This window comes from Leptonotus elevatus, chromosome 10 (genome assembly GCF_054856555.1).
Source record: "Leptonotus elevatus isolate MCC_2025b chromosome 10, RoL_Lele_1.0, whole genome shotgun sequence".
Classification (NCBI taxonomy): Eukaryota; Metazoa; Chordata; class Actinopteri; order Syngnathiformes; family Syngnathidae; genus Leptonotus; species Leptonotus elevatus.
The window spans coordinates 25061397-25183292 of NC_141248.1; the positions used below are offsets into that span (position 1 = coordinate 25061397).

General features: G+C 44.4%; 1 protein-coding gene across 5 annotated transcripts; it reads right to left on the reverse strand.

Moving 5' to 3' along the window:
• Nucleotides 1-6762: 6762 nt before the first annotated feature.
• Nucleotides 6763-104773, reverse strand: LOC147167764 (protocadherin-1-like). Of its 5 annotated transcripts, none has more exons than XM_086086879.1 (5): nt 104197-104773; nt 96226-97039; nt 89370-91553; nt 51698-51917; nt 6763-6866 (listed from the first exon to the last, which is right to left on the reverse strand). In XM_086086879.1, exons 2-5 carry the CDS (start codon nt 97033-97035, stop codon nt 6790-6792), a joined length of 3291 nt encoding a protein of 1096 aa, XP_085943005.1. In that variant the 5' UTR covers nt 97036-97039; nt 104197-104773; the 3' UTR covers nt 6763-6789. The 5 variants fall into 5 exon arrangements, with proteins under 5 accessions (XP_085943005.1, XP_085943002.1, XP_085943004.1 ...); XM_086086876.1 differs by lacking the exon at nt 6763-6866 and adding an exon at nt 7082-12964; XM_086086878.1 differs by lacking the exon at nt 6763-6866 and adding an exon at nt 7082-12964 and having other exon boundaries at nt 104130-104773.
• Nucleotides 104774-121896: the final 17123 nt, after the last annotated feature.

A 121896-nucleotide genomic window follows, 5' to 3' on the forward strand; every position in this document is an offset into this window, starting at 1 on the left:
TCTGCCGATGTCCTCGCGGCAGTCGGGCCGAAGCGGGGGCCGAAGCGGTCTTCGGGGGGAGCGTCGGGCGGGTCGGATGACAGCGACGAGGGGGGGTCTGAGTGCGGCGGTGCGGCCATGCGCTAAATGATGTTGCTTTAAGGCTCGCCGTCTCGTCGTCCTCCGCTTCCTCACGCCATGAGGCGCAGATGCTAATGAATAAATCGAGACAAAGGCAACTTCAACATGGTTAGAAAAAGGACGACAAAAAAAGAACACCGAGAGTCAAGAAAAAAAACGTTAGTGAAGAACAACATCCGGAAACAATTCACCAAGCGAGTCACAACGAAATTAAGAACCATGTCAAAAAAATGTCACCAAAACACAAAAAACAGTCAAGAAACCTTCCAAAAATCAACAAAAACAAGTAAAAATTGTCAGAACAATGATTCAAAACGTCTTCAAGAACCAAAGAAAAACAAGATCAACTCAAAAAGAAGTTACTTTTTTGGGGTTGGGGTTTTCAATTTGGAGCTGGAGTTTTGTGCTTCAAGCTTTCGTCTAAAATCGTGACTTTCAGGCCTTGGCTTGAAAGCGTCCTTTGAAACGTTGACACTCAAGCTGGAAAACCTCATTCCAAACCCGGACTTGAAACCCGAACCCTCGTTTGAAACCCGAACCCAAACGCAATAGGTTTAAAAGCCTAATTGGAAACTCCAAGGTAACCAACCCCAACCTTAAATGACTCTGATTTGAAAACACAGGTTGAAGGGGTGTAAGGGTCTCAAACGGGAGTACCCGTACCCTCATTTGAACAAATTCTTTCAAGCCAGGTCCAGTTTTAAATTACAGCTTCAAATGAGGGTCTCAAGCCCGTGTTCGGGTGCGAAATGAGTGCTACGAGCCCAAGTTTCTGGTTTCAAATGAAGAAAAGCGTTTTTGCTCTAAAATTCGGGTTGAATCCAACATTCCATTTTGAACCAGGTTCAGGATTTCACGTAAAAAGGTTCGGGTTTCAAAATCAGTCTTGATGCCATTGTTCGGTTTTGAGGCTACTCTATCTTGAGCCCGACCTCGCAATACTCAGGCTGCAGCCGGGAGGCGCTGCAGGGCCGGTCAGCGCCAAACGGCAAATCTGAAATAATGAAGTCATGAATATTAAATTGGCAAATGATTAATATTAAATATCAAGTGATGAATATTAAAGGCTACCCGTTCATTAATGTAATTTCCCAATCAGGCTCTGATTACACTTGCGCTTTCAGCAAGCGCATAAAAAATACAAAATACAAAGTCGTAATTGTGGGAAATACGACATTAAAAATACATGAAAGCGGCAAAATTAACACATGGAAGGGAAGCGGTGTGTAAAAATGTGTGTGCGTGCCATGTCCCGCAATTCCTGCGGCTGATGCTGATATTGAGGGAGGGGGTGCGCACTGGGGGGACTTCACATTTCCTCTAATAGAATGTAACTAGCATCATTACTTTTTCATCACAGCCCTCCCACTGCTGTCGTGCACATCGAGGAACATCACTTTACGCCGTGCGCCGCCCCCCCTCCATGCCCCCCCCACCCCCCTCCAATTCATCGGGCCCGCAATTAAAGTGCCCCGCATCACGAAAGGAAAAAATAAATAAAATAAGAACGGCGGGAGAAAAGGCGGCGCCTCTTTCTGAGACTCCGAGACACTCGGCTTCGCTGCGGGCTGACATCTTGGATTTGCTGCAGATAAAAGCACTAAAGAAGAAGAAGAAAGGACAGGAAGAGGATTGAAGACTTGAAGAGGCTCGGGGACGCATTAAGAGCTGGACTACTTTCAGAGGCCGCGGAAGGCCAAGGGGACGCCGCCATGCCGGGAAATGATGCAAACACACACAAACACACACAAACACACACAAAAGCCGAATGAGGCAAAAATCACCAGTTTTATTGAAGATGGAGGACACGCAAATGTTTTGGTCCAGAACCATCGGCATGTTCGAAATGAAGCCAAGGAATTTTTGTGGGAACTTGATTTGGGAAAATGATGATTATTATTATTATTATTGCAAATCCGAATTTTTAGCATGTTTATTATATGAGCTGAACATTTTAAATTTCAAATGGGGACAGTGTGAATCGGTTTTATTGAAAGTTTTTTTTTGGTAGGTATTTAAGAAATTTTGGAAAATCGTTCCCAAGATGAATGCACTAATGATTTAAATTTCAAATGGGAACGATGCAGATATGTATAAATGTGTCAATGGGAATGAACGCTTAACAACCTTTGGGGGAAAACTAGTCCTCATTGGGAATGAATACTGTGAATTTTTGGAATGAGAAAATGAACACCCTGAAGGACGGGATTTTTCTGAATATATTGAAATTCTAAAAGTTTGAATCAGAAGGACAAAAAGGAGGTCGTAATCATTTTAAGGAATCGGAATAACATACGATGCTTGCTTTATAAAATCAAGTCAATGCTCGGAAATAACGATGGACAAACGCACGAGGTTTGCTCGGCTATGTCGGGATCAGCTCCAGCATGTTTCGGTGAGGGTTGGGATTGGGTTAACCAGGGTCGGCTCTGGGTTCGAGTGAGGTCACGTATCAGCGCGTTTATGAGATTTGTACACGTTGATGTATAATGAAGGCAGCTGTTCGTTAGCGGCGGCTTGAATTCTATTTTAGTCACGCAAACGCAAGCGTGCGACTCGCTCGTGCGAAAACTCTCCTATCAAATAAAAACTCTTGCGTAAGACGTCTTATTTTATTCATGCACTTATTTATTTATTCTGAGCCCGTATCAGGCCTCAGGTTATACAACTGGGAGGGAAAAAAAGGCATTTTCAGCTCGGCGTTCATAAATGATTGTCCAGCGTTCGTGTGCATGTTTGTGTGTTTCGTTGCACAAACGCGGCGGCGGCGCTAACAACGCGACGCTCGGCTGGCCGGCGCTAACCGAAACTGTTGTTTCGTCAATATGCTCGTTGCGCTAACGAGACGTGATTAGCGAGCCCGGCGGAGGCTTTGAGTGTGCGCGAGCGGGCTTAATAAAGTTTGTGTGCCTCGTCGTCTTCATCTCCTCTTTAACCTACATAAGGAAATTAAAATGCTATAATTATCTTCAATTAACAGAAAGAAGGACATGCAGTGATTAAGGAAATCAAGTTCAGGGACTATTTTCATTATCTTCTTCGCCCACCCCATCCTTGCACCCCCCCCCCCCCCCTCCTGCCACACACACACACACATTGCTACAGCCCCCCCCCCCCCCTCCCTGAGCTTCCATTCACCTTTAAGATGACTGCTTTGCTTTAATTAACTTTTTTTCATGACTTTGAGACTTTCTGACCGCTTGTTTCATGTTTGAACAAGTTGATAGCTTCTCATTAGCTGGACAAACGTAGCATTTGTTAGCATATGTGAAGATCACGCTTGAGTTTGTTGAGTTTAAAACAATGATTTTATTGTTGTTGCCGGCACCGTCTGACTCTTTCGATCATAAATGCTCATCGAGTGAAGGGAGTCGTTTGTTCCATGTTGGGTTTACGGTTTGGAGCTGAATTAGGGCAGCGCTTCTTGACCTTGTTTCCAAACCGCTGCACGAAGCCAACCTTCCTTTATGGAGCGATAACGTTTAGTTTCGCTTTTTCAAATTCAAGAGCGAGGTGTGTGCGTGCGCGGGGTTTCCCGGTGAACAGCACGAAGCCTTTTTTGTCCGATCTTTCTCTCTTCTCCTTGAATGTGGAAAGCGTTGTTCACTCTTGGAAAACAAAACTCAACGAAACGGAAACGCGCTGCTCGCTTTGATTGACAGCCGCCGGCCTGTCAACATTTGATTTGTTTACGTTTGCGTAAATGTTTTGTTTTGCCAAATGAAGTCAGTACGTCTCAGCATCCTTACTGAAGTTTAAATGTGTCAAGTGTTCATTTTATTGACTTCCAGAAAGATTTTATTTACAAATATTCAAATGAAGTGTAAAAAGTGATCACGGTTTTACTGAAGCTTTTACGAGCGTCTCAGAAACCTTCTTATTGGAAAATGGCTCAAACTTTGCTGTGACGAAACACACGTTTATTGCTGCCTTCTTCATGAGATGCAATAAAAATACAAATCAAATTAAAAATATAATCCAACACAATGAAGAGAAAATAACGACTTTAGGGAAATAAGCTTCTTCACTTTCAACAATCAATCGCTTTGTTTCTCACTCTCTCTCTCTCTCTCTCGTGGGTGTGTTTATGTGTGTGTGTGTGTGTGTGTGTGTGTGTGTGTGTGTGTGTGTGTGTGTGTGTGTGTGTGTGTGTGTGTGTGTGTGTGTGTGTGTGTGTGTGTGCGCACGCGCGTGCGTGAGCGCTCATGTTCACGAGTGTTCAAGATACAACATGCAGATTTAAAATTTTTGAGGTTTAAAAAGTCAAACTGCTTGTGGATGTGAATGAAAATAAGCCAAAGCAAGTTTTGTGCGTGCGTGTGCGTGCGTGTTGGACGGGCTGGACCGCCTGCAGCAACGCCAGGAGGACTTTGCTTGGCGAAAGGCAGAAATTCTCACGCGCGCACTGCGGATGGTCAGTTTAGAAATTAGCGGTAGGGACGTGTGGGCACACACCCCCCCCCCCCCCCCCCCCCCCCGTCGAAGGTGGATGCCCCCCATCCACCTTAGGGGGGCATCCACGGCACACGCACGTGCTTTCGAAGTAAGGTTTGAAATGAGTGGCAAGGTTTCAAAGAAGTGTTATAAACTTGGGTTAGCATTTGAAAGTTGGGTTTCAAAGTCATTTTAGGGATTCAAAGTTGGGTTTGAAAGCACATTTCAAGGTTCAATTTAGAGTTTCAAAGTCGTATTTTAAACTCGTGCGGAGGTTTCAAAAGCAAGGTTTCAAACGAGGCTTCGGGTTTTTCCAAATCATTTAGTATTTCATTTATGGTTGTTGACCTCACCTGTGTTGTCATGGTGGCAAGTGTAATCGGCGCTGCTATGCTAATGTTGCTGGTTTAGCTAACAGGCCCCCGTTTAGTGCCGGAATATTCATGAGGGGGTCCGTGCATCTCATTAGCATATTAATGAGTCGTCTAATGGCCTTGGAGTGATTCCCGACGCGTTGACAAGACGTCCCGGCGGGATCTTCACTTTTGCTTTCTGCAAAAAAAGCTAAACCTTCATTAGCATGGACACGCTAACAAAACATTCGTCAACACTTGAAAGCGCCGCGCTCGGCCTTGGTGGAGGTCTGCGGGCCGACACGGGAGTCTTTTTATTGGATTCTTTTTTCTTTTCTTTTTTTTTTGCAGTCAGTCGCGAGCTTCTAAGTCATTGCAAAACTTTTCCTCAGTCAACTTTGTGGCCAACTTGGTTGCTGTTTATTTTTCATATTTCCTGCAGGCTGCGATTAAAGTTGACTTGAGATATGATGTCGTCTGGATCTTTATTGCGACGTCGCGCGCTTTTTCCTGTGAGGTGATCGGCAAGCGAGCTCACGTCGTCGACCCGCCAATCATTTTAAGTGCATTCGTTATATTCTATGTTGCCTTTATTTTAATGTATGTGACATATTTTATTTATTTTTAAGTTGTAATATTTTTGTCAATTAAGTTCCTATGTTTTAATATAGGCTTCATTTTGAAGTCATATTTTAAGTGGTTATTGTTATAAATAATTGAATTTATTTAAAAAAATATTGTTCCAATTGATTCAAAAATATATTTTTAATATTGTATTTAATTTATAATGTATTAGCTAATTATTAGCTTCCTTATTTATTTAAAATTTAATAGTTATTATTAGAATATTACTTTAACATTGTTTGCTTTTGATTATTATTATTTTTAATAAATTATAATTAAATTTGATTGTATTTATTGAATATATTTTATTTAAATTTGATGTTGTTAATTTTTTATTATTAGTTAATTGTTTCAATTAAATGTTGTGATTATTATTATTAATATTGTGTGATGATCCAGATGCTGCTTCACCAAAGACACAATCTGCTCTGTAAAATGCCAAAAAGAAAAAAAAAAAGAGTTGAATGTGACTCAAGTTTTTGAAGGTTTTGTGTCGTGTTGAGTGGGAAGCGGACAAGGCGGTCGGTCACGCGTGATCCTCATCACGTCACGTCATGTCACATCGCTCGCTGCAACTGTTTTCCAAGACAGTCGCTAATTAGCACCACGCTAATTAGCATGGACGACGGCATGCGACCTCGCGCCTTGATGGCCGCTTTGTGTCATCAAGTGCCATTGTTGTTGTCAACAATCAAATAGTGTGTGTGTGTGCGTGCTAAGCCGATCAATAATTGTATTGATTTTGGCTGAGACGATGTGATGGGCTTCAAGTACATTTTCTTCTTCACTCTATCAAAGAAAGAACGTGCGTGTGTGTGTGTGTGCGCGCGCGCGCGTTGAATGTTGCTTGAAGAAGACGACGCCAACTTGAAGAGGATAAAAGTCAGGAATGATGATTTTTTTTATCCCGTGCAATGATGGAAGGATAAACAGACGAAAAGATTCCAAAGGTAGAAAAAAGGACAAAAAGATGATGTGGAAAGATGGAGGGATGAAATGATGGCCAGATGAAAAAATGGATTGAAGATAAAAAGATGAATGGATGAAAAGATGCTCGATGAAATGATGAGCAGATGATTTTTCGTCCATCTTTGATCTAAAAGATGGACGTAAAATGATGAGAAAAAAGGAATGATGGAGAGATGTGAGATGGATGAACGAAAGATGAACGATGGACAGAATTAAAGATGGCGTGATGGACGGATGAGGACAAAGGGGAAGGAGCGTTCCTGTGATGATGTCATGACTTCTCCTTTCCTCAAGTGTTGGTCCGCAGGCCCTGGGGGAGGTCATGAGGCCCTTTCCTCTCCTCCATCCATTCTGACGGCTCCCCGACTGGGAGAAAGGACGTGAAAGAAATTGTGTCAAACGTAAGAGCGGAGAAAAACAAACGTAGACAGGAAGTGAAGTCAAAATATTGACAAAAGTGCAGAGATGTAAAGTGTAAATGTGTACAAAAGTATTGGGACAGACAGGACTTTATGGATTGGACCTGTGTCCCAATACTTTTGCTCATGAAGGTCAAGCCTGTCCCCGAATCAGACACAAGGTGGACTCAATGTATTTTATTGTAAAGCTATGAGGAAGAAGTCATTAATTACAAGTCATCATTTCTTTGATTTGCTCAGCAAAACAAACAAACAAAAAAATGCACTGACATTAATTCCAAAGTCAAACATGCGGATGGGAGAGAAAAAAGGAGAAGAGAGAAAGCAACAGCAAAAAAAGAAGAAAACATCCCACGTCACATTCGCTCGCTATAACGTCATGGAAAAAAAACTGAAAAATGAAAAATGATGGCGCGGCGCGGCGCGGCCAGCCTACACGAACGAGCCTACCAACTTCGGACAAACCTACGCGCCGCAATTTCCATCACACGCTTGGAGTATACGTACAAGATAGTAGATATATATTGATATATATACGTATATATATATATTGGTCATCTCATCAGAAAACAAAAAAAACTACAATTGCATGTACATAAAACTGTACAAAAAACAAGGCATGACTAGCATTGTTTCGATAGAAATATAAGCAACCCACAGCAAGTCTACAAACATGGACAGGCTTCTTCTTCTTCTCAACAATTCAAAAAAAATCAAAGGTTTCACTTCCAAATCGGGAAGCTCGCACTTTTCCTTTCATTAGCTTTGTTATGTGCGTCACAAGGTTACAAAAGTTTTTCTTTACAAACTCCTCATGCTAGCCTAAAAACTTCCGCCAAATACGAAACAATTACGCTAAAAAAAACAAAAAAAACGGCTAGTTTGTGGCTTTTGAAAAATATCGCCTTTTTTTTCAAATGAAGAAAATTAGAGATATATTTTTTTAAGTATTAAACGATTACCTGGAGAGATTGTTACAAATTGATTGTTCACATTCATTTGCGCTTTTCGCAATTTGTTTTGTTTTTACATGACAGCAATGCCGACTTCATTTGAGCAGCTTGAATCGTTCAGATGTGATCAACAACAAAAAGATCGGAGCAAACTGACAAGAAATCACATTTGAGAGTTCATCTAACGGAACGATTACATTCTAATAAATGTTGGAAATGTTTGGGGCGTTGAGCAGTTTGTCACATTAGAAAAAGAATGCACCTTTTTAAAAGTTTTTTTTTTTTCAATATTAAATGGAAAAAAAAACAGAATAACAAATTTTTAACGTTCATTTGCCCATTTCTTAAATTCATCAGCGTGTTAAGTAGAGAGATGATTTCAAATTGCTACTTAACATCCTCATTTGCATTTGTCAACATTTGTCGACCAATTTTGCGCTAAGTTTCTGAAAGTTAGCAAGTTTGTAAATTTTGCTCTGATGGCATCAACTTGCGATTTTCGTCATTTGACACGTTTGAAGGGACGCGACTGACGAGTTGTTGCGATGGTGTGCAGATCAGACGGCGTTGGCGTTGGCGGACAGTATAAAAAACAACAACAACAACAACAGTGAGTGCGTCCGCTCACTAAAGTTTGGTTGAAAAGGAAAAACAAAGCAAATTAAAAAAAAACTTCTTGATACAGGAAAGAAGTGATTGACTGAAAGAGTAAATGGAGACGACAACAACAACAAAAACCTCATATTTATAGTCTGCTTGTTTCATGCTCACAATTATAATACAAAATTGAAAAAACTAACAAGTGCATTGTGGGAAATGTCGGCTCCGACGCTCGTCACTCGATTCGATCAAAACGTTGAAAATTTGAGTGTCAAATTGTACGTTATTTGCTTTGGAATACAAAATGCTCGTCGATGAACTTGAAGGATATTTTTGATGCCATCATTTGAACAACCTGCTTTTTTTTCCCCGTCAAACTTGACGAAGCGTTTTGGGAAACAAAAAGATTGGAACTCTCGCCACTCGTGCTCGACGCGCTACACAAGGCACCCTGCGGCGTGAATGTAAGACGTGCTCAGTGTTAGCGTTAGCATGTAGCATGCGGGAGAGGGAGGAGCTTGGATGACTTTAGCTTGAATTTGCGGAAAATGGCACCTTCGTGTTTGGACGACGGCTGAAGGAATCAACCGTGTGGACTTTGAACAAGACAGTTTACAGGTTTTTTGGGGGGGCGGGAAACAAATTCATCAACTTTCCAGGCTAAATATTAGCAAGTGATGCAAGGATGGAAAGCAAACAACTTGTTAGCCTAATCGCACGGTAGCCTAAGTCAAATTTCAACGTTTTTTTAGAGAAAAAGTCATTTTATTAGCCTGTGTTTTTTATATTAGAATTTTTTTAGAAATCCAAAGACCTGATTAAAGTTAAAACTGACTTGATCAAATATGTAATTAGGCTACCGAGCTGTTTCTACCTTCGGGGAGCCAGAAATGTTGCAATGTTGGTGAAAAACGGAAACAAGCATTTTTAACCGTAAGAAGTTTAGTGTACAATGTTCGCATTTAGCAGCGATTGGGGAAAAAATTCAAGGAGGTTTTTTTTGAAGCACATATATATTGAAAAAAATAAGCCTAAACTATTTTGCCACTTCCAATCACAATGGCAGACTTCTTGAGTCTTTTGTTTTGTTTCTCTAGTCATGTTAAACACGTCTACCAAATTTCACATTGCTCAGACAAACTGGCTTTGGGGGCTGAATTGGAAACATTGGAAGGACCCCAGAAAAACTAAATTTCAAACCAAGATGGCAGACTTCCTGTCTATTTCCAGGAATGGCTTCCTGAGACTTTTTGGTGGGTCGACTTGCGCCGACCACATTTCGTGTTCAAACACCACAAATTTGGAGGTTGGCGTCAGCAACGGTAGCGATTATTTTTTTTTTATTCTGGCGAGCTAATAAATGAAAGTGGGCAAAGGATTTTTATTTTTATTTTTTTCAGGGTCAAAAAGTCTCAAATTAAGACTTCGAAAATGTGTGACGCTGCCTTTAAACTTGAAGAAACGAAGTGCACGTACGCATTTGCAAACCAACAGAGGCGGCCAAAGGTCACTGAGGGTCAGCCGGGGTTAATTGGTGGCAAAGAGTAAGCGTAAAACTCCGTCCTCCATCTTTACCTCACGCAGCAAAACACGGCGGCAGCCCGGGAGGCGGCGAGGGAAGAAAAAAGAGAGAAAAAAAAAAAGATTTCTGGTCTGGCGGCCGGGGCGAGAGGAAAGACGAAGAAGAGGAGGAAGAGGAGGAAGGCGGAAGAAATAAAACTTCACAATCGAGGGATCGAGGGGGGGGGTGGTTGGGGAGGGTTTCCGACGGTGGGCGGGGATTTGGATATCATATTTCCACAAAACAGACTGATTTTTGGTGAATTTCTGAGCGGATGTTCAAGTCGGATAAAAAGCCATTTAAATGTCTGCCTTTCATCTTCCCCACCCGCACGCGCGCCAATTGAATCGGTTGCCTGGATCGATTCATGCTACTTATCATTTTAAAAGATCATTCATTTAATTTAACCCTAACTCTCAAAAAATAAAATGCTAGAAGAAAATTGTAATAAATAAAGTTGAATAAAAAAACAATGGATAAAATAAAATACAATTCCAATTTAAAATTCAATAGAAAATGATGAATACAAATAATGAATTCATGTCAAGTCATAATAATAAATAATGAATAAACAAAATAAATTAAATAGTAATTATAGACCCCATCATTGAATAAAATAACTACTAATGACCCACCCAAAATATTATATTAATTAAAGCCCACAGAACAGTAATTAATTTTAGTAAACAAATTGTCATGAGAACAAATTCATCGATAACGAGAAAAAGTGTATGCGAGCTCGAAAGGGGCTGCTTTGATCATTCTTGTCAACATTCTGACTCGTCCCAGGAAGAAACAGTTTTTTTTCCCCAATTTACATCAAATATTTGTCCTGGTTTTTGAACATTTATATTATATTATAATTGACGAGCATCAAAATGTAACCCAGATGACAAAAACAATCAGGAAAATATTTTGGATTGGCTTCAATATTCCAGATGCAACCTTCAGCTCTCATGAAGATGACGATGATGAAGACGATGATGACGTCAATGACGGTGATCGAGCTGCAAGTTTTTCAGCGTTCATTCTGGGCTTTCATCACAAGCGTGTTGTGATACCGAATAGAAGAAAAAGAAGAAAAAAAAAAACGATTCCCGACCGGCAGCGTCTATACATGCGAAACTCGTCAGTCCGACGGCGTGACGTCACGTGAGCTTCGCCATATTTACATGTGGACGGCGGGAAAAACGTTTCCCGCCGTGTGTAAACGAGGCAAACATCCTGGTAACACACACACACACACACACACACACACACACACACACAAACAGACCAAGTTGTTTGACTTTCTGAACGATTCGCGGGAAATCGTTCTCAAAAATAAAAAAGTCCAAAGTCAGGCTAGATCGTTTCACACAGAATACTGCCAAAGGATTTACAACAAAGTCGACCCAAGGGGCTGGTGGGGGTCGAAAAAAGATGACACAAAGCATTGTTTGTTGTTTACATTCCTTTCCATGTCCTCATTTACATCTGATTGGCTGGCGCAAAGCCAGGTGGGCGGGGCAATGGGCGTAAGGGAAGGTGGGATAAGGGAAGCTGTGCTACAACACAACCAGGCACAGGTGAGGTGTTTAAGGGCCGGAGAGGTGCTCGGTAAGAGGTTTGTTGGGGGTACTGAGGTGTTCAGGGTCTTGTGAGGTGTTTAGGGCAGTGGCCAAAAGTTTGAATGATGTTCAATCGGGCAGGGAGATGCTTGGTGATGTAGTGAGGGGTTTAGGGGTACTGAGGTATTTTGGATGGGGCCGTAAGACATTTTGTAGGGAAGTGAGGTGTTTTGGGGAGCAGTTAAGTCAGTGCTGATAGGCTGCTGTTTGGGGGTGAGGTTTATCAGGGTATGGAAGCGTTTGGGGGTTTGGTGAGGTGTAAGGTGCCCATTAAGATGTTCAGGGGAAGGTGAGTTGTTTGGGAAAGTATTTAGGGTATGAAAGTGGTTGATGTTGTGGTTAAGTGTTCAGGGGCTGTGGAAGGTATTTAGACGCCAAAAGGGAGGAGTATGAAGGCCCAGTGGGCTGGTGAGGGGGTTGGGGTGTTGGTGAGGATTCTGGTGGGACTTAAAGGCTGTTCAATTGGGCAGTGATGTGGTTGGTGGTGTGGCGAGGTATTCAGGGGTAGCATTGGAGATGTTTGGGGACCATCTGAGGTGTTAACGGGGAGATGAAGTGGATAGGGGTGGACTTGAGATGTTTTAGGGAGAGTGAAGGTGGTGTTTTTGAGCCTGGTGAGCTGTTTCGGAGAACAGTGAGGTGGTTTGGGGTATCAGTGACAGCTGAAGTGTTTAGGGAGAGCTGTGGTGGTTATGGTGAGATGATGTGTTTAGGGGACTGAGAGTTTTGGAGCCTGGCTAGGCATTTAAGAGGAGAGTGAGGTGGTTAGGTGTGAGTGGGGTAGGGAGATGTTTGGGGTTAATGAGGTGTTTTGGGAGGCAAGGTGTTCAGGTGAGCAGCGTCAATGGGGCGACGGTTGGCAGGGCCCGGTGAGGGAGGGCGGGCCTCCCTCACAGGTAAATCTCCCTCTTGGCGGCGTGGCCTGTGGGGGTGGCGGCCGAGTGGAACTCCACCGCCTGGCTGAGGGGGATCTCCTCCAGCCCGCAGTCTTTGGCGGGGGTCTGGCCGGCGGCCCCCAGGGCGTAGGCACTGCTGTAGGGCGCCATGAAGCGCATATTGGCCACCCGGCCCCCGCCCTGCTCCTCCACGGGGACGGGTTTGGGGCTGCCGTTGGCCAAGGGCGGCGGCGGCGGTTCGTGGGCGGCGGCCATCTCCTGGTAAGGCACGAAGGTGGACAGCTTGGGGGGGACGGCGGCGCCCTTGGGCCCCTTGCGGTTGGGCGAGGGCTGGCCGGGCATCCAGCACGAGTCCGAGTGGCCGAACTCGGTGCACTCGCGCGTGCAGTTGCCCGTCATGGCCACGTCCGGGAGGGGCCTCAGGTCTGGGTGGGAAGGGGGGGGGGGGCAAAAAACACAACACACATTCCATAAGTCCCGTTGTCATAACAACAACAACAACAACAACCTGAAAACAAACTTTAATTAACTTCATAAATAAGGACAGCTTTCCCAAGGAGGGCGGGCCACTGGAGGGTGCGCGAGATTAAAACTGTAACGCGTGGAAACATTTATAGAAAAAGCGGAATACGCGCACCCCCAGTGGGTGCCAAAGATTAAAAACGCTCTGCGGTAAACATTGATGCCTTTGCAGCACTCCAAGTTTATTTAAAAAATCGAGAGGTGGAATTCTGATTTTGTGGGGTGCGGTTGGGGACCGTTTCTGTGCGCCATACAGATTTTGATAGGCGGGGGTTGGCTGGAATTGTTTTCAGTTGTTAAATAATGCCACAATTAACAGATGGTAAATATCAAATGATTTATATATATATATATATATATATATATATATATTATAACTCAAAATAATGCAAAATCAATCAATAGATGCAGAATGAGCTTTGCTAGATTATTTTATTTTAAAGGGGGAGGAGGGCTTGTGGTCCTGAGGGTAAGGATGTGCTCAACCTAAAAAGGGGGTGCGCTGCTTGAAGTTTTCTTACAACTGTTCCAACATGTAAATGAACACAAATCAATCAGGATACAAAACCGGGTTTGTTTAGATGGTTCAGTTGGGGGTTTTAGTGCCGAGGCGAGGGGTGTCGAGGGCTGCGCCAAGGCTTCTGAAAGGGGCGGAGTCTTGATTTTATTGTTGATGATATACGCAACTGCAGTATATCAACAAGTGGCTATGAAGACGCTATGCTGCAAGCTAGTATGATAGCTAAGATAAGCTAGCATTAGTTAGCGGTCGGATCAACATTGTTTTTTAACGTTAGCCTGTAGCTGTTAATGTTACGTTGCACTCGCTAGCTGCAGATTCGAAAGGGGGCGTGTCACTGGGCGACACATGAGAAGGGACAGGATTTTACAAAATCATCATCATTCTGTCTCGTCTTCGTTCGTGAACTAAAATGTCGAGTCTTGATTAAGTGAGCTCTCGTTTTTAGTAGTTGACGGAAATGCATACTGATTTCGTCCCAATTATTGTTTATTAATGAGGGATTTAGGCTAGTCTAGTTTTCGTCCGGTGAAAAATGTGTTTTGACAAAAATATTTTGGTTTAGTTTTCGTGAACAAAATTAACACTTAGAAGGGGGTGCGAGGCTCAAAACGTTTTCTTTTGGCGATTGATGCGGCGCAGTTAAAAAGTCATCCAATAGAGGATTAGTTTTGATGTTTTTGTGGTGTTGAGGTTGGGGGTGCGCGTGAGTTAAATGGGGTGCGTGAACAAAGCCAATGAGTTGCCCAACAGGAAGAAGAAGAAAAGAAGAAGGAACCATGTGAGGAAAAAGCGGGAGAAGAAAGAATGCGGAAAAGGTCATTGAGGGAAAAAGGCAAATGTGGAGCGCGTATGCAGAAAGTAACCTTTCTCTCCCCACCCGTGACATTAGATCATTCTCGAATACCCCCGGCTGCAGGGGAGAGGGGGTGCGAGCCGAGGGGGCGGGGGGTGCGCGGGGGTTGTGTCCTGGCGGGGAAAGGCAGCAAATGGCGTCCGCCTGCTGGATGTCAATTGAAATTCATGGCCTCCATTTTGCAGGCAGGCGAGCGAGCGAGCGAGCGAGCGGGCGAGCGAGCGAGCGGGCACATATTCATCTCTGCATTTTGATTTTTGCCGCTCGCTGATGTGCGCTTGCTTGGCGCTTCAACCATGTCGCGGGTGCAAAGGCGGCAAAATGCAGTCGTCAACTTTCAACTCGCCTTTTCTCACACTTTGTATTTGCTCCTTAAAAATTGTTACCCCTGAGAACAAACACAAACTAATGAAATTGTTCTCACCCAAATTACGGTGATAATCAAAAGTGCAGCAATTAATGGACAACAGACAACTAATCAATGATCGAATTAATGGCTGACATGTCTGGAGACCTTGTTGAAGATTGTCGTAACGTGTGAATTGATTTGCTGATGTTTGAGGAGGCAAATGGGGGGGGGGCTGTCCCTGGTGCTGAAAACGTTCTGGCTGCCGACTCGTGTCCTTGGCGGGATGAAAACATTTGGTTCAGGAGCAGGATGACGCCATTTTTGTAGTCCTCGTTTGCATCGTCGTCGTGTTCCTTTCGACAAAGTTCTGCCAGAAAAGATTTGGATTGACTAAACCGTTAATGGGCAAGCTTTCCTCGTCGTGGTGATTTTTTGTCACTGTTAGTGACGCACTGAATTCACTTTTGAACTCAAACCAACTGAAAAAGAACAAAAAGGACAACCAAAATTCATAACGGGGAGACATTTTAAGCCAAAAATGTGAAAAATTCCTTTGCACACTCGATTCGGGATGTGTCATTTCCACCTCATCATTTCATCTTGTTTTCACTTCCTGGTTGCTGTTATCTCCTTCACTTCAACTTGTACGACATTTGAAGCTGGCAAATACTGTTCGGGGGAAAATGGAGCGTGGTACAAAATTTCACATCGGTCCTCCTTTTCACTATTCCCCTTTCACACAGGCCTGCGAAATTGATTTTGTCCCACACCCTTTCATACAGTCCAGTCACACAGAAGGGAAGACGAACAATCAGCAATGTGAATGGTTGCCAGTGTTAAAAAAAAAAGTATGATATACACCCCCATTCCTTCTTCCGGCCAATCCCCTTTCACGCACACACACACACACAAACACACTGGCCTGCCTCTGTTGTGCCTCTGATAGCAAACTGTCATGGTGTCCGACCTTTGTGCCTTTCGTACAGAACAGCAAGATGACCGTGCCGGACGGCGTGAGATTCCGATTGCGTTGTATGTGGCGATGGATCCGCCGTCCGCGTGTGCGCGCGTTTGATGCTGGGGTTTTGTAGCGTTTTGTATTTTCACGTTTGTGAAAGAATCGGACAGAAGGCGCCTGAAGCAACTTCAAGTGCAATAACGCTTCTGCAGCTTCTGCAGCTTCTGCAGCGCATAAATATTTGACCGCTGTCAGGAGTGCGTGCGTGCGTGCGCGCGCGCGAGCGCGAAAGGTCTTTAAAGCTGCAAGAAGGTTTATCTTTGCTTGAAATTCACAACCTGACCTGATTGCAAAACGACACGTACGGTACACGCGCTCATCGTCCTCAGAGGTGAGCTGGAGTTGATCCCGGCCGCTTTCCTCTCCTACTGCCTACTGTGCGTATATCCCGGATTGGTCGCATACCCTGAACTGGTCGCCAGCCAATGGCAAGGTTCACATTCACTTTGATGGACAGTTTAGTCTTCCAAACATTTAAAACGGAGACAAAACTAGAAACAAAAAAGACTAGCGGAGGACCACACATAAAATAGATAAACAATAGACTGGTCGCCTCACTTCCAAGGACGAAATAGCGGCCTGGTCATCTCAGATGAAACGGCGATTGATGGCTTGTAATGGAGATGTGCGACTATTATTCTCCACCGTGTCATCCAACAGCACATGAGATTATTTGCAAGAATTGTGAATCCGTTTCAATTGGAACGGCCAATTGACGGCTGCGTGTTTTGTTGTGTCAAAATAAAGCTGGTTCTCCGTCACATGACAAGAGACGATTGATGGTGCATGATGGGCATGCGCTCACGTTGTTTTACGTTGCATCCCAAAAACACGGTATTTATTTTCCATTTTCATTCATCCAAATATTGTGTGGCCGATTGATGGCGCACGACGGACGCGCGCGCACGTTGCGAGCGCATCGGAGCCGTCATCGCCTTGGAGAATAAAAGTCTCGTTGGTGTTAACGCGCACATCAAACAGGAAGTGCCCCGCTTGATGGAAATAAGTGACTCCGCCCCCTCTCGCGTCCCCGCCAAGATGCCGCCTGAACGTAAATAACATCAACAGCAAAGTAAATCAACGCACATCTGACGTGATACAGAATTAGCGATGGGGTGACGACGATGACAACCACGATTATTAATAGAAGAAGAAGGAGGAGGAGGAGGAGGAGGAGGAGGAAGAGCGCTTGTCATCCCTGTGGTCCGGTCCTACTATAACAGAAAAATTCAATTATCCAACAAAAGTGAATAAATTTGCAGAGCCAGCGCCCGCGGCGGCAAAATCTCCCAGGATGCACTGGGGAGCAGGCGGGGGTGGGAGGGGCCACAGGGACTAAGGGGACTCATTAATGGGACACCGCCGCCATCTTGGAATTTTGCAGAAAGAAAAGAAGACACAGTGAGTGTAAAAAAAATGTATACATTTTTTAAAAAACGGGCAGGGAGTGAAATTCTCTACAAAAAGTGAAAACAAACAAATTCCAAAGAATTGAAAACTTCCCGCTCAATTGCATGCGACAGGAAGTGCAATCGTAAATTGAAATGTTTGAGCAAGAAGCAGGAAGTGTCATTCCAAATAAGGTCAAAGGAAGTGAAATGATACAAAAAGTAACAGAAACAAGGTTTGACGTTAGCGAGCGGTGGCCGAAATGCGACTGTTGAAGTCAACTGGTGCGAACCCAACTCAACACATTTCTTCAATAAATACCATGAAATCAACGTCTTCTTGACTTTTTAAAATTGCATTTTTTTATTGTATTCACTAAAATCAATCAATCTTTTTATTATGATGGGCGAAATCCTTTCATAAGGAATAGCTTGAACAAAATCTGAAGCTAATAGAAATGCCCAAATGCAAATATCCACAATTATTTTCATAAAGACTTAAATCATAAAGTACAACGATGCTAAATTATGAAATCATCACTGAAACTTATTGTATTATATGATGAATATAACGGATCACTGTCATCAAAAAGATGCAATGCACCACCCTGGGAATATATATATATATATATATATATATATATATATATATATATATATATCAGGAGGTATTTTACATTTAGTTTGTGAAAAAGCCAAAAAATTACAGATTGACAAGGAAGCAAAAATGGTACGAGAAACGAGACCGGGCCAGCGAGCAACAAAAACGTTCCCACATGACAGACAAAGAAGAAAAAGATTTTGTCTTCTTCTGCCGCAAAAATGGGCTCAATGTTAAATTATGACTGAGTTTCTTTCTCACAACTTCCTGCATCACCGCATACGTTGACGACGCACAACACACTCGTTAACACACACACGCACACACAACGATGCGGCACATACATTAAGAACATCAAGAAGTTTTTCTTGGAAGTGTTCCAGTAAAATTCGGCCCCCCCCCCCAAAAAAAAAAAACGTTTTCCCGGGAGCAAGACGAGTCTGAAACTTTGTGGAAAAGCGCAAACGACAACGACGGAGGAGGACGACAACAATGACGGCTAATTGTGATCTTTAACACAACATCAATTTTGACCACTCAATGAGGACGTGAAACTCGCACACGCGCGCGCACGCACGTGCACGCACAGACGAGCAGTCCAAGGTTGGTTGTTGCATTGCGTCTTTGTGTGCTTATCTGAGAGGAGATAAAAGAGGAAGTCGTTATCTGGGCCTCGTCAGCTGCGGCGGCGGCGGCGTTCTCTCGTCTTCTCGCCGTGAAATGAAGCAAAATGGCAAAAATGTGAAGGCGGCGCCCCGAGGGCCCGCTTTGCCCACAATGCCACACGGGGCCCACTCGCTGCGTTCGCCAGCTCAAATGGTGACTAAAGTTTGGAAACGCGCAACGTCAAGAATGCGGCCTCTGCCTGGGAGTGTGTGTGAGAGCAACAACAATTTGACATGTGTGAGTGCATATGAGAATATTTATTTATAGAATACTACAAGACTATGTGTGTATTTTGTAAGTTTGTGTGTTTTAGCAAGCATGTATCATTGATTGTTTTTGTGTTGTGTCAATGTGTTGTGAGAGAGGCAATGTGTGAACATATGATTGGCACGAGTGCGTTTGTCTGTGTGTATTGCAAGCAAAATTCTGTCTGTTGTGGCGTGTGAGATAATGTTTTTGAGTTGCATGAGTGTGTGTATGTCTGTATGACATGTTATGAGAAAGAATGTGACTGAGAGATACTGTGACAGCGTGTTAGTGTGCGAAATGAGAGCGCCTTTGTGAGAAGCAGTGATAATGTGAGTACAAGAGTGTGTGTGTGTGAGAGAGTATGTGTGAGAATGACGGTGTGAGAAGGAATGACAATGTGTGTGTGTGTGGGTGTGTGTCAGAAAGAGAGCGTTGAAAGAGTATGTGGGAGAATAAAAGCGTGAGAAGGAATGACAATGTGTGTGTAAGAGAGTATGTGTGAGAGGGAGAGACAATGTGAGTGTGTGAATACTGTGTATGCTTGTGAGAAAGACACTGTGTGTGTTTCCAGAGAGAGTGTGTGCCTATGTGTGAGAGCGTGACTTTGTGTGCCTATTTATGAGAGTGATTAAGTGTGAGTTTTATGTGTGCGTGATCATGTGTGCTTGAGAAATGTAAGAGCGAGTGTGATTATGAGAGTGCGATGGTGAGAGAAAACGTGCGTGTGTTTGTGTGAGAGCGAGTCCCACACCAAGGTGTGAAATGGATTTTGTGGCCTTCACCCCTCGCATTTACCTCCACCTTTGTGCAACAAGAGAGCATCAAGTACCTTTCACGCCGTCCAAAAATCTTAATCAGCATCATCACCTTCCTCCTCTTCATCATCCTCTTCCTCTTCTGGCGCCACTCCCAGCCCAATCTCCCCGGCTCCCTCGCACCCCCGCTCTCATAGGCTCTCCTTTGTAAGGGATCCCGTCCCGGCGCACAACGAGGCGCTCGGCCGAGAGGCGGAGGAACACCTCATTTGCATATGTAACGAGGTGAACGAGCAGGAGGAAGAAGGGGGGGGGGGGGGAGGATTTGTTAGCAGCGGGTTTGGGGATGTTTTTCTCTTCCCCGCGGCGGTTTTGACGGCCGTCCAGGAAGCCGGCGGGAAATTTCTTTGCTGTTTATTTGTGCGACGGCGGCGGCGGGGGAGGAGGAAGAGGAAGGTTACGGTCATCCCGTCGTCTTCTTCATCCTGCCGGGTAAATCTTCCCGCGTTAAATGTTGAAGATAAAAAACGAAACAAAAAAGAGCTCCTGCCTGTTTTTAAGTTTTTTTTCCTCGCAGAATTCAGCGGGTACTTTTTTTTTGTTTTGTTCTTTTTTGCCGCCTAATCTGTGATGCAAAAGAATTACGGCGTGAAGCCGAGCCGTTATCTCGCTCACGCAGCACGAGAGCGAGCGGGAGAAAAGGCGCGAGGCGGTTGAATAATGAATCAAATACTCTCGCCCGCGCACATTTCCTGCAGCTCGCGTTAAATATTGAGTGGCCCCCTTTCACGCAAATGTGGAGAACAGCAGCGCGATGTGGAAACCCACCACCATGACCGCATGACCCCACCTCGACTTTTGATCCCGCTTTTTCTTTCGATACGTTCTGCCCAGTTTCAACTTCTCCAGGCAAATTAAAAGCTTGGTTGAATCCCCTTTACAACCAGGACAACTTCGACACCCCTTTCTCTGTCTTCCTTTTACACTACCTTCAACTTTGAGGATCGATAGGAAATTGGCCCCTTTTCACACAAAACAGTCCTGCATCTGATACTGTCTTAGAAGTTTGGCCATTTTTGAGTCTACCTTTCACGCAGTTCAATAACTCTGGGAGAGGTCGGCTTCGACTTCAAACAACCAGCCTGCCTCTGACAGTATCCCAGAATTGAGAAATGTGTGGGTGTACTTCAACCACCCATTCCGATTCTACCTTTCACGCAGAACAGCAGCTCGGGGGGGTCATCTTTGAGGGTCAATGAGAAAGAAGCCACTTTTCACACACAGACAGTTCAACCTGCTATAATTTTGAAAAACGAGGATTTCAAGTGAGAAAGTAGCCCCTTTTCACACGAAGACGGCACCAACACCTCTCAAGTCACAAAATCATCTTCAATCATCCATGCTGTGTCTACCTTTAACGCAGATTGGTGATCCGGGGGGGAAAATGGCATTCCTTGATCAATATCCTAATCTAATGCTAACCTTCGTCATTTTGGTCGGCATCGTGTATTCGTGCGGCGTGCGTAATAGCGCCCCCTGCAATTTGTCACCAATTGGTGTGAAGTGCAGCAGAAAGACGTTCGGCTTTGGAGGCGAAGCGAAATCATCCGAGTGGCTCGTTACGCTTCATTACACACGCATGCGCGTGCAGGCGCACGCTCGGACCCCCGGGAAGTCTCAAGCCAGCCAGCAGGGGTCAAAGGCCACCAGGAAATGGACAGGAAGTGGACCGTGGAGGACGGGGCTGGTGTCTGAGAGAGCGACACAATTGGAGCAGAACAACATGGACCCTCTGGACACACACACACACAAAACACACACACACAAAACACACACACACAAAACCCACGCACACAAAACACGCACACATCATCACGTCCCCGAAGCCAGCAAATGTGAGTGATGTGACACGACGTCCGACGCGTCCATTTGCAGCCAACGAGCCTAGGAGGCTTTGGCCCCGCCCCCCCGGCAGCGGGGGGGCCAATCGGACGCCGGCGGCTATGAAAGAGTTTAGTGACTGGAAAGTCAGACGGCAAATCGGAAGGTCGGAGGGATCTCGTTTCTCCACTTCCCCAAGGAGGTGTGTGTCTGTGTGTGTGTGTGTGTGTGTGTGTGTGTCTGTGTGTGTGTGTGTGTGTGCGTGTAAGTTTGCGTGTGTGTGTCTCCACATCACGTGTATGTGTTTTTATTTCGTTGATGTATGAACATTTGTGTGTTTCAGTGCAGATGTGTTTTAAGTGTTGTCGTGTGAGTGTGTGTGTTTATGTACTTGCGCAAGTGTGTATTACAGTGCTGTGTGCGTGCCTTTGTCTTTGTTACAAAACACGCATATTTTCCCAGGTTTAACTACCATTGTGGGGACCGACTTGAAATGTGGTGAGATTTTGGTGGTCCCCACAAGTTCAGACCGCATTTTGAGTGTGTGTGTGTGTGTGTGTGTGTGTGCGCGCGCGGGTTTATATCTCATCATGGGGACTGTTTTCTGGGTTTTTACTATCATTGTGGGGACCACGTGTCCTTGTTGGGACATTTTGGTGGTCCCCATGAGTCCAAACCTCTTTTTGAGGGTCAAAACTTGGTTCTAGGGTTTAGGTTTGAATTGGGTTATGGTTGAGGTTAGGGTAAGGAATGGGGGTAGGCAATCATTGATGGTTGGGGTTAGGGGGAGGGGCTAAGAAATGCATGATGTCAATGAGATGTCCCCACTAGACACGTAAACCCAACAAGAATGTGTGTGTGTTTTTAGGGACCATATTCCCGATTTTTAATATCCTGGTGGAAACTACCTGTCCACCACCCGTCCTTATGGGGACTTTTTGGTGGGCCTAATCCAGACCTAGTTTTAGGTTTGAATTGGTTTTCGGGGTTAGGGTAGGTTTTAGGGTTAGGCAATCGGTTGTTCGGTTACGTTCGGGGTAAGCGGCTTGGAAATGCATTTCGTCAATGGAATGGCCCCACCGGGATAGTAAAACAAACATGTGTGTGTGTGTGTGTGTGTGTGTGTGCGCGTACAGTGTTAAACTGCGGCCGTGTTCAGCATTACAAACAATGGAAGTGATTCGTTGCCATCGCACCTTGTGTGTGTGCGTGCGTGCGTGCGTGCGTGCGTGCGTGTGCTGTCGTCAGCGGCACCGGTGACCCGTGTTGGCCTTGGTGTGTTTTTATCTGCGCTTGTGTGACCCGAATTGTAAATACAGCATCCTGCACCAAGCTGTGTGCGCGTGCGTGCGTGTGTGTATTTGTGAGAGTGTGTGTTTGTGTGTGATATGAATTATGAGCATCAGCCTCGCCGTGACCCTGATGCGTGTGCGTGCTGCATGACTTTGTATTGTGCATATCAATGTGCATGTTATCGCTTCCGTGCGCGTGCGTGTGTGTGTGTGAGGTTAATTGAGGGGAGGTGTTTTAAGTGTTGCCCGGGGAGACGCGCACCCGCCACTGCCGCCGTCCCCTCATTGGCTATTCAGCAGCACGCTGGTGAGCAAACAAACGAAGAGCTCCGTGAGGGGAGGGGGGTGGGGGGGGGGGGCTGCCATTCCACGCGGGCAAGCGCGAGGCCCTCTGCTGGAGCTCAGAGGAGAAGCTAATCCTTTCACGCAGAGGAGGCGTTAATAAGTGAGGATTAAGCGCGGGAGAGACAGCCCTAACTCATCCTCGCGCTACCCCCTTCTGCCCGACCGCTTTGACACCGCTTGACTTCTGGTGCGCCGCGTGAAAGGCGCCGTCACGGAACGGGGGCAAAGGCAATTCCCCCTGCTTGGGACGCACTTTCACTTCCACGACATACATCATGGTAGAGTCTGCATTTTTCAACCTGTGCCTTTCACGCAGAACCCAGAAAGAGCGCCATTTGGTTGTGCACTTCCATACAGCAACACGACTTTCCGTGATCAGATCTTCTTGAACGTGTGAGAGGGGTTAGAGACTCTCAGGCATTTTTCTCTCAGCCAAGGCCAGGATGCGGTTACGATTTCTTCGCGCTCACTATTTCATCCTTATTCCCGTTGATCGCCTCCCTCCTCCTTAAGATCCGCCATTTTCATTTTCATTTTCATTTTCATCTCTTCTCCATACAGTCGAGCGCTCCTCTTCTTATGCAGTACTCAAGGACTCCCCCCCGAGACCACCTCTAGACCTTCTAGATGGTCTTCCTTTCCTTCCCCTCTTCCCTCCGTCCCTCTCAAGCGCCTCTTTTCTTGACATTCCTCCCACCTGCGCTTCTCCTCTCTCGTCCCTTTGATCTTCCCCTCACGAGATCTTCTCTCTCCTGCTCTTGCTCTTCCGTCTCCTCTCTCGCGTTCTTTTTGTACATTTTCTCGCAAATCTTTTTGAGATCCTCCTTCCACGTTAGATCTCCGCTCCTCGAGATCACTTCTATCTTCTGACCATCAAAACCTCCCCCGGCGCTTCTTTAGATCTGCTCTCCGCTCTCCTCCATTTCTCGTTGCCGTCGTCAATCACAGCTGTCCTCTCTCCACATCTGGATCCTTCTGTCTCTTCTTTAGAATCCCCCCCGACACCCCCCCCCACCCCCACCCTTTTCTCCTCCTCGACGAGACGTCATGTTTACTCATGTCCCCTTCCTCCTCCTCCATCACACTCTCATCTCTCTCCTCTGTCATCTTCACCGCAGGTGATCGCCAAGGTACTGTCAGTGTGTGTGTGTGCGTGTGTGTGCGTTTGTGAGTGTGTAGTGCGTGTGAGTGCGTGTTCAGGGAAGTGGATTATCATGGTGGTCTGCAGGAGTCGCCGGCAGCCGAGCAGAAAGCTTTAATGAGAAGTCGCTGTTTACTGGGGACAGGCTGGGACACACGCGCACATGCACACACACACACACACACACATCCACGCGCACGCACACACACATCCACGCGCACACTTTAAGCACACACTGTAACTATTGCAGTAATGGAGGTTGGAAGGTTCCTTCTACAAACTAGTCGACTCTGTGTTTGCTCATTAAGGAGGACAGTCAGGACACTCACAAAGACACACACCGTCAAACACACACACACACACACACACAGACTTTTTACAGAGTGGCTGCAGGTTCCAAAAGACTTTTTAAGGCCACTTTGTTCAAATGTAACTTCTTGCCTCCATAAAATGTAGCAACTCAGTGAGTTAGATCATATTTCCAAATGGTGGCAACCATTTTTTTTTGTCCGTGGTTGTGGTCAGCATTTGCAGGCGCGAAGCGTATTCGATGTTTCGCCGTCTATCTGTGTCAGGTGTTGCCTTCGGGGACAGCCTGACATCGGAGTTTTCCTGTCTGAGCCACGGTTCCAAATATCGCAAACGATCTATCTACCTGTGTGCCGTCGTCCCGTCGAACACGCTCGCTTGCGCTTTGCCCTTCAGGGACCGTCTGAAAGCCCCTTTCACACAGCAACTCGCGTCCATTCATCCATCTATCAAATCCAGTCAGGTGCCTTCAGGGAAGTTTGGAAATCATAGCTTCCGTCTCAATTTGAAGGAAGACAAAAAAGCGATCTGGCTCGCTATTTCGTTTGTTCACAAACATCTTTTGTATGAAACGCTTGCTTAACATTGACATTTGCTTTTAACACAACAGAAATCAGTTTTAGGTGTTAAAAATGTCCGCCACCGCGGTCCCAACTTTCACACAACTGCTGTTCCTTCTCTGTTACACTTTTAATACGAGCTCGAAAGCCAGGAAATGGACGTCTTCTACGCTCTGCGTTTGTTATATTTCACACGCTCAGAGCAGCCAGTTAGGGAAAAGCAGATTTTGATGGGCAGTGTGAAAAGGGGGGTTAAAGATGTAATAAAGTCAGCCCCGGTGTCTGGGCTGATATGTGAAGGTATCGTAAGACAGGAAACTAGTCTATACTACGACACAGAAGACAAAATAACGTTTGGCCACCGATAATGCCGGAAAATTCACAGCCCACTTTCGTGCCCCAGTTTGGAACCTTTCACACAGAACAGTAACACAGCGTATAAAATAACTGACGCATTCATAACAACATGACGAGATGTCATGCGTTATATTCACACACACACACGCGCCATTTTTCCTCTGTCGAACCTTCCCTTGGAAGCCATCAAAATTTGCAGATATTCTTCGTTTTCCGTCATTTGTGTCAATTTGCGCAGAACAGCAAGAAAAGGTTTTGATCGTCTGGTGTAAGGCATCCAATTTTCAAAAAAAAAGCAACACTTCCTTACAACACAAAGGGGCTTGACAAGAAAGTAATACATGTAATCAACTTCACACCCCAGTCCCTGCTATACCCTTTCACACCGCCGCCATTCCACCTCTGTTAAACTTTTAATACCAACTCTAAAGCCAGAAAATTAACAGCTCTCCTTCACTTCTGTTTCCCGTGTTAGCTCATTTCACACAAGTCGGCTTTGATGGGAAGTGTGAAAGGGGCTAATGAAATTCTCTGAGGGAGGTTCGATATGATTTACTGTCACATTTCTTCCCGTACGGATATCCGAGGTGCGAATATGACCCGTTAGCGCTTGCAGATGCAGACAGTGTGCCGCTCGTAAAAAAGAAAATTAAATTAGCGCCGAGCTTTTTAACGTCCATTTCGCGCTGCCACTTTGAGCGGGGCGAGCGCTTAATAAACTCTCATTATTCTCTGATTCACGGCGCCAAAACACGCCGGCTCCACTCCCGATGCTGTTCATTTGTGACGCGCGGCCGCTAAACACTTGGTTAGCTTTATCTGCCGCCGTAACGCACGCAACGCGGCGCTTTATTAGCACTGACGCCGGCCTTCATTTGGCTGCGGTTAAAATCAACGTTTCCTCTCCTTTTCAACGGGTTTGAGCCTCCCCCAGGGAAATGGACGCTCCGTAGCTGCTACGCAATGTTTAACAGCAAAGAAAAAAAAAGGATAGCAAGTAGCTGCTAAGTATTTTCTTGTAAAAAAAAAAATACAAAATAAGCCAACTTGCGGCAAACCTGAAACGATATAAACATTTCACACACATCGCACTCAAGTAATTCAAACTAGATTTAGTTTTCTTACGACTTGTTCGAATCGAACTTTGCGGTCAATGACCAAAACTCAAACGCTTGAGAATGCAGCTTGGCTCATTTAGTATCTTATGAGCTTTGAATTGGGTCCAAACCAGTTCAAATCGATGACGTTTATCTTTGAAGGACACCTGGAAATGCGGGGGTTGGGGGTTCGGGGCTAAAATGGCGGCTTCAAATTAAAATGTCCGACTTCCTGCAGCTTTTTGGCCATGAGATTTTTGAAGACTTTTTGTAGGTCTACTCATCGACAAGCCTATGAAAGATTTTGTTGCCACCTGACGCTCCGGCCGCTGGGAAAATCAAGTTACCTCAACCGAAGCAAATCATCCAAAATTGGGAACTTCAAACTGTACGACGGCTTATTAGGGCCACCTATATTTACTCTTTTTTTTTTAGGGCAAGGGCAATATTCAGAGGGGAAAAAAACTCACAATTTTGCCACTTTATGAAGTCAAAAAAATCATAAATTTGAGACTTTATAAAGTAAAAAACACAGTAAAAATTAGCGTAGCTATAGCCTAATGTGAGGATTGGTTGGTGGTTAATGGGACACTCGTTATAAAATGAAAAAATAAAATAAAAATACAATTTAAAAAAATAAAATAAAATGAAAAGGATGGAGACGGATTGATTCTTAATTGAAACTTTACTCGTCAAGCGCGGCAGCTCGAGCGACAACACTTCCTGATCGGCTATCAGCTGACGAAACACGAACCAATCAGAAGCGAGCATACTTGAGGTCAATGCAAGACATCAACATCCCAAAAAAAATTAAATAATTTATGAATGTAAATAATAATTCTGGAAAGATAAATGTACAAGTAAATGCAACTAAAATGCTTGATTTTCAGGATGCGGACTTTGGCAAAGCGAGTCGTCTTTGTCGCTGGCCGACCCAACGCTTCAAAGTGTGAACACGATACGGTTAAAGCCGTTACGATCTCCTTATTTTCAAAACCCGACCAAAAAGTATCGGCACAAACATCCGAGTGGTACGTTACGCGTATTTCTGCGACGTTTTTTTTCTCGCAAATTTGCCACTTTATAAAGTCGGAAATTTGCAGGGTTTTTTTCTCGGAATGTTGCCCCCGCCCTCGAAATAAATATATTTATACATGGCCCCAATACACCATCATAAAACCAAAATGGCCGAATTCTTAAGATTTTTTTGTGGGCCAACTCATGACGGACATTTATACAGAATTTCATGTTGATCAGTCAAGCTGACGGCACGGGCCGATATTTTATTGATTGATTGATTGATTGATTGATTGATTGATTGATTGATTGATTTATTAGACTTAAGAGGAAAAATCCAGCCGGTGTTGCACGCTTGACTTGTGACACGCGCGCGCGCACACACGGAGCCTTCGTGTGGAGTGTGGCAAGATGGATGACTGCACATGCACATGTGCACACAAAACCACACAAACACACACACACACACACATACAGTATCAGTGTCGGCGTGTGTGTGCTGCGTCCAGAGAGTGGGATGGTGATTAGTGTTGGGATTCTGGGACTGTGGCCTCAGTTTTCATTAAGAGCCATAAACTCACATGCGCTACATCACCGCACACACGCGCACACGCACACACACTCCGCGCGCGCGCATTTGGCCGAGCTTTGAAGACGTGCGAGTGCGAACCAGAAAGATGTTGTTTATCATGGCAGTAATTAAACCCGCTGTTCAACTTTAATTAAAATATAAAAGCAGCACTAAGTATGAACACGCGCGCGCGCGCGCTACATTTTTAGCTGGCTATTTGCCACCAAAGATAACGAAACATAAATTGTGATAGGAAGCGGCGCGATCCGACGACGTTCATGATCCCAAAAAGGCCTGAAACCAAATGAGATTAAAATGTGAGCATGGGAATGTTAATTATTAGCGAAACCTCAATTAAAATCCAAATGGCTTCCTATGTATATAAATGCACAGCCGTGGGCAAAAGTCTTGGGACGCCACTGGCTTAATAAGGACGCGGTTAGCAGGATGACAGCAAGGCTGCTATTAAATGAATTCAATCGATGAAATAAACAAACAAACGGACAAAAAACTCAAATATGCCAAATTGATTTTTCAGTTGGGACCATTTTTTGGACGGATGGACGGATGATTCCATGACAGCCAAGAATCACAAAAGTCTACACACCCCTGTTCAAATGGCAGGTTTCTGCTGTATAAAAAATGAGATCAATCATTTCAAAACAACAAACACACGCGGCTAGATTTCGATTCTATGTAGTGAAGACCTCCACCAAGGCCAAAGTCTTAAACAATAAAGGGCATGGCGGCGTCTTTTGACTTTTTTTGTGAGTCAGCTCATGATAGGAACGTCTGCCAAATGTCTTACTGCCAAGTCAAAGTCGATTCGGGGGCTGCTTTTGAAATCGTTGTGAATGGCCAAAATCGGGTTAAAATGTCTGCTTCAAAGCAAAATGGCAGACGTGCTGTCTCTTTTCAGGCATGGCGTCTTGAGACTTTTTGGTGGATCTGCTATTGACAGACATGTCTGCCAAATTTCCTACTAACAAGTCAAACTAGATTAAGAATGATTGGATTTGTGTCAAAGGCCAAAATCAACTTAAAATGGCTGCTGCAAACTAAAATGGCTTCTTTTTGTGGGTCTGGTCATGATCTGCCGAATTTCATGAATCAACACGCTACATAGGCTCAGCGTGACTTTATTGTCATCAAAACGCGTGAATACAAATCATAATCATCATCATAAATGCATTCACAGGAAAAGGGGCCCTTCTACTCCCCCCAAGTAAAGATTACATCCCATAATACGCACGCACGCACGCACGCACAAACCACTGTTACAGACACGCAATAAATAGTCCATTCAGCTATTAGGCATTGACGAGAAGAAGGAGGCTTGATTGACAGATTGCGTGGAGGGCGGGACTTAAGATGTTTTGGGGACGTTACATAGTAACACTTTGCAGATTGCTTAAAAAGGTTAACGAGCAGTTAAGTAGTCATGATTTATTTGAAAACAAGCATATTTAATGACTTTGCTGTGACGTATTTGTTAAACAGATCAATTAACCCGATGAGTTAATTCGCTTAACGGAAGGAAAAAGTGTCAATAAATTTGAAGTGAAACCGTTTGAAGTGATTTCCGCGCAAACAAGGAACTGCCACTTAGCGCTTGTTACCACTTGAACCCACCACGACGTTCCAAATACAGGACAGTGAAAGCTTGACTTGCGAGTTGACCGAGCTCGCGGCTTCATTTACATTTTTTATCAGATTCATTTTCCTTCATTGAAATGAATTCCATCAACCCGTTACGGAACAATACGACCATTTTGTTGTTGTTTTTAATACAGAAAACTTGCACTTATCTGACGCTAGCTCATACCTAAAGTTCACGTTAGCCTAGCCTAGCGCTCTACCCTGGCCACATAGCCTAGTAAGCTAGCAGAGAAACGGCTGTGATCATAGACTTAAACAAGCAAATAAATGTAAAACTGCTTTTGGGGAGAAGTGTGTGGGGGGGGGGGTGGTTCGGTGGGGGGGGGGGGGGGGTTCTCAGCGATAGAAAATGCTGATAATACCAAAGCGCTAAGCAAACCATCATGAGGTCGCTGTCATTATTTGAACACATCACTCGAACACATCTTGTGGTATTGTCATCCGCAGCTTTCAGGAAGTCACGACGAATTTGCCAAATTAGGAGTCGACGCAATCCGTAATCCCAACGTTTTATGCGTTCATTTTTGTTGACGCATTTTTGAAGTGATTATCGTGTCACTGGAATTCTTTGAACGACAGATGTCGGGATTCCGCGGTTTTTTTTTTCCGTTTTTTTTGGGGTTAGGATTACATTGAAAGGTTCCGGTTAGGCTTTAGTGGGCTTCGTGTTCAGATGAGCAGAATTTGGAGATAGCGTTCGTGTTGGGGGGGGGGGGGGGGGGGCATGGGGCTGTGGCTACGGATGGGGGTTTGGTTCATCAGGATTTGCTCAGGTTTAGGTTTTGTGTCTTGGTCATTTGAGCACATGTAGTGTGTATCAAACTGGTAGGCCTTTGCAATAATCCCTACCCCAGAAGGACATCTCAAAACACTTTCCAAAAAGTTGGTGAACCCTGGACTCGTGGTTCGGGGATGGTTAGTGTTATCTTAGTGGCAGAACGCAGTATGGATAGGTTTCAATTCAGATTTGGGTTAGTTGGATTAATAGACTAAATTAGTTTATACTTACATGGTCTGAATGGGGTCAGTGTTACTGTTAGAGTTTTAGGGTTCAGGTTAGGGCTAGGGGGTTACTTTTGTACGGTATTTGCTTTAGGTTCTTCAAAAGGTGACGGTTAGGGGTTAAGGGTTCACATCGGATTAGGGTTAGGGGTCTTAGGTTAGTGGGCTAGGTTCAGTTAGAGTTAGTGGGTTACGGACTGAGTGGCTACCCGAGAGTTCATTAGGGATAGGATTTGTGTTTGGGGTCTTAGGTTGGTTGGTTGGTTGGTTAGTTAGCTGTTTTGTTTATTACAGAGGTGGAGAATCCGGATCCAGAAAGTAAAAGCCCTGCCACAGTGCGGCTTCAGCCACAGGTGCTCCGACTCACAACCCCTCCGCGGAGCTCGTTTACCTGCCAGTCCGTTCAAAGCAGCGCTGGCGAAAGACAAACTGTGGCAGAGTTTTTACTTTCTGGATCTGAATTCTCCACTTCTGGTTTACTGCTCGTCGCTTTAGGATTATTTCCAGTGAGGTTAGAGTTAGTGGGCGTGGCTCTTAAAGTGTGATAGTAATTAGTGACAAGGTTAGGGAGTTACGGATGGATTAGGATTAGAAGGTTGGGGGTTGTGGTTGGGTTAACTGAGGTTATTGTTAGTTGGTTGAGCGTTGGTGTTGTGTTATGGTCAAAATGTAGACTTTTTTTACGGATCCGTGGACACCCTGTTTAAAGACCGGACTTCCTCTTACATCGCGTGTTGCAAACGTGCTCAAAGAAGAAGAAAAAAAGCTCTGGTGTTTTTAGGCCAGCGGGTTTACAGTCTTTTAAAAAATATTTCAGTACACAAACAATGAAATTCTCCAGGACCAGAAAAACCAAAAAATTCTGGCAGGAATTCTGTCCAGCGAGAGCCGTCGGAATTTTCACCCTGACCTCCGAAATAAGCACAAATAAAGTAAAATAAATAAATAAAAAGTAACCCTGAAGCAGGAGCTTGCTTGTCGCTCAAGGAAAAACAAATCTTAAAAAAAACAAAAAGTAATCCAGTTGAGTCCCTGGGAGTCCCAAAAACGTTATGACCGTCTTGTAGATATTTCCTTCTTGTTCCAAGAAAGCACAAAAAGTCATTCAAGTGTGTCAAAAGAAAAAAGAAAAATCCTTACAAGTGCAGCAAAGACTAGGAAAAAAAGCTCAATAGTGTTCAAAATGGACCAGGAAGAAGAAAAAGAAGAAGAAGGCAAAAAAAGTGTCTGTTGTTTGGGACTTTTTTGTCTTAAGGAAGTCTTTTTAGTCCGGCCGCCCTCTCCGGCTGGCTGCTGGACGACGCTGCACCTACGAGAGGATAGACACGCAACGTCTTACACCTCAGTTCAGCTCACGGCACGCCGGGTACAAGAGCACAAGCCATGCAAAAAAGCGAAATTCAAAAAACAGGGGGATGGGATTTCAAAGTAGGAGCGGCTTGAAAAAATGAAGTCAAGCCAAATGAATTCTTCCAATTGGAGGAGAGTTAAAAACCAAAAAAAGGACGTACATTTGTCATCACTTACAACATCAAACAAAAACAAGAATATAACAACAAATGCTACATTTGCAAATACTACGCGTATCAAACCACCTAAAAAAACGTGAGGACTTTGCATGTTTTTACATCAAACAGACATATTAGCATTAGCTATGGTTAGCGTTGCAATGGCAGACGAGCAGCTCACAAGTTTCCCTTTCAAGACAATTGTTGATCAAGTCGCATTCAGAAGTTGCTGCTTTTTTTGTCATCCGTGATGATGAGCGAGCCAAACCTCGCTAAACGAAGAGAGTGTGTGAACTTGGCCAGCCAATGAAAAGAGGATTTGGCGAAGTTGAGATATTTGGTTAGGAAATTGTAAGACATTTCCTAAAAAGCAAGCCTTGCTATCGTTAACATCAGAAGTCGAGTTAAGAGCAGCTCGCTTGCTAATTTTGCAGGTTTTTGCCTTTGCCAAAAACACGTGAAAAAACAACAACAGCTCATGTTTAGCGCTTTAGCATTGAAAGTTGCTATGATATTGTTTGGCTTGTGTGCGTTTTTTGGGTCACGCGCCGGATGTTGTTGTCGACGCGGCGCTCTTCAAGGGAGGCGACGGAAATGACGGAATAATCAACACGCCGCCGATGAAAATGTCACTTCTTCTTCTTCTCGAAATGTGTCGTGCGTTGCTTCCCTTCGCTCGCATGTACGACCCCGCAAGCGACCTTCCTTCCTTCCTTCTCCTCCTCTTCCCCCTTTCATGCTACAAATGTCGTTTACCAAAGTGGGTCAATGAAAGCAGCTTTCCAGGTGTCATTTGAAAGGTGCTAGCATTTAAAGGTGAGAGGAACGAAAGGTTAAACCACGACCACGAAGGAGATCGTCCCGAATGAGGAGTTCTTGGATTTTGGCCCAAAGTGGTCAGCTTCCTGTTCGGTGCAAGGCACGGGTCCTTGAGACTTTTGGTTTTTTTTTGTTGCATCATATCATACATGCAACTGGGATTAGGGGCAGATTCTTTTCTTCTTCTTTTTTGAGAACCCTTCGAAACATACAAAATGGCCGCAATGGTCCTTTTGAAAACGATCAACAATTCATCTCCCAACGTTACTGTAAACTTTGCAACATCAAATTTGATGAACATGTCTTGTGAGCCATGCCGGAAATGTCCCATGAAGTCTGCCATTTTGCTTCCAAGCAGCCATTTTAGGCTCAAGTGCCTCACTTGTTGCCACCTATACATTAAAAAAAAAATATATATATATATATATATATATATATCCTGTTTGGTAAACATGTCCATCATGAGGAGACCCACAAAAATAAATATTTTGGACACAATGGCCAAAAATACACTGCAACTGGATGCGAAGCGGCCATTTTAGTCCCTGGAGAGATCCTCAAATGTAAATATTTACCAGCGCTAATAAAGTATGATTGAAGTATGAAATAAAAACGACGCTGTTTGACGCGTTCCTCATTACAAACGCTCTCTTCTGACTGCAGTCACTTAGACGCCACTGAGGAAGTACAGCAAATATTTGCTTTATGCTAATGAGCGCCGCGCGTCGCAAGCAGATTGCCCGAAAGCAAACAAACAAGTCGGCAAAGGAGTCGTGCGAGCCGCCGGACCTTTTCACAAGATGGTCGCAGCTCCTTCAAGATGCTGAAAGGCGCTAATGGCCGCCACTCACCTTTAATGCGCGTGGAAATGAATCTTTAATGGGGTCGCGGTCTTCACCCGGCGCCATGTTGTCATCAATACGGGCGGCGTTAACGCACATTTCAACGTACACCGCCGGGCGTCACGCCACGCCCAAAAGACAAACGTTCCGTTTTAGCATCAACATCAAGACATCACTAGTTGATATCAGCAGCTCTCGTGTTCATGGTCTCAGTTTGTGAAAAATGAGTTTCCCCTCACTAAATAAATACATAAATACATAAATAATCTGATTGGCTGGATCGGGATCGGACAATATTGAGCTTTTTATGCAAAATCGGCGATTGGCTGTAATGTCTTATTTCATTTGCCTTATTGATCGATGACATTATCGATCGGCTCCCCATGCATTGTAATCGGCAGCCTCTATCCCGGGGATGGTTCGCGGTCGACTGTAGAGTAAATCAAAACGTTTTTTACATTTTCAATTGAGATATTGCTCCATCTTCTGATCGCATCAGCGTTTTCTTCAAACTCGATGATCGGCTGAAAAATCCTTATCGTGTGAATCCTAACATAAATAGTGACGATTTTCTTGGCTCGTCCGACTTAAAAAGAGGATAAATAGCACGCAAACCCGCAAAATGGGGATCTCAAACTGCAATGGATGAAGTTAAGGTGACAAATGAAAAAGCGCAAAAAGCCAAACGGCAAATAGCCCATGAACGCTGGATTTCCATCCATGAGGAAAAGGATGATTGGTCGCTGGTGTCAGTACTAAATCCTGAATACCGATCATTGCTTTTTTTCTCGATTGTGTTTCGCTTGGCGAATGCGCATTCAGACATGATCGGCGGAGTGAAGGTGAAGATGGGAGGCGCCTTTCGTGTTGGCTTACGCATGAAAAGGATTCCAGCAACGCGGCTCGTACTTGACCGCCTGCGCAGTCAAGGTTTTTCGTCTTCCAAGCCCCCCAGCCCCCCCCCCCCCCCCTCCGACAAAGGCGAGTGGAAAAAGGAAAGTGAGGCGTTGAAAAAGAATCAAAACGCAAAGACGAGAAAAGGCCGAACCAGACGAGAGCAGATGAGATGAGATGAGGAGGCATCGAGAGGACAAACGCGACAAAGAGAGAAAAACACTCCAGACGAAGAAGGACGTGCGGGTCGCGCCTTCAACAACAAACACAAGAAAACACAGAAGAAGAAGACGTGTGTGTGTGCACGCCATTTAACTCATTGAAAAGACAAAATGGAGTCTTGCTGTCAGATGATGGTTGTTATCTTCCGAATCTTCCTCTTCCCGTTTCTCCCTTTTCTTTCTCCTCTTTCTCCCCTTCCTTCTGTGCTCTTCATCCCTTTCTCATCCATCTTCCTCATCATTTATCTCCTCTTCTTCCTCCGCCTCAACTATTCTTCCCTTTCCTCGCCCTCTTGCATTGTTCTCCTTTTCCTCCCTCATCTACTCCTCCTCCATCACGTTTTCTCCCCTTGCCTCTTCCTCTCTCATTGTGTCCTGCTTTCTCTTCTTCCTGCTCCTCTCGCTCCTCGTCCTCATCCTCTCTTCTTTCTATTTCAACTCTTTGTTCTCCTCCTCTTCCTCTTCCTCCCACTCATCCTCATTCAACTTTTCTTCCCCCACCTATTCTCTCTCTCTCTCTCTCTCTCTCCCTCTGTGTTTCTCTCTCCCTTTCTTTCTCTCTCTCTCTCTCTCTCTCTCTCTCTCTCTCCCTCTGTGTTTCTCTCTCTCTCATCTTTTTTCCCAGCGTGTCGGCATTCCTCTTTCTCATGATGGACGTGACCGTCGATTGATGTTCTGCGATGATCTCCAACCCGAAGCGATCCACGGGCGCCATCTATTGGCGTCAGTTTGCCATTGCGATGGCCGACAAAGCTGAATTTCACAGACAAGCTGGACGAGACCGACTTGTGGCCTCGTCGGCAGCGAAGGCGCGGATCCCACCAAATATGCAAATCGAAATCTACAGGCGAGCCAAGGCAGCACTTTGACTGGATGCGTCACAAGGCAAACATTTCCGCTGCAGGTGTGAAGCTTTTCACCCGCTCGCATTGGAAAGAAGATGAATGATATAAAAAAAAAAAGCATTTCAATAACAGCATTAGCATGTTAGCACGCGCGAGGTCCACTCTCGTCCTTGGCCCCGAACGTCGGTGTCGCTTCAGTAGATAATCCGTGGGGCCTTTTGAATTTCTGCCTTTTCACGCCACATTCACACGCGCGGCCGCCTTTTCATTTGCTCTTTTGTGCGCCGCACAATGAAGGCGCCGGCTGAAGCGCCGCCGCCGACGCCGCCAACGCCGACGCTCCTCCAAAACGCTCCCCGCCACCCGCCCGCCTTAAAAGAAGGTTGTTGTTTTTTTTAATGTCCTGGCTGTCTCCATCTTGACTTCCTAAAAAAAAAAAAAAAGCCCGGGGCGCCCGCATCTCGCCGGCTTTAACAAGCGTTCATTTTGTTCCTGAACCTTAAAGTACACGCGCACTGAAAAGCGTGCACGGGACTGAAAAGTGATTTGATCGGCGGGAAAAGTGACTTTTAATGAAACATTGAAGGTGCGTCGATATTGAATATGATGCCATGCGCAACATTACAGATAAAGAGTTGAAATGTGATACGAATGTGGTACATTAGAGGCGAACGCATCCTGAATATGATGTCATCATGTTGACTTTGACGTAAATACGCGACTTGTGTAGAAGAAGAAATGGGATGTTCAACAATGGCGGCTTTGGAGGTACGTACTTCAGATGCAATCTGGCAGACGCGACGGCGGCGTAAAAAAAACAGCTGCTCTCCACACGCGTCACACTCTTGAACCTCTGACATCACAATCTGTCAACCGCACGCTGCAAGACTTGGATTTTTTTTTTTTCCATCCCACTCACTCCAACGTTTCCACGTTTGCAAGATCTCGCAACCCGCGACACTCGAAGAGTCCAAATGTTTGCGTCTTTACAGACATTTGAGTGCTGCCGCCTGCAATAAAATGCCCTTTAACAAAAATGTCATTGTTTTTAAGTTGTTGCTCTCTTTTCATCTTTAATATCCGTCGTATAAATGGAAGACCAATAAAGTAAGAATTTCATTGTTTTTTTTTTTTCATTGCTGAGCGCGACCACAATGTTTGAACTGCGCATCTTGAATATTAAATATGACACACTGGAAGTGTAAGTATCATGTAAATATGCGACATTAGAAATCATATGCTACGGCATTAAAAACAAAGTAAATATGGAACTCGAGATGCTAAATATGATGTCAATTAGCATACTTTAATGCTTTAACGAATTCGTCACAAAGAAAAAACATTCTGTGTTAACAATTATCCACCGTTGGGTACTCGCGTACTGGACTACTACTCAGTCAGTACTCGGTCTATTGGTCTGAAAAGTGGTATCAAATATCCTTAAAGTCAGCATGACACATTACATATGCATAGAACATTAAATAGGATGCAAAATATGCCACGTTAGCGGAATAGAAATGAAATGGGATGAAGACGGAACATGTTCGATGTACAGAACATTTAGAAACTGAGATGCTACTTTGGAGGCGGAGAACGTGAAAGATGATGTCAAAGTGCGTCGCTACACAATGAAATCAAAAATCAACTTGGGATGTAAATAACGACACGGGGGGGGCGGGGGGGGGGCAGGGGGGCGACGTCAAGCAAGAGATCCGATTGGTCGTCAGCAAGACAAATCAACTCCGACCCGACCAATCGCCACCACAACAAACTGCAAATAGGAAATTGACTTCCTGTCAGAAGTGTGAGATATGCGCCACAAAACACACACACACACACAACGCAACACAACAGGTACACACAAGCAGGGGCGGGCGTGAATTACGTGCCGCCGCACACTGATGTCTATATATTTCTTACACGCACACACACAGTTGCATTTTTTTGGTGATGTGACTCATGACTTCCTCTCAAACAGGAAAGTTAAAGCCTTTGAGTTGAAGGTGCTGTTCCGGCAAAAACGGGCAGAAAAACGACATTTTACGATTAAAGTTGCATTTTTCCAACAAAAAGGTTGTTCTCATACTTCTACCAGGATTTAAAACGTCTTAATATGATCAGACACTGTCATATGACTTCTTTTTTTTTTAAGTGGCAATGTTACTGAAATGTGATTTTTTTTCAACATTATTATTATTATTATTATTCTTATTCTATAACATTTGAGCAGAGGCACGTGCCGCCCCGGCGTCCCCTCCGGCCCCGCCAGTGCCGACATGTCAGTATTTCCATGCAAAGTCATCTTCTTCTTTTTTTTAAGAATAAAGTCATATGTTTTTATTCGAGAAAAAAGTTTCAATAAAAGTGTTTTCTTCGGAGAAAAAACATCTCAATATTTGCATAATATTTGTTTTGGGAGAGGTGACATAACCTGGCCTAAGTTTTTCCGATTTTTTGTTGTCCTTAAGCGATGCGAGGCGGGATCAGACACCTGCCGCCCGGTCGGGAACTTGAAAACATCTGCCGGGACATCTGGCCGCTTGCCTCTCTGTACTAAAGATGAAACGGGTGACGATGATGACGACGAAGGTGACGATGACGCTTGCTCACGCCATCGGCCGAGCCGGCAAACGCGGCGTCCCACAAATGGAACAAGAGGACGAGCAGGAAGAAGAAGAAGGTTGTTACGTTCTGACTTTGGCGTCCTGCGGGAGAAGAAAAATGTTGCTGTGCTGCGGGGGAGGTGACCCCGTCATCCGGGACGACCCGCATGTGTGTCACCATACGTCGGCGGGTGGGTGTGCGTGGCCCCCCCCAGGCTCCGTCCTTGTCCCCCCAGTGCGAACTCTGATCTGTGGCCCTCGGTGATGCTACATGACGGATGTTCCTGCTGCGAAACGACGCTGGCACGCTGCGTTTGTGCGTGCGTGCGTGCGTGCGCGCGTGCGTTTGCGCGTGCGTGCGTGCGTGCGTGCGTGCGTGCTTATTGTTCCTGTTGTGTCGACTTAAATGTAAAGTTTAGGTTGACAATTTTGCAGGGTTTTTGCCACATTTTTAAGATCGCATATTCCAAACAAAATGTTTTCAAGCATGGCTTCTTGAGACTTTTTTGTGGGTCTTCCCGTAATAGACATGGCCACCAAATTTCAATTTGATTCATCAAACTGGAATTTTCAAACTCTAATATAGTCACAAATTCAACCTTTGAAAATGGCCCAAAAAGCTGCTCCAAAGTAAAATGTCAGACTTTCTGTGTCTTTCGGGGCGTGGCTTCTTGAGAATTTGGCGTTTATGTCGTCCGACTCGAGATAAACATGCGCAGCCGATTTCACGTTGCTCGGTTCAACTGGCTTCAGCGCTTGATTTTTCAAATTCAAATGCATCAAAAGATGAAAATGGAAATGACGGATGTGCCTGCCAAATTTGACCTTGCCAAGTCAAACTGCCGTTGGGGGCTACATTTCCAAAACATGGCGGAACGTGTGTGTCGAGCCAATTTAGGGGGTCTGCCCTTACTTCCTGCTCCCCCCCTGAAAAAAACCCAAAAGTAGGCCAGTCTGATTTTGTAGATGTGACAGATTGCTTCCATGGCCATGGTGACCTTTGACCCCAGTGCATGGTGGGAGATTGCACCCCAAGGAAGCCAAGTGCTTTAGAGGCGATGCTGCCCATTAATCGGAATTGATTGATTCATCTTCTCAGGGCCGCAAACGGAAAAATCGACGGGCGCAAACGTCGCTGTGATATTTGTCACATGCTAAATGCAAGCAATTTATCCGTGCAGGTAAAGATATGCAAATGAGATGGTTGCGGTCGCAAATGGAGACTCTTGGCCTGCCCTCGTGCCGTCTGTTCTGTTTTGGTATTATTAATCAATGCGAAGTATTGAAAGTCATTTGAGAACCAATCGATGACATTTCCGACAAGTGTCGTAAAAATTCCCTCGTTCGAATTTGTCGCCTCACAATTCAAAATCTGGACGTTTCTTAGCTAACCAGTGGAAACGGTTAGCTATGATGCATTTGACGAAAATTGAAAATAAATAAGTCGAGAAATAGACGACTGCAATAGAAAAGGAGCCGAGCTGTGTCAGTTGGGAATTTCCCGGCCGCAGTCCTAATGGTACATTTCAATCCTTCAGGAGGATGAAGTCCTCGCGCCGCTCGTACCTGCCGCGTGAGCGCTCGGCCCCTCCCTGGCGTGGTGCCGCCCGGCGTTAATGTAAGCCATGCGTTGCGGCCGTAATTCCATTTAATGCTATCGTCTGTCAAATCTGCTTAAAGATCAGCCGGCCGGGAAGCGACCCGACCGGCCGGCCCGGGCTGATGGCGGGATAATCCAATCGCGGCGGGACGGATCACGGGCAGCCCGCTCGGCGTATCGTGGCTCGGGAGCACCCGGATCTGGTTGCGTTCTGATTGGTTGCGGGTCGGCACACGATGTGGCCCGGCCAAAGAGTGACGGTCTCGCGGATATTATTGAGGTCATCTCAGCTCAGAATCTGAATGTTGGCCATTTGGGGCACGTTGCGCTCGTCGTCGTCGTCGTCGCGTCAGCTTTTACTCGACAAGCGAGAGTTTCCCGCTTTGGGGTTCAATCATTGTTGCGGGGCTTGATTACAATCAGAATTGAATGATTTGAATGAGACGATTCAAAACGCCGGCAATGTGAGCTTTGTCTGCTGCTAAGATCGCATGTTTGGTCAAGTGACGAAAGTCTCAAAGCAAAATGTCGGTCTTGTTGGTAAGACTGCACGACGTTAGCGAACATCCGTCCATTCGTACCAACAAGTATCCATCCGTCCGTCTGTCCATCTTGATCTGGTCTTGCTGGCCAGTTAAGCGGCTTGCAGGACAAATCTCATTGTAATTCGCCGCATGTGGACTAACGAGCTCCCGGACCGGGATTAGCTGCCCGTCTGCGCCTAATCCCGGGATCATCTGCCTCCACTTCCTCGTTCCTCTTCCTCGACGCTCGTCCTCCTTCGCAGAGTCACGCAAGCTCCGGCATCAAAACGCGTTCGTTGTCATCGTACAAATTGGACTCGTACCATCTGTGTGGTATTTGAGCTGCTTGAAATGTTTTGTAAAAGTCATGTGAGAAACTTTCAAACGCTGGCCTAACACTAAACCACCAGACCGAAAATCGAACCCCAACCCCAACTAACAGCCAAACAGCCTTAAACCAAAACTTTTCACCTTCATGCAAATCTAAACGTAAAAAAAATTAATAAATTAAAAAAACCATGGCCTGAACCTCCACACCACAAACCCAAACACGCTAACCCGAGTTTAACATTGTCTTTAGGGTTAGCACAACATTAATCTCACTGACCTTCACTATCTCACTTAACGTAATCAAACCTACTAACTTCAACCAACACAACTCACCCTAAACTAAACTAACCCAAAGCTTCAATGAAACCTTAACTTTAGCCACTGGAATCGGATTCATTGATATCGTATTACTAAACTATCCCACTCATTTTAACCAAGCCTGCGCCCTGCTAACCCACTGACCTTAACTAGCTCTAATTCCTCATCCTAACTCGTAACCCACTAACGCCGATTCCTACCCTAAATCGTAACCCACTCACCTTAACTAATACACTTACTCACCCTGACTCTATTTGACTACTGATGACTAACTTCAAGCTACTAACCCAAGACGCAACCCTAACTGAGCCTGAGCTGCGGTCCGTTGAAAGCTCATCACTAACCTAACTCACTTATCCCAACCCCTCCCTTCACCACGAACCCAATAACCCGAACTACCCTAAACATAACAATTACAATCAACTAATCCCAACGTAAAATAATCTAACACGAATCCACAATCCTTGTTACCAAACAACCTAAACCAACTAAAGCCTAAAATATTTCCAACTAATTGTAAATATATTCAGGATGTTGTTGTCATTGGTATGGAAAAGAAAGACTTTCATTCAGCAAAATGTCATGAAAGACATCGCAAGGATCCAAAAGTGGAAATATTTCCGCAACGTTGTGTCGCGTTTTGTTGAGAGCGCGCGAGCGAGAGAGCGAGCGAGCGATGATAATAAAGCGGCTCCGACGCGAGAGCAGACGTGTTTGTTTGGACCGGCGCCTCCTCCCGCTGCGCCGGAAACCCTTTGGGCGGAAAACCTGATTAACTCGGGAGGGATCGTTGCGCTAATACGTGGCAAATAAGTGGATTAGCGGAGGGTCACCGTGGATTAGCCGCCCTCTTCTTTGTTCCATCCCGACGTCTCCCCGCCCCAAAAAGCGCTCCTCCTAATCTGCTGGAAATCCTGTCAAGCAAAAGGCTGGCGGCCAAACGGGGAGATCCCCCGTCGCCCCGAGACGGCATCGTTTGCTCGGCTGGCCGGCCGGCACATTCTTCAGGTGCAGTACGTCACGCGGAAGTCGTTTGAAAAGGAAAACCGCAACAAACTGACTTGGCCTGCCATTGTACAAAGGGTTGTTGTTGTTGTTGTTGTTGTTGTTGTTGTCGTTGTTGTCGTTGTTGTTGTTGTTGTTGTTGTTGTTTTCATCGTTTCTGGGTCACGCAACTCTACCGAATGTATTGTTTCTTTATCTTTCCTTGTTGTTTTTCTGCGGTGCCGACAAGCACAAGGTAGGGAGAGACCGATTATCGGCCGGGCCGATCATCAGCGCCAATATTCGGCATTTTGACAAATATCGGCCATTTTGAAGAATCATACACCCAATAAGAGATCCATTTAAAAAAACTTCAAATGTACCTTTTCAGAGATTCTGCTTCCCTCAGTTTTTGTTTGAAATTAAAACTAAGATAAGTTAAAAAAAAATGTATACTTGTACTTCCTATATTTTGAAATTTTGCAAAACTTGATTTACTGTAGAAAACAACAGGGAGCTATTTACTTACGTTTTTATTTGACTTATTTGATCCCTGAACATTTTGTTTGATTTTTAAAACAAAGATGTCTTTAGACTCCAATATTTAACACTAAAAGTTGGTCAATAAACATATTCTTAAAAATGGTTGGAGTTTGTATTTTCAGATTTTGATGCCAATATTTTCCCTCTTAGAAAATAAATATCGGCTCCAAATATGGAGTATTGGCGTCCTTGACTACTAATCGGTATCGGCCGTGAAAAAAACATCAACAAATGTATCTCCAGCACAAGGTCGCTTTAGCGCCACCAACTGATATTGTCTTTTTCCGCTGCGGGGAAATCATTGTGACTTGTTGATGGCCGGATGTTGTCAAGCGTGCTGCTGCCATCGAGCAAGGGTCGTATCGCACACTTTTGCTTGCGTCGCAAAGCAAAAATAATCATCCCAGCGACCGCTCGCAACACTTGTAAGTCAAGGCACTCGTATCTCAGAGCACCAGGGTCGTGCAAGTATTATCAATAATGCTCGATATGTTAATCAAACAGGAATTTTCCGAATTTTTTATTTGGAACTGATTTTTTTTTTTTTGCTTGCTTGAAATGATTTTTGGTTTTCCTTTGAACCCCAATAACTTCACTTTTTTCTAATCTTCCCTGAGTTTGTATGTCAAATCAAATTTCTCCATTGAAATGAATTGAAACACTCCTAATCTGTCCCAGTCCCCTCAAATGTATTTTAACAGAGCAAAGTGTCTCGTATAACCATAAAAAAAAGCGGTGCCACTGTCTCACCTACATTTTAAATGTTGTATCTTAGTGTACGGTTTATAAAAAGGAAAATGAAATGCTACTTTCTTTCTCCGAAAAAAAAGCCAACTGGACTTCAATTTGAAGCAGGCCGAACCCTGCTTAGCGTACGATTACCTCCTGGCTTTGGCCCGCCGCCCTCCTCCACGCGCTGCCTGCTCGCCGCTCGCCCACATAAAACACCGAGCATCAAAAGTGCGTGTTGCCGTGACAACCGCCCCGCATGAACCCCTTCCCCCCCTTCATCTTTCCATTCACGCCGCCTATCCTAATTGGCCGGCCGGTGCTGGCGGGTTAGAGGGGTCGCCTGGCGGATGAATGCCAAGGCGTCCGCTCAAACGTGGCCCCCGCTTTCATCGCCGCTTGCCTCGGCTGAAGGGACGCCGGCGGGGCGGATAATTGGCGGGCGGCCGTGCGCTCCCAAGGACCCGGCGGAGTCTTCGCAGCATGCCCACGAGAAGGCAGCGTGACGGGCTATCATTTGCTCTACTTCACATACAGAAAAAAGAAAAAGGAATAAATGCCTGCCGGTTCGAGAAGACGCCAAAGGTGGCAGCTGTGAGTAAGCAACAGGTAGATTGCAGGTGATTGCGGTCACTCCCGTTTGTTTGGTGCCACAAGAATCAACTCCAATGCGGACGTGCAAGCGTGACAAGTATCTTGAATAAATGGCACTTTTGACCCAAAATGGCCGACCACCTGTGAATTTCACATCACAGGTTCGAATGAACTGCCACTGCCGTGGATCCTGCCTTGATGAGCAGGTACACTGGATTCCGCGTTAATCAGATAACCTGGTGCCGGATGCTGATATTTTCAAACACAACTCGGGGTTCAGCAGTTTGAGCAAAATGACTTAAAAATTGCATCTTTAAAACAAAATGGCTGACTCTTGTGTGTTTCATAGCTTAAATTATAGTTTGATTTTTGTGGGTCCGTGACGACGGACACGGGTGCTGGATTTCGTGTTGATTGGGTACACTGGTGCCGGATTTTCTAACACCATAAGCGTATCATGCGGGACAAAATTCCTGACACCTTCAAACCAAAATGGCCGACCCCCCGTGCATTTCAAGTTATGTTCTGATTTCCGTGCGTCTCGTCAAGATGAACGTGCCGGATTTGATGTCGCTCAAAGGTTCCAGCGAGCGAGCGACAGCATTGAAGTCTAATATTTATTTTGCGGCGTTCATGAGGAGCTTAGCCCGATTAGCGCTAATGTTTGCTAAACCCGAGCAAGCAGTCGCCGTCGTCAGCATCGCGTTGAGCGACAGAAAAAGCTCAAGTTGTTTTTTTTTTTTGTCCTTTTCCCCAATATTGGCTTAAGAGAGCACGTCCATTGTGGGCTGCTCGTTAATTAGCGAGCGCGGCCTTTAATTGGCGCCTTGTGACCGGTGCGCTAATCCGTCAGCCGCCGCCCATTTTCATTGCCGCCAACAACATTTTAATTGAAGCGAAGAAAGGGCAGCTGGAGAAAAAAAAAAAAATTCTCCTGCTCGAGTACTCGCATTGTGAGACATTTGGAGACAATAACATTGTGATTTTGCTGCAATAAACATAATCCAAACAATGAAAGTGACTTTAAGCAAAACTCCCACTGCTAACGCTGACCAACAGATTCATGGTAATGCTAATGCTAAGTGTAATGCTAACTCCTATTTCTAACCATAAACACTAATAACCACTAATGCTAACCCGTAATGCAAATACTACACCAACCACTAATGCTAACTGTTACCCGTATTGCTAATGCTAATCCCTAATGCTATCCCGGATGCTAACTGTAACCCTAACTCCTACTGCACACAACGCTAAATCCTAATGCTAACCCTAAACTGTAATACTAATGCTAACTGTAATGCTAAGAGGAAACCTAGCCGTATTGCTAATCCTGAACGCTAACCTCAGCCTTTTTTGTTTTTTTAAGTTTTGGTGCTTTCTGTCGTCAATTACAGAGGAAACCGTTTCACCTTTTTTTGTTCGCACCACGAAGCGTCCTCATTTTCTTTCTGCAATGTAAGTCGCATCAGGTGTCTTTCGCATCAGGTGACTTTGCGCAGATGATTGACGCCATCGTCATCCACCACAACAACACCGACAATGGGTGTCTTCTTGTTTCCATGGTGACACGTCTCCTCTGAGGACGGTGACAGGTCAGCACCAAAAGGTTGACACACCAGGGACGCACACACGCACACGCGCACACACGCACACGCACACACACCTGCTTATATCCCCCGCTGACATCACGCACACACCGCCCCGCGTTCATCAGCTCCCATGATGCCGCGCTAACCTAGCGACCAGTCCCGTGGCTAACTCCCCCGCTGCGCCCGCGCTCTCATTCGACGGCTTCCCAGGTGTCCCCCCGCCACCCCCTCCTACCCGACTCCCCCGCCGGTCGCTGGGCCATCTGCGGCATGGACGCCATCAGAACTCACTGGGAACAGCTGGCGGGCCGGGACCCGTGCCAGGGACCGGCGGGGAGCGGCTTTGGGCAACACGCTTTTAGATCACGACGACACGCGGTGCGAACCTCCAGCATGTTAGCGTGTTATAATGATTATTATATTATTATTCAAATTTCAATGTCAGTTAATAGTGTCTCAGCAAATCCTGTTTTGAAACCCTCATTTTGAATCATAACCTGCTTGAAGCTCGACACCTTCATTTCGAACCCTAACTTGACATCCTACCTTGAAAACCCATACCTGTCTCAAAACCCTCATTTGGAACTCCAATCCTGGCAAAAAACAACAACCAAAAACCTTCATTTGAAACCATAACTTGAGACCCTACTTTGAAACCCAGAGTCGATCTTCAGACTTTAAACCCTAACCTTATTTATCAACTCACTGGAAATCTGAACCCTCCACCTTAAAACCATACTGTGAAATCTTTAACAATGGATTGAAAGCTGTCCACCCTTACGACTGGATTGAACACTATTTCGTAATGCAATATTAACTCGAACCCCTCATCTGAAACCGCATCATCTGAAACCGCAACCTCTCGACTTGTAAACTTTTAAATGGCACGCTCGACCGTATCTGCTTGTTTGCTCATTTTGATCTTTGTCGACGTAAAAAAAAAAAAAAAAAAAAAGACCCACTCAAGTCTGAGATCTTAATTAATTTGAAACTTGAACTTGAAATATGTTTTTATTTTTCCTCTACCAGAACATCATTGCCACATGTGAACACGCACACACACACCTAAAGTGGCCTCAATCTCCTCCTTTGCTGCGTTCCGTGCGAAAGGCCGCAGCAGATAAACTGCAGATGTGGCGTTTGGCCAATTTTGCGTGAAAGTGGCTTTGAAAACAAAACGTCCAGAAACAAACAACAGACCTGGAAATAATCAACCCACCTCTCTCTCTCTCTCTCTCTCTCTCTCTCCTTCTCTCTTCATCTCTCTTCATCTCTCTCTCTCTCTCTCTCTCTCTCTCTCTCTCTCTCTCTCTCTCTCTCTCTCTCTCTCTCTCTCTCTCTCTCTCTCCTCTCTCTCTCTCTTTCTCTCTCCCTCTGCCTCCAGGGGCGGTTGCGGGGCATCGCAAGAGCTCCCCGCAAAGCTTGTCCACATCACAGCGAGCGATCACTCTGCCACACAAATAGCACAACGCGGAATCCGAGAGGAAAAAGGGAGGCGCTTCCGCCGGGAGGAATCACCTCTCCTATCGGCGGCGCTTTTATCTGCCGGCTAATGAGCATCAGCAGCATCGCACACGTGCGCGCGCGGCAAAGAGTGTTGGTGAAGGCCGCACTTTCGTCAGCCCATCTCTCTCTCTCTCTCTCTCTCTCTCTCTCTCTCTCTCTCTCTCTCTCTCTCTCCTCTCTCTCTCTCTCTCTCTCTCTCTCTCTCTCTCTCGCACTCTCTCTCTCTCTCTCTCTCTCTCTCTCTCTCTCGCTCTCTCTCTCTCTCGCTCTCTCTCTCTCAGCGAGTGTCCCACTTCCAAAAGCGTGGACGTCCGCTTTCATGGTTACGCAACGCCGCCGCTGCCAGTGCGCGCGCGCGCGTGCGTTCCTTCTCCAGCCTTTGAACGCGCTCGAACACTGCCGCCTCAAATGACTGCGTGCATGCGCGCGCGCGCGTGTGTATATGAGCCATTATTAGTCAGTAAGTGATTTTTTTTGCGATTTTTTTTTGCAAAGTAAGCAGCTGCCGGGCGAGGAAAAAGATGTTAGCCTGATGCTAGACCTCCTCCAGCGCAGGGAAACGGGCCTACTCCACTTCCACTTGCTATTAGGGATGTTCCAGAACAAGTGTTTTGCTCTACTCAACTCTTGAGTGGCCACCGATGCCGATACCAAGTACTGATACTTTTGGTACATCAAATGTCCCCAAATAAACAATAACAGATCATTTTAAAGAAAGGCATACGTCACATATAGCATTTTCCCTTAAAATTGCATGAGATGAATGGCAATTTTCTATTCTTCTAATCTCTTGTTCCTGATCATAAAATGGCCACAAATGGTCTAATTGTAATTGACTTCTGTGGCAAGTACCGATACCTTGAAATAAGGTTACAAATTGGCTTGATACAATACCTGGTATCAGTACTTGCTCATCCCGATTTCCCATAAAAATATGTTTACTGCATGTGCCGTATATCGCTGCTGTCAGCCTGAAAAATATGAAGTTGGTAAAATACAATTTTTTTTCAAAAATCCATATCATTATTATTATTATTTTTATTAAATTTATTAAATTAACAAATTATTGACCGAGCTAAAGTTTGGAACTCTTTTTTTTAGGATGCAATGTTAATCGATGAACAAATATGCCGTTTTTTGGCATCTCCTGAAAATTTGGAAGTTTCAAGGTTTCGACCCGATGCTAGCTCTGTTTTTCATACATTTAGAAAAAAAATAAAACATAGGACTGCACCGATCACAATTCCCCAATTTATAAAAAGTTGTCAAAAGTAAAAAGTCTCAAACTTGCCGTTTATGCTGATCCTGTTTTCCTTCAATGTTCTTATCTTGTTTTCGTACGTCATTGAACATCGTAATCATGATAATAACAATAATAATGTATATTCCTAATAATCATGTGACATAATCCACCTGTGACTTCAGCACACTGTGAGTGACCTTTGACCCCAATCAACTTGTGACCTCACCAACCGTTGATAACATCACATGACATCATCAACCTGCGACATCATCATGCAGTTGTTGGAAATACAGAAGGCGGCGCCGAACGTTTGCGTCAACAATCACGCACGACTTGCGTCGAAATCGCAAATGACTTTTCGCTGCGCCTGCCGTCAAATTGTGAGGCAGCTTCGTCGCGACGACGGTCGCCGTCGATGGCGCCGCCCGGAACGCGGGCTTGCGCTCCAACAAGACGATCGGCTCGCTCGCTCGCTCGCCTCGCTCGCTCGCACGCTAAAAGCTCTCGTAATGGACGCTAATGCTGCCGGCGGCTGGAACCCGCTCCGCGCCGCTAATGTGTCCACTTCCTGTCGGGGGCGAGTGCGTGTGGCGGGAGAGAGCATCGGGATGATGAAGATGAAGATGATGGGGGGTTGCAACGAGGTCTGCTGAGAGTTGAGCCAACGACATCAGGAACAAAATGGAGGGATGATGTTGCGTGTGTGCGTGCGTGCGAGCGTGCGAGTATGTGTGTACACTTTTATCTGCCGCCCGCATCAGCCCGAGTGAGATTTTCTATCTGCGCTCTTCATCTTCATCATCCTCACTTTGTTCCTATCCTCTGCACATCAAAGCGCACACTCGTACGCAAACACACTCTCACACATACACGACAAAACTCTCTCACACACAAATACACTTTGCATACACAATCTGAGACGCACACCCATTCACACAAATATATTTCACAAACACACAATTTCACACTCGCACACATCTCTCTCAAGCTCAAACAATATTCCACCCAAACACACTCTCACACACAGGTTTGTTTTCCCCTTTTCATAACACACTCACTCTCAAACACACTCACATCAACTATCATGCTCTCTTACTCTCACTCATATGCATTCGCTCTCACACACGCACTCTCACATACTCTGTCTTTATCACAATCTCACACGATCTTTCACTCCGTCTCACATTCTCCCTCTCCCTCACACACTGTCTCGCACACACAATTTCTCTCTCTCTCTCTCTCTTTCTCTCTCTCTCTCTCTCTCTCTCTCTCGCTCTCTCCCTCTCTTTCTCTCTCTCTCTCTCTCTCTCTCTCTCTTTCTCTCTCTCTCTCTCTCTCTCTCTCTCGCTCTCTCCCTCTCTCTCTCTCTCTCTCTCTCTCAGGGTGTGACGTGTATGTTAAATGTGTCGTTTGAGTTTTTATGCAAAACAGCCAAGAACTCTTTGGACTTGTCAATAAAGTTTTCCTTTCAAGGATATCATCCGCGCATATTCATACACGTAGCATGCGGCTAACGCATGTGTAGCGCCTCAGCAGATGGCCGCGCTTCCTGTCCGGGGGCACGCGAGCGGTCGCCGGTGCTCTTAATGCTCCTGGTCGGATTACGGTGATAGGGCCCGATAATCTGGATTATCGTCCGCGGGCCTCCCGTCACATGTGAGCGCGCTTCTTAATGCTAGCGCGCTAAAAGAAAACAGGAGAAGATGGAGGGGTGTTCCTTGTTTGCGTGTTCCTGTTGCCACGGCGACAAATTAATGTGTCACAAATGTTCTTTCTGAACACAATTCTACTCGTTTTAGTCCTTCTCGCGTTAAAATGACACGAATGGCGGTTGGATGGGTGCCTTTTTTACAAATGCATTTTTATTTGATTATATTGATTTTCCATTCAATTGTTAACCCAAACAGCAGCACCCATCCAACCTAAGACGTGCGTGCGTGCGTGCGTGCGTGCGTGCGTGCGTGCGTGCGTGCGTGCATGTGCGCGCATAGTCAATAAAAGTAACGCGTGTACATCAGCAGCTCATTTGCATACGAGCTGGGCATTTTCATTTTATCATTTAATTGTCCACTGATTTCTACTCTCGCACGCACACGTGCAAAAAGTACAATTAAATCAACGGCCGTGTCTTCTAAGCAACATTTCTACTTCAGTGCATTCATTTGCCTAATCAACTTTGACCCCTACCAGATGACGACCTCTTCAAAAGTATTTCATTAAATATAATACCATAATATATGTCATAATTCAGCCTATTAATCAAGTTAGCCGTACAGGACTTGTTAGCATCACAGTTAGCTGCTCTTAATTCAAGTCATCTGAAAATTGGAACGATATGTTCACGATATGTTCACGATATGTTCGCGATATGTTCGCGATATGTTCGCGATATGTTCACGGTCCAAGAAATACACAAACAAAGCCCATCAAGTCACATATCAAATCAAAGGCCGCAACGAAAGCTTTCCAGAACTGCAATTCGATTTGCAAAATGTCCTTTGCATGCTCAGCGATGAACAAAGAAACACGTTTTACACTTCAACACTTCACCAATTACACATGAAAGAGATTCAGTAACATGGTCAGAAAAAGAAGAATCCACAAACAACCGAACATATTGATTGATGCGTGTAGTCTGTAATGTTTTGTAGATGTGCAATTGTTTTTACAAGATTGCATGACGATGCAAAAAAAAGTTTTAAAAAAGGACAAACAAACCACAATGAGTCGCATCAAAGCCTGTGACGAGTTCATTTTTTGTGATGTCCTTCTAATTATGACAAAATATCTCATATATTAATATGTGACATATAAACATATTAAATTAATTATATATATATAGAGAGAGGGTTTTCTTATATATATTTATATATATATATATAAGAGATACCAGGTCAAAATTGTACGACCAGCAGACCCTTTAGAGTCCCATATCAATTTAAAGACTGTGACGAAAGCATTCTAGAGCTGCAATTAGTTTGACATTTCACCGTTGTATGTTGACGCAACCATCAAGAAACATGTTTGTCTTTAGCCGACGCGTGGTCGTCGGGCTGACAAAAACGCTAACGAGCGCCAACCCAATTCCAGTTTCCCCGACCCTCCTCCCCTTGTGGATCCTTAAGTGGAGCTGATGGAAGGTTGGACCGGCCCTCATTTGCATAATTGTGATGTTAATGCGGCGAGCCCAGGGACTTGATTGTGTTGCATATTGATTGCATTGCGCGGGGAATGGCGGCAATCCGATGAGATTCCCGCCGTCGACACTCGCAAACTCGGTCAAAGCGGGCGGCGAGGAGGAAACTCACCGTTCTCGGGGTGCTCCATCTCGCCGATGCTGCCGTCGGGCGTGGTGCGCTCGTAGTGGTCCTCGGGCAGCGCCAGCGGGCCGACCCGAGGCCCGGACGACGACTTGGAGCTGGGAGTCTCCGACTCGTCCAGCCCGCTGTCGTAGTAGCTGTGCTGGGACGAGTCCTGCGGGTCCTGCGGCTGGTTAGCCGTGGAGAAGGTCACGCGGCGGTGCGGCATCTGGCAAGCAGAGGCCGCGCGGCTACGTTATTTACGGCATTATCCGCCGTGGCAAAAATTGATGACAAACCACAAACCACATCAAGTCACTATCGTATCAAAGGCCGCATCCAAGGCTTTCGGGATCTGCGGCCATTTTGGGAGGAAGTCCTCATATTGACCGATAAACATCAAACCACAAAATGTCCATGAGGTAAAAATCAGCAAACGACAAACCACATCGAGTCGCATATCAAACCAAAGGCCGCGTTGAACGCTTTTGGCATCCGCGGTTTGTTTGATGAAAAAATGACCAAATAACGTTTTTGTTTACGTTACGTGAAAACATCACCGGTCTCTCATAAATGGGATTACGTGAAAGATCTTCAAACATGACACCACATCATGTTGCATATCAAATTAAAGCTACTTACAAAGGCTGACTAACGAGATGCCTTTTTAGCCAATTTATGCTACAATGTTAACAACGTGTCAAAAGTGTCAAGAATGTCAGAAACTCACAAATCAAATAAAAACATCAAGTCTTACATCAAATCAAAGCCAGTGACGAAAGATTTCCACATCTGCAATGATTTTGTCAATATGCACTCAAACGTTGACGCAATGACTCAATTATTTTTTCACATCCGTGGAATAAAGTCACAAATCACACAAAATCCCGGCAGATGATTTACTCCATGCAACAACGACAACAAGACAATTGCACACATTTAGAACTTGAATTGGGAGCCATTGAAAACATCGGGTGACCCATCCAGCCAATCGGCGTCCGAGCGGATGCCTGACGGGAGCCATTTTGTCTGCCCGGCTATCAATCGCACGCGCGAGAGTCGACTTAAACGTGCCGGAAGGCCACTCGGTCACGCGACGTCTTTCCCGCCGCGTTCCAGTTGGCACGGCGGACTTCATTTGGAGTCCAAATGTCATGTGAAGGCGACCAGTTAGTTTGCATAAGAGCAGCAGGCTGAAAACAAACTTTGACGCTTCATTGACTTTGTCTTGGAGGAGGAGGAGGAGAAGAAGGCGGAGGAATCCGTCTGACTTGATGCTTTTATAATTAAAATACAATTAGCTGTCCATGTAGCACTGCAGGACACGCACGCGCACTGAGCCAGACGCACGCGCGCACGCACGCACGCGCGCACGCACGCACGCACACCTGAACAAGGCCAGACAGATAAACAGCACATCCCCGGCTGGCTCGATACTCGGTTACCATGGAAACTGGTGTCATCCCAGTCAGGACCCTGAACCGCTTCAAACGGCACCAAAAAGACTTGTTGTGCTTTTGTCCAAATGGCGAGCGTCCACAGTCCTCTGCCTCTGTGGGAAGGTGCGAGGGATCAAAACGCCGCAGGCAAATGGCCACACCTCCCAGGATCTGACGGAACCAGGATGATTTCAAATGGCAGCAAAAAAAAAAAAATCACAAAAATGCGAACAAACAAATGTGATTTGTGTTGTTTTGGTTTTTTAATCAACTTTGACGAGCAAACAATTACGAACAAACGTCGACAAAAGTTGACCAAAAAAACACTTCTTTTCAGACTGACACCAGTTCAAGTACTCATGAGTCATCTCCAATGTGATACCCGATATGTTGAAATGAGGATGGGCCAAATTTTCAATGAAAAATAAAATGTCCAGTAACGAATGACAAAAAAAATGTCCAAAAGAAAAGTGGATAAACAAATGTCGTTTGCAAACAAACAGAAACGCTAAGTAGCAACATCGCTAACCCAGTGGAGTGAAGCAATAAACGTTTAAGTGGTACTTCACTAACATGTTGCGTAACAAAGATCGAGTAACATGAGTAACGAATGTTCAGCTCAAAAGGTCAAGTAACAGAATTTCACAAAGAAACTTCGAGTAACATACGAGACTTTCGTTCGGAGTGACCGAAGTTCAGTGACAAATGTTGAGTAACAAGCAATGTTGGTAACGTTACTTCAAAAATGGGATTACTTATAGTTACTCATTACTTGCTTAAAAAGTAACTGACTTAGTAATTGAATAACTTTATGGTAAAAGTAACTTTTTATATCAAATAATTTGGATTTGTATTTTTTTAAATTATTATTATCATACATTTGTTATACAAGGAATTCAAACGACGTCCATGGCAGGCTATATAAGGAGTTTTCATTTATTTTGGTCAAATAAATGCCTCACTTCATAACATATATAATAATAATAATAATAATAATTCCTACAATTTGGAAGCGCCATTCAAGACTCTCAAGGACACTGCACAACTGTTAAAAAAAACAAAAAACTTCTACAGATTAAATAGAATTGTGACTACGGAACTAATAAATGATCAAGAAAAGAGCAGCGTGAGTTTTTCGTTTGGATTTGAAACGAGTCAGGGAGGGTGAATTGCGCTCAGATGGATTGATGAGGAGGAGGATTGGCGTCGTGCTGATGTACTTTACGAATAGGAATACAAATGAAATAAAATACAAATTAAATAAATACTGGGCACGTTGAGGCAATCTGTCGACCGTCCGAGCCAATCGAGTGTCGGGGAAAGAAATTTGTTGAAATAAAATCAAGTCACAAATGGTCCGTAACAATTGCAACGGAATGTCAAGTTCACCAGCAAATGTTGTGTAGCGACAAATGTTTCGTTCCAAATGTGCATTTGGACCCAAAACATGGAGTAACAAACGACTTCCGTTTGTACTTACGCTTGTTCCGTTTTGGACGAACACGTGCAGAGGAGAGAAATTTGCTGACAATTCTGCAACTAAAATCAAGTGAGACATTTCCAGTAACAAACGTTGAGTGTGACGTTGCTCTTGTTGCCGTCAACATCTTCGCACCAGGAAGCGAACGCAAACCCCCCGTGGCGGCCGGCGATTCGGCGCTCCCGCACACGCGCACACAAACACACGCGTGTTAGTGTCAGATCAGGATGTGTCGGAGCGTGTTATTAATAAACGCTTCCTGCTTCCTGTTTCCTGCTGCGGGGTGGAAATCGGCGCTCGGTTATAAACAGCCAGGCGCACAAACGAGCAGGATTCCTCGCACGCCTGAGAAAAATCTAATTTTCCCGGAGTCTTGTTTTCTAAGTATCTGTACTTTTACTTAAGTACAGAGTGTGAGTACTTTTCCACACGCATGCACGCACGCTGTGACAAATCCTTGTTTGTTTTTGTCCCTTTTGTACTTTTGTTTGTTTGCCGTAAATAGAAGTCGTCGTCTCCGCCATCTCAGCGCCGCGCACATCACAGTCGAGAAACAAAGTTAAAAAAAAAAGGAACACCACAACCTCGCAGTCACCTCGGGAAGCCTTCAGATTCGGCGACGGCGCCCACACGCGCCCCCGTTTATGTTGGTCTGCCACATCGCACCTGCTAACTGCTACCAGCTAGCATACGATTGCCCAATTGACTGGATAAAGTGTGGAAGTGCTGGTGCTTCCCTCTAGTGGTACGCAAAAGAAGTGCAGTTCAGTTGTATATTGCGTTTAATGTCTAGTAACCTTCTCTTTTAATTTTTTATAATCTGGTATGATTTGCATTTACATATTATGTGCACTATATTTTGATTGAATCATGATTTAAGTCGTTTTATGATTAAATGCAACGTTTATGCATAATAATATAACTTTAAAAGTCTTGTTTTGCACAACAAAACAAAAATGTTTTTCTAACATGCACTGCTTGCACTAACAACAAACATTTGACTCTGATTTGATGACCGTGAAGCGACTTAAAAAAAAAAAATCGGACATCCACCTTTTGACAAAAGGGAAGTGCGGCTTTTCACATTAATCGTTTGGATTACTTCTGTGGAAGTCGATACAAGTTGACGCTGCGGGAAAAAAAATGTGTTTGGTATCAGCAGACGTAAAGCAAATCCCTGAAAGGGAAAAAAGAAAGTTTCATTTGCTTTCGCTATAAGCAAAGGAGAAATCAAATCGATTAAGACGGGGAATCGAATTTTTGTGAAAGAACGCAAGAAAATGGTGGACGCCTCCATTTTGAGGGCCTAATACGCCACATTTGAAAACAGCAGAAGCTGAAATGACCCATTGAAGACACAAAGAGGAAGTAGCGGAGGAGGAAGAGGAAGAGGAGGAGGAGGAAGAGGAAGAGGAGGAGGAGGAAGAGGAAGAGGAGGAGGAGGAAGAGGAAGAGGAGGAGGAGGAGGCCCGCTGATGATTAAAAAGCAACCACGAGAGGAGAAATGAACGACGCCTCGCCGGCTGTTTGTCAGCCGAGACACAAAGCGGGAGATAACACACCGCCGGGGTGTGTGTGTGTGTGTGTGTGTGTGCGTGTGCGTGGGCGTGTGTGTGTGTGAGAGAGAGAGCTCCTCATTACCTCCCTGTGTGGGAGATAAGAGTGTGTGAGGCTGCATTGTGCATGCTTATAAAAGTGTGTGCTTATCAAGTATGCGTGCGCACACGCACACAGACGGCCAACGTCGAGAGCTGCGACATCCCATAATTCCGCACGGCAGCGCCACATCCGTTGGCGCGTACGATGGATGAGGAAACACAAAAGAAGATGGGCCGCGCCGACTCAACGTTCTTTTGGAAGGCGTCCACGTCAGAGCAGTTTTTCGTCCACGTTCCGGCAAGTTCAAGGACTCGCAAAAGTACTCAAAGGACGGCTACGCATGTTGACGCCAGTAGGGGGCGCCAGCAATTTGTCTCACATACAAAATTCCAATTTGGTAACAATCGGACAACATTTCCAGATGGAGTTTGTCTTTGACGTGCAGGTGAAATGAACCTAAAATGGCCGCTTTGAATTAAAATGGCCGACTTGCAGGCGTGGCTTCTTGAGACTTTTTTGACCCCTGACGGACGCGTCGACCGAATTTTATGTTGCCATGTCAAACTGGCTCAGGGCCTGAATTTCTGCCTTTCTAACTTGAGACGCCCTCCCAGCCCGTTTAGGCAGCAAGCTAGTCAGGCCTGAAGTGACTGCGCTTGCTAACGATGGAAAAATCCAGAATGGACGCCCTCGAACAACAAACAATTCAAGTTTACAAATCCTTCACTTTTCAAACAACAGCAGCCCTTTTAGGCAGCACACCAGTCAAGTGTCATGTGCTGCTAATGATGGACGAGATCAAGAACCGAGCCACAATGGAAAAACTGTCAACACAGAAGATTTCGACTCTCCCCTGCTTTAATAACAGCAGCCCGTTTAAGCAGCAAACAAGTCGGGCCTGAAGTGATGGTTGCTGTTAAAGATGAAAGTATCAGAAACGGAAAAATCAACTGTCATCAACAAGATTACACCACGTTCCCTCTATACTAATAGCAGCTAAAAGGGTTGCCAACCAGCAATGAAAAAGACAAGTAGGGCCTGAAGTTCTGGTTGCTGATATAAAGATAGAAACTACTGGGAATTGACAGATTGGTACACAACAGAAAGACTATAAATACCGTCACTTCTTTCACTCTTTACTAATAGCAGCTAAACGGGTTGCAAACCAGCAGTGAAAAAGCCAAGTTGGGCCTGACATGCTGATTGATGATGGAAAAGGTGAGAAATTGTCCAATCGGTTCATCACTTAACGACCTGATCTGATCTAAAACGCCGACTTCCTCCCTCGCTACCCGTTTAGTCACATGAGCGCACGTGAGCGCAGCCGGCGGGAAGCGGCTTGAACGTCGGTTGCGGACTTTTGAGGCGGTAGCGTTAGCATTAGCCGCTTTCATGTTGGCCCTCCCTGCCGTTCTTCTTCTTCTCCTTCTTTTCTTCATTTTTTCTTCTTCTCCTCCTTCTTCTTCAGAAGCAAATTCAAGTTCGGAAACCTGAGAACGGGCCAAGAAAATCCTGCGAGCTAATCAGGCCAACACGGGAAAACATTCAAACCATCCGAGTGGAAGTTTAGCAATTATTTGGCTTCGCTGATGAACCGTGATCTGTGTGTGTGTACGTGAGTGTGTGTGTGTGTTTGTGTGTTTTAGGAGTGTGCGCTTTGCGGAGTCTGTCATCTGCATTCAATAGTGTGTGTGTGTTGAGAGTGACATTTTCCGCACGCACACTCACACAAAACAGGTCAGCTGAGTCCATCATCTGCTTCCAGAGTTCAGTAGAACGCCAACATTTGTCTGCCCCGCAGGTGTGCGCGCGTGTGCGTGTGCGTGCGCTGACACTTGACGTGGCAATCCGATGAACTCGCCAGCGACGCGCACACACAAGTGAGAGCGGAAAAGAAAAAAAAAGCCGTAAATCTCTTTTCTCCGCTGCTATTTTTCAATTTGCTGCCTGGCTGCTCAAACGTCCGGACAGAACCCGAACGCAGCACCGACCGCGGCTGACGGCGAGGCGGGCACAAAAAAAAAAAGAAAAGAAAAGGGACGGATGGCGACTCGGCGCTTTTTTTGTCTGAATGTGCGCGTTGGAGAGCTGCTGACGCTTCGCCGTTGTCAATCAAACGTCACAGGTCTCCTTTTGTGCATCTTCTTCTGCACACACGCACGCACGCACGCGCACACGCACGCACGCGCGCACGCACGACAAAGCCGCTTAAAGCAACGCTATCAGTCCAAAGCAGCACTGCAGGTACGGCGTTTAATTTAATATATGCAACAGTCATGTTTCTTTGTGCTACTGTTTAATCCACGAGAGAGAGTGACAGACAGACAGGACAGTGTGTGTGTGTGTGTGGGGGGGGGGGGGGGTCCATTACGTGCTTTGTGGTTTAGCAAAACAGCTATCACAACACGCTAGTAATGTCCAACACTGCTAGCAATCAGATAGCGTCCCCAGGCTAATGTAGCTAGCACACAACAAGGTTATCACACTGAACAAGAAACAACAAAATGATGAAAAATAAACATTGAAAAAACTTTTTCATGGAAATACAACAATATAGTTAGTTTTTAATCGATATCTAACTGAAACCAAATGTTATGTTTGTAACTGTAATGATAGCGAAAATGTAATCCATCTATGTCTGTTCTTGATTTGACAAGGAAAGCATCACTTAAGCACTTATTTTGTTTTTTGTTTATAATGCTTTACAGAAGGCTATGCAAATTCAAGGAATAACAACAAAGCTACTTAGCCATCAGATAGCATTCATAGGCTAATGTGGCTAGCCCACAGAAACCAGATAGCATCAACATGCTAATAAAGCTACTCAATAGCAATCAGATAGCATTCATAAGCTAATGTGGCTAGCCCATAAAAAACCAGATAGCATCAACATGCTAATGTATGGCAGCAGGCCGCTAGCAAGCAGTTAGCACGTGAGGTCATGTGACACGCTGAGGAAATGAAGCTTAGCAGAAAGTGATGTGAGGCTTGAGCTTAAGCCGCGTGGGGTCAAAGGTGAGCGTGACAATGAGAACGCGTAACAAACACACACGTGCGCGACAGGATAGAATAACAAGACGGATCCGATTTGATAGCCTCAAGGGTCAAAGGTGAAATTCCCGAAGATGGAACAGAAGAAGCTTTTGGAAAGCTCGAGCGTTGAAAAGTCAAAAGTTTAAGCCGCCTTGTCACGTGAATTCATCACGTCAACACAAAGACTAACAAATCCAAAACTAGCAATAAAAGAAAAGATGTCAACTTTTTTAAATTGGGAAATATTTACTCTTATTTGAATTTTTTGTTGAACAGTTTCCATCGGCCGCTAAAAAGAAAATGTGATTACAAATATGATTTGACGTACTGCATTCCATACAATTCATTTTACATGATTATTTAGTTTGATAGATGTTGAATTGTCTGCACTGCATTGCTCATTTACTAAAAAGAAGACAAACTGCAAATGTTACACTTCTCTGAAAAAATGGAAGCTGTTACATATTTAATATGTATTTTGATTCGTAAATTCTTTTGAATGTGCGCTGACGTGTTTATTTGCAAACGGATGATTGGAACGATTCACGTTTGCTGTTTGCTTTAGCAGGTCGGCGCTAATCAAGCGGACGCTTAATCGCCTCGAGCGGACGGCGACATTGACGTTTGCCCATTCAACTGTGGAAATGGGCTTGTTCTTTTTTTTTATTGTAACTTTTTTTTTCAGGCTGGGGGAGCAGGTGCACCAACACTATTGGGGGGGGGGGCATTTGGGAGAAGCGGTCTATAAATCACGCAAGCTCGCTGCACGTGTGCACGCAGGTGTGCGTTAACACGTTTCCATACGTGTGGATAAAAATAGCCGGTGAGGGGGGGTGGGGGCAGGGGGGAGGGGGGATTGCGCTCGCAGGAGGTCGGGTCGATTGTGTGGAAACAATAGAGGACGGAAAAGCAGACAGTTTGAGAGTGCTTGCAAATTGAAAGACGGGAAAGATGATGAAAACGTGCACCAAGACTCCAGAATGGGACAGACGTCCCATTCGTCTTCGTCACTGACTGGCGACCAATCCCATTGTTTGACTATATGCACCTTGACACGACCTGACCACCAGTCCAGGGTTGTGCTTATTTCGGGCCACTTATTGAGGCGAATAACGCAACTTTTGACCCAAATCTCACGAGATCTTGCAGCGAGCAGCAGTGAAACGAAGCAGCCAATTAGCCGGCGAGCTTCATCACCACGCACGCACGCACGCGCGCACGCGCGCACGCGCGCACGCACACGCGCGGCCCATGCCAGCCAGCGTTCATTAGCGTCCGGGCAGGATTAGCCGCCGCTCGCCTGCCAACAATGGCCGCGGCCGGCCAACAAGAGGCTCCGCGGGGTGGCTAATGCTAACGCTAAGCCTAATTGTAACATGGCTGGCGAAATAGCCTCAAGTGGGTCACAACATACAACTGTTAGGGATGTTCTACGCTCCCGATTCCGATAGCGATCATCCATGAGTGATTATGATTTCGATCACATAGATTAGCTGCACATGTTTCCATTTTCCAGCTGCCCACTAACAAATTATTTTAAGAATGAATTCCTCCTCAACATTTTGGCCGATTTTCTGACATAATGACAAAAGCGGGAGCAGTTTTACAAATGCTAAAACAAAATAAACCCTGCAGCAATACATTTGGGAACGTGACAAAAAATACTTTTAATGTCCTGCTGCCTAGGACAGATGCTAATGCTAATTACAAAATATACAGCGAAATGAATACAATTCAGTCATCGTATGCCATCGAGACTATTTTCATTCATCTTGTGTTTCGCGGCTAAGCATGCTACTAAATGTTTTGATCTACTTTTTGTTATTTTTGGCCTCCAACCGGCCGCTAATTGTACTCTGGTTAAGCGCTCATTTTTCATATCTCACCGCATCGCTAAATAAGTACTTACCAAAGACGTCACTGAGGTCTGAAAAAATGCTGTTTTTTGGCACCCATTGAAGACATTTGTGAAGGAGCACGTCTTTGGCTGACCATAACAAAGCCCACATAGCCGATTATCAATATTCATTGATGAATTATTGATCGCAACAGCTCTTGTTGATGGCCCCGCCCACAAGGAAGCAGCACAGAAAAAAGGGCTCACCCTTCCCACAACTTCCTGTACTATACGTGAGCGTGGTCACTTATGGATGACGACACGACAGTGGCGGCATGTGGGAGGAAGGAAGGAAGGAAGAAAGAAAAGGAGGAAGGAAGGAAGGAAGGAAGGAAGGAAGAAAGAAAAGGAGGAAGGAAGGAAGGAAGGAAAGGAGGAAGGGAGGGAGGAAGGGAGGAAGGAGGAAGGAAGAAAAGGAGGACGAAAGGAAGGAAAGGAGGGAGGAAGGAAGGAAGGAAGGAAAGGAAGGAAGAAAAGGAGGAAGGAAGGAAGGAAGGAAGGAGGAAGGAAGGAAGGGTGGAAGGGAGGAAAGGAAGGAAGGAAGGAAGGAAGGGAGGAAGAAAGGAAAGGAAAGGAGGAAGGAAGGAAAGGAGGAAGAAAAGGAGGAAGGGAGGAAGGAAGGAAGGAAGGAAGGAAGGAAGGAAGGGAGGAAGGAAGGAAGGGAGGAAGGAAGGGAGGAAGGAAGGAAGGGAGGAAGGAAGGAAGAAAAGGAGGAAGGAAGGAAGGAAAGGAGGCAAGGAGGGAAGGAAGGAAGGAAGGGAGGAAGGAAGGGAGGAAGGAAGGAAGGAAGGAAAGAAGGAAAGGAGGAAGGAAGGAAGAAAAGGAGGAAGGAAGGAAGGAAGGAAGGAAAGGAGGCAAGGAGGCAAGGAAGGAAGGAAGGAAGGAAGGAAGGAAAGGAGGCAAGGCAAGGACACTCGAGTGGGAATGAACAGCAGCTCTTTGAGTGAAGAATTAGGATTCTCCTGCCGACCTCAGCACAGCCACATAAATCAAACGCGCCCGCTTCGCACAAACACGCCGCTGATGGATGAAGACACGCGTGTGCGCGTTACAACACGCGTGACATGGCACATTTACACGCTAACACACGGATGCACATGTAGACTTGCTTTGTAGATCAATTGAATGTGGGTAAATATTCTCGGATTTCTCTCATCCGCCATGAAAGCGGTCGGATTATCTTTGGGTTGAGTCAAAATAAGACATTTGCAAACATCTGCTTTGACTTTGCAAAACTATGACCAACATTTTTTTCCCGATTTTCCAAACTAGGAATTGAATCATTTCATGATTGCGCTGTCAATTTGAAATAATGTCCTGTTTTTCAATTAAGGAATGGAAACGGGAAAAAAAAAGTTTTTGCAATTCATCGATTAAACGAAAAACTAATCGACAGACCAATTGATGTTTAGAATTGTTGTTAGTTGCAGCCATATTGTGATGTCACACTGGCGACATTTAAAAAAACAAAATGGCGGTTACCAATGCTCCGTCTTGTTGTTGTGGCTAACTAGCATGCTAGCTGCGAGAATGTTTAGCGCAGCATGTGGTCTTCCTCTTGTACGCAGTTTTTGGTGTTCCTATATTCAAGCGGCCAAACACTTTTTAGCAATCTCGTTTGGCGCAGCAGCACATTTCTCTCATCAGTCAGAAAGGCCGCATCAAATGACACTTTTAATGCATGCGGAGCGGGTGGGCGGGGTCTGGCGCCGCCACGTGGGTGCTTTTTTTTATTTAGAATTGATTTCATTGACGACGGCGTGCGCTACCCGCGGTCGCCAGCTGGCTGCCGCCCCGGCGGCTCATCAATAAGAAGGACGGACCGACCGGCAAGCGACCGCCGCCGCAGAAGCCGTCTGCCCGATTCCTCCGGATAGCGACAGTCGCACTCGCCGCCGCGCTCAACAATCACCTGAATAAATAAATACATTAAAAGGTTGGCGCAGGGAAATTTGCCGCCAGCCAAACGTCCCATCAGACTGAGTCCACAAAACAACGTTCCACCGTCCGTCGAGCCGGCGTCGCTCGAAGGCTGCGGACGTGCAACGCAAAACGCCGTCTTCGCTTGACGCGTGTCACGAGGAGGAAGGACCAACTTATTGACTGACGTTTCCATAGCTGTGCGTGTGTGTAAGGTCATCGTGATTTCCAGGGATTCCCCCTACGGCGAGACAGGAAGGAGCGCTTGTTTTTTCCTCCTGTCTGGCTTTTGTTGCGCATCCATTGTTGACTAGTTCCTTCCTGCCTTACAATGTGTGTGCGTGTGTTCCCTGGGGGAGGCCTCTAGCAGTCGCACCATAAAGCCCACGCACTTCCTGAAAGTGTCCCCGTCCTCCCACATCAAATCAAAGGAAGTGATGACATCACATCCCGCCTGTCCATAAGGGGACAGGACACTCCAGGACGAAGACGCATCCTGCCATTGAAAAAGAATCGGCTTGTGCGGATGATCCATTTTCGATAGCGATTAATCCTCATTCGGGTTAAGGAGGCGGGGTACACCCTGGACTGGTCGCCAAACGGCCATTTACGCTGGCAGTCGCACCAATTTGGAGTCTTGGAATATGCTCGCATTTTTGGTTTGGAGACAAACAAGTGACTGGTCGCCAGGCAAATAATGGACTGGTCGCCAGTCGATGTCAAGTCACATCAAGACAAACAAGTGACTTGTTGCCAGAGTTTGTCTGCTTGTTCTGTTCACTGCATAGGTGACTGAGGCTCTCCTTGCCCACATGCTGGGGCATTAGGTTACCTTGATTTTTGCTTCACTTGATATAAAACATAAAACATTTATATTACATTTACATTAAAACAATTAAAAAAACAGCAATAAAATACGAATTGTGTGGAAATTTTTGGGGTCAAAAGGGATCGACCTGCTACTTAAGGTCAATTTGATCCAAATGGGTTGTTTTAAAGTTGGGTCAAATGGACCTTAAGTAGCAGGTTTATTTCCGACGCACCAGTTGGAGAAAAAGCAACCACTTGCCAATCCTTGCCCTCTGAGGCCAAGAACGAATATGGAGGCTTCTGATTGGTCGACAAATCGGGTGTGTGTGGTTCTCTCCCACCTTGTGTCAATATTGGCCCGTTTGCTCACACTGACCTTTGACTCCACACATATACCTGCTGGGAGACAAACATGGCCGCAACGGGTAGGGAGGAGGGGGGGGGGGGGGGTGCGCGCGCACGCATGTGCACGTGCGTGTGTGCGTGTGTGGCTGCGGGATGAAGGTGTCATTCACAGCTCGCCGACAGTCAATTTGTGCGCGTCCTCTTTGAAATTCCGCTCGCCGCTCAGCTGCCTGCCCGACACGGCGCGAAGGACGACGCGTGGGACGCCAGCGCAGACCGCGCGTCCAACCAGCGCTTCGTGTTCGCCAAACCTCGACCCCCCCTCCCCCACCCGACCCCCCTCCCCCACCCAGCAAGCGCGACCGCGATAAACAACGCCGAGGAAGGACGAGAGATGCTACTTCGTGCGTGGCCTCGACAGTAAAGCTGAATGGACTTTTTTATTTGCATTTGGATTTTCCTTTTCTGTGCTCGTCCAGTCAATGACGCGATTGCTTGCCTGGCAGCCGTTTACAACATTTTCACTGACCGCATTTTGTGTCGTGTCACAAGATCAGCGCGGGAACCAAACGTGTAACAATTCAGCAATCAATCCATTATTCCACAACTGCTTCAAATAATCTCCGGTTTCTGCCGTCCTTCATGAAAGCAAACTGATTGTTTTTAGGTTTTTCAAAATAAAACATCGGCTTTTACTTTGGAAAACAATGACATTTGGGACCATTTTCTGACGCATTACATAAACCAAACCGGTAACGTGAGCCAGAATTCATTTTTCTGCACTGTCGATTGGAAAATGATGTTGTGGTTTTCAATAAAGGAATGGACATTTCCAAAAGTTTTTTTTTTTTTTTTGCTTTTGCCAATTCAGATTCATTGAAAAATAATCAGCAGATTAATCAATTACTAAAATAATGGTGAGTTGCAGCCCAACTTACAAAAGAAGAGAGCAGAATTTGTTTTTTTTCACCCGAAAGTTTGTTTCAATCTATTTCCATTCTTTCGTAATTTTTGGATTCACCAAAAATGTCAACAGGTTTCTAAATAAAATGTTGAGAAAAGGATTTTTAAAAAACTAAACAAACGCGAATGGCGGTGAGTCAGCATAGTCAAATCTGGAACAGAATTATTTGGGTTCATTTCCAATCTTGTTTTCTCCACGTTTTTTTTGGTCCTAAATGTGCATTTTGGGTGAAACCTGCCACGCATCTTCGACTTTTTCTTTCTCATTCTTTCTTCACACATCCAACGTCGCATCAAATTTCAAGCTCCTCCAATATTTACATTTTTTATATTTCATGTTCGAACACTTTTTGCTGCACTCAAATTGAGATGCGATCTGATTTTGCCCCACATTGCAAAGAGGCTTGCTTCCCAGCTCTTTTTTGTTCTTTTTTGGGGGGGGGGGGGCATTTCACGCTGACATGTCAATTGTGTCACTTGACAACAATGACGTCAAATGTGTGTCACGTGTAAATCCAGCACAAGTTTGTCAAATGCGGAGGTAATCCAATCACATCTCTGCCTTTGACTGCCCAACATTCAGTCACGCACGCGCGCGCGCGCACGCACAGTTGAGTCATTTTGGGGCGTAGCGAGTGAATACACGCGCGCACACGCGCGCACACACACGCGGCTCGTGCCGATTCGCTGACTCGTCACTGCTGTCAAGAAATGTTTCAAGTGTCACGGCGGAAAGTGCAAAAAAGGCATTTTTATCAGATTCAAGGACACATTTGGCTTCTTTAAACGGAAGCTTTCCACTTGCCGACGTGCCGTGTCGTCACTTGCCCGGCGTGCGTGCGTTGCGCGCGCGTGCGTGCGTGTCACATGAATCTGCAGCAGAGAAAAGACGAAGGGTCGAGACGTGACGGTGACGCAAGAGGCAGAAAAAGGAAAGCAGGTCGCGAGTGTACTGATCCAGAAGTGACATGACCCCAGGCCAGGCCGGGGTCAGCAACCCTTTGGAACTTTGATACGCACTTCTCAAAATATTGCATTTGCTCGTAATAGAAGACGAACCATTCATAAAGACATACGATAATTAGCAGCAATGACGTCATCGTTGTTGCGATCGTAGGAACCAACTTTGCTGGTGAGCGCTTTTTTTTTATTACCTAAAAATGTCCAAAAAGTGACCATAACATTTCCAAAAAGGGAAATGGAAAAGCAAAACTTTGCCAAAAATGTCTTGAATGAAAAAGGCAAAAAACAAATTGTTAAAAAAAGCAACCTAAAATGTCAAAAAAACAAAAGAAAGGCAGACAATTACCATAAAAGATATAAGAGAAAAATGTATTAATAATAACCCCCAAAAAAAGGCAAAAAAAGTTCAAAAACCATAAAATGCTTTAAAAAACAAAAGAAATCCCCAAAATGACAAGTTGACAAAATTGCCAGAAAATTGCCAGCAAAAACAAAACAAAAAAGGAAGAAGAGAAGCAGAAAATCAGCATGTGTCCATAAAACTGCCAAAACTGTCAGAAATTTGACAGAAAGGTTAAACATTTGATGGAAAAAAATCTTAACGCGAACGACAAAAGGTAAAAAAAATGAATGTCAAGTATTGGATGCTGCATCATTTTGTGTTCTGGTGCAGCTCGCGTTAGCATCACAAGCTTCAAATGCTTCATGACAGATTTTTTTTTTTGTGGGGGGGTTTAGGGGCCATGCGCGTTCAGTTCAGGGGAAAGAGGTCTGGCTCGGGGTTAGGGTAAGAGGCTGGACTAGGGTTCGAGCCAAATGTAGGGTTTGCTCTTTAGGTCAAGCCAATCAAAACAATCAGTCAAGCAAAACAGAGCACGCTCGCACGTGCGCGCGCGTGCGGACGGACGAGCGTCGAGAGGAAGAAATCGTTCAGAGTCCAAATGTGCTCAAGTATCGAGACGCGCGGGTGCGCTACGAAACCCGAGAGCGCCGATGAGATTTCAACTGAAACGTCCGCTGCACAGGAAGCGCTTGCAATACTATCCCATCACCTGGCTGAGCGGGAATCAGATGACCACACGCACACGCACGCGCGCGCGCGCACACGCTGATGAGTCAGGGCGAAACTGCGAGATGTCATTCCGGTCTGCTCGCATTCCCGAGCCACGAGTCAACAAGTGACGCTACGCTAAGCTAACCCCCTGCAATCGATGCGCAACTCTCGGTCGGTCGCAATGTGGACCAACCTGCTTCCCCGTGGGAGCGGAACCGGGTGCTGCGTTGAAGCCCAGCTGGCAACCGGCCCAGGCAAAACGCAAGCTTTGCGCAAAACCACTTCCGCTTGAAAGCAACCATCAGGTTGTCACACATTGTCACATCAACGAGGCACAAAGTAAAAGAGGAGGAACCATTTTGCACAGATCAGACCTTCTTCCGCATCTGGCAGAGTGTGTGTCAAACTTTCTGCCATCCGTTGAAAAGGCGGGTGAAATTGTCCTCTAACTTTTCAATTGGTGCCATGGCCCGGATTTGGATGCGCTTGTTTCCTTTGAGATCGGCAGATTGGGACTTGGTGCAAACACATGTGATCGTGACAGCCGTCGTTTATACAAAACAGCAGCACCGACTGTGAAAGGGCATTTTGTGAGCAAGTCTTTTAGCTTTTTCAACACGCGAACGTCATAATAGTTGCCAGGACTACAGACAGAAAAACATCTGCCGGTGATTAGCCAAAGAGGCTGATGAGCAATAGTTGGAGCTGATATTCATTTTTAGGAAAAAGGAGAAATATATATATTCATGCAAAAAAAATTAATTCATCATAATAATAATAAATGTGTGAAAAAAATTAACTTTTTAGATTTTCAAAATGGTACTACTAATATTATTATTATTATTTTAATCTTAAGCAATAGACGTTTTGCAATTCTAATAAAAAAGTTCAGGGAAAATGAAAAGAAACAAGTCAATCCAAAAATCCCCCCCAAAATTCTAAAATTTCAAAATAAGTGAAATGTTAAACTTTCATGTATCTTTCATTGAATTTCAATAGAGTGAAGGAATACTTTCACACTGCACTTAGTAAAAAAAAATCTGATAACTGTACTTGAGTATTCATTTTTTTCTGATGGCGTCTTTCACCTGAAACCACTTTCGAATAGTTTATATATTTGAAAAAAAAACATCTCCAACCCCTTTGTAAGCGTCAGAGTGTTTGAAATGCTCGTTCCTCTTGCGCCGAGGCCGGCGTTGCATTAATATTCCCTTTGCAGCGCTAATGGCTATCATCCCGCTGCGGGGGGAAGGGAGGGGGCGGGGGCTTTGGAGGTGGGGGGGGGGGTGAAAGGCAAATAGTGTGAGGCAGCGAAGGGAGCGAGCGAGTAAAGAGGGAAACGGAACAAGACAAGCAGGGATTAAATACATTTGTTTTCTCCCGCACCAAATTAGTATTGGCGGCGACTCGCGCGCAGCAAAAAAAAAAAAAAGCAGCCATGTTGATGAAAATTAATTTGAAGTGTGTGTGTGTGTGTGTGTGTGTGTGTGTGTGTGTGTGTGTGTGTGTGTGTGAAGTGATACTGCGCACGCACGCATGAGAAAGCTGTTGTGCTTCGCTACCCACTGACAGATAAAAGCATATTCGGATAATATGGAAGCTATGCGTCACTGTGTGTGCGTGCAAAGACATAAACACACACACACACACACAAGAAAATGCAAAAGACAACAAAGTGCTGCTGTGCGTTGGTGGCAGCAGACATGTTGTCTCTACTTGCAGTCGCTTTTTCAAAAATAATCCACAAAATGGCGTCCCAGTCACAAACGTGACCAAAATGTTGGTCGGAAGGGACGAAGGGAAGCAGCGGGTCCCAAAAGTTGCCTCCAATTCTTGACGGACAGACTGAGGCCTCGATTCAAGCTATCGGGCGCTTGCGAAGGCTGCCGATATCGGCCACGTTACGCAAGGCAAAGAAATCGGAATTGACAGTAGTTGCTGGCAGTAAATCCAAATTCGGAAAGAAAGATTTTTGTTTACAATTTTCACAAGTTTGATGAATCAAAAGTAGTTTATGACAGACATAGTTGTTGTTTTTTCAGGCCGATGCTAATTCAGATCTTCAGTAGAAAAAAAATGATCAGATGGCCTATTAACAGAGGTGGTACCTTCAGGTCCAGTAAGTAAAAACCCTGCCACAGTTTGGCTTTAGCCCTCGGTGCTAGCAAGCGAGCGCCCACAGTGCTTGTTTACCTTTTACGGAGCTAGCTAGCTGCCTAGCTAGCGCCCTTGGTGCTTGTTTACCGTTTAGCTAGCTGCCTAGCTAGCGCCCATGGTGCTTGTTTACCGTTTAGCTAGCTGCCTAGCTAGCGCCCATGGTGCTTGTTTACCGTTTAGCTAGCTGCCTAGCTAGCGCCCATGGTGCTTGTTTACCGTTTAGCTAGCTGCCTAGCTAGCTGCCATGCTGCCGGTTTACTTTTTAGGGGGGCTAAAGCCAAACTGTGGCAGGGTTTTTACTTTCTGGATCTGGATTTGCCACCTCTGCCAATGAATGAATTAATTCCTCTTATGGTAGTTTGTCAGGGGCATCAATTAACTTCCAAAGTGTCTTGAAATATGAACTTTATCTAAATGTTAGCAAACATTGAACAACATTGAAAAGTGACAAAAGTGAAGGTAAACAAAGAGTGAACACAAAAGAAAAAAAAACTCTTTGGAAGACTTTGAGCTATTTGTGGATATTTGCAATCAAACGTGTCATCGTGCAAAAGAACTGCTCAACCTCAACGTCTTTCTCATCTCAGGAACAGGAAGAAGACGATGCTGATGAAGAGGAGGAGGATGAAGAGGAGGAAGTGTCGCGGCCCGGCGGAGGACGCGGGAATCAAATTTCACAACATGTCCGAAGGCTAACGGAGGATTTTGTCGACTGCGCGACGAGCTGCGAGGATCGAACGCCGGCTAAAATTAGACGCGGGCGCCAGGGTTGGTGTGCGTGTGTGCGTTTTTATACGCGCGCGTGTGTGTGCGTGTTTGTGAGCGAGAAGAAGATACTTTGAAGTGTTGAGGCAAACATCACATGACAACGCGTGACGTCAAACAGGATCACATTATTTTGCTTCTTTTTTTCCAAATATTCTAATTTCCACAAATAATGGCTTTTGTCAAGAGGGCGGGTTTCGGGCAAACAGTGGAACCTCGGATTTCATATGCACAAATGTATGTTCATGGAGGACCAAAATCGGCAAAACAAACAAAAGGAATGAAAACATAAAAATGACGTTTTCAATTTTTCCGTTGTAAATTTGTCTCACTTTTCCGTACATTTGGTCGGTTGTTATTCAAATATGCGGCAGACTGAGAAGAAATGCCTGTTGATCCAAAGTATTTGGTCCGCATGTACAACGGGTTCAACCAACGGCAACATTTGATCAACAACAACCGTCCCAGACAAGCTCTGTCAAAAGTCAGCCCTTCAAAATAAAAGTGAAGAGTTTGTATTTCACTGAGGAAGTGGATTGACATTGTTTCCTCTGGCAAATGTGGCTTTTTTTTCACTCCATTTTCTCTTTTTTGTCAGACTTTCTGGAATTCTTTGCTTTCTGGATTTATTCTGAAAAAAAAAGTGCGGTTCCGCTAAGCGAGAGCGTCAAATCAATCTGGTTGTCAACACGTGTGCTGGTTTACTTTTGACTTTGGAGGCTTTGTGCTATTTATGCATTAGCATGTACGCTAGCAAACCGGCTAATGCCTGCAGAGTTCCTTTCAGTTTGTTGACAAGCATGACATCTGCCTTTGTTTATATTCAAATGAGGAATGTCTCACGCACACACACACACACACACGCGCGCACACATTCACGCACACACAAGCGAATGCCGTCAAACATTTGCGAGCTAAATCGGAATCAAATTGCATTCATAACCGCACAGTTCATGTGGAGACTTTCGATGATTTTTTGTCTTCTTTTGCCAACCAATGATATTCCATCTTCTCTGTGTTGCCGCGTGGTGAATGTAATCTGCCTTCACGATCCCAATTTCTGGCCTCCATCCACGACGGGACTTCTTTCAACTGCAACATCACAAATTTGTCCTCACGGTGCCGCAGCACGTCAAACGTTTCTCTCGCCATCTGCCCACGTGAACGTTTTCATCTGCATTTTTATGATATTAGACATTCCGGATGATGCACAAGATCTGCCTGTAAGATGATCGGTGCCGATATTTGGCATTTTGAGGATTATCGGCATCGTTTTTTGTTCTTTTTTAAAATCGTAAAAGGGACCGCGGGAACAATTTCTTTCCATTTTCAGTTCACTTTCGAAAAGAGATGCTGCCGATCTTGGGAGCTTTGTACCTTTTGCTTTTGTTTGAAATTCAAACAAAAATGTGAAAGTTTAATATTTGAGTCATTTTGCAATTTGGGAAAAAATATTTACTGTCAAAAACGAGGAGGAGGCCCGGCATTTACTTGTTGAAGTTTTCATTTCACATTTTAAAACCTCGGGAGCTCCCTAAACCTTTTTTTTTTTAATTGCAAAACTACGACGGCATATTAAGGCAACGTAGACATTTTTTTTTTTAGAGGGCGGGGGCAATATTCCGAAAAAAAAACGTGAACATTTGTAGCAGATTTGTGAGAAAAAAACTGTAGTGTCGCGATAGTCTAATGGGACACTCGTTATAAAATGAAAAGGATGGAGACGGATTGATTCTTAATTGAAACTTTACTCGTCATGCGCGGCAGCTCGAGCGACAACACTTCCTGATCGGCTATCAGCTGACGAAACACGAACCAATCAGAAGCGAGCATACTTGAGGTCAATGCAAGTGAAAGACATCAACATCAACTTAGCTACTTGTACAGAAAAAAACAAAGCAAAATGTATGAATGTGTAAATAATAATCGTGGAAAGATAAATGTACAAGTAAATCATTTAAACACCTTCGCTGGCCGAACCCGACACTTCAAAGCGCAAACACTTAACATTGCATGGTTCATCTTTGCTAAAACAATTACGATCTCCTTATTTGAAAACTCGACCGAAAAGTATCGGCGCAAACATCCGAGTAGTACGCTGCGTGTATTTCTGGGAAGTTTTTCTCTCGCAAAACTGACACTTTACAAAGTCGCAATTTTGGCAAAATTGCGAGTTGTTCTCGGATTATTGCCCCCACCTTCTGAAAAAATATAAAATAATTATACGTGGCCGGAATACGGCGTGGTACAAAAAAACACGTCTTTAAAAAACTGTCCACATTTTGCACATCTGTAAAGTTGAACAACTTTACAGATTGCTTTTCCATTTGACGGAAAATGAATATCGGCTCCAAATACCGGTTATTGGCCTCCTTGCCTACTGCCAACTGGCATCAGGTCTGATCAAAGCAAACCTGGAGATAAATGTTCTTTTTGCACAAAATGGAGGATTTGTTGAATTGTGATGTGATCTCCAAAGTTTGCCACGACAGATTGTTTTTCAAGTGAAGCTGTTCATTGTTCACAATGTGGGCCTCTTCCTCCCTTTTCTCTTTTTGGTGTCTGCCCCCCCTGGTGGGGAGGAAGAGGATGACGAAGATGAGGTCGTCAAGTGCTCCCCTGCTGCTTCACCCTTTCATTGAAACAATGCAACACATCCGCATGTACACATTGTCATGTATACATTCACGGGACTATTTAGATCACAAAGCCAGGGGCATTAGTTTGAAAATGGATGATTGTTGGAGGGAGGGGGGAGGAGGAGGGGGGGGGGGGGGCTCTCCTGTTGAGAAACAAATGGCCAAGCACAAAAGGAGCCATTTGCTTGAAGAAAGCGGACATTTGCATGTCTGTGCTGTAAAAGTTGCTTCTTGTTGTGAGCCCCCGCGGGCGGCCGCAGCCACGCCACGCAAACATTTCTCTTCTTGACTTACTTTCAAACTGCAAGACGCCACCTGCTGGTCCTGAAAAGACGTTCGTCATCCACGACGGGCCGACTTTGCTGTTCTGATGTTCCCACAAGAAAAATGGCAAAATGACCATCTTCACTTCTTCCTTTCAAATCAAAGCAACTTTTGCCGCATGTCATAGCGGCGGCCATCTTGCTTTTCTCTTGGCCAATCACAAGCTGCTTTGGTGGACTGTGCCCAAAAAGCCAAGCCAATGGAAGAAAAGATTAAATATGACTCGGAAAGCAATGGAGTAGTTTAAAAAAACAACATTTTGTTGTCTGATCTTCCTGAAAAACATCACATCACTTTTTTTTTTTTATGAACGCATTTAGCACACAGACTTAAATATAAATGGCCTGTTAATAGGCCCTGGTGGTTGAAGCCAAAGGGCAGCCATCTTGCGTTGCCATTGTTACTAACAACTTGTGTTGAGTTTTGGCTGAAAACATTTTTGGGAAAAATTCTTAATAACAATTGTTTTCTTCATAATTGAAATCACGATTCATCATTTATTTGTAGCTAGCTAGCTAGCATCAGGTGCTCAAGCCATACTGTGGCAGGGTTTGAATTTGCTACACCCTGAATGACAAAACATTACTTTAAAAAGTTGCTGTTATTTGAATTGACTTATTTGACATTCCTTCACGTAACCCAACGTGATTTCCACTGACTGTGACCGCAACAACAACAAACAATTGATCGGAATCAGCCATCTTTGTTCTTTACATTGGCCTCGAACGCTTTGAGGTCAAAAGTGTGACAACCCACGCCGATAAATTCCAACCTTCCTCAAATGCAGAATTAATAGCAATCAAAACAACTTGGACTCCTTTTTTTTGTCTCTCTTTTAGCCAATCGTAGACTGTTGATGTTGATGGACTGTGCAAAAATGCTAGCGGGCTAGCGGGCTAGATGAAGAGGAAGTCAGTAAGGAAGTCAGTAAGTAAATGAGTGAGGCGAGCGCTTGCACTTTCCTGTTTACGTGACCTTGTCGGTCGCGCCGGCGAGCGTTTGAGGGTCGGAGCCAAGTAAGAACATCGCGACTCTCGAACGCGCTCGGCAGGAAGTTGCTCTGTGGCGTGCAAACGGCACGCGCTGCATCCGTTCAACGACCTTTCGTTTGTCTCACACATGATTTGCAATCCGAGTGTGTCATGAAAACAATTGTTTGCGTGTTGTTGTTTTTGACGTGGAGCAGAAAGAAGCAAAAAAAAAAGATTCGGACAAATGCGTCTGTGTCGTCTCAGCTGTGCGCCTCCCGACGACCTTTCACCCCTCGGCTGCAGACAGGAATCCACAAAAGTGTGACCTTTGCCCCCGCCGTCTTCCCGCTGCCCCATTAGAGCCGACGCGAGTCTGCAGGACCGGCGCCAACCGCAACATTGAAAGGACAATTTGCCTCATTAATATGCAGAATAATCATCATAAAATTGTCTTCTTCAATTTAGCCAGTCGTGTCTCTATTTCTTTTTGTTTTCCTTCACACTTCATAAAGTCTTTCGTTTGATCCAATTGTGCTTTTGGCTAATTAGCTAATCAGTCAAGCGTGACACGTGCGCGCGCACACGAACGCCGGCCACAATTACGTTCATTTATTTGCACGCTTTTGCAGTTTAGAGTTGAAAGGAAACAATAATTAGCCGGCAGTTGAGCTTGCCAATTACCTGAGCTTCGTTATTGACATTTCTTTACTTTTACATTTTATTTATTGTTTCAATTACGCTCCACTTCCTCGTCGGCCGACATCGGACCACTCGGCAACCAAAACTCTTCTCTCCAGTTGAGCACCAAATTTATCATCATTAATGAAAACGAACAAAAAGTGATTACAATTAGAAAGAAAAAAACATTTTCTTTAATGAAATAAAATAACAACAAAAATGAACACTAACTGAAGCGACATCTTATGTTTATACGCCTAATTTTCATTCCAGAAAAAGTGGTCTGTCTATTAAATAAATAAATAAGTAAATAAATAAATAATAAATTCATTCATTACATCACATTAAATGTATTCATTTCGGGTTTTGCTTTTTGTTTGTGTCCTCTATTAAACACTACTTATAGAAACTTTTTTTTGTGATTTTTGTATTGTAATCGATAAATACTCCATATATATAAAACAACAACAACAAACTAAAAGTAATACTAAAACTAATTTAAAAACTCAACTAAAGTATATTTTCAAAAAACTAAAAATAACATTAAAACAAATAAAACCTCAAGACAAAGCATTTCCCCAAAAATCAAGCAAATACAAACTAACAAATGTGCAGTAGAAACTTACGAAAACTAAGAGACTTTTTTAATTACCTTTTTTTTTTTAAATCTTGCACTCAACAAATACACCATGTAGCAAAAAAAAAACTAATTATAAAAAAAGTGACTAAATAAATAAATAATAAAAAAACAACAAAAATGTATATATATATATATATATATATATATATATATATATATATATATATATATATATATACTAAAAACATTTTTTTAAATCAACTAAAATATATTATTTAAAAACTAACACTTAAACAAATACAAACTCAAGACCAAGCATTATCTAAAAAGTTAATAAAAATGAACAAACTTACTCTAAAAACTAATGAAAACTAAAACAATTTAAAAAACATAAAACATAAAAAAAACCTCAAAACTATTCTAACCCTAGCCACACTTTTATAGTATATAATATAATAATTGTTATTACATATTCATGTGTCCTCCCGGACAACCCGCCCAAAAATCCATTAAAAAAAAAACGAAGCAATACAACGAAAGGCAATTTTGGATTCATCCAATAGAAAAGAAGCACAGTCCTCCAATCACACGCTGGCTCCCGGCAAAGTGCCGTCGCATTGAAATGTTCTGGCGCCGCCAATCGCCAGCTTTTGTCCTGCGCGACCCGAAAAAGTTCGGGCAAAAATCGTTCCCGTCCTGCCTGCTGGGCAAACGTGAAGGCAAGATGAAAGTGTGTGCGTGCGCGCGTGTGCGTGCGCGCGTGTGTGTCGGGTGGCAGACTGCACGCGCGATCGAGTTGAGAGGTTGCGCGTGGTCACTTCCTGTCCATTAACGGGATAAAAAGAGCCTCATCAATCAGCCTGCACCTGGTCACCGCGGGAACCAAGGGATAACCAGCACCACGTGTGTGTGCCGCTCACCTTTGACCCCTGGCAGGAAGACTTTCAATTTGCTGCGCGTCTCTAAACTTGCCTTGCACGCTTTGAACGGGCCAGCAGATCCGATTGCACTTTCAAAGGGAAACCTCGTCAACAGTTCGAGCGTCAGCAAACGTCAACAGCAACTTCTTTTTTTTAGGGGCGTTCCCATCGGGGTTTTATGACGGCGTATTAGCGCCACGTACACATCTATATTTTTTAGAGGGTGGGGGCAATATTCTGAGGAAAAAAACTCACAAATGTGTCACTTTTTACAAGTTTGCCACTTTATAAAGTGGCAAATTTGTGAGGAAAAAAACTGAAACGTTCAAGAAATACACGTAGCGTACTACTCGGATGTTTGTGTCGGGTTTTCAAATAAGGTTATCGTAATTGCTTTCATCTTATGACGTTAAACATTCACACTTTGAAGTGTCGGGTGCGGCCAGCGACAAGGACGCCTCGCTTTGCGAAAGTCCAAACCCGGACGATCCAGCATTTAAGTTCATTTATGTTTCCAGTATTATTATTTACGCATCTTCTGCTCTCCGTCGCTCACTTGCATTTGCCTAAAGTGTGCTAGCTTCTGATTGGTTCGTGCTCGTCAGCTGATCAGGAAGTGTTGTCGCTGTAGCTGCCGCGTATGACGAGTAAAGTTTCAACTAAGAATGAACCCGTCTCCATCCTGCCTTTTCATTTTAGAAACAGTCTCCTTTGAACCGCTAACCAATCCATTCGACGATAGCTGCGCTACGCGTATTTCTCGTAAGTTTCTCCGTTTTTTTCTTGCAAATTTGCCACTTTATAAAATGGCAAATTTGCGAGTTTTTAACCCCCCTCTGAAAAAAGAGGCATTTATACGTGGCCCTAATATGCCGTGGTAGGGATTCATGCTGCCATTTGTGACACGATCATCCATGAGTGAAATCGGCGCTCGACACGGGCTGGACTCTCGTTGGCTGAAGGCTGCAAAGTACGAGTCCATATTTGGGCATTGATCAACATGACAATCACGTACTTTTGGACAGAAATCGTCTAATGGATCGGACCACCACTTTTTATCTATCAACCTAAAACTGGGAGATTAAATTAGTTTAGAAGAAAACTACAGAGAGAATATTTTTTTAATTAAAAAAACACTTGAAAGAAAACGTACTGACAAAATGATATGATTTCAAAAATACAGAAGTGATATCAATATTTCAAATAGAAAAAATAAATAAATCCACTTTTGTGGCCTACACGCCAACGTGAAGGTGCCGATTGTTGGCACGACCCCCCAAGTGGAAAACAGAACGGAATTTTCTGCCGACAAGTTTCATTTATCGGCGGCAACCTGCTTGCTGTGTGTGTGTGCGTGCGTGTGTGCACGTGAGTGCGCGTGTGTCAGTCCACGCCACCGCCGCCGGCGCCATCGGCAATCGCTCAAACGCACACGCTGACCTGCACTTTGTGAATGTGTGTGTGTGCGTGTAATCAGTTTCCAACAACACACTCTGCTGTTTAACACACACACACACACACGCACACACACATGCACACACACACGTAGCGATCAATACCGCGATTGCCCCCGGAGGCTGCAAACACTCTCGCAGCAAGCGTCGGGACACGCGTGAGCGATGTGTGCAAAGTAACCCAGAAAGCCCAGTCGGCCATGTTTGTCCTCTTAACCCGCTTGTCAACACGGTCACTCCCCCAAATGTAATCTATTACTTTCTACTTGAACTACGGAGTTCGCTCCCGCTCACAAATGTTCATGGAAATGCTCGATCTTCAGCACGTGGCTTCTTTGGGGTCAAAGTTTTGGACACACCAAAGAAGAACCTTCCGGCCTCAAGTCAAGGTCACGGCAAGGTCAAACATGTCACACACAAAGATTCGTCTTTCTCCAACAATTTGTATCCAATTGTCTCGTCGTTATTAGAAAACTGCCCGGCTGACACCTTTTTAGGCAACCATTAAGATTCGACATTTACCAGTAACAAGTTAAAAAATGGACATGCAAAAAACCACATGGAGTCACGTGTCAAATTCATGATGAGGGCTTTCCACATAGCGTCGCTATTTTGGTCACTTTTATGACGACTTTGTACCCCAAAATGCGGCCCACGTCATTTTAAATGTCAATATTTTGTTAGTGTCTTTTGTGACTGCATTTATTGTTGAGTCCTTACGTCAAAAAGCGACGTATATTGTAATTCTGTTTGAAGTTTTCAAGTTGTTACTTTAAAGCGTGCGCTCCGCTGAAGCCCAACAAATCACAACTGCTCCAAAATCGGAACTTTATCCCGAGAACGTTTGGCATTTCTTGGCCGCCAACAAATTAAACAAAATACAAACAAGCAGCCAAATAAGGTGACAGTTGAAAGGCATCCTGGGAAATGGAGCAAAAAGGGGGGAAAAAGTGTCATTTGCTCGTTTGTATGTTTTTGCCCTCAAAGTGCAACCGACGGCAGCCTGAATAAACTCGCAAGCGCGCGCACACAAACGCATCCTTTCAATTGTCTGTCGTCTGCCTGTCAGTCACTAAGTGATGACACAGTGCATACCGCCGCCGCCGCCGCCGCCGCCGCCGCCGCCGCCGCCGCCGCCGCCGCCGCCGCCGCCGCCGTAAAACAAAGGAGTCAGGAGAGACAACAGACTACACGCACGCACGCACGCACGCACGCACGCACGCACGCACGCACGCACGCACGCATGCACGCACGAGCACACGCACGCACGCATGGCAGCAAAAGAAGGTCAGAGCAGGATTTTGAGGTGAGGGTGAAGTCAAGCCCTGTAAATGTTTTGGGCTTGTTGTTGTTGCCGTGCAGCGTTCGAGCGTGCAAATGCGAGCGCCGGCAACAGAATGCAAATGACGAGCGCTTGTTAGTGGCTTTACTTTGCGTCCAAATGAAGGAGAAATGACGAATGTGGGCGAGCGGCCTCGAATGTCTCTCCGAGAGTCAAGAAAGAAGAATCCCACTGAAAGCAAATAAAGCTGCGATCGGCCATGAAGACCGCACAGATCTGCTATTTTGTGGCGAGCCATCAAACGTCATCCGCATGCGACGACCGAAACTCGAATGATTTCAAATGTGTTAATCTGTTCCGGTACGTGCGCTTCAAATTCAGCACAAACACACAATAATACATTTTAACATATGTTGAGCCAAAATTGTGCAAATCAAAGCAAAATGGCTTTCGTGTGTCTTTTTTTTGTCTTTTTCTCTTTTTGTGACAGACACGTCTTTCAAATTTGATGTTGCTAAGTCAAACTCGCTCCTGGGGCTGAAATGATTCGAGGTGCTTTGCTTTTTTGTCCGTCCTTTTCAGTCATTGCTTCTTGAGACTTTTTTGTGGGTCTGCTCGTGATGGACATGTTGACCACATTTCATGTTGCTGAGTCAAATTGGCTTCGTCGGCCGGAGTTTCAAAAATAAACATCACCGCAGTTAATAACTTTGTGTTTACGCAGACTGACGCTAAATTATCTCAAATGAGGTCTAATGATTGCTTGTCGTGCTTTCGTGGATGCAACTGACCAAATATTGATATTTTTGATGTCATGATTTTGTTCACCAAGGTCAGAGTTAGCTTCCCGGCGTTAGCGTGACTGACGCTAAGTGACCACAATGAGCCACAATCAGCTTTTTACGCGGCCTGAAAGCGTTAGCTTGGTCGCCGCAATGACGTCGTTAAAGGCAGTCAAAGGCGCAAGCAAAATGGTTTCCAGGTGGAACGTGAACATTTTTGGTTAACACACAAAAACGTTTCAGTCTCAAGTAAGTTTGTCCGATCACGCGCCGAGTTAACGCTGCGTCAAAACAAAATAAAATTGAAAAAAACCCGCGTATTTAGCATTTGGCAGAGACAAGGACGGGGATTTTGAATAAGTTAGCATTTAAGCAGCACAAAAATTGGCGCTGGCAAGCACACACACGCACACACACACAATTGGGTCAGTCAATCAGTCAGTCAAGTGTGAGCTCAGCAAACATGGCCATTGATTGCTACAAGTGGGGAGGGCGAGTGGTGGCATTGGCGGGTGTGTGTGGGGGGGGGGGGGGGCTAGCCCCTTACACACAGAGACTCTGTGAAATTTATATATATATATATATATATATTGTAGACAGCCATCTTACACTCGTCACAATTTTCTAGTTTCTAATTTAGCCTCGATAAGCATCTTTGATGCTAATTGCCAATTTAGCCATATTACATTATTATGCCAATCAAGCCAATCGCCTGAGATAGCGTCCAACAATAACCCGGGTTATAATAGTTGAAGGTTTTTCATTCTCGTTAGTTTTGATTTTGTTTTGAGTCAAATAAAAGAAAGAAAGAAAGAAAGAAAGAAAGAAAGAAAGAAAGAAAGAAAGAAAGAAAGAAAGAAAGAAAGAAAGAAAGAAAGAAAGAAAGAAAGAAAGAAAGAAAGAAAGAAAGAAAGAAAGAAAACAATTTGGGTCAAAAAATGGACCTGCTACTTCTGCTTCACTCAAATTGTGTTGTTTCGTACAAAACAACACACATTTTTGTGGCCGGTCCAGTTTTAGATTATTATTATTATTTATTTTTTTACTAGATTTATGTATTGATTGATTTATGTTACTAGTTGTTGTTGAGTGCAAGATATTAAAAAAAAAAAAAGTATTAGTATTCTGTAAAGTAAATTATAATTCTCAACCCTTCCTTGTTCTGGTCGCTTGTACAACATTTACAATCATCTGCAAAAGTTCAGGTATGACATGAATTGAAAAAGACCAAAAAAGGAAATGTTCGCTCTGAAATTTAACTTGTTTTATAAATGTAAGATGTATTTTCAGTTTATTTTAAAAGCATTTTCATTTTTATTTTATCTTGTTAACACAAATGTTTTCTCAATATGAATTTTAGCTGTTTAGTTTTTGCTAGCTACAACAACCTAAATGCTAACTGGCACGTCTCAACAACTCATAATTCTTTTACAATCCATGATTGGTAGGTTGATCATTTAGCCCGAGATAGCCAATTAATGCTAACTGTCCATGTTATGCTAACCGACATGGCGAGCTGATGAGGTATTTTGCTAGCTGCTGACATTGTTTAAGACAGCCATCTTGGGTCGGCTGCGCGCATCAAGACGATACTTTTTTGTTTTTTGGTCTACTTTTTTGGTTTACTAGTCGCTTACATAGCATGAGATAGCCATCTGACGCTAACTGCCGTGCTAGGTAAATATTCACATTCCTCAAACCCAAACGTCCCAACAAGCTTATCTTTCCACACAAACGACCCAGAATGCCTTGCAGCAAACACGTCGCCTCGCGGAGCAGGGAGGCGTGAAGGAAGCTTTTAAACCGTCGTCACGGCGACACATCGTCGCCTCAAGTTGTATGCTCGCATAACGTGTGTGTCCGTGTGTGTCCGTGTGTGTGCGGACACGCCCTCCCTTTTAGCGTTGCCACGGTAACGGCTTGTCAGTGTCCCCGTCATTATCTTTCGAGTGCCGCTAACACTTTAGCGGCCATAAAAAAAAAAAAAAAAGTATAAAAAGTGACAAAAGTGAAGAGGTGGTGTGATAATCTTTCACATGGAAAAGCTAAATGACAAACTATTGAGTGACTATTCTCAACTTTGCGTCGACATTATAGTTATAGGGTTCTAATTGTTTTTTTGTTTGTTTAAAAAAAAATGTCTATCAATATGAATACTATGCTATATTAATCGAAATCACAAAATACATTTTTGGAAACACATTCTGAAAAGATTTCACCGTTTTCTTTTCTTTTTTTTAATACTTTGACTCGAAAGATGACATCTAAAAAAATATCGGTTAAAAATGTCAAGAAATTCTTGGACTATTCTCATACGATTTCAACTTCTTTTCTGGAAAAAAATATGAGTATCAGCAAAATATTACAACTTTAAAAGGTCCATATTTTTGACCTTAAAAATGTTTTTAATTATTTATTTATTTATCGAAAGACAAACTTTTACTAGAAAAATACAGTTTTAACATCATATGAAAAAAGTACTTTGTTAATTCTCTAACTAAAACTACCTTTACCAATTAGATTTTTCCTCCTAAGTTAATAAGAATAATTAATAGTTAATAAGAAATAATTAAAAATAAAAATACCTTGTAAAAAGAATATTCTTGTTAAAAACCTGCCGTTTTTCTCTTTTTGGTCCTTTTTAAATGACTCTTTTTTCAAACTACTGTTCTCGTCCAAGTATTTTTAGGATGATGATGTTGATGTTTGAACACACAACATGGACACACACAAACACACACACGAACACACACACACCAAACAAATGAGGCTGAAGACTTTTGTTGACTCATTTGGGGAAAATCACATCAGCCAACAAACGAGTAAGAAGGAAAAGAAAGAAGAAGAAAAAAATGTGACAGGAAACTGCGACCTCATTTCTCCACTAATTTTGGGCCAGATTACGCTCAGACGCTAATCCCAGATTTGTTTCAATGTCTTCCTTCTTTATTTTGCAAAGTCTTGTTTGGATGCCAGACTTCAAGTTAATATTCTACAGCTTTTTCTTGAAAAAAAAAAAACAATTTGCTTTTTTAGCTAAATGTGAGTTTTTCCATAAAATAGTTATTTTTGTTTTTTATCCAAAAACTATTTTATTGGTAGTTTGCAACTTTATATCCATAAATATTATATCTTTCTTGGAAAATGTCATCAAAACGTTATTTATTTGGGATTTTTCAATGAGATAAAATACTGTTAATAAAAAAAATCCTACATTGTATTACAAAGTATACAAATTCTTAATAATGAAAATATTAATATTATATTATATTATATTATATTATATAATATTAAATAATAAGAATAATTAAAGGTAGTAATCTTTTTCTTTTTTTGTCTATGCAAAACACTTTGAATCTTCAAAAGATTCTGATTGTGTTTACTGAAGCTATAAATAAATAAATAAATAAATAAGAAAAAAGACTGAACTTTTCCTCTTGGACTAAGCAACTTTATTCCTGCAAGATTGTGAGTTTTCTCCCCAAAATATTGTGATTTATCCCTATAAAATATAAGAATTTCTCTTTAAAAAAAATAATTTGCATGTCATTTTAAAAAAAAGTTTGTTTTTGTAAATACTATAATAATTTCTAATACAAAAAAAACCAAAAAAATTTCCTCAAAATTGAAAAAAATAACTTTTCCTAGAAAAAAATATATTAAATTTTCTATGAAAACTATGACCTTGTTTTCACACAGATTATTCTTTTCCCTGGAAACCGACAACTTCATCCTCATACTCTAAGATTACAATTGAGTTTGTAAAATATAAATCTGATTTAATTGCATAAGATATAAGAGCGTAAAAGTTCTATGAGTGATGCGAACGTGTGAGTTAACAGGCGACCTCAATCCCGCGCTAACCTCCTGCCAGATTACGGCCAGATGCTAATCCCAACATTTACCCACATTTTGCTCCCATCTTCCCTTTCTCGCTTTTTCTTGCTTATGCTTTTTCCTCATTTTGCATTCTTGTCTTCTTCACTCGACAGCGGAAGCTCCTCAAATCATTCCCAAATTCAAATCATGAAAAGAAGAAAAAAAAGGAAATGAAAGATGAAGATGAGAGGTCAAATGCGGGATTAGCGCCGAACAGATGTTGACGCACACGCAAATGTTAAGAGCCGGCTAAAGTGCTCCTTAAATGCTGCCGTTAACTAATCTCGCGCGTAACGTGCTGGCAGCCGGCAAACAGGAAATGTAACCCATTTTAAAAATCATAATTCTATAATGTGAACAAACACGGACGTCATTGGAGTTATTGCACAATGTAAACATTCACATGAGCAAGATGTGAAAATAAAAATGCCAGAAGCAGTTTTTTAGTCTTTAAATTTGACAAATGTTTTTGTGACGCGAGCTCACGTGCCAAAAACAGCAAAGCAAGCAAAAAATGGCGGTTTTCCGCTCACCAACGCTGTAAAATAAGTTGCAGAAGACAAACATGAGCAAAGAGTTTGGATTTTTGTCCACCTGAACGTCCCAATATAACCAAATTGCAAATTCGGTTAAGTGAAAATCAAAGCAAGGAAGGTCAATTTGACAATCCTGAATTAACATGGTAGATATCCACAAGGTCTTTTTATTGAAGATGCACGTGTAAGTTAATTGTAACGAGTTGAAAGGTCAGATCGAGATATCCGGAAATGTTATACCTTCAACAGAACAGCTTGAGATTTGATCCTGACTCAACAGAATTCCACTCACAGGATATCGAAACCTTCATTTCACCTCATTCAATTAAAACAATATATCAATTAAGGTGAATTAGCGACATCTCAAAGAGGAATTGCAACTTTTCATTTAACATTACAACCGCAGATTCGATATGATTGAACTCTTTTATCAAAATTAAAATACATACATATATGAGTTTGTTTAAAAAAAGAACGTATTCAAAATGAAACTTTTCTTTGGCATTTTCCAGCCTCAGAGAAAGGATGGAAGTGTGGAAGCATCTCATTTGAGTGCGTCATTAGCCCGTTAGCATGTTAGCGTGACCGCAGCTGCTGCCAAATTTGTTGCCGGTGGAGCCGCTCAGTCGCTCGCTCGGTTGCGGTCAATCCATTTTTGTTGTCGCCGTGAGCCTGCAGCTGAACGACTTTTAGCAACAGGCCGCCTGAGCAGAACAAAAGCATGAGTGTGTCGTCGCGCGACAAACAAAGTTTGCGGGTGGCCACGTGAGCGCATCAAAGGAGGCTTTCACAGATAAACAACAGGAAAATTCTTCTTTTCTATAAAAAATAGGACACTTTTGACAAGAATGGACTATTTTTTGATGTGTATTCTTAGAGGGTTGATAATATTTATTTCCAAAAATTATGACTGAAACTCACAAGATTGTGATTGTAAAAAAATAAATAAATAAATAAATATATATATATATATATATAAATAATTTTTCCTTATAGATAAAAAAAAAAAGAATGCTGAAAAATTACATTTCTCAAAAGCTGACTTTTCCCCCCCAAAAGCCACGACAGTATATGTCAAATGTATGCTTAAAAATTTATCAAAATCAAGATGAGCATGCGTGCCTAGCAAGCTGTTGTCGCTGGCGCGTGTTAGCATCTGGCAAATGGAAAACAAAACATCAAAATATCCTCCGCGTGACACAACAAACTAACCGGAGGTTTTTTTCTCTCGTTATTTTTTCCGTATGTGTTGCACGTAGCTGCTGCTTGCGTGTTCTCCCACACACGGCGCAGCTGGACCGTTTCTGACCTTTAACCCCACCTACAGGTACGCCGGTGCACTGACCTCCGCCACTGCAGATGACGAACACCTGCTAACACCGACAGCGGCACGCACGCTAACTTGTTTGGTGCCCTCCAGGGGTCCGATACTTTTCCTTACTTCTGACATTGACTAACACAAACTTGTTTTTTCTTTTTTCCTCGACTTCGTGGTCCACTCGTTTTCACATCACTGTGAGGACACACACGCACACACACGTGTTTTTAACACCTTTTGAGACTTAAATGACATTTAATCTTGCCATTTTTTCATAATGATGAGTAGCATGTTAGCTTGCTAACGGCTAACTTAATAGTGACATGTGCAGCATTCTTAGCTAACGTTAGCTAGCATATTATGTTCACACGTTCAAGCAAACAAATGCAAATGTGGAAATAGCACGTTAGCATGTTGCTAATCAATCAGCATGAAAACTGTGTTGCAGACTGACAGGTGACATTGTGAAATTGTCAAATACTCACAAATCGGTACGTGTGTGTGTGTGTGTGCCTCAGGCGGGTTTCCGTTCCACTTCGCTTGTTTTGTTTGGAGCAGGTGGCACCACACATGCACACGCACACAATGACAAAATGATGTTTCTTATGTTGTGGAGTTTCCGGACCCACGCGCACACACGCGCACACACGCGCACACACGCGCACGCTCAGACACGTGCGTACAGACCCACATGCAATTTTTGAAAAGCAAGCCGTCACTCGATGAAACGTGAACAGCGCAGTCGGGTTGAGGACGTACGATGTGTTTTGGATGAAAAGTACGTTTTGGGTGCGAGGCGTCACTGGACCGAAGGGCTAAGAGGCGGTCGGTCTTGGGTTTGAGTTTGGCGGTAAAGTTGAACACGTTGTTGTTTTGTTTGAATGCTGTGGCTTGAAGGCTTTAAAAAGTGGCAGATTCTCGAGCATCAAGTTGGTCCGAGGGAGTAAGAAAGTGTCGCAAGTACTGTAAAGTGCGTAGTACGTCACGCATTGCGTATTATTTACATTATTTTGGTTTGACGAATGCAGCGGCGCTTCCATCGTGACGAAAGATGATGACGGTGTGTTCAGGAACGTAGGAAATTGTGGGATGTTTGTTTTGCATTTCGTCACGGTTGGAAGAGGAAGTGAGTCGCATAAAGACGCCATTGTCGACGACCACCCCCCCACACACACACACACACACACACACACATGTAGCTCAGCTCAGCCCACCAGCTGTCAATCAAACGTGTCCCAACATGAAGTCAAACAACACTTGACTAGCGACATGCTAACAAGTTCCCGCTAGTGCCTCTTGACTCCACAAACGCGTGAAACTTGGAAAAACCCACCACACCGAACGCATCGGTCGCAAGGAGACATGTTAGCAAGCAAAAATGGAGGACAACAAGAGTTTGTTTATGTTTACATTTGATCCAACAGGCTAAGCTAATGTTAGCATGTGCATTTCAAGCGACTGGCTTCTACTGTGTCAGGTGAAGTGAATCTTTCAGGTCAATTTGGTTCTTGGGCTTACAACGGTTCTAGCGCGTCAGGATCTTTTAGGGAGCAAAGTGTTATAAGGTTCGAGAGTCACCTGATTCATAAGCACCCAGGTGGTATCTGCTTGGCACACTAGAAACCAGGTACTACAAATAGCATGCCAAGTAGGTACCAAGCAGTGAAATGATTAGAAAGGTTTTTCTTTCGTAAAGACAGCAAGGGACGGTTAGGGTACGAAAAGAGAGCAAGGGGTCTCGAGCACATTTTGTCAACCTTCTGTTAGGCCGTCTCGTCTTCAAGTGACTTCACACGTACTCGAAAACGACACGCCGCCATGCTAACTGTCACATGACTGCATGCGTGTGTGAGTCAACAACAACACATGCGCGCGCAGGTCAGCGTGTTGCCATGGCGACGGTTAATTGCTCAAGCAGGACGGACGGACTGCGCCCGACTGCTAATGCGGAGTCCGTCTGTGTGTTTTGTGTGTGAACGTGTATTTGCGTTACGAGGACATGAAAGCGTGACACTTAAGGAGATCAAATGTTTTGGGTTGGAATAATTAGTATCTCTTCGTACCCCCATAAATGATCAATATGAAGAATAACAAATCAATTGATTGTTGTGGCAAATACTTTCTCTTTTTACAGTATGAAAAAGTCTACACACCCCTGTTAAAACACCAAGTTTTTGATATAGTATCTTTTCAAAACTTTTCCCTCCATGAATGTGACCTTTGACCTAATGAAAAAAAAGGCTCTTTTTGCCGGTGTTAACTCGTGTGCATGAATGGAACTTATCGACAGGCCACAAAATCACACAGTGACTCCAGTTGTTGTTTTTTTCTTTTGAAGTGGAAAATTGAATTTTAAGACTTGTGAACAGCCAATTGAGGATTATTGCCTTATTTGAAGAAATGAATTTTACAAAATCTCATTTAAAACATAAATGAAGACCTCTAATCTAACAAAAAAATGGACTAATCTAATGACTAATCTCATCCAATTACTGCTTTGTGAAGCTGAAATGAAAAAAAAACAACATTTGATCTCCAACATGTGAAAGATGGAAATGACAACGTCACCTGCACCGTCACCTGCACCATCTTCATCACCCTCACCATCATCTTCCTCATCCAGCAATGAGTGAAAGCACAGACAAGCGCCACACAAGCAATCACATTGAAGCATGTTTATTCAAATGAAATATTGAAATATGCTTTGGTAAAAAACAACAAATAATAATAACAAATGATACAAACATCACATGTACATGAAGTCCAAGCAGAGAACAAGAAGAGGAACAACAACACTGGGAAATGAGTGCAAAGCGTGTGTGTGTGTGTGTGCGCGCGTGTGCGCGCGTGTGTGTGTGTGTGTCTTTGGTTTGTCAGCGCGTGTGAGGATCGTACAGTGAAACACGCACACACGATGAATATATATCATGTAGTGTACTTACAGGATGTGACAATAAAGAAACGAGACTGACTCAATGCTAACGAGCTAACGGCTTCTGTGAGTCTCGTGGCACATCTGGCGACAATTATGCAACATGATTGTCTTGTTTTTTGCATTTCTCAGCCTTTTGCTTATAAGGCATATAAGTCAAAATAAAGGTTGAAATATTAGCCACCGTCTGGAAAAAAAACAAAAAAAACAAAAGTTGAAGCAGTCTCGTGTCTTTATTATCCTACGTGCTCTTGATCTGATTGTCCGTCCTTGTTCTTGTACTTTGGACAGCCTGACCAGAAGCCAAGAACAACTTTTCTCACACACCCACGCACACACACACGCACGCGCGCACACACTGAAGACATGAAATAGAACAAGGCACTGTGGGTAATAAATGAAGGCTAACATTACCCACCGAGAGTCTGTGCAAACGGTTTGACTTTTCGGCAGCTGGTCTGATTGCGACGACCTTTCCTCACTTTCATTTCAAAACAAGCAAATCGAAATCTCTCAACCAAACAAAGACGGGTGCAGAAAATGAAAAAACAAACAAACAGAAAATGAAAGTGAGGATTTCACAGTAGTGGTTTGTCAAAAAAAACGTAAAAGACGTCGTCGTCGTGAAAATTCAACACGCTTACAAAAGCTCCTTCATTGAACGGCCAAGTGAAAATAAACAAGAAAGTCAAGTAAGGCTCGACCCACGGCAGGTTTCAAATGCCCCCCTTTTTGTGGTTTAAGCAACAAAATGTCTCAGTGAGAACCGCCCGTGTGGTCTATCCCGCATCCTTCATGACGTCCATGTGGGCAGTGAACGGAAGAAAGAAAAATGGCGAAAGAAACCAAAGCAAACGGGGGAAATAAAAGAAGGAATAAAGATGAACGTCCCAAACTACCACACCCCGTCGGTCCAATAGATGTCCGGCTGGTACATGGGCGCGTTTGCGTAATGTCCTACCTGTTTGCTGCTGTATTTGGGCGCGTTGGCCTTGTAGCTGTAATCCGAATATTGGTCGGAGCCCGTGGAGTTGTTGTCACCCGTGCCCACGAAGGTGTTGGTGGCGGGGAGGTCCTGCACCGCCTGGTGCTTCTTGGAGGCCGAGGGCGACTGCGGCTGCAGCTGGATGGACGGCAGCGGCGAGTTGGAGCGGTAGTGGCGCCCCAAGTCGGGACTCCCGGGCGGGTAGTTGAGGGGCAAGTGTATCCGGGGGCTGTCGCTCACGGCTTCGTTGATGAGGTTGAACTTGAGGCCCTTCTGGAGACCGGCCTCCTCGTCCTCTTCCAGAGGTTTGGCCGGTTTGGGAGCTTTGCTCTTTTTGCTCTTTTTGCCCTTGGAGTTTTTGGGCCCCTGCTTGGGTGCGAACAGGTCTTTGCTCTCCTTCTTGCCCGCCTGGTAGCCACTCTTGGCGTCCTTCTGGAACCGGTGCCGGACGACCACCACGGCTACAATGACCAAGATGACGCCGGCGATCCCGGCCAGGCTTCCGTACAGGATGTTGCTGCGCTGCGCCATGGCGTAGTCGGGGTCTCCCGCGATGTCCCGGTCCAGCGGGGTGTACAGACTGTGGCCGACCAGAGCCTCGATCAGTGACACGTTGGCCTTGGTGTCATTGACAAAGACATGCACCAGCGCGGTGGTGTAGCGATGCGGCTTGCCCTTGTCCCGAACCTGCACCACCAGCCGGTGCAGCCCGTTGTGCTTCCCGGTGAATTCCTGCGCCAGAGTGATCTCCCCCGTGGTGGGCGAAATACGGAACAGTCCATACGGGTTCCCACCAGTGATGCTGTAGTCCAGCTCGGCATTGGGTCCGGAATCAATGTCCTCGGCTACCACCACCTCCACGCGAGTCTCTGGTGGGGTGACGGGGCTCAGGTACTTGTAGGACGAGTTGGCGGGTCTGGTGACATAGGGGGCGTTGTCGTTCTCGTCCAGGACGTTGATGGTGACGCCCACGTAGGAGGATCGAGGAGGGTCACCGGCGTCCACCGCCTTGAGCCGGAAGGTGTAGGTACTTTCCTTCTCCCGGTCGAATGAGATGCTGGACAAGATGTTTCCGGTGCCGTTCTGGATGACAAACTTGCCGTTGTCGGGCTCGACAAACAGTCTGACTCGAGCGTTGTCGCCCTTGTCGACATCCGTGACGGTGACCACGCCCACGGGGTTGAGCGGTGGCATGTTCTCGATGACGGAGAAGCTGTAGCCGCTCAACATGAATTTGGGGTTGTTGTCGTTGCGGTCCAGGACGTTAATCACCACTGTCGCTGTGCCGGTTTTACAAGGGACGCCTTTGTCGGCCGCCGCCACACGGAACTCATAGCGCTCCGTCTCCTCGCGGTCCAGCAGATTCTTGACTCGAACCTCGCCGCTGCTGCCGTCAATTTCGAAAAGCGCGGTGGCTGATCGCTCCACGATGCTGTAGACCAGCTCAGCGTTGCTGCCGCTGTCAGCATCAGCAGCCACCACCTGGAGCACCTTGTCGCCCGGGTGGTTCCCCTCGGCAAAGTCCACTTCCAGAATGGCCGGAGAGAAAATGGGCGTGTTGTCGTTCATGTCGGTGACGTGCACTTTCAGGGAGTTGGTGCTAGACAAAGCGGGGTTGCCAGAATCTACCGCCACAATCTCAATCCTGTAATCCTTCACTCGCTCGTAATCCAGCAGCGTGGTGGTCTGCAGGAAGTATTTCCTTTTACGGTCGTTGCTGGACTCGCTCAAAGGTTGCAGCTGGAACGGGACGTCACCGGCCACCACGCACGTCACCACCGCGTTCTCCCCCTCGTCACGGTCAGACACCTGGACCAACGCCACGGCGGTGCCCACCGGCATGTCCTCTGAGATGTTGGCGATTCCATCCTGGTGCGTTACAAGGCCGATGCCGCGGATCTCGATGGTGGGAGCGTTATCATTCTGGTCCCGAACGGTGATGGTTACCAGAACTTTGGAGCTCTTGGAGTTTGGCCCACGGTCTTTGGCCACAACAAAGAACCTGAGGAAGCTCTCCTCCTCGCGGTCCACCATGCCTTTGACGTAGATGATTCCCGTGGAACGGTCGATGCGCAGAAGTCTCTGGACAGTCTCGGACATCTGGTACAGGTTGTAGTCGATCTCGCCGTTGGGGCCCATGTCGGCATCGTTGGCACGGACCTGAAAAGACAAGACAGCATGTGTTTACACTTTCAAGTCTCAAACCACTTCAGTCCTAGTCATGGTAGGAACATGAACATATTTGAAGAAATTACCAAACAGGCTGACAAACATAAAGGAAGGAATGTGCATGAATAAGGATTTTATAGCCCCTGACCCACAAATCCCACAAATCTTAATCCAGCCTCGCCTAAACCGAAACCCACAAAGTTGAATCCCAATTACTCTACCCTTAATGCCGAATTATGAGCCTGAGCCATATCCATAACCCCAAACTAAGCCTAACCTTGCCTAACCCCATCTTTTCTTGAAATTCTAACCCACTACTTCAACAATTTACCCTACCCTACCCTACTACTAACCGTAACTATAACCCTTACCTCGACCTCTAGTATATTTAACAAAGGGAAAATAAACTAAATGAAATATTCTTACCCTTACTCATGAACCTAATTTAACCTAACCACCCACTAGGCACTTGCTTGAAACCCTAATTCAACCCAACCCTAAATCTGACCCCCAATTTAATTAATACCCCTACACCTAACCCACCAACTTTAAACCCCTTTCCCCCACAAATAAATAACCTTAACAAACACTTACCCTATACATAAAGCATAAAGCCGTTTTCAACACAACATTCCACTGGAATTGTTTGTCAAAACATAAGAGTCAAATTGAATGCAGACTTTCATGACACCAGACGCATTAGTCAGATTAATTTCGATCTTGCGGCCTCGGAAAGAGTCACAAAGCGAGGCAGCTGCTAAGATACCGCTGCAAACATTTGCCTCTCGTTTGGCCGGGCGGGAGCAGGAATCATTGAGACAGGCGGCGGCTCATTGGCCTTTAACGGCCACGAGTGAATGCTAATGTTCTTCTTCTTATTAGGACGAAAGTGCGGCCTCCTCCAGGGAACATTAGCGGACGAGGGAGGACACATCACAGCCGCTTGTGATCCGCGTTCACTCGGCCACATAAAGCGAAAACATAATCAAAACAGCTGCTCCGAATGGCCAAACGTCCTGCCACATAACGTCAGTTGATCTTGGACTTTGGAGATCACAAGGACAATTGTGCTTGTCTTTTTCGGAGATTTTCATGAGAAATAATTATTTAGCAGCTGGGCACATGAGTGAATGTCAATGTTCATATTATTATAAGAACAAAATACCCTGCACCTGCCGTGGATAAGAAAATGGCTCAATAACACACCAACACAGGCAGTTACGAGGAACGATCTGATTCTTACTGAACACAAGACCTTTTTTTTTCCAGACAAAGTCAGTGTGTATTAAAAGACGCCTGCTCCGATTCATGGAATGATGAGGGGTTATGAGGGGACTTGTTCCCTTACAAAGTTCGCCATCTAAGCATGTTTTTTGTTGCAACCTCAACCCGAAACTCATCCGAACCCCTTCCACGAAACCAGTGGTGTCCAAACCTGGTCCTGCAGGTTTTGGATCTTTCCCTGCTCCAAAGCACCTGTTCCAACGAACAGGATCGTTATCAGGCTTATGCAGAGCTTGCTGACGAGCCTCAGGTGTGTTAGAAAAGAGAAACATCCAAAACCTGCAGGACTGCGATCCTCGAGGACCGAGTTTGGACGCCGCTGCACTAAACCCTAACCAGCACCCACTAACCTTAGCCCCTAACTACTAACTCTTAACACCTAAGAGTAAACCCACTGACCTTGACCTCACACTTTGTAATTGGGAAAATAAAATGAGATTTTTCTTTCCAGATTTCCAAAGCAAGCATCAGTTGCACTCGAAAGTACACTTGGAGAAGTACAAAAGCAATAAAAGGTGAATTACACACAGACCCAAAACATAACTCAGTGAATATTTCCTGGAAAGCGATGTGACTTTGACTCTTTTTACAGAGACATGCTCAGAAATTCACCTTGGTACGTGTCACTCTCATATCATGTTGGCAACAGAGTATGTCCCTTTTCTTCATTTTTATGAACCGACCATTTTCAAATGAGATTGCTCGCAAAAGGATATGTTGTAACGACCTTCACTGAATCAGAGGTGGACTCATTAAACCTAACCCCTACCCTAAATCCAAGTCCTTAGCTAAGTAACCTGAATGAACCCCGACCTCTAACCCTTAACCTGCTGATCTTACCCTGTAAACCATTAACCACTAACCTTAACCGCTAATCCGCCCCCTTCACACGGCTTCTCAAATAAAAAAAGTTTGTTTGAATGTCCAAAGGTCCGATCAGTACATGAGTTCCCTTCAACTTTGCCTTTGGAGCTCAAACGGGAAGACATTTGCGTGTCTTCTTCTTTTCTAGTTCGTCTTAATAAAAAAAGATGAATTCAGCAGCCCTGATCTCTTTTAGAGCAACGTCAGGGTGCGAAAGGTTGCTTGCCTCCGCAGAATCCTCGAGGGATTTGCCAGAGCAGACTGAGGAGTTCATCCAACCTCCTAATCAAAATCTTCTTTGCCCCGACTCGCCGCGTGACAGCCGACAGTCGGAAGCTGCTGATTCCAGTTGCTAGCGGTTAGCGCTGAAGAAAAGCCCCCCCCAAGATCATTTCTCCCGCCCATTGATTTGCTTTCCGGGCGGGAAGCTTTACGGAGCGCCGCGTAAAGAAACGCGGCACGTAAATTATGGACAGCTCGGGGCAGGATTGCCTATCGAGCGGACGAGCAAACGGCCGACAGAAGCGCCGTTTGTCTTCCGCGTTAACAATTAACCAGCGCTGACCCGCTCTGGCGCTTTAGCTCGCATCTCTTTTTTTTTGTCGATTGTCTTTGCTTCAGCACTAATAAGGCGACTTGACTTTTCACGTACGCCGCTCAACGTCCTGTTGCCGGGATTTTCCGTCTTGTATTGATTGTCAAAGAAAAGATGCAGCCAACCTGATCTAAAAACCTCCTCCTGTATGTCAAACAAATTGCACAAGATTGCTGTTGAAAAGGACAACTAAGGATCAGAAAATGTCAGCCCATTGGATTCCTTTTAAGGTTCTTACATTTGTTGAAAGGCCTAAAAAGTCACACACGCCGGCAACACTCATCTCGTCATGTCGATCATCAGCAAACTATATATCAAGATGAAAACTCTGAGGGAGAAAGTTGACCTTCGGCTCGTGTTACGTCGTTCCCAAATAACGACAAAAAGTCCGTCAAATTACTTTTCAGGGAAATTCTGTACGGCGTCCGTACGGACTGCAATTCACACCGAGTGCGTTGCGAGAGCCGTGCGTGTCGGGAAATCTGCACCCGTGAAACCACAAGAATCCCCGGCGTTCACGCAGGACAGTTGAGTTCACGTCATAACAACCGTGTTTATAGGGCGCTACCGGTAAACAATAGCCACACTTGCCTGTCGTCACATCGACATTATTTCTGGGACTTCTACCATGTGTACGTACGTTTTGTGTTTAAATATTGTTATTTTGTCATTTTTATTTTATTTTAAGCCTGTTTTTTTAGTCTTTTAAATGTCCGACTCAAGCTATGCAGTTAGCTAGCTTCCGTCCTAAAAAACGTGTTCCTAAACGGTTTTATTTTCAAATATACCGGAGCTACCTTCTGTTCCTGTTCGGGTAGTGTAACCCCCCCCCCCCCCCCCCCTCCATATATACATGTACATGTCCAGTACACTGTTACTTTTCCAGTCTGTTTTCTCAGCTCTCTCTCCAGACACCGGTGTTTTTGGTGATTTGGGAATTCTGCTTTGAAAATGGCTGACAGTCAATCATGTCCATAATCAGATACAGAGAATAAAACGCTTAAAAAAAAAAGGTTTTGAGATTCCAGTAGTGATAGAAAGTTCGATTTTTGGGATGATGTTGATCAGAAAAACAAAACCACATTTGGGGAATTATGAATTAACTTGTCATTTAAGATCAATCTAAGAATGGATGGATTTATTTTGAGGCATTAAACAGGACGCGTCGTCACAGGTTCAAAGCAACAGGAAGATGTTGTCCCTCCTCAAAGGCGTTAAATGAAAAGCGTCCCCGGCAATAATAACGAAAAGCCGCGTGGAGAATATCTTGACTGACTGATGAATGGTCACAGCGGGGAAGGCGAGGAGGCGCGTTTGTCACCACACACAAGTCAAAAAGCGCTTCCCGCAATCCGCGGTTAATGTGTGACTGCTGTCGCTTGACACAGCGGCAAACACGTTACGTCACATGCTAACAAGGCGGACTCACATGGAATTTATCACCTTGGCAAATCCTGACTGCCGCAATTCCGCGGCAGCGTGAAAGATAAGTCTGCTATGCCGAGTGGCAAAAGTCCAGCTTGTAAAGCAGGGACCGCTCCCCACCAATTCCCCACAAAGGAGTCATCAAAGTAGCAGTCGAGACTTTCCGCAGTCGAACGAGTTGGAAGTCGACATAAAGGCAATCGTGTTGTTCTTTTGGGCCCGAAGCTGAGGCAATAATGGGAGATGTGATCAATGATAGGATATTAATAGTGTTCTCGGTCAGCTCCGTCAGCATATATAAGTAGTTTAGCTTTTCACGTGGTTTCTCAGAGATACCGAAGCAAATGTGCTGCGTCACGTGTTGTGACTCACGACGACGTTGTGACAAAGTTGAGCAGGACTTCCATAGAGAGAAAAGAAATGGGGCCGATCTCATGGTAAAGCGTTTTTTGGGCCTGCTAATCTGGATCTAGTAATGGATCTGGTTCTACTGACCTGGAGCACGGAGTGTCCCAGTGGGCTGTTTTCCGCCAGCTCAGCCTCGTAGTGACTCCTCTCAAACTTTGGCGCGTTGTCGTTCTGGTCGGTGACGACCACCCTGAGCAGGGCGCTGCTACTCCTGGGCGGGTTCCCGCCATCCGTCACACGGACACTGAGGTCGTACGAGTCCTTCTTCTCACGGTCCAGGTTCCCCATGACCACAAGCTGGGGCAGCTTCTCGTCCGTGTCCACCGCCACCTGCAGTCCGAAGAGCTGCTCGCCATCGAGTCCCGGGCTCAGGGAGTACTCCGCCACCCCGTTGTTGCCGGCGTCGCGATCGGTGGCCATGGGGATGGCGAACAGGGCGCCCACGTGGGTGTTCTCCGGGATAGCCAAGGTGAGAATGGGCGAGGAGAACTGGGGCGTGTTGTCGTTGATGTCCAGAACTTCGATACGGCCCTCGATGAGGCGAGGTCCCGATCCGATGCCTTTCCCCATGTCCGTGATGGACACCTCGAACTCCAGGTAGCACTTGGCGTCCTCATAGAGGTTGCGGCAGTCCCTGAGGGTCTCGCGGTCGATGGGGATCTCGGTGGTGTAGATGTCGCCCGTCTTGCCGTCCACGCGGAGGTAGGGCGAGCCCACCTCCAGCTTGTACAGGTGCCCGCTGTCGGGCAGCCCGCGGTCCGCCGCCAGGCTGCCCACCAGGGTGTTGGGCGGCTGCTCCTCGGAGACCCGGTAGAGGATGTCGGAGGGGGCGGCAGCGCACCACGATAGCAAAGTTGCCGCCAGGCAGAGCAGGAATGGCCACCTCGATGCCGCCATCACTCTGAAAGACAACAAGGGGGGGGGGATGCTTTTAGACCCGGGACCCTCATCGGTATACGTAACTACCACACTAAATACAATAATTAGTGATGCACCAAATATTAGGCCACCGAAAAAATTCAATTTGTATTGTGCTTTGTTAAAATGCAAATGCTGAATAGGCCTAAATGTTTTATAATAATATTATAATTGTAATTAATTCTAATAAATGCAATGATAAAAAAAAAAATGGCATCATTCTTTTTCTGCGTTTCGGTTTTCAGCCAAGCATTTCTCAGTTTTGGTTTCCAGTTTCTGCCTAAAAAAATTCCATTCCGTGCCTCCCTAACAATAATGATATGAAAATGTATTATAACATTACAGACATTTACACACGTCAATCAGTCGGTATCAGGTACTTGCTAGCTAGGTTGGTAGTTAGGTATGCACATAACAGGTACATTATGTAACTGTTTATGTTAATCAGTAGGTACTCGGCAGTTCCAAGGCAGGTAGTAGACAGATACAGTACGTAGTGACTCTGTATGAACTAGGTACAGTATGTGTGTCAGTAGGTACAAGGTACCGAAAACTTGTTAAGCCTGTTGATCAGGGACAGACTGGGAACAAAATTCGGCACGGGAAAACATTCCTTATCCGTCAACAACGGCCGTGACATGCGGCGATTAATATTCTGTGATTGGTGGGGGTGGTTGGTTGGTTAGCCAGGCTGCCAGGCCTATAAAGCACTGGGGGGAACCCCGGATAGGTAAGTACATATGCGACATCCGAGGGCGGTCGGAAGTCGGACTTTGCCGACTTCAAACCAGGAAGTGTGTACGGGAACTCGAAAATGTCACTTGCTAAGTGGGAAAAAAAAAGGAACCCGACTTCACCGACGGACTGCAAGTGACGTCATTACACATTGGAGACCCCTTTGGAAACATAGACCGCCAATGGGAAAACACAATTGACTCGAGTATAAAACGATATCGCTTTCTTCATTCATAAATATTCGACATAACTTCACGTAACAAAACGTACGTGTATGCCGCTATCTCCCGGCATGGAATTAAACAGTTAACTACTGAACTGTATGAAATGCTTATGAAATAATATAAAAACAATAAATGAAGCAAAATTGCGAGAAGGCAAGTTTGCTGGAGGTCAAAATGAGTTTTGAGGACCAAAATAAAGAAACAATTCATCACTATCCGCCATTTTGGTTGTTTACTTTCGCCTCCAACGTTTTCAGGTCGGAACTGGGAAAAAACACAAATCCCAATTCCATCCTTGAATGCAGCTACTCGGAATGTCAGTCAGTCGGTAGTGGGTAGTTCCTTGGTAGGTAGGCAAGTAAGTCATTCAGTTACTATATTTGCTATGAGGTCTGTACTAGGTACGTCAGTTGATTGGTTCAAGTTCTAGGAAGGTCGTTAGGTAGCTATGTACTCGGTAGAGTGTGTCAGTCAGTTAGCTACTTGGCAATAGGTAGCACGTGTGCACGTGATGCCGGCAAGTCAGGTCGTCGGAGCGCCAAGTGTGCTCTTCCTCACATTTCAAGTTCGGAAAAGAGCAGCAAATGTTCAGCCTGTTGCTGCTGGACACTCGTGCCGACACCCCACTGTGACGTACGCACGCACACACACACTCATTTACAGCCAAATGTGTATGCGCCTGTGCCTGTGCGTGTGTGTGTGTGCGTGCGCGCACTTTCTCCGAGAGCCGCCAAATAGTCGAGTGATGGCCAAGGCATTTTGCGCTCTCGTCACCGTGGAAACGCCGCAATCACTCGTGTGTCAGTCGCCACGTCTTCTGATGTGTTGTTGGGATTATGATGGGATGTAAGCAGTTATGTGTGTGACTCGTTGACGTTTGGTGGTCGCAAACATCGCTGTTGACTTTTCCTGCTGCTTTTGCCTGCTTGGCCCATTTTCACGCGAGCGATCGTGGTCAAGCCGACAATGTGATGTTCCGTTTCCAGTCGTGACTTTGAACGCGGCTGACTAGTCCTGCCGCTTGTTGTCTGCTGACATCATACGCATAACGTACTATTCTCTTCGTACATTTCAATCATTTCTTTCATTTGTAAAAGAAAGAAGAAGACAATATAAAACAATATTCTTCAGTGTTGAATGGAAAGGAGGAGAAAGAAGACAAGTCTTCGTGTCTCTGTCCCGCTTGTCCCCAGAGTTCAGTTACAAGGTAAAGTAATTAAAAAAAAAAAAACATAAACACACACAAAAAAACTAAATAAAATTGTGACAGCTATTTCACTCACATCTGCTCTCGGTTTAAAATTTGATTTCTGACAATCGTAACAACAAAAATGACAATGACATGATGTTTAATTTTCTTTAATAAAATGGATTTAGTCAATCTTTTAAATGTAATTTTGAATTGGATTCTTTGATTTCTTTATTAAAATGGCTCCATAAGCTCCATCAGTCTGGTCCTAAATCTTGTTTTTTGTTTTTAAAGTTGTTGTTTTTTAAATCTGTGTTCCTTTCAACTTAAACTTGCGTTCTCTTTTTTTCAAATCTCTTTTGAATATTCAATGGCAACGTTTTGTGATGCGCCTTTAGCATAATTTGCAGAATACTGTAATCAACAATTTCCCCAAGTCATACTACACTATAACTTACACAAGACTACGGACTTCTTCTTCTACTTCCATTTGATGGTTGTCAAATACTTTTGGTTGATTAGCGCCCCCTTCTGTAGCATAGATACTCGGGGTGAGCCATAAAATCGATTCTCATAAGAAGCGCGATTCTCATTTAGTATGATTCAGAATCGATGTCCCCAAATCAATTTGATTTCAATAATTTTATACTGTCTTCCCTTTGTTTGTGTGTGCCTTTATTGGGAGCGCTGTTCATGTTGTACCCCATTTGGCCACTTGGGGGCAGTGTGGTTCCACGCGGTCTAATACACTGTGAAGTTGTAGCCACATTAGAAAGTAGAAGGAAAAAGTCACGATCAAGTTATTCCAATAAAAGATCGGATACAAACGAAGAATGCGCGAGAGTCACTCCGGAAAAGATGACTTACAAAATGGCGAGAGGAAAACAGGAAGTCGGAGGCGGCGAAGCAAGCGTGGCAGTCTGGACGAGTTATTCGCAATTAGCAAGACGATCGCAGCCGATATCTCGGCAAACGCTTTCCACACTCGGCAGGATATTTGAAGGGGAAAAGCCGACACGGCCACAAGACGTCATCAAAGAAAACAGGAAGTCAAACATAACAGATACTCGCTTTCACATCAATGGGTTTCCGTCACGTGCGATGCGGCTGACGGTTCCTGCTGCTGACCACTTTGTTTATATAAAACGGGAATTTCTCAATTGTGGGATGACCTTTATGAAGTCTTTCTCAAGCTTTATTTTGAGTGTGGGAATGTGTACCACACACACACACACACACACACACACACACACACACACACACACACACACACACACACACACACACACACACACACACACACACACACACACACACACAGCACATGTGAACACACACACACACACACACACACACGTACACAGCACATGTGAACACACGCACGCGAGCACGTCAGCCGGGAGCATGTGAACGCCACGGCAGGAATTTTGTGAAATCTCTCGACAGCCAAAACAAACTTCTCATGCCCTCAAAAGACAAAAGTCGCAAATGTCTCAGCATGCGCGCGTGTCACAAAAGTTACACAACACAAAATGGACTCAATGCTAATGTTAATGTTTGTTTTCATCACAGATTCGTCACATTTGTGACAAGTGGTGGTTGGTTGCAAAATAACAAAAGCAGTTGTTGCATTTTCAAACATTTCATCAAATTTAGCTGCAAGAAGCTTTTCTGACTGAAATGTTTGACGTGTTCACTCTTTTTTTGTGTTTTTCAGTTTTAGTCTTTGCCATGTTTTTGCTGTACTTTAGTCACCATTTTGGTTTTGTGACGACTTTGTTGTCATGTCAACAAAAGACAAAAGCGACGCAGTGTTGTGTGAAAGTCCAGCTGCCGCGAAGCGCGTGTAACATTTCCATGTGTAAGGAGTCACACGGCCCTCCTGCTCAGTGTGTGTCTGCAAAGCACAAAAGACACACAACAGTGTGTGCGTGTGCGTGTGCGCGCGCGCGCGTGAAACTTGACCATCAAGTACATCCAGTTCACACGCAAACAAGAACACACATGCACAAAAGGTGCTTTTATGTTTTCATCATGTTCATGTGTGTGTACGTGTACATGCTTGTGTGTGTGTGTGCGCGCGCGTGCGCGTGTGTGTGTGTGTGGTCCAGCCAGGGCGCACGACAAAAGGGATTACGCTAATGACGCTATTCACATGCTATTGTTTGATGCAGATTAACACACACACACACACACACACACACACACACGGCTCCTCGTGTGCGTGTGTGTGAAGCCACTTTTGCATACTGCCAAAATGCGCATGAAAATGTCAGTACAAAACGATCACATGGTTTGATTCCAATCGATGCATTTATTGATCGGAAGGACATTCCAAGCTGTGAGGCGGACGAGCTCACCGCCATTCCGAGATTTGATTAGCACCTTTCAAATAAATAAATATAAATGAATATTTCGAAGAAAAAAAATTGATTTCTTCAATTGATTTGCGGCAGCGTATTAGCGGCCATTTCTCCACTAAAAGCTTTTCAACTTGATTGCATTAGCAGCAATGTCGTGCAACTGCGTCATGTCAAAGTGCACTTTGAATAAAAATGCACATTTGACGTGATCTGATCTCATCGTGATTTGCACTCGGCCAGTTGCGGCCGTCGCGTGGCGTCCACCGTCTCGCCGGCAGACAAAAAGGCTCATTCATTTGGGACGTGCCAACGGATGGCATTGGCTGCCATTTTGCCGCTGGAATGAATGATGTCGACTTCCTGGACGCCTTTGAGTCGCAATCTGCGAGATAGCCCACACGTTGCGTTGACGGGTGTCAGCGGAGAAAATATCCTACAGACGCGCGTGCGTGCGTGCGTGCGTGCGTGCGAATGTGTGTCAGGAGGTTGACGGCCTACGCGACAGGAAAGAGAAGGAGGTCAAAGTTGAGTAGGACGGGAACGTGCGCTCTGTGCATGTAAATAGTCTCAAGCCAAACCCTCCTTCATTCAGGCGCATTCTCGCTCCTCCCGGCAGAACCGGAGCGACCGGATTCGCCGCCTCTCTCACGCGCACGCACGCACGCACATGCACACGCACGCACGCACGCACACACACACACAAACTCCAAACACGCTTATGAGAGAGTCAGTGTCTTTCAAGAACAGATTTTGAAGCATAACAAAAGTTTTGAGGGCCCGATGTCGGAATTTATTTAAATTGCCTTTTATTCTTATCATTTTTAAAAAATGATTTCTGCCAATAAATCATCTATTGAGAAGCTTGAAATTAAACAGAAACTAGTGTATCTTAGTGAGAATGTATACAGTAAAAAAAAAAAAAAAAATTCTCATCAATAATAATAATAAGAATTAAAGTGAATTTAAATCACTTTAATTCTTATTATTTCTTTCTGAGATGCTAAAAAAAAAAAAAAAAAATGCTCAAAAGTTTCCCAGCATGTGAATCCTGCTGGAAATGTTCAAATATAAAGTTTCCCAGACACAGTCCAACGCTCAAAAAACAACTCGTTTTGTGTACGTCTCGTTCATATCCTCAAAATGATGCAACATTTTCCTAACTGAATTCTGGAGCAAATGTACAGACTTTAGGAAACTGCTTATTCATAAATGGAATGGCTTTACTTCATGTTATTTTACGCATCGTTGTTGCAACTAAATCACAAGATTTGGAGGCTTCATCACACGACAAACTTCCTGGAAGAGAAAATGTACGTGACAACAAGCTGACTTCAGGGGTCTCGGTCAGTCCCCTAAATCCCCCAGGCCTATCTATATGTTTTGCCGCAAGGATCTCCAAGGCTTTAATTCTTATCATGTCTAATATAACGTTTGCGACTAAACTGCATTTTTGGAGGCTTGAGTATACTCCAAAATGCACCATTTTTTTCTCTACGTGTATCTTGGTGGAAAATGTTCACATTCTAGGGGTCCCAGATGAACAAACTTTGATTTGTATTATTTCTAACATCCCTTTCCGAGGGTTCAACACACTCCAATTTTTTTCAGAGGAAGTGAAACCCCACCCACTAAACAGCCCCTCCCCCATAGTTTTGTGCATATGTTTTCAGTGCTTTCCAATCCGACTTGAATGCTTTCATTCTTATCATTTCTATGAAATGGCGTTTCCGGAGGCTCAAATATGCTCTCAAAAACACTTCAAATTTTGACGTATCCTAGTGAACACATACAGACTTAAGGGGTGCCAGATACCCTCCCAAGCCCCCTCGCTTTGAAAAGCTACTCTCTAGCATCCCCCCGGAAAAATTTGAAAACATCCGCGCTTGCCACCAGCACCTCCGATTGATACGAAATCGGGCTCGCATGTTCATCGTGACAGGCCGCACGGAATTCACGCATACTCAACATCGCTGATGATGCAAACAAAGACGCTTTTCACATCTCGAGATAGATAGCAGGGAGTGACTGCTTTAATTTGTATTATTTCTAATATTGTCGTGTTCTTCATGACACACGACCTTTGCTTGTTGGCCAGTCGGGTTGTATTTTTTTTGGGGGGGGGGGGGGGGGGGGGGTCGGTTCCAGGCAGAGGTCCAAGCAGAACCCTCTCTGGGACTCATTCATCTGGGCTCACACCCACACTGTAACGGGGAGCGGATGTGTGGACCGGGTCGACCGGCGGGCCTCGACTGAAGCTTGTCAAAATTGAACTCGTCCTGTCCAGTCGCTCACAAAAACTTGGTGACCACAAAGACTTTGTCTTTCGCCAGTTTCTGGACATGGTGGCCAAGACCCCAAAATGGAGTCCAGCAGAGCCCAATCAGCACCACTACTGTTGTCAGGAAGGTTCTATTGGATTCTGCTGGACGGCGCTCGATACGGATCGATGCTGCTATGAGTGCAATGAAGGCGGAAAATGAACACGATTGGATTTCACTTGCACTCGATCCAGCTGGACAACAAGTGTTTGCAATCGCACCGCTTTTCTTCGCGGAAACTCACCAGAACGTCTGCCAATGTGGCGCGAATGTGACGAAGGGGAGCAGGTGCGAGCGGCTTGACGTCCTACCTGCAGCGGGTGAGCGGCGCCGAGCGGTAGCCCAGTTCGGGGAGCTCCAGCCCGGCTACAGGCTCCGCTCGTCGTCGGGGCTCCACTCCGGATGAAGGAGGCTTCGAGAAACAAGGGAAAGGTGATAAAAATCCACTCGAGAGGAGAACGAAAAGCACTTGAAATCCAAACGAAGCCAAGAGAATATTCCTCTCGCAATGAAGTCCACTTTTTGCGAATGTCGTGACCGGTTCGGTTCGGTTCGGTTCAGTTCGGTTCGGCTGTCCGCATCGCGTCCCGGGTTACGCTAGGAAGGAGGTGGCGGAGGAGGTTCCGGTTCTTTGGAGTAAGAAGTGGACGCCGGACATAAAAAAAAAAAAAAAGATGTTGGGAAGTTACAAAAAAAGGCGGTGGGGGGGGGGGGGGAGAAAAAGAAAAAGCTCCTCTTTGATGCACTGCGTCCGATTCGCGGCGCCGTCCGTTGCTGTCCTGGTCCGGCTCGGCTCGGTTCGGCTCGGTTCGCTCTCTGCTTGCTGGCTTGCTGCTTGCTTGGCGCCCGCCTGGTGACAAACTGAAGCACCGCCGAGCTTGCAACGACTCGCTCGCTCGCTCCCGAGTGAGTGAGTGAGTGAGTGAGTGTCTCTTCACCACGGGGGCGGGAGGGGGCTGAGGTCCGGGACGGGGGGGGGGGCGTCACTCTGCGTGGAGCTCCCTCTATTTTATACCACTTTTATTCCGAATAAAAACATAGTCCGACTGTTTTTCATCGCTTTTGGAATGATTTGCTCGTCGAGGCACATGCTGAGCCACGTGACACGTCCACCTGCTGACACGACTCCCCACAACTTCCGCTTGTGATATATTTTATACATCTTTTCCGACTACAGTAAATAAAAATCATTTTCTTTCTTTTGCTCTTACCATTCTCGAGTGGCACTGTGGGCGTGCGTGAGCGTGTTCGTGCATCTGTGCGTGTGTCGTTGTGGCCCAAGCAGGCGTCATCTGTCGGGCTCTGAGCGCCCCCTACAGGAAACACAAGGGAGCACCATGGCTGCTGAAGCACTGTCATCGGCACCTTCTACTCTACACTACACACGCGCGCGCGCGCATATTTGGCTGTCAGGAGCTCTGCATGTGTAACTTTTGTGAAAGAGAGCCTGCTAGTGTCCTACCTATTCATGACATAATTGAGTGTAAATTCCATACTTGCATTGTACGGACGTCAATCATCAACTGTTTCCGCTCTTAGCAAAATTATTGCATTCTTTAAAAGATTGCTGTAAGAAGTACTGACCATTTCACTGAACTCAGTCATATCGTTTAAATCATTTTCTCCTCGCCGGCTGACAGCACGGACAAAAAGGCTTTTATGTAGTTCATGTCAAATTAAGGCAATATATAACAATATGCTACTAATATTCAAACATACTTTAATATAATGTAAAGAATTCAGTGGTTTGTGCATCATGATTCGATGCTCCAATTCAATTCATTGTGCTACTCCTTCCGGTGTGCTTGTCTTGGTCACCAGGAGGCACTATCGTACATTATTGCGGACACAAACGAAGAAGAATACTTCTACTTCTTCCACTACTACTTCAAGTGCCTCAGTAGGAATCTGAAATGTTACTCATTCAACGCAAGGGATAAAGAATAGATGCCTGCGAGTAATGTCGTATCCGTTAACGGAAACGATCTGGTCTTTATTAGAAGAGTTAGTGATAGGGTTTCACTTTCGTTTTGTTAGCATGCTCAGTCTACCTTGCATGTGTACATGTTTCATGTCTTCACGCTTTTATGACCGAGTCATAAGGTGCCTTAATTCGTTTTTTTGTGTGGTTTAAAGGGGACAAAAGATGAAGAATCAAATGTGGTGAAATCAGGATCATTTGTGTACACATATGTTTGAGTGCGTGTGTGTTAAAAGTAAAAGCAGCTTACAAAGCGCGTGTGGATTATCTTGTTCAGCATCTGTTCAACACAAGCCAAAAACATCATGAGAAGCTTTATTTAAAAAAAAAAACATGATTAAAATCACATTATTAAAAACATCATCAAAAGCATACAAAATAAAACCGTCATTAAGAACTGCAAAAAAAACATGAGTAAGAATATGAACAACATAACATCAAAAGCTTCACTGAAAATATCCATTTAAGATGATTGAAATATATCATAAAAATAATACAAAATTTTTCATATACAATTAGACAATAACAAATTCTTTAAAAAAAATAAAAGCATTATTTTAAACATAATTATAAGAGTTCTGCGATTGGCTGGCAACCAGTTGAGGGCGTACCCCGCCTACTGCCCCAAGCCAGCTGGGATAGGCTCCAGCGACCCCCGCGACCCTTGTGAGGACAAGCGCTTAAGAAAATGGATGCGTGGATAATTATAAGGGCTAAAGGTATATTACTGTATTACAAGATAGATAGATATAGGTTAACTGTCAAAAGCACGTTTAAAAACATCATTAAGACATTTAAAAGGCTTTACAAGACAATAAAACAGCCATATATATATATATATATATATATATATATATATATATATATATAAATAAAATTGCAAATGATATTGTCTCTGATCTTCAGAATGAAAATTAGTTTAGCGAACGCGATGATGTCATGGCTACAAGCTCCGCCCGCTTGGCGTGTAGCGAGGAATAAAACAAACAAGCAGAGGCCGCGTCTGCTGGTTGCCGTTTTCATGTTTATTTGTTCTCTTTTTTTTTCCTTCCCGAGGGCCGACAAGAAGTTTTTTCTCGGTGGTCTCGCAGCCCCCCCCCGCCATCGCCGCGCGCTTCCCGGCATCCTTTGCAGTCATTAACCTCGCGGCCCGCGCGTACCGAGCGGTCGCCTTTAATATCCTCATCAATATTCCCCGGACGTTCACCTCGACACAGCTCACAAACGTGCAAACAACTTTGCGAAAGCTCGTTTATTGACTAGCCAAGTTTGCTACCGTTGAGTCTGTAACTGACATAAAACGTGACATAAACATTCAAGACAATGTAGTTCTATTCAATTAATGGATAGCTCATTAACCAAAATGCTAAGCGACTAACTTGAGGCCGACAGTGGTGAGGTCGCTCCAGCACAAACTTCAACAAACCTCTTTTTGTTCATCATACCTATCAGCGATTCTAACGTGAGGCCGAGTTCCAAACCTCTGGTAAGCCAAGATAGTCAGGCGAGCTACATAACGTCAGAATCTTCAACATAAAAAGATTGTTAATATTAAAAACACAATTTTAAAGGTATAAACATTGCAAATAGGTATGCCTAGCGGTTTGAGGCCTAGTTAGCAGCATGAGGCCGAATTCAGTAGAATCCTGAATCAAGGAAACCCGACATGCAACTATTTTAGTGAACAACAAATACAATGAGCGTATTTTCATGACCATCAGGTATTATAAGGCGCAGCCACAGTTACGGGTGCTATTTCTGGGTGTAACACACAGAGGAGGGAGGGGAGGGGCTGGAGAACTCGCCGCCAAGTCGACTCCGTGCTCTCATGTCTGTCCTCAATCAGGTCCGCCTTTCGTGTGTATAAGCAATGTGACGGCGGAAGTCCTCCCACACAGTCAGTCAGATTTTGGACCTTGGTCCACACACAAGACGCACCTCACTATTAAACTTTAAAGTGCGCCTTATAGTCGTGAAAATACGGTCAATTTTCAAATTACGTTTTATTTTAATTTAATTTTTTTAAGTCACATGTGTAAAATCTACTAACATGAGGCCTAGTTACCTAGCCACGCCCACCTTCTGGACAGGCGTCCATAGACAGCGATTGGGCACCGGCCGAAGACACGCCGGCCAATCAAATTCGTCTATTTGCGTGACGTCCTCTTCGCGAGCAACGTAGCGCTGTTCGAATATCAAAACAGAGTAACTCATGACAACATGAATCTTCAAGTTTTTCCCGCAACACTGGTTCTCTTCGGCGAGTAGCCATGTTGGATTTGGACTCCAAAAAAAAAAAAAAAGGCTTCGCGGAGTCGCTTTTCTGACATCACGTCGCTCTTTGTTCATTGGTTCCTTTCACTGTCTGTTAGCTCAGGTTTGCCCCGCCTCAGAAATGCGGTTGACCAGACTGGATTTCCAGGCTACTAGTTAGCTGCCGTGGTGAGCTAAGTTACCAAGGCTAAAGACAAAAAAGTCAGAAATGAGTCAAATAAGACTTTTGTCCAAAGGTTGGTTATTAAAAAAAGAAAGAAGTCAAGACATTGATTTGATAAAGAAAAAAATATAATAATAATAATAATGAAAATGACAAAAGAAATAATTAAAAAAAGTTATGGTTTTAGCTTTTTTTGTTCATCCAGCCAAGAGCACGAAAGTGACGAAACAAGGGAAGCGAAACGTCCGATTTGAAAGAACAAAAAAGACGATGAGCATGTTCATTATTCGCGACCATTCAATTAGCGACGCACAATGCTACGCTTATAAGCGTTCAGTCCTCGGACTAATAACGCTCTTATTCAAATTGTCCCCTGAGATGGAGAAGCGGCGGAAAGGTCTTTTCAACTGCTAACGCTAACCCATTAGCCTCAGCTGGAGCTTGATGTCCTTATATGGGCATTTCAATTGAACGCTTTAAAAAACAATCAGCATGTGCTATATTTTGAGCCTTTAGGGCCACCATAGTTCACACTCATTTAGTCTAATTTGTTGGGTTTCTATATTATTATTATTATTAGCAGTAGTAGTAGTAGTAGTATGCCTTATTTTTAACTACCTTTTTATTCTTATGTAATTCTTAATAGATTGTTATTAGTAGTAGTAGTTAATAGATCATTATTATTGTTCAATACATTTTTTATTTAGTGAATTTTTTCAATTATTTAATAATATATATATATTTTTTCATGATTATATGTCAGTGAAATACTCCCCCGGTACCCGCGGATTCAAGTATTTGCAACCCCCCCACACCCCAAAAAATTGTTTAAGTATATTTTCTTTTTTCGGTTTTTGATTTTTTTTCATCACCCCCCCCCAATGCATTTCAATGGCCGTCAATGATATGCATATTTTTACTATTCACGGGCCGGGCAGTCTCTCTCCTCCGCCAATATAGCAGGCCTCCACTGTATTCATTTCTTTTCCCCATTATTTTTCATTATATATATTTTTTGTTAATTTTGGAATCAATATTATTATATTTAAAACGGTATTTTTATCGGACTGCAATGTGCGATGCTGCTAATGCTACGTGTTGCTAACCATGCAAACTAATTAGAGGCAAACAGTAAAAATCTTTCCATAAGACCGCAGGGATCCGTCCTTGAGGGCACGTGCATAAAACACGCACACGCGCACGCGCGCGTACAAAAGATACACCAGACTCTGCAGACAAAAGAGGAACCGAGAGAGCAAATAGCAATCAAAGCTTTGAGTAGCAAAACAAAAGCAACGACAAGACCAAAAGTTGTCACAATTAATGAAACATTTGTTACATCAAACGACTTATTGTTAATTACACATGCGCGCGCACACACCCTGTTTGTTGAGAGATGAGGAGAAATGATTTCAATACACAAAGTTTCTCTGTTACTTTGACGTATGTTTCCATTCGTCTCACTTGCTGCCAAAAGGCCAAAGAAAATAACTTGAATTATGACAGTTCACACTGCAGCCCATTTAAATGCTGCCGCTAACCAAAACAGCAGCTTACAATGTCAAAATCAATCCCCCAAAATGTGATTCATTCAGTCATTCAAAAAAAAAAAAAGTTCAAAAGTTGGGTCACTTTTTGCTAAACACAATTGAATGAAAATTTGGTGCAACATCAAAATACGTCAGTTCACATAAAAACATAAAAAACTCTGTTGCTAACCAAAACAGCAGCAATTCATGAGTCCGATTTTTGGTCAACTCCTAGGCAGAATTCCTCTCTGTATTAAATATAAAATATAAAATATAAAATATTAATTTTTTTTAAACATTACAAAAAATTGTAATGTTTCATATTGGGAAAAAAACAACTAAATACCACACAAACGTTTGTGGATTTCATTGTTTTAAAGGATGCTATTAAATGCTAACAACAAAGTCATCTGTGAGACCCAAGTAGCACAGAGGCTAACAAAGCTCAAGCGCTAACCGCGGTACCTTGACTGCTCGGTCAATACTATAGATTTCAAAGATGGAGCAGGATGGATGGTTGCCATGGTAATGGCAAGGGGCTAACCTCCCCTGCAGGTGTTAGCATGCTAGCAACAACGTTCAGGATCAATTGCGGCGGATGAGCCTACATGCACACGTCATCATAAATCCTATACAAGTCATCATAGATATCATCATCATAATCATCATAAATCATATAAAAGTCAACTCACATGCAAAAACTTGTAAAGTACTCATATCTCAAGACAAAAAAAATCAGAAAAAAATTACGAGTTGGCCACGTTGCATAGCAGTGTATGACGAGTGGATATTTAGTTTGCTTAGAAATTTTATAAAAAATAATCCACAATATCATCAAACAATTTTTTTGTTATTTATTCTTTTACATATATATATATATATATATATATATATATATATATATATATTAAAACTGTTCTACAATTTTTTACATTTATTTTTTCATTTATGTATTTATTTATTTTATTTATTATTAGTTTTTATATATTTAAAAACAAAATTCAATCGTCAATAATTAACCAGTCAAACTGTTTAAATATATAAAGTCACCATAAAATGACATTAATCACGAAAACTAAATTGTCTATAAAAGATGCTCCAAACTATGTTTTGTGTTTGCATAATTATTGTACATTTAGCTAATTATGATAAAATATGCACACTTCAGGTCATCAAAGCCAAGAAAGCAATAATGGGGATTGTTTTGCCTGCCAGTCGCGGGTCCGCCGTCGTTCAACTGGAGCCAATCCTCTCCCAGCTGCCTGGAACGCGTCACGGCCGAGCGGCGGCCATGACGGGTGACGGAGGCGGCCGCCCTCCCCAGCCCGCGACCCCGGCCCGGTTGTACGGTTCGAATGACGCGGGCGCTCCTTACGGGGGCTGGGGCGGCGTTCGGGAAGCGCACCTGCCGGCAGCCAATGAGACGCTGCCCCGCTGCCCCCGCAGGTCCCGCCTACACGCCAGCGCGCCTCAAAAGCATGGCAGCTGCCAGGCAGGTCAGCGAGAAATCAAATTATTACAAGCATTTTCTTCCTTCATTCCGAAGGAAAGTCTTCATCATACGTTTAAATAAGCTTCAACATTTCATGCAAAAATATGACAGCTTTGTCTGCCTTTCTTCAGCGTTTCTGCCAAATTTCATGTTGCTAAGTAAACTGCTTTGGCGGCTGAATCAAAAATGAACCTACAACCAAAATGGCGGATTTATGATGTCGTATTCACTGGCGTTGGTTCTAAATGTTAAAGTTGTTCGGTCCAACTGGCTTCGAGAGCGAAACTGTCAAATTTGCTGGGGTTGGTGTCAAATATGTTGAAAATGGAGGTTGACGAGTGTCTCAGTGTAAGAACGCTAATATGAAGGTCATAACAACAGCACTGCGATCCGCATAATCCCCCCCCCCGAGAGGGGCCGCGTCCTAAAATAAGCTAAGCTCAAAGAAATGCAACATGGCCGAACGCTCTCGAGCGTAGCGGTAATTGCATCCTTGGTGGGGGTAAGGGGGGGGGGGGGCATCACCCTGTTTAATTCAAGTATTGATTATTGCACAATTTTAATGACCTTGGTTGTGACATCATCAATGTTTCGCCAGCGTGTCGCCGGCTTTGCGTTCTCTTCGCTTGCGAGAATGTTTGGGGGAAAACGAGGGCAAACATTTAGAGGGTTTTTCAGGAATTGCTTCTTGAAATTTTAGTGGGGCGACTAATCAGAGACAAGCCTGCCAAACTTCACCTGCAAAGCGAAACCCGCGTGCGCTGAAGGTTTTAATCCAGTTTGCGCGATGTGTGAATGGCAAATGTGCCTAAAACGTCCACTTGAAATCAAATTGGACGATTTCCGTCGTCTTTCCTGACGGGGCCTCTTGAACCTTTTTTGTGCTGTGATGTTGGAAAAGCCTACCAAAAAGCACCACGCAAATTTATCCAGGGATCCATTTTGAATTCTCTCAAATGGCCAAAGTAAAAGCAAATGGCTGCTTCAAACCAAAATGGTCGACTTCCTGTGTATTTTGTGACTTTTTTGTGGGTTCACACAAGACAGCAAATTTCACGTTGCCAAGTCAATTTTGAGAGAAAAATAAATAAAAAATCCTCCTCCCGGCTTTTCCCATATGATGCTTGTGCGAGGAGTTAGCGCCATTGCTAACCTTTAGCCCACTGGCGGTGTGTTTGTTGCGCTGATGTAATGAGCGTGGGCGGTCGGCGGTCAAATTAACGCTGCCCCTGAACACCTCGCTACCATTTGCAGCGTTTCACCTTTAACTTCTCAGCAGAACATCGGGAGGCTTTTTTTTTTTTTTTTTTTGATGAACACGTCCGTGATGTTTCATTACCGACAACATGTGGAGGTTGAGGGGCGAAGAGGTGGAGGTGATGATGATGATGATGATGATGATGATGAAGGAGGTGTGAGGAATTGTTGGAGAAATAAAAGAAGAGAAATAACACCATTTTCTGCCGTAATGAAACGGGAAGACGATGTGGCGGTGCAGCGAAGTGAGATCAGCAATTTCACTCTTTCACCTTTTGCTCCTGTTCCTTCTCTCTTTGCTCCTTCCTTCCTCTCTTTTCCACCTCCTCCTCTTGACTCTCCTCATCTGGTGCTTCTCTCACTTCTCCTCCTCTTCTGTGTTCCCCCTCTTTTTCCTCCGCGGATCCTTCTTGTGCTCATCATCATCATCATCATCATCTTCTTCTTCCTCTCCTCCTCATGCTCTTCTTCCTTACGTCCCCCTTTGCTCCTGCTCGTCCTCCTGCGAGGCACTTGTGCTCCTGCCCTCGTGGAATGTTGGGAAATGTTGTTTATTATTCGTGGGCGTCCTTCCCTTCTCCGAGCATCCTCAGTTTCTTCCTGCCGCGTTCCTATTGGCAAAGTGACTCATCTGAGCCGAGCGGTGCCAAACGCAGCCCGGCTCTCCGCTGCCGCCTCGCTCTCCCGCTTTGCCAGGCAGGCAGATTTCACCCCCCCCCCCCTCCCTCCCCCGAAAAAAAAATCGACACAAAAGATGTCTCGCTCCACTTGCGGTTGAACGGCCAAGCAAATACGACAACCCCGTCTGTCAATTACAGTACAATTTCTACTGGCGACTTTTGGCCAAGCAACTGTCAGCAATTGTTTTTGTAAGTGTTTTTAAATATCTGATAGCATTTTGCCTTGACAGCCGAAACACATTTCGCACTGCATTCCATGTCTGCCAGATGCAATTTCTTCGCTTGCAGGCGAGACGAGACAACTCTTGCTCCACAATCGTGTATTTGCAGAGCTCGTCTCAAAACCTTTTTCCGGCAGTCCATGTTTGCCATGCACAATTTCTTCTCTCTTGATCTAAAACCAGTTAACAATTGTATATTTGTGATCAGCCGGCGGTACAGCACAGGTGGGACTGCATTCCTTGCTTGCCACTTACAATTTCTCCTCTTTCTTGCAAGATATATGAAAATTCATGATCAAAAAATGGTCCAAAAGTTTGTGATCAGCAGATGGCCCCATGTATCCTGAACTCATTCACTGGCAGCATTTTCACTGAAGCAACCCCCTTCGCTCCCGGCTGTTTTACTGGATTTTGACCCACAGAATATTGTGTTGTATTGCTATAAAAACATGGAACCTACCAACAGATTAGAGTCTCTTCTTTTACCAGGAAAAAAGTACATTTCTATCTCTTTCAGTTTTGTAGCAATTAGCATCAGAATATAGCTAAGTTTCATCATTATTTACAACTCTGTTTAGTACTATGGGTAAATCAGCTTGTTTTCAACATGGCTCTGGTTGATCTCTTATACTCTGCTGCCACCTGCTGGCTGTTTTTTGTAACTACTACCATTGCTTCACCCATTCTCTGCAGTTCAGGGGTTGCATCAAAGCTTTCTGTAGTCTCGAGCATAAAAAACAGTTCACATTTTTTTTTTTAAAGACGTCTTTGGGACACTTAAAGCAATTAAAATACAACATTTTTGGGAACAAATGAGTTCATGTGACATAAGTTGCCCTGTTAGTGCGAAGACCTTGTGAACTGCAGTTTGCTAATACAATTTCTACATTATATTTGCCTTGCCACTGTAAGTCCGAACGTTCAAACGAATCAAATAGATTAAGTACACAATACTCAAAAATTATACATATATATAAAAAAGGCTACTAACGTAACTCTTTTAAGTTAGTGTAACTTTGTATATTATTTATTCATATAATTAGAAGTATACTACTTTTGGGGTATGGTTAACTTAAAAACATAAATTAGCTAGAACTTAATACAATGGATTAATTTGTGATTCAAATCTTGTATTTATAAGCCAATAACTGAGAATTGAGTTGCTGTAACAGAAAGCTTAAGTTGGGTGCAATCAAACCATTCCAGTTCTGGAAAACGTTAACTTTGGAGTTGATCAACTCCAAAAAATGGAGGCAACTCACTTCTTTTTTTATTTATTTTTTGTTCTGCTAACTTATTCAGGTTAAAGGTGTATCCAATTTCTCGAGTGGCAGTCGTTCCCGAGTTTGGCCCTGCATTGCATGTTGGTCTAATTTCTAACTTCTCCACGTTCTCAAGGAATAAACAGAAGTCTTTCCCAGCATTTGATCTGTGGCGCTGTTGAGAGGGAACCGGTGCAGGCTGTTGAGAGGGAACCGGTGCAGGCTATTCCTGGACCGGAACGTGTGAAGAAGGCGTCAAAGGTGCGTACATGAATAATGATAAAAACATCGACTAACAAGCGCGTTAATTGGCATCGGTGCGCTCACGAGGAATTCACACTGGAATAAAAACAGAAGGGAGAAACGTCACTTAGTGGGGGGGGGGGGGGGGGAGTTATCTACGTGCCGATTGGGACTTTCTTCTTTTTTCTTTTTTCAATTGAGATTCTCTGCCCGGTCGCCGCTTCCCGTCAGAGCTCCGCTAAGGTCTTAATGGCGGCGGGCATATGTCGGCTAATCTGATTTGTGTGATTGAGTGGAAGTTGCGAGATGGACTGGAGCCGGAAGACGAGCATTTAGGGATGAAGGAACAACACAGATTGTGTTGTTGTGCCTTTTAAGTGCTCCACATGAGTTGCGTAGCGTCCGATTCCGATCGCCCTGGAAGTTTCTCTCACGGCCGCGATTGACCATCCCAAACACGGACGCATCCACGGCGCTGCTTCTTTGATTTGCGAGCGGAGAACAAGACAAAGCCAGAACGTTTCAGTTACATTTCAAGTTCATTTGGACAAATTTGCTCCCAAAAACGTATAAATACGTTCTATTTTAAATATTGTCATGGTCCCAGAAACATTTATGCATGTTTTTTATGCTCGAGCATACAAAAGGCTTTGATGCAGCCTCTGAACTGAAGAGAACGTGTGAAGCAATTACAGTTCTTACAAAAACGGTCGGCAGGTGGCAGCAGAGTCAAAGAGAGCAACCAGGGCCATGTTGCAAAAAGCTCATTTCAACAGATTTGTGAATAATGATGAAATCGAGCTATGTTCTAATGCTAATTGCTGCAAAACGGAAAACTGATTTTTTTTTCCTGACGAAAGAAGAGACTCTAATCTTTCTTTTGGTAGGTTCCATGTTTTGATAGCAACAGAACGCAATGTGGTTACTGACTGCCCTCTGCTGGGACACAACACTTAAGCTTATTTAAGTGCTATTATTTGACTGAATGTGTGCACTTTACCGAGAGTTGGACCGAGGACACAACACCGGGACGCGATCAAAAGACGGGTAAGAGCTTTCTTCACTGAAGGTTGAAGCAGGTTCTTAAATGGCCGTCACTCCATTAGTTTGGTTACACGCGCTTCCCGTCCGTTCCCTCGCTTTTGTGATATTGACTCAATCAATGTTTTTCAATGTTATCCTCTTATGCCTCCGTTTGGATCTTTCTTTTCTGTCTGGAAATCGGGAAGAGTGAACGGAGGTTTACAAGCGCACACTTCCGTCTTCTCGAGTTTTGCGATGGTATTTTTTGCCGACAAACTCCATTGAGTTAAAAATGGCACCAAGTGCAGCTGTTGTTTTGTTGTCACTTAAGCTGTTGAAACAATGCTTGATTTTCACGCATGCGCAAACGTATGGCGCACTTTGCTTATTGTTACACTTGCAAATCAAAACAAAACCAACCAATGGGCTGTAAATACTCGTTCTATTTGGTACTTTCTTGATGTTTACTATGCAAAATGACATCAAAGTCCATCTGATTTTGTGTCAATAAAGACAAAGACTGATGAGAAATAAATAAATCAGCGTCATCCGTATAAACTATAAAAGGGGGATTACGCCCCGCGTGCGCGCATGTTATTTATTGATTCCCTGTTTAAACAACATTAGCCTCTTCGATGTGGGTCACCCCCGACCCCACGCTGGTTAACCCTTCACCTCCGACACAACAAAACGGCGGATTAATCAGACGGGCGGCATGACGACCATCCGCTAATCCGCCGTAATCCGCGCCGGCCCGATCGCCTTTTTGGCCGCAGATTACGAAGCGAGAGTGCTAAGGCACTTTCCTGCCGCGGTAAGACGCAGGAAGAAGAAAAGCAGAAATGCGGATGAAGTGTTTGCATGCGGGGGAGGGGGGGGGAGGAGAGGCGTAATCCCAGCCAGGACAAAGCGGCGAACACAATTAAAACAAGGTGGACGTGCAGGCAGATAGCGGCCGGCGCGCGGCGTTTAATCCCTGATAAACTCAACACTTAATCCCTCGTTTAGGCCCAAGAAACAACACGTTTACAACCACGCTCATTTTTTAATTGTCCACTTGGATGACAAAAGCTTCTTAACGGGGAGAAGCCCCGTTAAGAAGCTGACAACAAAACAAAAACAATAGGAACCAAAATGACGAGGACAGAAGCGGCTAGCATCAGAACGAGGTGGGGGAAACAGAAGATTTGTTTTTTTCTATATTACTTTAATAATCACTCCTAAAAATGGAGTCGTAACCGCAGTAGAGACAAAAATTTACATTTTTATACACATTCATCTCTTTATTTATTATAACATTAATTTATTCAAAAGAAGTAACTTGATGGAACGCAACATGATTTGGAACCACAAACAATGAATCGTATCCCAAACGTTCAAGGTCGGAACAGAGACAATCTGAGTGGCATAAATTCGACTTCCCACCTTCCTCAAATGCAGCATAACATTGTGGCATATGATAACGTAGCATAACGTAGCGCAGCAAAATTGGAGCATCAAATCAAGTTAGCGTGACTGTGACATTTTATGCTGACATAACAATATGATGCGACATCGTAGCGCAACATCGGTACATGGCAGCTAAGCTAACATTACATTTAACATCGCAGCGCGGGAACAGCTTAACATCATAGTTTAACCTTGTAGCTAACATCGTAGCTTAACAACGTACTGTAACATTTTAGCACAGCATCGTAGCGCAACATCGGTACATGGCAGCTAAGCTAACATTACATTTAACATCACAGCGTGGGAACAGCTTAACATCATAGTTTAACCTTGTAGCTAACATCGTAGCTTAACAACGTACTGTAACATTTTAGCACAGCATCGTAGCGCAACATCGGTACATGGCAGCTAAGCTAACATTACATTTAACATCGCAGCGCGGGAACAGCTTAACATCATAGTTTAACCTTGTAGCTAACATCGTAGCTTAACAACGTACTGTAACATTTTAGCACAGCATCGTAGCGCAACATCGGTACATGGCAGCTAAGCTAACATTACATTTAACATCGCAGCGCGGGAACAGCTTAACATCATAGTTTAACCTTGTAGCTAACATCGTAGCTTAACAACGTACTGTAACATTTTAGCACAGCATCGTAGCGCAACATCGGTACATGGCAGCTAAGCTAACATTACATTTAACATCGCAGCGCGGGAACATCTTAACATCATAGTTTAACCTTGTAGCTAACATCGTAGCTTAACAACGTACTGTAACATTTTAGCACAGCATCGTAGCGCAACATCGGTACATGGCAGCTAAGCTAACATTACATTTAACATCGCAGCGCGGGAACAGCTTAACATCATAGTTTAACCTTGTAGCTAACATCGTAGCTTAACAACGTACTGTAACATTTTAGCACAGCATCGTAGCGCAACATCGGTACATGGCAGCTAAGCTAACATTACATTTAACATCGCAGCGCGGGAACAGCTTAACATCATAGTTTAACCTTGTAGCTAACATCGTAGCTTAACAACGTACTGTAACATTTTAGCACAGCATCGTAGCGCAACATCGGTACATGGCAGCTAAGCTAACATTACATTTAACATCGCAGCGTGGGAACAGCTTAACATCATAGTTTAACCTTGTAGCTAACATCGTAGCTTAACAACGTACTGTAACATTTTAGCACAGCATCGTAGCGCAACATCGGTACATGGCAGCTAAGCTAACATTACATTTAACATCGCAGCGCGGGAACAGCTTAACATCATAGTTTAACCTTGTAGCTAACATCGTAGCTTAACAACGTACTGTAACATTTTAGCACAGCATCGTAGCGCAACATCGGTACATGGCAGCTAAGCTAACATTACATTTAACATCGCAGCGTGGGAACAGCTTAACATCATAGTTTAACCTTGTAGCTAACATCGTAGTTTAACAACGTACTGTGACATTTTAGCACAGCATCGTAGCATGACATCATTGCTTGACATCGCAGCACTTTGTGACAAGAAAATGTGAGCATGACATGAGAAATTCAAATCTTTTTGTGACGGACGTCATGTCATCGCATCATCAAATCTGAGAACGTTGTTGTCACATAACATTGCAGTGTCAAATCGTTGCGCGGCATCGCAGTTGAACCATTTTCAGACTTTCGAGACCCTGCGCTGGACGCCACACAAATTGCATAGCCAAGAAACAATGTCAAGAATGATCCAAGGTGTTCGTGCGTCAAAAAATGCGGACGCTGATAACAAGCAAGACGCGTCACATTCCCAACATTAGAGCTTGTAAAAATGTTTCAACGAGACGGGACCATTTTACACACACACGCACGAACGTTTTGGAGCGTGTGCACGTTAATGTGACACGCACTTTGAAGCGCCGCTGCAGATTGAATTAAGGTTTGGAAAGGCTTTGGGATGCTGTGTGACGGTCTCATGGCGGCGTGCGAAGATTAAGGGCGCCGATGAAAAGGGATTCCAGTTAACAGCTTACGTTACCAGCCGGCCGCGCTTGATTTGGGAGCCTGAAATGAGCGAGCCGCGCCCTCATCACCGCTACAAAATTAGACACAGGCGGGGGGTGGGGGCGGGGGGGCGGGGGGGCGGTCGGGGTTCGCTGGCGCTGGAGGCCCGAAGTCAGGTGTCAAATGATTGGTGGGGAAATATGGGCCAATCAGAGGCCTCGTCTGATGGATGAAGGAAACAAAGTCTGACTTTAATTACCATTAAATGGACATTTTGTCGGAGTGCCACAAAAATGTGCCAATTCAAGACTTTCGTTTTCATCATCATGTGTTTGGTCGAAGTTTGATGACTCGACATAAGTTGAACAAGTTGCAACCCTTTGACGTAGCGACATGAAATGAGTTAGTCCGAAGTAGACACACCAACAAAAGTCTCAAGGAAGTTTTTTTCATTTTGGGCTCATTTTAGCTATGGAATCCTTCAAAAATGAACTCTGACTCTTGATTGCCTGGGGTTGTTTTCAAAAAAAAGATATAATAATTCTTGCCCCGCCCTCGAAAACGATACGCCTGAAAGACACGGGAGGAATCATTTCCAGGAGTTCTTCAAAGGCCTTGAAAACAGTGTCGTGAAATTTCTCTCCCATAAGCAGACCCACGAAAAAAAGTCTCGAGAACCCATGCTGTAAAACAAACAGGAAGTCTGCCATTTTGGCCTCATTTTAGTCAGCAGTCCTCCAAATCCTACAGATTTCATGTGATTTTTGTTTTTTTTGGAGGGTGTGCACATGATGCTTGCGATGCATCTCTGTCCTTCGTAGACAGACACACAAATGCCCCCACCCTTAAGAACGTCTTGGAACAGGAAATCTGACATTTTGGGGAATATTTTGGTCCTCCTCCGGTTCTGGGGTCCTTTAAAGGCAAAATCATGAAGGAGCTGGTTGAAGTGGCTGGGGAGAGGGAAGTCTGGGATTCCCTGCTAAATACCGGATAAGCGGTAGATGATGGATGGATGGATGGATGGATGGATGGATGGATGGATGGATGGATGGATGGATGGATGGATGGATGGTGTTTGAAATAATGCTTTCTTTTCCCTGCGTTACCATTTCCAGTATCAGAGACTTCCTGAGAAGGAAAAGGGGTGAAGGTGAACAAATCAAACAAGCACACTCAGGTGTGTGTGTGTGTGTGTGTGTGTGTGTGTGTGTGTGTGTGTGTGTGTGCGTGCGTGTGAGCACATAGATAATCAATAAGCGTTGATTAAACACAGGCAGGCTGATTGATGGCGCTGTCTGTTTGCTGGCGAACAACCCGCACGCGTGCACAGGTGACACGCATTGATGGGCGACAATCCATAAAGCACTTTTGAACGACGTCACCGCCAGAAAAGAAAGGCGACTTTCACGTGCATTAATGCAAGCGTCATTTTTACGACTTGTGTGACAAAATCAAAAGTCAACTTCGACAAATGCGTCCAAGTTGTTGGCGCGTTGTTGGCGTGCGAAAGCGATCACGTGCTGATGGCTAATTAGCACGCAGGTGCGACAGCAAGCCGCCGCCGTTGCCGAGGCAACGGCAGGCAGGAACACTTTTAATATTTCTCTTTCCTTCTGTCAACTTTTTCATTTTTTCACGTGTCAAAAGCTCATTTCTTGCCTTGAGACGCGTGTTGACGACGTGACTTTTGGAATTGGGATTTTAATCGAAGTGGTGCTGATGGAAGGAAATAATTCAAGCTTTCAAACGATGAAGAATGGAAGCAATTACAGTTGATCACTTTTTTTTTTTTTTAAATATGGATGCAAAGAAATGTTGTGCGTTCATTTGGAGCTCATTGAAAGTTTCTTTAACGCCATCCGTTTTTTTAATGTCCGCCCCTTCCTTGGAAAGTCTGTACTGGGGGAATTCCAGTCGCAATGCAGCAGACACGTGCATGTCAAAATTGAGCAGTAATACATTGAATAATAATGCATATATTTGTGCAGACTGGGGTCAAGGGTTACAATGTTTAAAATGTGCAGAATTTCATGTTAAAGATTAAATAGCTCTTAATATGAAAAGCAAAATGCACTGAGCTGTCACCAAAGTCTTACAAACTCAAATTTGCCATCTAGTGGCAGAAAAGTGCCTAAAATGGCAAACCGGAAGACTTTTTGGTTGGCTTAGCGTTCAAGTCATGATTGACGTGCCGAGCAAATTTCAAACAGGCTTCGGGGCTGAATTGTTCTTTTACTACGTGAAACTCATGCCGTGTTACGTTATAGTGACATGACAATGACAATAAAAAAAAATAAAAAATAAAAAAACACAAAGAAAGAGATGCTAATGCTAATTGCTGAGAGTGAAAACTAACATTTGTAGCTCGTTTTTGTTGTCATTGTATGAAATAAGATGATAGATTGTAAAAAAATATCCATATTAAGCTTAGCTTGAGTTTTTT

Coding starts and splice junctions, on each gene's coding strand:
- LOC147167764 (XM_086086876.1), bottom strand. CDS start 97,035: ATGGCGGCATCGAGGTGGCCATTCCTGCTCTGCCTGGCGGCAACTTTG. Junction 91,554..96,225: donor TGGGACACTCCGTGCTCCAG/GTCAGTAGAACC, acceptor TTGTCTTTTCAG/GTCCGTGCCAACGATGCCGA. Junction 12,965..51,697: donor GATGGAGCACCCCGAGAACG/GTGAGTTTCCTC, acceptor CTTCCCACCCAG/ACCTGAGGCCCCTCCCGGAC.